Source organism: Lacerta agilis, chromosome Z (assembly GCF_009819535.1).
Source record: "Lacerta agilis isolate rLacAgi1 chromosome Z, rLacAgi1.pri, whole genome shotgun sequence".
Lineage (NCBI taxonomy): Eukaryota > Metazoa > Chordata > Lepidosauria > Squamata > Lacertidae > Lacerta > Lacerta agilis.
Window position 1 is genome coordinate 27,955,911 of NC_046331.1, and position 125,652 is coordinate 28,081,562.

The following is a 125,652-nucleotide window of genomic DNA, read 5'->3' on the forward strand; positions in this document are numbered from 1 at the left end:
GGTTTAACCCACAGCGCCACCCGCGTTGGACGTCATAATCCTTGACAATTGCATGCCACTTACAAGTGTCCATGGCATTGTCTACTTGTAATCCTAGGTGAAATATGCAGTAATTATAGACAAGCATGTATTTTAATACACTTATGTGCATACTATTATATATACTGCAGGGGTGGGGTGCTTGTGGCCTGCAGACATTATTGGGCTCCAACTCCCATCAGCACCAGCCAGCAGGACCAATGGTCAGGGATGATGGGAGCTGTAGTCCAGTAACAACTGGAAGGACACAGGTCCCCCACCCCTGCCTTAGACAAAGGGGACAGTTGACATATACAACACAAGAACATATGAAGTTGCACCCTAGCTCAGTGTTGTCAACACTGACTGGCAGCTGCTTTCCAGGGATACAAGCAGGTGTTTTCCACAGTCCTACCTGGAACACCAGGGATTCAACCTGGGGTCTTCTGCATGCAAAGTGGAAGCCCCACCATGGGCCTTCCCAACAAGAGTGTGAATGGATCCTGGTGATCACATGGTTGGTCTCTGTGGATCATTTCTGACCTTCCCATAGAAACTTCATTCATAAACTGCTGCAGTTTGCACACTGTTGGTAACCTGAAGCTGTCTCCCATCAGGACTATCAGCAAATATGAACCTTATGCTCATTAGCTTCATTTATATTTCTGCTGCACAGCAGTGAGGCTGCAAACAACAAAGGCTTCAGCTGAATCATTGTGGTGGTTCCTTCCACCCTTTTCAGTTTCACTTTGCAGAGGTCTGCCTCATTCCACATCTCACCCAAGGACCACTTACAGTTCTCATGTCAGCACTAGATTTAGGGCAGTGTGGGTGGTTTTCCTGCAAAGGCTGTCGAGCTGAGGAGGCGCATCATCATCATCATCATCATCATCATCATCTATAATACCTATAATAATATGGGTACCAACCCATTATTGTGAAAATAGGAAATGGGGAGGGTTTTTTTTTTTTTCTTAGCTCAGGATGCCATATTGACAAAGTCTGCCCCTGCTCATGTGCTTCTTGCCTTATTCTTGCCAGAAGCCCTATGGGAGAAGAAATGTAACACAAGGCATGTGTTGTGCAATAGTGATTAATACACTGAAACATTCAGAGATGGCAGTATCAAATCGGTGGCGCGTGCCCTTCTGGCGACAACTCTTTATAAAGACTTGAGGAATGAGATTATCACTCCTCTTTTATTGTCCATTCCAGGTCGCCCAACCACTGCCACAGTGTCCTTTCTCTTGGCAGATCAAGATGAGCAGGTGACAGCAAAAGTTGCAAGGTTTTTAGCTGGGGCAGTCAGAATAAGATCCAGTATTTGACTATTGATGCAAAACCCTAAAATGTATTTTATATAATTGACTTTTTATTTCTATTCTTTGTATATCGTATTGTCGTTTTATTGCTATGGCTGATGGCTGACGCAAATAAAGATTCATTCATTCATTCATTCATTCATTCATTCATCCAGTAATTATGCTTCTTGCATACAGGAAGAAGAAAATAAGACTGAATAATGCAAAAACTCAGGGCCTGAGTAAAGGGCTTTGGGAACTGTAAGTGGAAGCATTTCCTGTGACCCATCGTCTTGGGGCTGATTTGTCATCATTATTATTGATTGCAGTTATTAGTCACATGCTGCACATAAAAAGGTTTCCAAGCAACTCACAATTTTTGCAAAGGACATAAAGCATGAATAAAAAAGAATACATTACAATTAAAAATGTATTAAAACTGATGGTTGCTTTTATAAAAAAGAAATCCACAGACAACCCCCAATAGAACAGCAGGAAGAGCCATGCAACATAAATTCTATTGTATAAGAACAGATAAAAGCAAATTTAAAATAGCATTGCTTTGATCAAGGCATTCAGATCTAGCAAAAGAACCATTGCTTTTGGCACTCTCAAATACAGGTGCGGAATCACAAGAGCCACCTGCCTCGTTCATTTAAATGGAGAGAGGCAACAGATCTGTGAACTAGATCGGTCTCTTTCTACTCTATGCCACTTTCACATGTGTTGATTCATAAGTCTGTTCCCTCCAGTTTTCACACTGGTCTGTGAATTTTTGTGATTTTTTTTTAACTCTTAATGAAAATTACCCAGAAATTCTCCTACATTTTCATACCTTTTTGTATGCTGTTTTCACTGATGTACATAATCAGCAATCTCTCCTAACAGAATGCATTTTTGTATGTTATTTTCACCCAATATATGCATTTTAAGCACACTTTCCCTTAACATAATGCAAACTTTTGTAAATTTTGGTTGGCTGGAGAATGACAACACAAAATTCAAAGAAGGGCAAACTTTGAAGGGTGAAATGCCTTTCAGTATATGTATTGTTTTGAAAAGTATGGGTCAGGCAGGCTTACCTTTAAACATAAACTGAATCAAATTTCTCCCCCATCCCTGGCGTCAAATCTGAAGAAGTGCAAAATCAGAAGGATATCTCCAATCCATGAATTAGTCTGGGAGGTGTAAAATATTTCAGTTTGCTTAAAAATATTCTTCTCCATCCTTGAATGAACAGTGCTGATTATGTGTGCATTTACATACATGGACAAGATTTTTTCCACTGGTATTTAGGGTAGTTATAATTTGAACACACCACAAAGAAAGCAACCAAATAAAATACCAGATTAAAAGATAATGTATAAAAACAAAATTGGGCTGCAGCCCCTAAACCCCTCCTTACCTGGAAGTAAGCCTCATTGAATTCAGTAGGACTTAATTCTGAATAGACTTGGTGAGGACAGCAGCCTAAAATTGTAATGCTTTAAGGGGGGAGGGATAAAAACTGAGTATGATGTTTGATTTTGCACACACACGGGCATATTTAAGAAATATACTACTAGATCCTTTGCAACTACTCTAAAAAGGAGTGCTAATTTTAAGTAATGCCCAGCTATTACAAAATCTTAAAGAGTCAGCTAGCAGGGGTATAACCCCCAATTTAACACAACATCCTGAGAATCAGTAATTTGGGTATGCAAGACAAGGTGCTGTCTCAAGTGAAAACTAAGAAAATAGCTCCCTCTGCCGGGCTGTTTAAGCAGTTATTTGTTCCCTTTCTTAAACTTTTTAAAAAGAACATTTCACAGGATCACTCCCCACTCCCCACCATCCACCAGGCTATTGTGTTTCTCCAGAGTAATGTTTGCTCCAATTTAGCAGGAAAGAGCAGGTTTTCCCTGGGAAAGGAGCAGGGCCGGATTTAGGTTTGATGAGGCCCTAAGCTACTGAATGTAATGGGGCCCTTTATATGCCCAGCTGTCCTTTGTCAACAACAAATTTTCACTGGTTTTTGTGTTGAATATATGCTATATGGTAATTTATGGACCTAATAGATATCTAAAGCCATTTGCACATAACAAAATATGTATTTTATCAAAGTAATCATTGAACTGAAATACAATTAAGAAGTATATTAATAGTGAAATACAATTAAGAAGTATATTAACAGTGAAGTACAATTAAGAAGTATATTAATAGTGAAATAATTATTTTTTTTTTATAAGAATTTATTGGCATTTTTCTATAACAACATATACCCACACCCACACCTACAATTAAACAAATGCAAAACACATAGAACAAATACAAACAATGTCAAGTTTTCTTATTGCATCTTTCTAGAAAAAAAAAAAATTTCTATTTCCATATCTTGACTATTGACTTCCCCTGCCTTTTCACCTTCGAGTTTATATCCTAAGTCTATTTTATAACCATTTCTCCTAGCAAAGAAAAAAGAAGTTAAATTCAGTTGTATAATTACAATCAATTATATCTTCAACATTTTACTAAAAATACATCACTACATCTTGATCTCAATCCTCTATTCCATAAACATAATCCACTTAGATTTACTTTACTTATACTCCACCTCACTGATCTTCACAGCTCATTCGATCAAATCTATCTCTTCTATCCTTAAGATTGCTGCTAATAACATGATAACTTGAAATATCTCCTTTCATGTTCAAATAAAAAATATAACAGAAAATTGTTGACAGTATTCACCCTCCGATTTCAGTTTACCATATCAGGCTACCTTAAGTTTTACTTAATGCTTCACCCCACACCCCCTCTGTCCATTATTCTTCTCCTGGTGGTTTCAACACTAAACTTCCATGTAGCTTCCCTCTCCAAACGTCCACAGATCCAGGCACAGTCCAAACCTCTCCTTGCCACGAGTTCAGAGGTATCCATCTCATCATCTCTCAGCTTCTTCGGTTCTTTGTAACATTCCTTTTCTTCTTGTAAATACCTTAATTCTCTGTCCCTGGCCCCCGAGCTCACACCTCGGGGACTGGATATAAAAAATCTTGACGTCGCCTTGGGGCTGCCACCCCCAGAAAGCGAATTTCTTCTCCGAAGTAGCTCACTCATCAGCCCTCTCAGCTCCTTGGCAAGGGATTCTTCCAAAGTGTCAAAAGTTTTAAAAGCCTCCTCTGTGGGCAATTGGTTCCATTTCAGACCCCCACACAAGACTTTGACTTTTCTACAAAGCAATTCCACCTTCAAGGCAGTGAGTCTCTGTTCATCCGTTAGTCCAGAGTTCAATACCAGTTCAAGGACGAAACCCAGCATACTGGCAGAGGAGGAGGAAGTGGGTGTCATATTTCTACTCCCCTCTTTGTTCGTCGCCATTTTCCTGAGCTGGAGCGCAAATACCGCAACTTTAAATGGAGATATTTTCCTCTAATTAGCTTCCCGAAAGAAAAGTTTGCCAGTCTCATGTGTCAATTTTAAATACATTATAGCCAGTTCTGTAGCAGTAATCACTCAGATTGGTTAGATTCTTGAGCTCGAAGGGAGGGAGGCAGGCTGCCCTTCTCCTTCCCCCCGGATCGTCCCAAAAGCACGATTTCACTCAAATTCTTTACTCACGACCACCGGGTTCCTTTAGCTCCATTCTTCACAGGTAGAACTTAGACGCTCACCGCGGGCTCTGTCGCCGCATTTGCATCCCGGTTGGGGCATGTCCCCGAAGCCCGGCTCCGGTTGTCCCTTCACCCCCACTCCCCCTTTACAGGGGGAGCGAGGGAAGGGTTCGGAGCCTCCGCGGGCGCTGCCGGGGAGCCCAGGGTGCGGGACGCTCTTCCCGCACCCCAACCGGAGCCCCACTTTGCGGTAGCGGGGCTCCTGACCCCCGGGATGGACAGGGCGCTTCGGACCCGAAGCAGCCCTCGACCACCCGGCGATTGCATCGCCGCCGGAAGTAATAGTGAAATAATTAAGCTCTAACTGTATGTAGGTTTTATTTTATTTGTTTTTTATCTTGTATGTTGGAAATGTATATCCAGGTTTTTTTCTTAAAAATTTTTGGGAGCCCCCAAGAGAGTGGGGCCCTAAGCTGTAGCTTGTTTAGCTTATACGTAAATCTGGCACTAGAAAGGAGTGGGCCAAGGCGGCAACCTCTCACACTCGTGCCTAGGAAGCATAGGTCAAGCAGAAAACTGCTCCGCCCCCTGCTTCCTAAGCATGGGACAAGCATAAGTGTGGACGAGCCCTTAATCACCTTTCAAATGTGTTTACTGGAACAAGGTTTGATTTGGATACTATGTGTATGTGGAGTCATGCAAAGGATTAAATTTAAAACATTGAATGATTTAATTATATTGTGTTGTTACATATTTTAATTATGGGTGCTTATATTTTAATGTTTGTGTAATTGGTTTTTACATGAGGAAACTACCTGTTTCTCCAGGAGAGAACTTTCTCTGTGGCAGACCAAAACTGTGGAACTCCCTGCCCAAAGAGATGCATCTAGCATTGTCATTGTACAATTTTCACCATATACTGAAGATGCACCTCTTTAATGTGGCCTTTAGCAATTAAGGTGCTGTGCTGTGTGTGTGTGTGTGTGTGTGTGTGTGTGTGTTGTTGTTGTTGTTGTTGTTGTTCTTGAATTCACATTGTTCTGTTCCTTTCTGGAACAGTTTTACATGTTTTAATGTTGCAGTGATTTTTATCAGTTTTTAAATTGTATTTCCTATTCATTGTGTATACTGTATTGGGGGGATGAGCCTTAGTGAAAATAACATGCAAAAAATGCATTCTGTTAGGCAAAAATTGCTTGCAAAAATGTATATGTCATTTTTAGGAGAAATGCATTCAGGAGAAATGCATGCTGAAATCTGGTGAATTTTCGTGCGGACTTTTAATAAAATTGCAAACTGATTTGGAAATGTGAGGAACTGAACTGAGATTGCAAGAGAGGGAGAGGGAGGGAGGGAGGGAGGGAGGGAGAGAGAGAGAGAGAGAGAGAGAGAGAGAGAGAGAGAGAGAGAGAGAGAGAGAAACTAAAGTTAGGCAGTCAGTAAAAAAGAAAAATGCAAATATTTTTGTTTTTCCCACCAGGGGTCAGTATGTAGCAGGATTGGTTTAAAAGACTTTAGATAGGAAGCACCAGTTCAGATTCAGTGTTTGCAAAGGAAGAGAAATATATATTTAAGAATGGAATAGTAACTGGGTGAGACGCAAGTTGGCAAGCTGCTACTAAAACATACTTGCATTCAGTTAGTTAGTTAGTTAGTTTGCTTGCTTGCTTGCTTGCTTGCTTTTGAAGGATGAGTGGAGAACCTGTGGCACTCCAGGTGTTGCTAAACCACAGCAACCTTTCATTCCTGAACATCAGCCATGCTGGCTGAGGCTGATGAGAGATGGAGCCCAAAAACATGTGGAAGACCATGGGTTTCCCACTCCTGTTTTAAAGCCTTACCTGACATCTTTTTGAAGTAGGTATTAAACCAACCCTGGGACATCCCTCCTGGCAGCCAACCAGCCTTACAAAACAGATTAGGTGGAATATATCTTAGCAAGATATATATGATGCCTTTTAAATATCAGTGTTGAGTCCAGGAGCATCTCAGACTTTGTAACTTGACCACATACAGCAACTTGAAAATTGGCTATGCCCACACCATATATTTAAAGCACTTTTTTACCACTTTAGCAGTCATGTTCCCCCCCCCCCCACCCCTCAAATCCTGGCACACAGTTCCTGCTTACTGAATGCAATGTGTTCCATGGAAGCTGTTTGTTACCTCTCTTTCAAATCAGAACCAGTGAAGGCGGTGAAGGTCCTGTGTGAGTGTCTGGAGGCAGTTGGAGGATGGATGGTGGTTAACAGGTTGAGGTTGAATCCTGACAAGACGGAAGTACTGTTTTTGGGGGACAGGAGGCAGGCAGGTGTGGAGGACTCCCTGGTCCTGAAAGGGTTAACTGTGCCCATGAAGGACCAGGTGCGCAGCCTGGGAGTCATTTTGGACTCACAGCTGTCCATGGAGGCGCAGGTTAATTCTGTGTCCAGGGCGGCTCCATCTGGTACACAGGCTGAGACCCTACCTGCCTGCGGACTGTCTCGCCAGAGTGGTGCATGCTCTGGTTATCTCCCACTTGGACTACTGCAATGTGCTCTACGTGGGGCTACCTTTGAAGGTGACCCAGAAACTGCAATTAATCCAGAATGCGGCAGCTACACGGGTGACTGGGAGTGGCCGCTGGGACCACATAACACCTGTCCTGAGAGATCTACATTGGCTCCCAGTACGTTTCCGAGCACAATTCAAAGTGTTGGTGCTGACCTTTAAAGCCCTAAACGGCCTCGGTCCTGTATACCTGAAGGAGCGTCTCCACCCCCATCGTTCAGCCTGGACACTGAGATCCAACGCCGAGGGCCTTCTGGTGGCTCCCTCACTGCGAGAAGCAAAGCTACAGGGAACCAGGCAGAGGGCCTTCTTGGTAATGGCACCCGTCCTGTGGAACACCCTCACATCAGAGGTCAAAGAGATAAGCAACTACTTGACATTCAGAAAATACCTGAAGGCAGCCCTGTTTAGGGAAGTTTTTAATCTGTGACATTTTAATGTATTTTAATATTTGTTGGAAGCTGCCCAGAGTGGCTTGGGGGACCTAGCCAGATGGGCAGGGTACAAATAAAATAAAATAATAATAATAGGTGAGTGCTCACATAACAAGTCCATGATTTCTACTATTTCCTATGGAAATATTTCTCATGTGGGATTTACCTGATCTCCCTCCCCTCTCGCTCCATGGCTTCTTCCTGAAATGGCTGTAGCCATCAGCAAAGAGACAAAGGGGAAAAAACTTATTCTTTATGTGCAGAGAAGTGAATTTTTGGATAGTAAGTGTGTGGATAGCAGGACCTGTGTGTAGTTTATTAAATGTGCCGAGAGACTTCATTCAGCTCATGTAGCTGCAATACCAGCACCCTTAACAAACTACAGCTCCCAAGCTTCTTTGGGGGAAGCCATTACTGTTAAAGTGGTTCAAGATTGCTTTAAATGTATGGTGTGGATGTGACGCCAGTCAATCATAAGCAAACTACGTCCTTTGCGCTTTTCAGAGATGTGTGAAGCCCATTGGATAGCTATATTCAGACACACACATCAGCTGAAGAGATCAGACCACTCCATCTTCACAAAGACCAAAGTCCTCAAAGAATCTCTGATAAATTGATATTTCACATTTGCTGCCTAGAACTTCAGCAGTCTCTTAAACTTCTAAACAAAAAAATATATATGTTTGAGATTCAAGCCAGAAGTGGAAATTTCTCCAAGTGGCGTGAAAATTTATTTCGGCTATCAGAAAGTGTTCCCCCTCACACTTTAAACCTTTTGGTTCTCTACATTCTGGGAATGGCAGAATTAAATCTGCTGAGCACAAAACCACAAAAGTGAAGCGCTTTTATGTGCTACTGGTATCTTCGGGAGAGCACAAAGTACTTAATTTTGGCTGGATCGCACCCAACTTGTTTGCCGGGATAACCGAGAAGCACAACAGTTAACCAAATTAACCAAGCGTGTATCTCGGAAGCAAGAGCAACTGGGGTTGCAAAGTCCTCTTCTCAAATGGTGACCGTCATTGCAAGAATTGATGTGGCATTTGGAACCCAACCATTGTTTCCATCTGTATATATTACAAGAAGCCATACTTAATTGCATGACAACGTCCTATTTTTATGTCTCGGTGCTAGCTTGGCTGCCCGTCAGTACTGAGGATGGATGATGCTCAGTGAATGAGGCAGCTATTCAATAGTTCTTTTCATCTTCATCATTCAATGTGCAGCTCCCCATGCCTTATCATCCAATCCCCGCACAGGCTACAGAACCATTCATTTCCTTGTTGCTCTTTGAATGTTCCTCGTCATCACCATGGTGTCTGAATGTCTCCTGCATTAATGAGTTCATCTTCAGAACTACCCCCCCTGCCCAGACACAACATTCTTTTCAATCATATTTAACAGATGAGGAAACTGAGAACTCAGAGGCAATATGTGAATCCAGGAGTTCTAAAACAGACTGATACTGTGCCTGACAACTCGTTGAATGGCATCCATACCCTATGTCTTGTTTTATAAATACACCTTCTTTTTACATATACCTATGCTTGCTCTGTCCCAGTAGCAATTTTGGTGTAGGCTCATTTTAAAAAATTTTTGATAGATTTTGAGACCATGCTTTGGGATGTGAATGTTGCTGGACTACAACTCACAACATCCCCAATGCTTTGCTGGGGCTGATGGGAGCTGGAGTCCAACCACATCTACAGGAACCCAAAATCCCCACCCTGTCCCCTCGGAGCAATTTATAAAATTATGATTCTATAGGGCTGTATTCAGCAATTGAGTAGACCAGAGCTTTACAAACTTTTCATGCTGGTGACACACTTTTTAGACATGCATCATTTTGCGACACAGTAATTCAGTTTTACTAGCAAACCATAAGGAGTGTGAGGAGCATTTGTGTGACACACCTACGCAATGCAGCCAACACACTAACATGTTGCAACACACAGTTTGGAAAGCTCTGGAGTAGACCCATTGAAATGCATCGACACAACTAACAATTCCATTAAGTTCTACTCTGAGTAGAACTTACTTGGGTACAACTGACAAATTTCAGGCAAGAGTAATGACCACAGATCATAATGTTATATAGCCCAATGAAATATAAGAAAGCAATGTAGTCCTAGCAGAATAAAACTAATATTGCATACCCTCCAACATTTCTCTAATGACAAAAGGGATGTCCCATTCCATGATGATAATTTTACTATTTATACCCCCCCCCCACACACACATCTTATTGGGTTGCCCCAGCCACTTCTTTCTTCTTCTTTCGCCAAGTAAGATTGTCTGCCATGAACACCGTCTTAACAGTGAGTCCGTAAGTGACTGTGGAGACCAGTTCTGGATCCACATGTTCTTCCACAATGGGGGCATAGGTTTTCGGGTGGGAGTTGATCATGGTGAGGATTTACGAACCATGCCTTCATCTTAGCACATTTCTCCCTTTTGTCCTGAGTTAGAGCCACTCTAACATATATTAAAACATAATAAAACATTAGACATGAAAAAATCTTCCCTATACAAGATTACCTTGAGACGGCTCAGGGTTTGGATAACTCCACCCCCTGCAACATTTCTCCAATGAAAATAGGGGCATCCTAAGGAAAAGCAGGACATTCCGGGATCAAATCAGAAACCAGGACGGCTTCTCTAAATCAGGAACATCCCTGGAAAATAGGGACACTTGGAGGGGCTAATATGGTAAAACAGCAGCAATGGAAAATCTTAACTAAAAGCCAAAATGAGCTTATTTTACTCAGTGGCCATGAAGTACTAACTGACTATTGATGATGGTGGGATTGAAAACTGGGGCGGGAAGGGGGGAGGAAAATGAATGTAGGGTAACATAAAAGATAACACTCCACAGTTTTAGATTTTATCACTCATTCTGCATCTTCATGTCTATTTGGAATTGCTATTTTTCACACATTCCAACCTTAATAGGTAGTAATAGATGACCTTTTGCATATTATTATTTTTTAAAAAATGCATTACGTTACCAAATACTACAATACTATTTACGGTAATTGGATTCAGTAAGACTTGCTGTCTTGCAAGTATCCACAAAAGTCTAGTCAAGGGCTACAGTCCTAAATATATTTAACATTTTAATGCATTAAAAAAAGAACATCTTCCATTGCCTATACGACTAGAGTCAAATGATGATGACATCTTAATGGTACCCATCTGAAAAGCAGCGATCAGAATCAATTTGTTTGGCAATCATGCAGTTGTAACGACTGCTTAAGGAAGGAATCTCCTATAATAATTGCAATGTGTACCATTAATGGATTATTATCATTGCAGCGGCTCCTTGGTACTCAAGTGAATTAGATCGCCTGGTGACTCAGTCTTCTGTGTTAACTCAGACTAAGTATTTCTCATAATTATGTAACAGAGGGGTTGCAATGGTCATTACATGGATTTGGGAATTAAGAAAACATAATGAGGATCAGGTCTGTAAAGTGATAGTTACACATCCTGGCAAGGACTTTGCCCAAGTTTGGATGTGATTAGTCCTCATTTTTAAATTGGTAAGTATGAACCCTAACATAAAAAGCATAGGAAGGGCTCTACTGGATCAGGCCAATGGCCTATCTAATTTAGCATTCTGCTCTCAAAGTGGCCGACAATATGGCCCAATGGGAAGCCTGCAAAACTAGAGCACAACAGCACTCCTCCCCCTGCAATTCCCAGAAACTAGCATTCAGAGGCATGCTGCCTCCAACAGAACAGGTAAAGGTAAAGGTAAAAGGACCCCTGACCATTGGGTCCAGTCACGGACAACTCTGGTACTAGAGATAGAACATAGCAATTGTGGGTAATGGTCATTTATAACCTTATGCTTCAAGAAATTACCTAATCCTACTCATAAACTGAGGGCAGGGAAATATCTGCAGTAGTAGTTTTTTTTCTTATGCTAAACTTAAGTGCACACATATACCATACCATTGTTTTGGTATGGTTCCAAAATGCATTGCATAACAAAGAGGATAGCAGGAAATAATATACCTGCATCACCTGGTGGAGATTGTACCAGCAGTGCAGCAGCTCCAGCATTCTGTCGGCATACACAGAACTTGAGGAACAAGCATTGGCTTTGCAACTCACATCTATCACAGCAGCTCCTCTCTTGTGGGACAGAGAAAAATGGTGCTGCAGAAATTGAACTCCCTCATTTCTATGCTGCGAGAGCTCATATTCATTTCTGGGAATGTTCATAGCTTCGGCGAGGTAGTTTTTCTCTGCAGAGACCATAAGCGAAGCCACAGATGACCTGGTGAGGACACTCCATCAAGGAAATCATGGCTCTCCAGGCCTCATATAAGTGATGCCCAACTGTCTTCATATCCTATTAGAATGCTCCGGGAAAATGTGTCTAGGAACTCTTAATACCTTCAACTTTGGATTTTTAACTTGTCCGCTGTCATCAGCTGCTCCTGCCGATGGATGAATGGTTTATGGGCACAATCCACTGATAGTTTCATCTCTTGAGCCTGAGGCAGCATTGTGCATAGCTTCAAGAATTTTGCTATGAGAAGGGGCTAAAGGTACATCTGGGAGTGGGAGAAACAATGCAGAACAGCCAGAGCCTAAATGTAGAGAGCCCAAAGGGCTTCAGCTCAGTACTAGAGCATCCACTTTGCATGGAAAATGTTCCAGGTTCAATTCCTGGCATCTCCAGGTAGAGCTGGGAGAGTTGGGAGAGAACCATTGCCTGAACCCCAAAGAGCCACTTTTACCCAATGTACCGAGCTAGGTGGACCAAATGGTCTGACTCAGTATAAGGAAGCTTCTTATGTTAAAAAGTAATTGGATGATATTAAATATTCTCTCTCTCTTTCTCTCTCTCTCATACTTATATTCCACTTTGCAGCCTCAAAAGGCTCCCAAAACAGATTACAAGATATTCTCAAGATCTAATACAAGGGTAGAAATTGTATGGTGTGTCCATGTGAAACCATGATACTGTAGTTCCTGCAGAATTAGCTGCCTTGTTCTTCCCTGGTGTGATGCCAAAAGCTTCTTAGGCAAATCATGTCTTCCCAATATATGCATTTCTGTATGTTGTCTTCCCTAATGTGTGCATTTTTTATGAATACTTTCACTTAATACCAGCATCCCTGTACATATTTTTGGCATGCATACTGCCTTGCAAAAATTGGAGGAGAGTGAACTTAAAAGGATGCCTGTGTTTCATTTCACATATTGTTTCTGAAAGAATGAATAAGGAATGCCAGGATCCTTCCCTGAATATTCAGCATTAGTATTTAATATGTTGTTGTTGTTTTTTAAAGTGCTCCCCTCGCCTAGAAAAGTAAAGAAAAGCATGCTCTTATTTTACCTGGTTTTCCACAAAATGAAGCCTATTGCCTTTTGGTCTTCTCAACGTTGACTGTGAAGCAGAGATGAGGAAGCTGCAATCCTCTAGATGTTGCTGGACAAAAGCTGCCTCACCATCAACCTAGTTCATTAAGGTTGATGGGAGCTGGAGTCCAACATTTGAGGGGGCAATGGGTTCACCACTCCTGTGAAGCAAAGGCATTGGGATAATTGACAATCCCTAGGCCCTTATTTTATTTTTTTGTACTTTTATTTATCTAGAAAAACAGCAGCAGCAGCAACAACAACAACAACAACAACAACACCACATCTCTTAAGTACTGCGCATAAAACATTACATATCATGTTTAACCCTATGCTTTAAAAAAAAATTAAGATCAACAATAAGCAAAAGACCAGATTAAAACACATGTAAACATTCTATATGGCCGGATAGCCCTAGGCTTTTGGGCTGGGGTGTTGTTTCCCAGGGGTAGGGGTGTTGCTGTTCTAGATACTGGTTTTTATTTTTTAATCTTTATCTTAGATCTTGTGATTTATGTGGAAATCGTTCCATTTGGTTGTGTGTTTTTAAATGTTTTATTTATTGTTCATGACTACCTTTGTTATGTTGCATTTTTTTCATGTTGTAAGCTACCTTGAGCATGGTTTTAATTGTGGAAAGGTGTCATGCAAATACAATTATGGAAGGATGGATAGATGAATGTTTGCATCAGAGGATGTAGGATGTAGGTAGGGGCTTCTATCTGGTCTTGCACCAGGGAAGAACAAGGCAGCTTATGCTCCCTAAACAATTCTGGTTGCACATAGACACCATTAGGGTTGGGCGAATGAGTCAGTTTCGTTTCCTCTCAATTCAGTTCTCCTGTCTTCAGTTTAGTTATCCACTTTTCCATATCAGCTTGCAAGTTTCTTTTTTTAAAGCATGCAAATCTAGCAGAAGTTTAGCACTCATTAATGTCTGGATTATTTATGGGCGGGGGGAAATCATTTACAACCCTGTTAACTTGGAAAATCACTATAGTTTGCATTGTGATATTCCCATGGTTTTCATGATCATACCACTGCTGCTCAGGTGATGAAATTTGGGGTGGTATCTTTCCAATTTTGTCCTGCCATGTAAGATTTAGTGCAAGTTGGTGGTATATTGATTAAAGAGCCACAGTTCCATATTGGTAGCAGGTACTGTGACAGAATACATAGAATAGCATTCATAGAATTGTTGTGTTGGAAGGGACCCTGAGGATCATCTAGTCCAACCCCCTGCAATGCAGGCATCTCAACTAAAGCATCCATGACAGATAACCATCCAACCAGGGCTTTAAAACCTCCAATGAAGGAGAGTCCACCACCTTCTGAGGGAGTCTGTTCCACCATTGAACAGCTCTTTCTGTCAGAAAGTTCTTTCTGAGGTTTAGTTGGAATCTCCTTTGCTGTAACTTGAAGCCATTGGTTCAGATCCTCCCCTCTGGTACAGCAAAAAACAAGCTTGCTCCATCTTCCATGTGACTCGCCAAGAGCAGAGCAAATAATCCAGTGTGGCTGGAAAGTTGGAGTTTAAAAGTGGAGGGTGGGAGGAACTTTGGTAGATGCCTTATACTACATCAGGCTATTTCTCTGTCCACCACAGAGCTCTTCAACCTTGGGTTCTCAGATGTTATTTGGACTACATCCCCCATCATGCTTAGTGAGCTTAGTCAATGGGCAGGGATGGTGGGAGTTGTAGTCCAACAACATCTGGGGACTCAAGGTTGAAGAAGGCTAATCCAGAACGATATTATACACTTTTGACTGATGGTAGCTCTCCAGGGTTTCTGGCAGAGCTCTCCTTCCCCATCATCTGTTACTTGTTCCTTTAAACTTGAGATATCAGGGACTGAACCTGGAACCTTCTGGTTGCAATGCATGTGCAGTGCTACTTAGCTAAGACCAAACAAGGTGTTCTGAGTCTCTCTTTCTCTCTCTGGTGAGGAGAGAAGCAGGAGCTGGTGAGCTGTGGGAATAAAGTCTAAGTAACCCCTTCCCTTTGGCTGAGTCGCAAGGTGTCCACAGTTGACCCTTTCCCTCCTTTCTTACAGAATGCAAGGCAGGCACTGCCCACCTGGTGCCCTCTATGTGATTTTGGACTACTACTGGTGGCTTGGTGGGAGTTGTAGACCAAAGAAACTGGAGGGCACCAGGTTAGCAAAGGCTGGTTGAAGGACTTTGTTTTTCCCATAACAAAATTCCATCTGAATGCAGCTAAGTCCCATCTGCAAACCTTGGATTGTTCTTGTCCCTGGGATGAAGAACCACACGGACGAAACACAGCTATCTCGTAGGAGAGAGGGAGGGGGAGAAAGAGAAAGCGACTGCGTAAAAATGAGATATACGCGTGTAAATAAAACATTGATGAATGAAGGCCCTGAAAGCCGAGATGAAAGTGAAGCAGAACAGACAGGTAAATCATTTTGATACTTATGTTAGTGCTGAAATTATGTTTCTGTACTTTTTGAGGGTGCTTTTTTCCTCCCCTGTTCTGCTGACAACGGTGCAGGTGACAGAAAATTTGTCCAATTGTGTTGCTGACACAAGGGGAGGTTAGCAAGCAGTTTTGAGTTTTGCTGCTGAGAAAGCATGCTTTGGAGCTTGGAAGGAATGGCAGAAGCCTGAGCTCTTGCTTTTTCACACACTATATATATATATATATATATATATATATATATATATATATAGGCTGCAACCCTATACACATGTACCTGGGAATATGTTCTCATCTTTTCAGTGGTGCTTACATCAGAATTGGCATGCATAGGCCTGCACTGTAAGTCACTCTGTTTCAAGTATGTTAGCCTGAAGTTCCACCATCCTCTCATTTTCACAACAAGATTTAGGGTGAACCTCTGGGCTTCTGCTAAGGGCCAGAGATAGTCCTAAGAAGTTGCCTTCTATCAAGTGACACCATTGGTCCATCCAACTCAATCCTGTCTGCACCAGAGGTGGGGAGCATTTGGTCCTCCAGATGTTCTTGGGCAACAGCTCCCATCATTCCTGACTATTGGCCCTGCTGGCTAGGGCTGATGGGACTTGGAGTCCAGTGATATCTGGAGGGCCACAGGTCCCCCACACCTGGTATAATACATTACAAACTTATTTTGCTTTCACACCAATTTAACAGTTACGGCTTTCTCCCAAAGAATCATGGGAACTGTGGTTTGGGGAGTTTGCTAAAATTCTATAATGATCTTCACAAAAGCATTGTTCCCAAGGAAGAGGGTATGAATGCTAAACCAGTGGTTGCTTCAGTTTTGTGCACACCACTTGGATATATATTTAATCAGTGCTTTTTCTGGGGAGATGCAGGGGTACGCATACCCTAAATATTTTGTGAAGCTAAGTTTGACCTCATTGAGGGGCAGTATTTCAATATGAGTAGGAAAATGAGAGTACCCCTAAACATTTTTTTAAGAAAAAAGCAACATATTTAATATATTGAGCAGTATAGAAATTAAATAATCAAATCAAACTAGTTTAAGATTGAGATCTGTGTGTATGTGTATATATGTGGTGGACATTGTATATATACAATGCACATTTACTCAGTGTTGAGACACATGCACACAGTCATATCTAGAAAATTCATATCAAGTATTCTGCAAAAGATGTATAACATATGAAAGCTGATCTGAAATTAGGAACATTAAGGACAAACAATTACAGTCAGTGAATGACATTCCCAAGAGCAGGACTGAGCTCTGGGGATCCAGAGTGTCATTATTTTTAGGTAGGATTCAGTCACACACTGACAAATTCAGGTTGCACAATTAAAGTTGATTTTCAGTCTCATGCAACAAACCTGCTCCTCACCACCACCAAAAGAATTAGAAATCTGGTGATGAGGAAATGCGCTGTAAAGCATGGGATAACACTTGATACGATGTCATATAACCTGTCCCAAAACCAACTAGAATGAATGCTCAGCAAATAGCTAGCACCGTCCAACATCCTGCAAACTTTGTGCAGACAAATCAGGATCAACGCTGAAGCAATCCAGGGCAGTGGCTTTGTTTGCGTGTGTGCTTAAGTCAACTGCCCGTCTTTTCCTATGACATTCAACACACACACTCTAATCAACCTAACAAAGACATCACCAGCACATTAAATTTTAGAGGTTCCTTTGTGAGTCAACAAAGCAACCATGTACAGAATTATGCGCTTTATTTCTGAATGATTTGGCACTATGTAGCAGTGAACCAGACCTGTCATATCATATGCACTTGGCACATCCAACAGACAGCTGTGGGTGACATCCCATGGAATTGGTTTACCAATGCATGAGTGAATGGCAGAAGGAGGAGACCAAACAGCAAATGTCAGGCAGTAAGCTTTCAGGGGCTGGAATGTGGTGGCTTTTAAAATCTTTTTTTATTCAGGCAAATCCTCAGTCAGCATGTCTGGTTCCTCCAGGCATTTTCCCTTCATGTAATTAAGCATCATCAATCAACACAAAACAGAAAAGGATGTAAGAGCTCTTGTAGATCAAGCCCAAGGTACATCTGGTTCCAACATCCACTGTGTCACACTGGCCAACAAGATGCTTCTGGGAAGATCACAAGCAAAATCTGAAGGAAGAAGAAGAAGAAGAAGAAGAAGAAGAAGAAGAAGAGAAGAAGAAGAAGAAGAAGAAGAAGAAGAAGAAGAAGATGATTTTGGATTTGATATCCCGCCTTTCACTACCTGAAGGAGTCTCCAAGTGGCTAACATTCTCCTTTCCCTTCCTCCCCCACAACAAACACTCTGTGAAGTGAGTGGGGCTGAGAGACTTCAGAGAAGTGTGACTAGCCCAAGGTCACCCAGCAGCTGCATGTGGAGGAGCGGAGACGCGAACCCGGTTCCCCAGATTACGAGTCTACCACTCTTAACCACTACACCACACTGGCAATAACCCTCTCTCCTCCCAATCACTGGCATTACCTGAGCAGCGGTGGCTGGAGCCCACTGGGATTGGTGGGGCAAAAGGCTGAAAAGCTAAGAGCAGGTGGAGCCCAAGCCAGTGATAGGAGGAGCCAGATCCATTAATAGGCAGAGCCAATGAATTCTAGCTTTGTCCCCATACTCCTCCCTGCTGAGTTCTATCATTACTTTTACTATTATTAATTAATTATTTATACCCCACCTTTTCCCCTGACAGGACTCAAGGCAGCTTACAGGTAAAAATAAGAACCACAAAAAAACATAGGAAACACAATCATGAAAAACAAACAAACAATTAAATGTTGATAAAATTAAAACTATATACGTACATATTATACCTTCCAAAGCTGTTTGTTCCACTGCTGAACAGCTTTAGGAAATAGCCTTCCTAATATTTAGTGACAATCGCCTGGTTTAATGCTAACCACGCTTTAACACTATGTGCAAACCAGGACAATGAATCCTGATGTACTTCTTTTGATTTGGTCTGTACCTAACAATTTCATTCATTAAATTGTAGATGTTGGTGTTTGTCAAATTATTCCCCCCACAGAAGTGAGGAACTCTATGCAGGTTAGCCATGGGGAGCCTGCACTGGCGTTGGTCTGGGTCTTCAGTGCTTAATGATCCTGAATTTCCCCTCTGTTTACATAATTCAGTGTAAAACGGAACACGTTCTATTGGATTATTGCAAGGTGTTCAGAAATCTCCATATAATATCACAACTTGCTATAATTCGGCACAGTCTATCACATTATATATGTCTGATGACTTGGAGAAATTGCTCTCAAAATAAGATTGGAGTTGTAAAGAAAGCAGTAGGGGAAATATGATTTTTCATACTGTAGAGCTTGGTGAATTTATATAATCACTTAAAAACTAAGGAAGCTTGGCCTTTAGTTGTATTTCCCCCCCTCCCCCTCCCTTTGTAGTTATTATTGCCTCATTATACAGTCATTTGTACAATGTTTTGGCAGACATTCACTGTTGCATAAATTAAAGTCACTGAATCTAGTTTTTGCCTACAGGTCTTTGATGAAAATACCAGGAACATTTTTATTTGAATGTCAAAGTTTGTCAACCATTAAACTGATTGATTTTTCATTATACAATTCAATAGGAGAGGCAATCTCCAGTCTGTATGCAACATTACACTGAGAGATATACTCATCTCTGAAAAATCCTTCCTGCTTATGCTTTTTTAAAAATGATATTCCTAGCACGGAAGAACCACATGTTCCTAAGCCATCTCTATACATGAATTGTTTTGTTAATATGCCCAAGACAGGTATGCTACCGTAATTCAATTTTCATGAAAATAAATGAAAAGACATAACGTGGATGCAAAATTTCACTTTAACAACTTTTCAATGGGCTTCAAATGATAAGAGGCTAAGCAAGGAATTCCTGAAACTATCGGGGGAAGCAGTGAGAAAGAGAGAGAGTGTGTGTAACCAAGACAGAGAGAAACCCTCCCTAAATGGTAATCTTGCTTCTACATTGGTGGGGGGGGGGCGACATGAAACCACATTGTAGATCGGGATAGAGAACCCTTTATAGGCCAAGGGCCACATTTCCCACATTGATAACCTTCCAAGGGCCACAGTCCAGTGGTGGGCAAGAACCAAGAGGGAAAGTGGGACGGACACTTTCCAACCATAAAAAAATCAGAGGTTTGCACATCTACAAACACCTCCAACCAGAGAAGCAATAGGTACTATTACAATTGATGGACAATTTATAGCAAGGCAAAAGCAATTAAGAAAGGCACAGAGCAGTTCCGATGAGGGGTGAGACCTGGCAAGGGGTCATGGCCTGGAGAGGGCCCCAAGGGCCAGACAGAGAGATCTGAGAGCCTGCATTTTCTCTGATGAAAATAGGGGCATCCTAAGGAAAAGTGGGACATTCCAGGATCTAATTGGAAACTGGGATGGCTTCTGAAAATCTGGGGCTGTCCCTGGAATTTAGGGACACTTGCATTTTGCAAAGCAAAATGTAATCCTCTTTTGTATGTTGGTGTGCACATTTTAACCTAGTATGTGCATATTTGTACATATATCACTGGGCTTGGAAATTGCATTGCAAAATGCTAACTTCTATGCCACAGGTGGAGAACCTGTGGTCCTCCAGATGTTTGCTGGACCACAACTCCCATCATCCTTGACCACTGGCCATGCTGACTGGGACGGATGGGGTTTGGAGTCAAGCATTAAAACCCTATGCAGGTTGGGAGCAGGATCTGCATAAAATCGTCTCACCCATTATTTCCCCAACTGATCACTGTGTTCTGCAGGATAAGGCCTCCTCCAGATGTTGCCTCAACAGGAGGCCTGTCCTGTAGGGCCTTTTGTGCAACAACTCTTGCCCTTTGGAACATCCTCTCATAACATATCAAACAGGCATCATCTCCACTGGCTTTTGGGCACCTATTCAAGATCTTCCTTTTTCAACAAGCCTTTTGAGTAGAGATTGCTATCTCAGTCCTGTTTTGGAAATTGTTTTCATATGTGCTTTTTGCTGTTGATGGTTTTAGGATGTTTTCATTGTTGATCACTTCCGAATGGGAAGTGATCCATGAATGAAATTAAACAATTGAAATAAGTAACATATGGAGAGTGGCTGTTTCCCCATTACTGTGCTACACAGAAGTACAGCAGACCCTCCAAGAGTCCCTATTTTCCAGGGACAGTCCTAGATTTTTAGAAGCCATCCCAGTTTCTGATTTGATCTCGGAATGTCCTGCTTTTCCTTAGGATGTCCCTGTTTTCATAAGAGGGTATGGAGTTATGTGACCCCCTGAAACAAGGTGAAAAGTAACTATAAACCTTTAGAAGACATCTGAAGGCAGCCCTGTATAGGTAACTTGTTTAATGTTTTATTATGTTTTTATTTGCTTTGGAAGCTGGGCAACCCAGTCAGTTGGGTGGGGTATAAGTAATAAAATTATTACTATTACTGAATAGGTCGTCTTTATTTTCATCGGAGAAATGTTGGAGGGTATGGTACAGAAATATTATAATGTGTGGCGTGTGAACTGGCTCTTTGACAGCCAGCAAATCTTTCTCTGGTGAGCCTACTCTATTGGGGGCTTATCTGGGGGTGGCAACAGTGGGCAGCATGTGTGTGATCAAAGCCAGGAGGCCGTTTCAATTTCCCACAATGCTTCTGGCATACAATGGCTCTGAGGGCTGACTGCCTGTGTAATGTGAACAAGGTCTGCAAAATAACCCTCATTCTCTGGCTCTTCCTGGAAGAGGTAAACTATAATGATAGGCAATATAAATAAGCAACCCAATTTTGTACTGAGCAAAAGCGGTTAAAAAACAAACACTGCTTCGTGCATATGGTAATAATTTTCTTAAACAAGCTGGATCCTTAATAAAGCCAAAAATGAATATCTGGTTCCAGTTACTTCAAAAATTATTTTTAATTAAATTGCACAGTCAGAAGTCCTCTGCTGCAAAAAAATTACGACTGCCATCATTATCTGCCCATAAATAGTCAACTTTGCAGATTAACACATAGAATGTTAATGACACTGGCATTAAGTCCCAATTAAACAATGAAGTAATACATAAATTACAACATCTCGGTGGAACATATACCCAAGTGAGACGCATTTCAATAAAACACCATTTTATGTTAGATTTCAATAACATTCATTTTCTTCTCCTTCTCTGAAAGTACTGACAAAAACTAAATATTCTGGTGCTCAAATAAATACCTTTTTTTAAAATCCAATAACAATGTGGAATTGATGTGTGATTTGGCAGGGGGGCGGGGTGGAGAATGTGGTCTACCAAACATCTGCTATCACGTATCATTACAGTTAAATTTGATTTTCCAGTCTGAAAATTGTTTGCACCTGTCCTCAGCTTATTCTAGCATACAGTGTATCATTAACACTTTCTGTTTGTTTTTGCTTTCAAACAAACACTTCACACCATTGAATTGGTGCTGCTACATGTGGTGTGTCAGAAAACAGCCAGGTGGTGGGTAAATATGGTGGACCTCGCAGTGAGTAGGCAAATTTTAATGATTCGTTTTGGTTTTTATAGTGAGCCCCATGTAACATGCACCCCTAGAGATGGGCTGGCTTCCCCAAGTTCACCCTGGCTAAATTTGGCAATGACCTAAGCTTTTTCATCCCCTCCCGCTCCAACAATCTTCCCCAAGCCAATATAAGACCTGAAAAAGAAAATGACACACCCCTCACCCTCAGTGTGGTGTAGTGGTTAAGAGCGGTAGACTCGTAATCTGGGGAACCGGGTTCGTGTCTCCGCTCCTCCACATGCAGCTGCTGGGTGACCTTGGGCTAGTCACACTTCTTTGAAGTCTCTCAGCCCCACTCACCTCACAGAGTGTTTGTTGTGGGGGAAGAAGGGAAAGGAGAATGTTAGCCGCTTTGAGACTCCTTCGGGTAGTGATAAAGCGGGATATCAAATCCAAAATCTTCTTCTTCCCTGGTTTGATGCAATGGAACATTGAACAGGGCGGGGCTTGCCAACCTCTTTAGAGGTCTGTGGGCACATTTGAACTTTTGAGCTTGTGTCATGGGTGCTGCACCCCGCCTCTGCTAACCTTTATCCTGCTCACATTCTTGGATTAGCCACCCCCAATCCACAGGGACACTGAAAGAGAAAGTGCACCACACACTGCTTTCCCAAGGTATCTGGTTGAAAGCCACATCCAGCAGAATTAGTCTGATCCTTGAATAGCACTTAGAGCTGAAATTAGGAAAGGGCAAGAGCATCATTCTCCCAACTTCCTTCCTCACCTGTGTGTACTTTTCACTGCAGGAAAGGATAACCACCCTCACCGTCACATAACCAGTGAGTGTGGGAGCTCAGAGGCATCATGGAGCCATGTTGGAGACTTCTGGAATGGGAAAAGTTGCAATGGTACAGTTAGGCAACTTTAGACTCTGGACTAAACGGATTGTAGGATCCTTTGTTGGGGTGGTAATGTGTATTACTTCACTTAGATCAGAATAATGTTATAGCTGGGGTGCCAGAGTCTGCAGGCTAATATCAGGAATGAATAAATGGTAGCATTCATTCATTCATATCAGTTTATTGTGAGGACCATACCTTTACACAAATATCTACACAACAGTATTAAAATTCCTTGCACACTGCCCCAGCAAAACCCTCATCCCACAAAACAGAAAGAAAAGTACAAGAACGAGCTAAGAAGGTGATGTAGGGGGTCTTTTCTTTGTCATCCAGGAATCTTTCCCTGGCTTTCATGGCCTTCATCACAAAGACCGCTACCACGTGGGAAATCCATGGGTTAGCATCGATTAAGAAAATTTTTACTCGATCTTCAGGGTTATTTATTGAATTGGGTATGATCTGCAAAATCGCACCTCTAGAGTCCGAGTAAATAGGACAATGAAAAATGTAATGTATGAGATCCTCTTTGGTTCTCATGGGGCAAGGGCACAAGCAGTGCTCTACTGGGATTCTTGCAAATCTGCCAGTCAGGTATGCAGTAGGTAATGTTTGAAACCGGGCCATAGTAAAAGCTCTCCGAAGGGTGGGATCAGTGATATCCGCCAGGTAGTTGGCACAAATTTTGACTGCTTTTACTCGGGGAAACCAGTAGGAAAACCTAGAGTTTTTTATCTTCATGATGTCTAAAGAGGCGTCTCTATCAAGGATCCATTCCCAAACTTTATCAGGGCTCCACAGTTTAAGAGTATTAAACTCTGGTAGAGTGTATCTGGATAGGATATCTAAAAGATTTTGACACCAAGTAGGGTTATATTGAAGAAGTGCATAGGCTTGTTTAGCCAATGTTCGAAGCATTGGCGAGATTGATGAAGAAACACAAAAATCTTAAGTGGGCCCTGGCAGACACAGAAGGTAATCCTACTTCTACTCTTAGGAAAGCTGCTGGAGTTCCTTGAGGATTCTTTTAAGATAAAAATTTTGTAAGATTTCGAGTCGATAAATGGTAGCATTTAGATAATATTAGCTAAATTGAAGGGAAGATACAGACTGCAGCAGTTCCCCAGAACTGTGCCAAACACGGAAATTCCCAGGTCTAGCCGTTGAAAACTAGCCTGGCTGGCTTGGTTGAACGTAAGCTATTACATTTTGTGCTCCCCCCCCCCCTATTTTTATGTTGTGAACCACCCTGAGATCTGCAGACAAAGGGTGGTAAATAGATTGGATGACAACAACAACAACAACAACAACAACAACAACAACAACAACAACAACAACAACAACGAAACAATGGCCACACAGAGCTACACATCAAAGAAGGTGTTTGGGTCTGTGCTGTAAGGTTACCAGATTTTTTTTTCAATGAATCCAGGAACACATTTCAACTTCAACTGATTTTGTATTGGGACTGATTTGTAAATCCGGGGACTGTCCCCGGGAAACAGGGACGTCTGGTAACCTTACTGTAAGGTGTTGCCAAGGTGACGGGGAGGGGTCTGATGCCATAAATTAAAATTTTCCCCTTTTTTACTCAAGGTTTAGAGAAGAGGATGTGTTGTGTTTGACTAGGTGTTTTGGAAAGGAGGAGAAAGGGAGGACACCATATGGGGGAAGAAGGGCAGAAGTCATTAGAGCTGGCTGGGAAGCAGGAACAAGGGGGTGGTGCTCTGTCTGCAGAGCTGGGCTGCTATGAAAAGCAAGCTGCTCTTGAGATGGTAATCCTGGAAGATCTGCAGCCCCATCATTTAAACTCAGGTATAGATATGTGTAATTAAGCCATATTTCGTAAAGACACCACAGCCTCTGCTGTGTCTTGCTTCTCAACAGTCCTTTCACACACACACACACACACACACACACACACACACACAGAAAAATAGGTGCTGGTACTCACCATGAAGTTTTTACAGTAAATGCCACACATTTTAACAACAAAAGAAGAGGGGACCAGTACTGTGTACCCTTGAGTACCCCCTTGGGGGGGAAGCATTGCTTCTGAATGGGAATATGATTCTGAGTGAGCGCCTGGAACCCCTTTGTGCACTGCTCAGCAGAAATAGGGTAGCACACAACCTCACAACAATAATATAAGCTGGCCCTCCTTTGTTTGAAGGCCAATGGTTCCTTCTGCTGAACGGGGCCCTTGATGTCTGCCCCAAGGTATTGTCCAGATTGCAGGGGCAAAAACTGAGGGTGGGAAATAGGAAGCCCAACCCAGGCACAGGACCCATTGAGATGAGTTCCTCCACACACCCCAGGTTTTCGCAACTGCCAATATATTATTCACACACGTACATTGCATTGAATGAAAGGAAGCAACATCATTTCATTGAATTCAATAGAAATGATGTGAAATGCCAGGGAAGCTAGCAGTTCTTCTGTGGCTTAGATCTGAATCTGAGCCTGTTTTGAGAGACCTCTTCTGGCATCTCCAATACAAACAACATGCAAGATAATAATGCACATGTTGCATCATTATTGCAGTTATAGTCTCTCTAGTGGTGTTTCCAGGGATGCTGTGGGGTAATAGTCACATTTCTTTTTTCCCCCACCCAGGTTGAGTGGGCATAAGATTTGGATTTAGTGATCAATCACAAACATATATCCAGATCTGGCAGAGGGTGAGTATAGGATTTCTGGGTTTAAAATCCATTTTCTGATATATTGATATCTTTATCTATATACCTATCTATCTATGCATAAAATACTAGTTTGTTTGTGGAGTAGAGGACTCAGTACACATTTTCCATATAATTTATTATTTTTCATTCATTTGAATTTGTTAAACCATAGCACTCCCAGTTGGAAGAGAGATCACAGTAAAATTAATGTGCTCAACTAAGGAATAAGATTCCAAATACCCCACATCAGCAAAGAAGAATTCATTTATTTATTTTAAATCGTCTCAGTAACACTGAGTGTTTAATCCATAGTGGAACCTTTCTATAGATTTCCCCACAAAATACATTAACGACCAATTTCTTATTATCATTGACTTGATTTTTCTTCCTGAGCCCATTCCTTGATAAAGTCTTTGCCATCTCAGAGCTCTCCATTTGTTTTGGACCACAACTCCTATCAACCCCAGCCAGTACACTGGGAGTTGCAGCTCAAAACATCTGGAGAGCATCGGGACGGTGGGGACTGACTTAATATATGTACCACTATCTCAAAGGAATAGCCAAAGAAAGAAGTTAATAAAAATATATTTCCTATCATTCCCAGCCCAGAGAACATTTCAGTAATACCACACTTTAAAGGAATGAGTGTGTTGCCTACATTGCTTTTTTTTGGGGGGGGGGCAGATACTTCTCTGAACAGAAGGTTGCATTGTCACATAAATTATTGAAATTATGGAATGAAAACTGAAATGTGCGTAAGAAGGGTTGAGCAAGAGAAGGTTGGAATGTGAAGGTTTGTTTGCAAGAGAACCATGAGAAAAGGACAAAGCAGCACGTAAGCAAGAAGTAGATAAGGATGAAGGCCATTGCTATGTCAGAAGGTAATTAAGCTATGCCACATGCTGTAGCTGGACATAAGAGTTTGTTGTTTGGGAATGCTTAAACTATAAGCATCCTGTGTCTTTTACACAGAGTGGCCATTTCCTCTTAAGGCGGGTCAAGAGGTGTCCATTGCAATGCAAAGGAAACCTCTGGAGTCCAGATTTTATTAGCTGTCCAGGCTGAACCCACAGAGTACTGAGTATTGAATGTACATCTCATATCTTAGGTGGATCTAGATCAGGACTTCACTTCGGCATTTTGCTTGTGAAAATATAATGCCTCATTAAAGAGGTATTAACTCCCGCAACCATTATAATGGAGTTTGCAAGATCAGAACAAGTCTTGCTAGGGGCTTTCTATCCCCGTCTTCAAGCATTACACTGTCAATAAAAACTGTGTGTTAGAGTGGCCACTTATGCAATGCATCATGGGGTGGAAAGGAGACAAAAGAGGGCACAAATTTGCATATAATTTGGATGTGCTAAATAATTTGTATGGATACAAATTTAGAAATAATTACTGTACTGCAATTTAAATAAATACCTGAAGGAACACCTCTTTCTTTGTTGTTCAGTCTGGATGCTGAGGTTCAGATGTGAGGGCCTTCTGTTGGTTCCCTCATTGAGAGAAGTGAACTTACAGGGAACCAGGTAGAGGGCATTTGTGGTAGTTGTGCCCTCCCATTAGACATCAAGGAGATAAACAATTATATGACCTTCTGTAAGCAACTGAAGGCAGCCCTGTATCAGGAAGCTTTTAATGTTTGATATATTGTGTGTTCTGTTGGAAGCTGCCCAGAGGGGCTGGAGACACCCTGGGGCAGGGTACAAGTAATAAATTATTAGTATTATTATTATTCCAAGACTCTCAGCCAAAATAAATACTTCTTCAAAATCAAGGGAGTGGCACATGCCATCTTATTGAGAATAGCAATGGGCTTTCCATAGGCTCAACCCTGCTGGCCAATCTCTACCAACCTCTGAAATTTCACTACACCAAGGGACACACCAACATGGTGCCCATGGTTGCCCATGCGCCTATGGAAGTCTTCCCTGGTGCCAACAATGTCTCCCCTCTTTCCCATGCTAAAATTAGGCTTGCAGTCAATATAATCATTTGTGCTGTGTGGTTCTAGAGTGCATAGAATGTCCCCAACAGTTTCTCCAGCTTGTAAATGTGCTTAAAAGGTCCTTTCTGACCTACCTCTATATCCTTAGTTATATAATCTGATATCTCTATCTCTATGAATGAAAGCTAAGTTTCCTAAGAGGCTTAAGTTTGTCCCATATCCCCAACTCCATGTTTGTACACTGCATGATGGAATTGCAGAAGAGACACATCCTGTCTGTTGGAGCATTCAGAAAACCATGAGCAGAGAGATCAGACAGAGTTTGGGGGAACACCCTTCTCTAAGCACTTTCAGGCACAACTTTTCGGAGTTTGCTCGAGTACACACAGCTGGGTTTGGTAATGCATTGTGCATACATCCCATCTTTTTCTTGCCAATGTATGCAACTGGCATGGAATTTATTGTCTGTGAGAGTTATGACAAGAGAAGCATTTTCTATTAAAGTCTCCTTTGATCAGACCTCCCATGCAGCCAGCAGCAGCAGCAGCAGCTTCTCCTTGATGAGTCACTGTCAACTTTCTAAATCTCAAGTGCTGTGAAGATTTACAACATTCCTGCATGGCTTCCCATCCACATTCTGATAAGCAGCAACTGCCAGCCTGTAAATAAAGATAATGGTGGAATTGCTAACAAGCTGTGCTCCCACCTAGTGCTTTATTGATAGATCTGACTCCAGACTCCCATCATTCCAGAGACTGACAATACTTTTTGAGGGACAGGCTAGAATGTGTCTGGGAAATGGTTGTAGGTGCTCTTGCAAGTCCAAATGAACATAAGATAACAACACAGGCAACAATACAATTCCCAGAGCAGTTTAACAATCTAGGCCTCTTCCCAGGGAACTCTGGGAATTGTAGGTCTGTGATGGGAATAGGGGCCTCTTAACAACTCTTAGCACCCTTAACAACCTACAGTCCTCAGGATTCTTTGGGGGAAGCTGTGACTGTTCAAAGTGGAATAATAAAGGTATAGTGTGGATGTGGCTTTAAAGCAAGTATAAAAACAAATATAAAACAGGGACCTAAAATTCCCATTCTCAAATGTATAAAACGGCAGATCCCACTGTGAGAATATTTTAGCCTGATCCAGCAGAACTCTTCCTATTTTCTTTTGACATTCCCAGCCTTACCTGGAGATGTCAGGCATCAAACCTGGGGCTTTCTAAACACAAAACATAAGCTTAGTTTGATGGTCAGCCCTTGCAGGGTAAATAAGGGTAAGTCCTTGCAGAGCTCTCTCTGCCCCCTGTCCAGTGGTGAGCCACCAATTCCTCTCCAGCCACTTCTGTATTTGATACTGGGGAGGGGTCATGCTTCCCCCAATTTTTTCCTCCCACAGGAAGATAAGGAGATACATTTTTCTACTTCTTCAGCGGTTATTTGTTCTCCATTGTGAACTAAGAACCTGATAATAAGAGAAAAACCGGCATTGGTCATCTTCAGGGAAGGAAAATTTCATTGTGATTCCCAGACAGTTTCCAAAATAACCCACTCACAGCCACGTGGATTTCTTTCAGGGGTCAAGTCTGTCATTGACACAAGGAGAATTTACACATGCAAGTCCCATTTGCATTAATGGGAGTTACCTACATAAATCCCCCCCTTGCAATAATAGGAGGAAAATGTCCAGTTAGTCTTCAGGCATTCAAGTTCTAATGATTACCTGTCAAATGGCCCAAAGCACAATCATTTGAGGAGGCTGCTGGGGTGGGGGGGGGGGGAGAGAGAGAGACAAGAGCAAATGTAGCCATTTGCTGGCTAAGAAGGCTTCCAAGAGATAGGATCAATTACAGGCAGCAGAAGAAGAAGAAGAAGAAGAAGAAGAGTTTGGATTTGATATCCCGCTTTTCACTACCCGAAGGAGTCTCAAAGCGGCTAACATTCTCCTTTCCCTTCCTCCCCCACAACAAACACTCTGTGAGGTGAGTGGGGCTGAGAGACTTCAGAGAAGTGTGACTAGCCCAAGGTCACCCAGCAGCTGCATGTGGAGGAGTGGAGACGCGAACTCGGTTCCCCAGATAACGAGTCTACCGCTCTTAACCACTACACCACACTGGCTCTCAGTGTGAATGATAACAGCATCCAAATCTGGATTTAAACTTGACAAAACTTGACTGATTCAACAGTCATAAAACAATTACAAACCTCAAATTCACCAATGACATGGACTGGCTGGATGACGAGGAGTGCTGGGAGGAACCAGCTGGTGAACCCAGGGGCAGAGCAAGGGCGGGGCGTTGGGGGCTGGCCGCCCTGGGTTCCACCCTGGAGGGGGTGACACTTGGCCCCCCCCCACAATCGGCGACTCCCAAGCCGAGCCCAAAAACCTTGCTCGGTGCGTTGGGGCTTGGCTTGCTCTCTTGGCCAGTGCACATTTTTTTTCAGATATTCTTTAGCCGGATAGTGTGAGAGAGATTCTGTGTTGTTGTTTTTTAAAAAGAATTTTTATTAAACACCTTTAGCAAACAAATTGTCATATAATCAATTATATTTCCCCCTTTTTTATTCCCCCGCCTCCCTCCCTCTCCCCGCCTCCAAAGACTTCCCTCATCTCCCCTCCCTGATTTGGTTATACGTATTGTTCTCTGCATGTTATAAACTTGTACATATCATTACTTTATCTACCATATGTTCTACTAATAAATTTGTGAATGTTTATTCAAAACCTGCCAAAGAGTCCAAGTCCTTTTGTTGTCTTTTTAAATAGCTTGTAAAAAGTTCCCATTCTTCCTTAAAGTCACGGTTGCCCTTCTCACATAGTTTATATGTTAACTTTGCCATCTCCGCGTAACTCATCAGTTTTCCTTGCCATTGTTCTTTCATCGGGATTTCCTCATTCTTCCATCCTTGTGCCAACAAGGCTGTTGTAGCATACATGAATAAATTATTTGTTTTCCTTGGAAGGTCTTGCCCTAAAATCCCTAACAAAAATGCTTCTAGTTTTTTAACAAATGTCATTTTGAACATTTTTTCAACTCATTATATATCATCTCCCTTTTTTTTAACATCTCTGCATTCCCACCACATATGATAAAAAGTACCTTCTTTTTCTTTACATTTCCAACATGTATTTGACCCGGTTTTGTATATTTTTGCCATTTTTACTGGTGTAATATACCGGTACCATCGGTACATCATTTTCATATAATTTTCCTTCAAAAGAGAACAATCTGTAAATTTCAGATCTACCTTCCACAATTTTCCCCAGTCCTCAAATTGTATATTATGTCCTATGTCTTGTGCCCATTTAATCATAACTGATTTAACCTCCTCATCTTTCGTTTCCCATTCTAGCAGAATACTATATGCTTTCTTCAGTAGCTTGACGTCTTCTTCTATCACTTCCTTTTGGAATCTAGAGATTGTGTAACTAAACCCTTTTTATTATCTTCCTTGTACATCTCGTTTAATTGTCTGTAATGCAACCAACTCTGAAAATGTTCTTTAATCTCCTCATAATCTTTTAATTTCCATTTCCCTTCTTGATCTCTCAAGATCTCTCATGCAGCGAGAGAGCTTCTTAAATGTGTTAGCAAAACTCTGGTGCTGGATTCCCAACGATGGGAAGGGAATCACCTTCACATTGAAAGGTCTGAAATGGACTCAGTATGGGTGGGGATGCTGAGGCTGGGGATTGTGTGTGCCCCCGCCATCCTCTCCACAGTTTAAGCCTGCATGTCTGAATAGGCCCAGTTACAGGTAGGTAGCCGTGTTGGTCTGCCATAGTCAAAACAAAATAAAAAATTCCTTCCAGTAGCACCTTAGAGACCAACTAAGTTTGTTCTTGGTAGGAGCTTTTGTGTGCATGCACATTTATATTATTATTATTGTTGTTGTTGTTATTTGGCGGGGTGTGTGTGCTTCAAATATATGGTGTGTACACATCTTAATAATTTGGAAAGACCAATTTGGAATAACTTGGAAAGATCTGAACAGAAATGTCTGGATTTCTTTAACTTAGTTCCAGCTATAGTAAGTCCAGCTCTCCCCTGCCTTCTTCTGCTTACTTGACAAAACATTGGGGAAGTAGAGTTGGTGTGTCCCATCTTCAGCTGTGATTCTAACCCACTAGACCAATAGTGTAATGATCAATAGTCCAATAATCACAAGTTTTATTTTTATATGTGTTACTTCTTTTTTTAAAGGAAGAATTCAAACCCGACATATCACTTCCAAATGGGATAAAAAGGTGTGAATATTGAATGAGCTCCAAGGTGCTTGAAGGATAACACAGCCACTCGTTTAAAAATTCAATTAACCTTATCTTTCTCAAACTTGATTAATAATCCTACAGATAAATCACTTTAAAAAAAACACCCTTGTATTATCTTTTAAATATACTCTGTAACTAACAAGCCTAATAGTGCAATCCTATGCTATCTACTCAGATGTCCCATTGAGTGCAGTGGAATTTACAGTACTCTCAAGTAAGTGAATGTAGGATTGCAGCCCTATTTTATTCCACCTACCCAGGGCAAGTCTAACTCTGCTTTTGCAATGCTTACCGTAATTTATAAAATTCAGAGCAAGTGTTTCAACACATTATTCCTGGGGAAATGAAAGCGCAGCTGATACTTGCATAGCAAACCATTGGGTACTCAACTACCCCAGCAAACTCATTCAAAATGCACATCTGCCATGTGAACAAGTCATGAAAATAGTTTGTACACATCCAGTGTAGTGTAAAATCAAAGCCTGAGAACATCTGCAGTCCTTAATTTGCTCTGAAAGGCAAAAGCTGAGCATTTAAATGGTTTAAAACAAAAAAGACATCACAGCGACTAGAACAAGCAAACATTTTTTCTCCTGCATGCATTCTTCTTTTTACTATGCATCTCATTTCTGGTTAGAGAGCCATGACATTCTTGATGCAAATCAGTCAGGGATAGATGAGCAACTTGGGAATGGGGAAGACCAAAGCTGCATTATGCCTGAGTCAGACCATCAGTCTATCTGCCTCAGTGCTGCCTACATTGTCAGGGTCTCTCCAGAGTTTCAGTTGGGGAAAATTTCCAGTACTAGCAGGAGGTGCTGGAGACTGAACCCGAGAACTTCTACATGGAAATCAGATGTTCTGCTACTGAGCTACGGCCCTTCTTCTGAAGGGAGAGGGACCCCCTTCAACATAGAAAGGAAAGAGGAAGGAGGGTTCTGAGGCTTGCCTTCTGTCTAATTTGTTTTGACACACCATCAAAAGTTGGGGCAGGCAATGCCTTTTCCCTGGTTCTGGATTCCCAAGTGGGAAATCTGTGTGAGAGACTTGCTTCCATGTCAACCTTTTGGGGCCTGGGAGCCCAGTGCTCCCCCCCCCCAGGGGGTACCCAAGGGTACACAGTACTGACACCTTTTCTTTTCTTTTCTAGAAGAAAAGCACTGTGGGGGCCCATTTGCAAACCAGATAAATTGTTGTGCCCCACCACCACCAATTACAACACTGCATCCCATTCTATCAGCTACAGTAGAATGCTTCTTTCAAGCCTAATTTCAGCTAGGTGGGGGGAAGGGGGCCGTGTGAGTGCTGGGAAAGGCCTCTGTGAGTACAGATGGATGCCACACTCCAAGGCTTCCATTAGCCCCTGGCTCCAAGGCTTCCATTAGCCCCTTGTTTCTGATCCTATGCCCTATTGCAATGGGAATAGCTGTTCTAACCCCTGACCTGCACTGTGGGATGGAGTGTTAGCTTGAGGCAGACTTGGGTATGTAAGTGAGCTGGGCAAGAAGCAGGCAGAAGCTGGAGAGTGAGAGCTGTGCTTGATTTCTGCTAGAATCCAAGGATGTGGCTATAGAAGCAAGACCAAACCTGGATCCGAACCTGCTGATATCTCCCTCTGTTCCAACAGGACTGTGGAAGTGATCTTCTCTGGACCTCTGCATCTACAAAGCTAGATGCAACGCCCATCTTCCCTGCTGAATAGTTCTCACCATTAAGGAAATTTCTCTTAATGGTTAGTTAATATATGATTCCTCACCATTTCACCCATTACAACTAGTCTGCTCCATCTTCTGCAGGACAGATCTTCAGCTATTTGAAGACAGCTGTCACATCTCCCATGAATGTTCTCTTCTCCAGCCTAAAACATCTAGCATCCTGCTTCTCACAGTGGCCAACTAGATGCCTTAGGGCAACCTATAAGCAAGACTGAAGGCCACTATCTTTTCAGTGGTAGCTTTCGTCAGTTGTGTATGTAGAAATTGTCCCTGAAAACTGGGGAGGAGTGGGAGAATCTTTGTGAAGTTTATAAGCGTTGGGATCAACCTTAACAACTTTGGATTGTACCCAACGAAGTTCTACTCAGACCAGTTAGTCACGTCAATTAACTTCAATAGGTGTGCTCTTTGTAGGGCTAGCACAGGATACAACCCATTACCTGGGACCATTCTTCCTTTTACTTCTTACCCCCCATTTTTTAACGCCTCTCTCCACTCTGCATCTGTGCAGCTTCCCTGGCCATACCTGGAGTCTCAGTAGAAGAACACAATGATCTAACATTCTCCTATAGGCAATCCAGGAAGGGCAGATGGACAGGGAGCCTGTGGAGATGGCAGAGTGTGAGAGGCTTTTTTTTTAAAGGAAAAAGTATAAAAGAAAAGCCCCCATGGCCATATTTAGTTAAGCACCAACCTTCTGCCACCCCCTGAAAAATTCAACAAAATTATCTGCCCTCCCACCAAAAAAAAAAAAAGAGCAAGAAGATTGCTGCTGTTTTTGTAGATGGCAAAGAGTTCCATGAAACAATTCGAACAGAACATCTACACAAAACAGTAACAAAATAAAGTGACACACCATTTTGCATTAATATTCACAACCATAATGAAACATGGAAACAAGCTTGCAAGCAAACCTTTAATTTCTTATACTAAAGTTCATTTCCAAATTAAAAAAAGAAAAGAAATTTTCTGTAGGAACTTTGTTCTTGAAAGCTCTTGGGAGCAGGCCCTCATTTTGGCTCCCATATTGATTTGTAAACGTTCAAATATAATTGGGCTACATTCATGCTTTCTGATTTATGCATAGGAACAGCAATGGCGAAGGAAAAATAGGCTGACTCTCTCTCTTACCCAGCATAAATAACAGCTTAATTGCAAACGCCACAAGAACTACCGTACCTAGCGACTGAAATGAATTTGAGCCACAGAAAGTGTTGGCTGCTTCGTGCTTTACTGTGCTGAACATAATTGTTATGTTTATGGAATAAACTTACTTTTGTGGCACAAAGCTATCACATAGGCTCAAGCACTGAAGGGCTGTATCACAGACCAATGACCTAGCTATCTCCCACCCAAACTGCATAGTGATCATGAGGGGCATTTGTGGCCTTTATTAAGGAGCTGAATTTTAAAATGTCAGTGCAGTGAACTACACAGTAGCTGAAATGCTACCTGGGCTTTATGCAACACAATTTAAGCTCTGCTACCTGAGTTTGTCTACCACAGCCTGTCTCTTCTTACAAATATTAACTGTAAATATATCTGTTGCTTCATCCTGGGTTTTCTGGGTGACCTTACATAAGTTACCTGTTTCTAGCCTCAGGCTCTCATCTGTAAAATGGGAATAGCAAGATAGCACCACTGGAAAGACCAACAAGAACGTAAAACATTTTTGCATAATCTAAGTGCTGTGTGTAAATGATTACTAATTCTGACTTATTAGTTGGCTCTTTAGATTCAACAGCACAGAATCACCTCTTGTCCTTTTCTGCTGTATACTCTTATTGGATTCTTAGACAGATTGTATTATATATTTACAAAGGCCAGTTTCCAACTGTCTCTCAAGGATGAGGAACATGTGGCCTCCTGGATGCTGTTGGGGCTACCACTTTCATCACCCCAGTTGATTGGCCACGCTGGCTTGGGCTGATGAGAGTTGGGAGCCCAACAATACTTTGTGTGACAGATTTCCCATTCCCACTCTAGCATAACCAAGAAAGAATATTAGCAGCTAGGGGGTCTCTCAGAGGGCACTTGCAAAAACAAGCCCGCTTCAAAGATGTACTTTTCAAACAAATACTTTTGGCTCAGTACTTTTGAGCAGCGACCAAGTAAACTTGTGCTGTTGTTGGAAAAAAAACAAAAACAAATAGATGGTGAGAAATATAGCTCAGTTCTTGAAAGTGATCCAGTGAGCAGGCATCCAAGTGCTACCAAACAACCATTTCCAAGAAATCTATTAAAAGATCTATTTATTTTGCATTTCTACTGAGTATATGACAGAAAAGCTTCAAAACCACTTCTGTGATATTCTGCACAGCCAGTCAAACAAACAAACAAACAAACAAACAAACAAACAAACAAACAAACAAACAAACAGAAAACACTTGAATCTTTTCCTTTTGGTGAGCTTCTGCTAGCTAATAATAATAATAATTTATTATTTGCACTCCGCCCATCTGGCTGGGTTTCCGCAGCCACTCTGGGCGGCTTCCAACAAAGATTAAAAATACATTAAAATGTCACACATTAAAAACTTCCCTAAACAGGGCTGCCTTCAATGTCTTCAGAAAGATCACTAACAACTGAATGTTCAGTGTCTAGTGCAGGACTAGCAAGTGTGCGTCCCTCTAAATTTCAGGCTCCAGCTCCATCAGCCCCAACCAACAAGACTAATGGTCAGGGATGGTGGGAACTATAGTATTGCAACAACTGAAGGGAACCACAGTGGTTACTCCTGGCCTAGCACCTACTAGTCTACCCCAAGAGCTGTTTTCAGTTAATGGAATTATTCCCCACACTTCCTGTAGAGCAAACTGTATGTTGTGCTGCTGCTGACTTTGGCAAACTGCAATTCTGTGGAATGAGAGAACACCTTATTTACAAACTGATAAACTGTATTTCCAGGAAAAATGAGTCAGGAATGGAGTTATGTTTCAGGACTTGGCTTTAGACAAGACTCTCCTGTTCCAATTCAAATCAAGCTATTAAGCAACTCTGTAAAGTCCCGCTAGGGTTACATTTTGTGTATGAAAAACTGGTTGGTTGGTTGCACTTTGGACTGGGTCAAGCTTCCCCAGACACCATAGTGAAATGAGTTCAGCCTTGGCCTTGCCATCCATTCACTTCTTCAGAGGGTCTTTCACTCTCTTCAGCGCTTTTCTCAGGCAAAGTCTCTGGATTGGCCTCAGATGGATTGGCCTCAGATGGATTGGCCTCAGATGGATTACCAAACCCAGGATCCTCTGGCTGAGTCCCGTCTCCATCATAGATGATATCTTCTGGATTTGGGGGTGGTGGGCAGAATTCCTCACTGGGAAACATCTCTTGAAAAATGGCCTCGGCCTAGTTGGAAGGAAGCAAACATTTAGTTAACCTCTTTACTGGTTGAGATTATAAACCAATCCACATGCATATTGTGGTGTGTCCACAAGCAACAAAACCGTATTTCACATCTGCCTCGCCATGTGCTTGTTCATAATACTGCTCCTAAGAAATAATCAAGTACTTGCTTTATTTGTTCATACTCATGTCCCCCTAAGAAACAGAAAAAGGAGAAAATGTGTGCATGCACACACTTGGACTTTACTCAATCCCTTGGAAAAGCTGTAGAATTCATTTGAGCCTTGAAAAGCACACAGAGCTGAAAGAGGAAGTGGGAAAGAGTGTCTCTTCCAGCTTCTTCCTTCTACTCTATGTATTTTTCAAGGTAGAAAAAGGTTTTCACCCTTACCATCTCAAGACCAAGGAGAGCAGAGAGTTGGGACTCAAAGGCTTTGTAAGTGCCAGGGGGAAGATGACAAAGGCATCATTTCACCTACCACCAAGTTAAAGATTAAGAGCTATATATATAATTACGGGCACAATGCTGTCAGGGTTGAACACTTCTAAGTCCCACTAATTTCAAATGGAAGAGAGCTAAGTGAGCAGCATATATTTTTACATTCAGATATCCAGATAAAAATTCTGATATCCAGATAGGAATACATAGAAACATTCTCAGCCATGTCTGTCCGAGTGAGCATGCAAGGATAACATGCACAACTTAAGCTCACAAGGCTATAGGAACCATTAATTTTTAAATGACTCAGGCCAAGTGAGAATATATGCAAGAAATTTTAAGCAGCTGCAGTTCCCCTCCCTATGGCCATTATCAATGGGCTTTTTAAAAAGAACAGCTGACACAGCCTGAATGCTCACATCTGATCTGTATATTCAAAGGCTAATAGTAGCCTTAATTTTGTTTTACAAGGCAATAATTTGACTAGTAAGAGGATAAAAGATGAAGATCAAAGACTTATATTAGAAGCAGAAGGCTTCTGTGATAATATTAATAAATTATCATTTCCTCCTTTTTTATAAAAAAAGATACTGTTGGAGATTTATTTCTAGAACTGGGTGAACTCTAGCAAAATCTTCTTAGATTAATTTGGGGGGGGGGTGCCCAAGCTTCCTCCCTGCTCCCAAAAGACCAAGAAAAAGTTGTTTATTTTTTTTTGGGGGGGGGCAAATTGAAGGCTTGGAGAAATCACCTCTACCCACCTGTCTTCCCACAACACATTAACTGTCTCCATCATAATGGAACTAGGGTGGAAGAAAGGAAACAGCACAGACAAGGAGAGAGGAGGTTGTCCATTCTATATATCCTTCTCTTCTGCTATCTACCTTTGCTCCATTTCTCTTCTCCTCCCACCCCCAATTCCTCAAACCCATATAAGCCCGCAGAAGAGGGTGTGGGAAAATGTTTGTGCATATAAAAAGGGCCGATGGAACCATCCCATTGTCTGGGTAGGCCATTTCCCAGTTCACATTAAGAAGCTATAATTAAATGTCCCTGGGTATGGAAGTGAGAGCTGCCCATAGACAATCCATGGATATATCCAAGAGACACATAAAGGTAAAGGTAAAGGTAAAGGTAAAGGGACCCCTGACCATCAGGTCCAGTCCTGTCTGACTCTGGGGTTGTGGCACTCATCTCACGTTACTGGCCGAGGGAGCTGGCGTACAGCTTCTGGGTCATGTGGCCAGCATGACAAAGCCGCTTCTGGCAAACCAGAGCAGCGCACGGAAACGCTGTTTACCTTCCCACCAAAGCGGTACCTATTTATCTACTTGCACTTTGACGTGCTTTTGAACTGCTAGGTTGGTAGGAGCTGCGACCAAGCAATGGGAGCTCACCCCATTGCGGGGATTCGAACCGCTGACTTTTGATCAGCAGGCCCAAGAGACTCAGTGGTTTAACCCACATAGCCCCCTCCAAACCCAGTAGAGAAGACTCCTCACTCTCTGTAACTCAGCTCTTACTGTGTGAAGCATTTAACTAACAGCCCTAATAGAAATTCCAAAGCAAATGCAGTTTAATGTTTCCATATTGCAGGCTGGAAGGGCCTAGAGCTGAGAGAGTGTGACTTAAGACAGCCCCATGGTGTACAGTGGTACCTCTGGTTGCGTACTTAATTCATTCTGGAGGTCCCTTCTTAACCTGAAACTGTTCTTAACCTGAAGCACCACTTTAGCCAATGGGATCTCCCTCTGCCGCTACACCGCCAGAGCACGATTTCTGTTCTTATCCTGAAGCAAAGTTCTTAACCTGAAGCGTTATTTCTTGGTTAGTGGAGTATGTAACCTGAAGCATATGTAACCCAAGGTACCATTGTATTTAACATTGAATACTGCAGGTCAGACTTGTTCATAACAATCCTGAATGGTTGGGCTGTGAGAGTAGCATGCAACAACCTTGCAGTGTAGTTCGCTGTTATATGAGAAGCAAGTGGGAGAGGAAGAGAGTAAGGTAGCGCTGCAATACAATACACTGTGCACACTGTAGGTCAAAGGAGGGGCTGAGACTGGTCTAGAGTCTCTTGTTTTTTAAGTTTTTATTTATGCTTTTCAAATTTATTCATTTCATTAGTTTTACAATCAATTTAACATTTCAAAGTTTGACTTCCTTCCGCCTCTTTCTTCGGTTCCTGAATATATTTTTTAAATATCTTCTGCATATCCAAATTCATTTAATTTGCTCATTAAATTATCTACTTTAAATACATATTCTTATGAAACTGCAGATTGTTACAATAATCCTGCTAATGTTTTTATCTGTTTGCAATGTATCTGTAAATATTCAATAAACCATTTCCATTCTTTTATTAAAAGTTTGTTATCTTGATTTCTTATTCTTCTGGTAAGTTTCACTAGATTGGTCTAGAGCGGTGGTTCCCAACCTTTTTTTGGCCATGCCCCACCTAAGCATCTCTAAAATCCTGATTGCCCCCCACCCCCGGTGACATATAATTCTTATTATTCAGAAAGTGAACTCCAATTCACATGGAGGAAGCCTAAAAGGCCATTCACTGTTAATAACTCATTCTCGAATTGCCTCCCCTTAAAAATCAAATTGTCCCCCATGGGGCACGTGCCCCATGATGGGAACCACAAGTCTAGAGTCTCAGTCAATCCTCTGCCTCTCTCAGGTTGCAGGACAAGGCAGTTTACTGCTCTCAGACCTCATCCCAGGCCAAGTCCAGCACTCAATTGCATGCAGAAGCCTTGTGCTCCACAGGTACTTGCAACAGACATTGGTTGCAGTTCTAAAAATAAATAGGACTCCTATCTTTGGTGCTAGTTTGTTCTTTTTTCAGCCCCCTGAGTCACATCTAACTTACTTTAATTTTAATTAACAGGATTTATATGTGGTTTAATCATCCATAACCTCTAAGTGGTCTACATAAGCCAACACATGCACACCGTGGACACTCTGCAACATTTTGTTGCAGAAACCCCACTTGCCTCTATTTCTTGACTGGCCCACAAAACAAAATAGGTATTACAACCCTGCAGTGTACCATCACCCTGAAAATTCCTCAGTCAAAAGCTGAAAGATGTGGGACACCTCCCTTACCTGTTTGACAGCACAGTCATTTCCCAATGCGTTGTCTGGCCCAGAACAAACATAGATGTTGGGAGGCAAATTGGTATAGGATGTCCTGTCTACACCAGATGAGTCTCTCATGTTGAAATATACCGACCAGAGAATCTGAGGCTTTTGCCCTTCTCCTGCACCTTCAGTTTCTGGAACAACAGGGGGAACACTTTACTCACCGGAATTAAAATGCAGCAAGACTTGTACAGTACAGCAAAATGTTGGAAAGGCAAATTATCAGAGGTTGTGCTCTAGATTCTCCCACCTTTGGGGATTATGGACGAGGCCCTTTTGTTGCTGGTACCCTGATTGTGGAATAAGTCTCTCTGAAATGGATATCTGAAAGCATCTGAGAGCCCCCCTGCTTCTGGTTATTAAATATGGCTTTGCACAAAGGAACCTTCATGTGGTTACTTACAGCTGCATACAGTGAACAAAGCATCATAATGATTGATTCAGGGGCCCATGGGAATCATACAGTTCCTTGAGGAAGTTTTGAACCTCAAACTGGGTAGAAAACCATATTCAAGGAGATGTAGAGTATCTCCTAGAAGGGGTTTCACTCAGAGCAGAGAGTGTTCATGGGCACTGAGATCAACTAAGGAGGACGAGCCCACTGCTTAAGCACTCTAGTATGGGTTTTAGGGCTCAAAATGGAACCATAACAGGCTGTTATATACAGTAAGCCACAGACTAGCACGCCTTCAAAACAATTGAGGATACCAACTTCTACTGCCTCAGGAAGCAGTGGCTGACCTCATACACAGGATCTTACTTAGGTGGTATCTTCCACACACAGATAGCTTTTCAGGGGCCCTGTACAGATGTGTGTATATATAATTCTGTAGCAATGAGGGTGGTATGTTGGACTGAGAAGATCTGGCTTCAAATCCACACTTAGGCACGAAGCTCACTAGGCAACTTGCGGCCAGTCGCTATGGCCCCAATTGCATATCATATTAAACCACAGGCGATAACAAACCATAGTTTAACATGAACAAGCAGTGTGCTGGTACACCCTGCTCAAAATTTCCTGTGACACATCTCCCCTACTCTGTCATGTCACAGGCAACATAAGCACACCTGTATCATTTGAACTTGGGCTTTTGTTTCATTTTCCACACACAGAGACCATGAGCAGTCAACCAGGATTTGTTATTGGCTTTCTGTTTGGGAATATTAAGTCTTGCTGCTCTGCGTTTTAATTATGTGCACACGACTGGGAAAGAAACAGTAACCGACCTGAGGCTTTTAAGGCTGGGAAGAGGGGGAAACACACAAACCCCTGAAATAAAATTTAAAACAAATGATGTGCTCACATTGCTTAAAAAGAGAGAAGCCTTTCATAATGGGTAAGAACAGAGGTTTGAAGGTATTTTTAAAAGGCAAGCACAAGACAACTAATCCCTCTCTCTCTCTCTCTGTGTGTGTCTGTGTGTGTGTGTGTGTTTAAACTGATGTATAATGACTGCTCTCAAGGAGAGAGCAGTTTACTTTTTCCAATCTATTTGGAAGGGATAGTCAACCAGCAGAAAGCCTGACGCAGTGCATTCTTTTAAAAATATTATTAAAAGTTCCTAGTACTCTTAAAAAAAAGAAGTTATTTCTTCCTCATTTAGGCAAGAAAATGAATAGAGTCCTCTTCTTCAGGTGACTTTGCTTCTCTGACCTGCCATGGCCCAGTGCTCACTTTATCTGGTGATTCATTTTCAATAACTCCAACAGTATTTGTTCTGACATTTTAATTAAAATATGACCACTACCTCATCTTGATGATAAAAAGGCCTATGTGTCAGTGAAAACTAGCTTCTCAGTGCCTCAGTGCACCTGAGGACCCTCCTGATCACAGAGTTCCTCCAAAAGAATTTCAGGCAGCTTCTAAACAATACATCACTTCAAAACCAGATCACTTTAAGCATTAAGATTAATGTTAAGAAGGAGGCAGGAGGGAAAGGACAAGATGATGCTAAGTGGCAATCTAACCAGTTTTTCATATTCTGAGGTGGTTTTTTTCAGATCTGTACAATGCTGGTTTGGTTTCAGGTTGGTGTTTTTTTTTAAGTTAAATTATGGGAGATGAATTGGGAGCAATAGAGAACGGATTTGCAGTGTTTATATGAACCATCTCTCTGGTCTGCTAATGGGAGTTGAAAAAGTAATACCCGCATGCATAAATAAATAAATAAATAAATAGCCCTACAAATTTATAGTGTGGTTTGTTGTTATTCTGCATGATTAAGTCCCGTGGCACTCCAAAGCAAGTCCCTCCCCAGACAATACTGAACCTGGACAGTCCCCACTGGCTGAGAGAAAAGACTGTAAAGCATGACTTTTGTTTTAAAGTAAAACAAAACAAAGCATTTACCTGTTTCTGTACTTTCACTGAACAACTGGCCGACAACAGGCTTCAAATCTTCTTTAGCAGTTTTAATGGACGAACAAGTTAAATGCACCAAATCTGTTGGAATGGGATAGAAAGGCACTTTTAGGATCCTCCACAGCCTGGCGTTCACAGTTTTGACTATTAGTGTTAAAAGTGTAGGTGAGCTTGGAACTGGGCTGTATCACGTGGAGACAGTGAGCATTTATCAGGTCAGTCTTCTTCTGGGGCGAACAAGCTGCAACTTTCTTGGGACAACAACATTCAATGGCAGTGATATGGCATGGTAAACTTCCTCATTGCACTAAAACGTGGTCATGTGAATCCACCCTGAACTGCATTTAAAATTGCACATAGCTTTGCAATTTAAAATAATTTCCAACCCAGGTGACAACAATTAAAAAGAAGAAGCAAGCACCACCAACTGAAATCAAGTCATGAGTAAAATACCTTAAACACTATTTCAGCTATTAATATGCAAAAATCAATCTTTGTCTCTCCCCGCTTTCTAAAAGAACTGGATAAACCTTTAAAAAAAAAAAACAACCCAAAAACAACCTCTCCCTAAAAAAAATTCAAAGAAAGAAGCTTGCATTTTGAATATGAGCAAGAGAGAAGTTTCGAATGCTGAGTCTGGCCACTGCCACTGCATGCCCCAATAGCATCCAGTTCCTCTACCATCTTGTGATGGACAATTCCATAGTCTAGATTCCCTTCCAAGGTTTCCCAGAGCAGGGTCTCCAGAAGTGATCATCACAAATAAGAAGGCTGTGTAGACAGCAGAAGAAGAACCTTGCTGCATCAGGCCAAAAGCCTATCTGATCCAGCACTCTGTTCTCAAAGCGGCCAGCTAGATGTCTAAAAGAAAACTGCAAGCGGAACACACACTCCCCACCTGCAATTTCCAGCAACTGGAATTCAGAGTCATAATGTGACAATTGGAGGTAGAACTACAGCCACTGTTGCTGGTTGCTGCACCCTCTGTGGGTGTTCTCCCAAAGCATTCTACCGGTAATCATTTTTTAGGTTAAAAAAAAAACAAACACCTGTCCATACTCTAAATTTGAGATTTATCTTGATAATTTGCTTTGCTTGTTTTACCATCTGAGTTTTTGGAATCTACATTTTAATGCTTAACTTTTATTATTGTTTAACCTATTCTTCCCAAATGCCTTCAGAATTCTTAAATAATAAAAAGGAGTGATATAATTTTAAAAATAAATAAGCAAATGCAGAGAAAACTGAAGCGTTTGCTGTTTTGTATAATGTTTGCCATAAAAAATTCTATTAAAACCATAATTAAAGTTCACTTTAATCTACTATATAATTACAGTATCTGATCACATGTGATGTTACTGCTATGAGCCATCAGCATCCCATACCCCCACGCCTTGGCAGTGTGTCTCTGATGTAATTGGGTCTAACTAATTTAGTTATACAGTGTGCCACTGCTGGTCTTTGAGTAATTCATTTAGGGCTGGGGAGGGCACCCTGTCTGTATAGCCTAAGGCATTGGTTCCCAATTAGCTATGTATTGTGGACCCCCTGGTTTTCAAGAGCGAAGCCATGGGCCCCCATTTTGATATCTCTACAGTAGTTTTTGTTATGTGAATGGTGCCAAGGCCCCCCTGGTTGGGTTATGTGGACATCCTGAGGTCCATGGACCACCAGTTGGGAACAACTGGCCTAAGGGAAATCCTACATCAGTCATACTCTGGGTATACCCACTGAAATCAATGGAAAGAGGAGGAGGAGGAGGAGGAGGAGGAGGAGGAGGAGGAGGAGGAGGAGGAGGAATAGTTTGGATTTGATATCCTGCTTTATCACTACCCAAAGGAGTCTCAAAGTGGCTAACATTCTCCTTTCCCTTCCTCCCCCACAACAAACAGTGTGAGGTGAGTGAGGCTGAGAGACTTCAGAGAAGTGGGACTAGCCCAAGGTCACCCAGCAGCTGCATGTGGAGGAGCGGAGATGCGAACCCGGTTCACCAGATTACGAGTCCACTGCTCTTAACCACTACACCACACTGGTCCATTGATTTCAATGGGTCAACTCTGAATATGACTAGTGTTGGAAAGTGCTCTCAGTACTTAGGGCACGAAGAAGGGATTTTGGTTCCACTCAGCGGGCAATATCAATTACATGCCTGTCTTCTGCACCATGTGACCCAAGGTCAGGTGTATCTGCATGCTTATCTTGCATAAATGAGTGGAAGAGATCGGCCATGTTAATAACCATTAACAACAAACATCAAAAAAATATTTAAAAAAGGAAAAGGGGGAATATTCTTTATGCTTTGTCCAAAATCCAGACACAATTATATCATGACCATGCCTTCATACACATCTGGCCAGCTCACAGATTGTTTCATTGCATTTTTTAATTATAGATGTTTGTATTTCCATATGCTTGTGTAATTATATACTTGTAAACTGCTCAGAAAACTATTTTGGCACTATGTTGTAAATATATAAATAAATAATAGCCAGGTAGAGATTTGAACATGGAACTCCATGTCCAAACTGAATGCTATATTCATGACAGCACAATGACAATAGCCAACAGTTTGTAAAATGGAAAAAGCATATATGCTAACTGGGGGGGGGGGTGCACTCATTGAAGCTAAAGGAACACTTTAAAAATGCTTGAGAACAGCTATAACCAGATGGGGCAAGCAGGGCAGAGGAATGTGATGGGTGTTTACCCTCCATTTGCCAATACGGTTGTAAACTCATTGACTAGAGAAGAAAACTAAGTGCTAATGCCTTGCAGATATGGGCTTCCTGTGGTGTGTTATAATAGAGTTTATATATATATATATAAAAATTAGCTAACCACCTGTCATTTTAATGAATGAGCATTAGCAGTCCAATTGACCTGAAGTGTAAATACATAATTACAGACTTTTTAATAAAAGCTTATTAAAGTGATTTTAATAACAAAAGGTGGTGGTGGGAAAAACACACAAAGTCTATAGGCAGATCATAAGAACAGCTACTTCTCAAACTAGTGCAGAACTTCCTTAGTTTTCATTGTTTGCAATTTATTAATCTTGGAAAGTAGAGGAAGTGGGTGTCTCACCTATGCTGGCACTGAGTTCTTTAACTAAATGTATGTTCAGTTTTTTGGGACACACAATGAGCAGGTTTGGTGTGAGCTTGTGGTATTTTGAGATAGCAGCTGATGACACACTACCTGGAAGGGCCCTTAAGTGATACTTGCCCTGTCTCCCCCACACACTGTAGGCAATTGGGTATGAGATAGGTCTCTCCTTTCTCACTAGTTATTCCAACTGCCACCCCCCATCCCATTATGCAAGCGTATAGTTCTACCTGTAAAATGAACACCCCCCCCCACAAGATCAATATACCACCGATAATACAGAAGTTCTATTTTAAAAAAAATTAAAAAACAACCCTAAGCAACTGGAAACAGTTATGTTTTAGACCCCCCTTAGTTTATTATGTTCAGAGTAGAACTTTAATAGTAAATGTTCCGTTGTCAAGCAAAGGCAAATGGATAGGAAATTAAATTGCCAGGGCAAGTATTTGTTCCAACCTTTAACATCCGCATTTCAATGCAGTTTATTTGAAAAACCTTTCTAATAAGGAGATATCTTAGAGGAAATGCCACAAAGCCCTTTTCAGGAATGTCATTACTTTTCTATACAATATATTATATACTGTTAAAACACAGAAATCATCAAAAAAAACTTTATTGCTGTATTAACAAGGTCCCATTTCCTTTAAGCTATTCTTATGCAAATACATATATATTAATCTCATTTACTGCTGCTACATTTTGTAGCTGCAACCATCTAAATAGGTAACAGAATTGGCTACATGTTGGGTTTTGGCCTGGCAGATAAAGGGCTTGGGAGATTGTTGCAAACAGAAGATTGCAGAAATACTGGGGATATGGGATAATTTTATATTGAATCTTCTATCAAATTTCTCCAATTTTTTCAGTGCAATTCTCTAACTAAGTTGTTCTTGTTGGCATCTGTTTGTCTCAACAGACAACCGAGTGTGCCTCCAGGGGTGAATTCAAACTGCTGCATTAGCAGCACCAAGCTGACCTCCCTGGAGTGCTAGCCTGGGCAGTGTGTGTGGATGTCCTGAGATGCCCAGATGACAAACCTCGCATCTCAGCCTCTCTGACGTGTACCAAAGGAAAGCAGAGCAGTATGTTTGGCAGCAGCTTGGCTGAAGGAGGCATACAAGGTGCCATCCAAGCGTCTTAGGGACTCCACTCCAGATTTTTGTAGGGTTTACTCCTGAGCCTTTTCTACTCCCAAAAGAGAAGGACCCAACAAGGTTTAGGATAAGAGTTTTGCTTCTCTTCAATGGGCTTCCTTCCCAGGTTGACAAGCCCCATCTGTCCCTCCACAGCATGTGCAGAAACTGCCTTCTTGACCATTGAACCCACAATCGGTCTTGTCTGCTCTATCCACCAGAGCCTGTCTTTGCATGCAGGGGATGTCTCTAACTCACCGAGGGTTTGAGACCCATCAGCTACCCTCACCTGGTCTAGCCAGCAGGTCAAAACTATTCCTGGTGTGTGGCCGTGGTCACATGCTGACAGTTTGCAGGAGCCACAAGTGAAAACTGAGTGCTGGGTGGGGACCAAAGGTGGACAAACCACCCCAGAAGGAGCATGGTGTGTCCCCCACCAAGAGGTACTACTTCTCTCGTAACACCCCAAGTAACAGGCACAAAAATATAATAGAAAAAGGATCCATAAAAGGGCATATAAGTGAAAACAGCAGACAAAAAATGCACCATATTAGGAAAAACAGCTTGCAAATATATATATATATATATATATATATATATATATATATATATAGAGAGAGAGAGAGAGAGAGAGAGAGAGAGAGAGAGAGAGATTTTCAGGAGAACTTTTTTATATAAAAAAAGAACTTGCAAACAAATGTGGAAAATTGAATTTAAAATTAGAAAAAAAGAGAAACAGAGAACCTGAAATTGAAAGATTTGTTCATCCCTAAGAACACACACAGGGGAATTTATGCCAGAGAGCTGTTGGTGACAGGTTCCTTCAGTGTATCTACTGCTGTATCTGCTACTACTACTTGCAAGTCCCTTTCACACCAGTGTAAGTCAGGACAAATATGCATGCTGCTATCAAGCATGTATTACTACATTCCTTAAATTTATAGGGTATTTGCCATTCCTACTTAAAGAGTTGGCACTTCCTTTCTTGCCACAATAACAAAGAACAAAGTCAGAACATGTACTCACAAGTATTTTTCATGCATGTCATGGTTGAAGAACACAGTTCTATGAGGCAGACAGCAGGCTGACCTGGCTCCATAGGTGGGACAGTCAAAATGGAAATCTGGAAAGCAAAGAAAACAAAACCTCTTTAAAAAGTCTTCCAAAAGAATCCATCTAGTAGTTCTTTGCAGGCTACAATGCAAGGCCCTTTTGCCTTTGCACCAGCATATTTAGAATATTTTAAACCCAAGTCTGCCAAAGCGCTATTCAAAAAGAGACTGAGGGATGTTTGCCCCTGCTGCCTAATTATGCCTATTTTATTGAAAGCCACAACCACTGTGCTCTTCTCAATCATATGCTTTGCTTAAGAAAAGTGCAGCATTTAGATTTCAGCAATAAATGATGTCCACTAAGGAAATGGCCACTATGGAAATTTGATTGGAGGCACTGTATTTGTTCATGTGGGATGTATTTGTGGAGGTGGAACATATCCCTTGCTCTACAATTGATTGTCCCATTCAAAGTGAGATTAGAAATAAATAAATAAATAAATAATTTATTTGTATCCTCTTAGTCAGGTAGCTTCATTTACATTGGCTGCAGAGATTTTCCAAATTTAAACCAGGCAACTTTATATGCATCCTTATATAATAGAATTATTTTAAAGGATCTCTGGTTTTATCTGATTTGCAAAGCTCATCTGTAAGGCTGATCTGTATACTTGTTCCTGTTGCAACCTACACTTTGTAGTTTTAGATTTGGAAGTTATACAGAGATGCAGTGGGGTGTAGAACGTTGACCTTGAATCCGGAAGACATTTGTCCAAATCCTCACTCAGCCATGAAGTTCACTGGCAAATTTAGGTCAATCATAGCCTCGGTTTAATCTACCAATAGGGTTGTTTTAAAACTACAATGGGATCACATCCAAGTATACCAATCCCCTTGAAGGAAGGCCATGGTTTCAAGCAACCTGTTGTTTGTCTGGGCCTGGTATGCGTTTGGATGGGAGACTGCTTGGGAACCCCAATGTACATGCTTGAAGACTGCCATGCTGGAAGAAAGCTGGAATTATAATTGCAATAAAATAGAGATCTAAATATAAATGAGATATATAGATTATGTTCAGAGAAGTGGGACCAGATCTCTAGCTTGATGTTTATAAGCTCCATCTATCTGTTAGGCAGGTTAGATCCAGGTTAAGTTGTTGTGTCCAACTTGTTTCTTTGATTTCAATGGGACTAACGTGTGAATAACTTAACCTGGATCAAACACATAACCTTTGCTTACACATAAGAATTAACTTCATTGATCAAGCATTTATGATCTTGTTTGTCCATTTCCAAGTTTTGAGCATTCAAACTTAAAAACTCTCCTGTTTCCTGGCAAATGTGTCCAATGGTGACAAAGGCACTAAAATGGCTTTACAATGAATGGAAATTGTGACTGAAAATACAGTCACAAGCAAGCAGCTGTTTATAAGGCAGAAAGTTACCAATGCTTATTGGATGGGCTAACCTGCTGATCTGAGCTTGCCTTCAAAATCGACCGATCAGTAATGAGAACTGCTCTGGAGATCTGCCTGTAAGTGAATAAAGCAATTATGGTCTATCACCAAAACATAAGAAGAAAGCAGCCATATGGATTCAGGGTTTCTCTCTCTCCAAAAATAACTATTACCACCATGACAAACTAACATTCCACCAGCTTGCACATTGCTAATGACACATTTGCATATGGCCAGCTTAGCTAAGAAATTAACAATGACTCAAGTGCATGCATATATGAAGGCTGCCAGATCTGACTCTTAATATTTATCAAGTTATAATGAATATACTCAGTACTCCGTATGGAACATAATGTTTACTTCACCCATCACAGAATCACTCTAATAGCAAATTGTTTTAGAGTGTAGAAATATGCAAACACATCAACCAATACAGCCAATGACTGAGAGCCAAAGAACTGTGCAGCTAGTGGGAATATACCTAGAGGCTTTGGGCTTATGTTTCTCCCACAACACGCCACATGGCAAACTACCTTTGAAATGAAGGGGACATTCAACAGCAGCTTGCAGTAAGGTGTAGGGTTCTGATGTATTTTTTAAATTCCTCTAGGTCAGAGGTAGGGAACCTGTAGCCATCCAGGTGTCACTGCATTCAATCTCCCATCCGCCCCTACCAACATGGCCAATAGTCAAGGATAATGAGTCTTGGCATCCAACAACACCAAGAGAGCAGCAGGTTCTTCATCCCTTATGTTCACCTAAAATAGCTATCTGGATCTTTGCCACTACAAATATGAAAAGAGTAAGAAATTTATAAATGTGGAACCACTGCCAAATTACAAAAGTAGGAGAACATAAGGCCAAGGGCACTTCTGCCACCACCAACTGAACAAAACAGAGTGTGTGGAGGGTGCAAGTATCTGCTGGAGTAGTCTGCTACTATTAGAAGCTGCTGCAGACAGAAGTCATGGATTTGTGTGCTGTTGATCCACATGGGGAGTCAGCAGGGTTGCATGTTTTGTTTTATATTGAGATATACATAGAACATAGGAAGCTACCTTATACAGAGTCGGGCAATTGGTTCTAGCTCAGTACTTGTCTATACCAGGTGCAAGGAAGATTTCACCTTCCAGATGTTGCTGAACAACTTTCATCACCCCTGGTGCTGTAGCTGATGTGAGTTGCATTTCAGCAACATCTGAACAGCCAATGGTTTTCTAGGGGGTTTACACTGACTGATAACAGTTCTTCAGGGTTTCACATAGGGGACATTCCCAAGCCTACCTGAAGGTGCTGGAGATTGAACCTAGGACCTTCTGCATGCAAAGCAAATGCTCTACCGAGCTACGGACCTTCCCCTGAATAGTTCCTGGGCTTGTGACTCTGCCTACCTACACTAGTCTTCATTTTCCTTTCACCAGGAATGACTAGAAGACTCCCAAATCAGGCTGTAGAGTTGCTTGGTCAACAGCAGTACACACTGATTTTTGGCACCTGGATCGTGATTATGGTTCCTGGGGCTCACTACGCAGTTGCTTTCAGCTCAGCTCTGCCATCAATGAAGTGTGTACAGATAGCATCTTGCCAATATGTTAGTGAAGAACAAGCAGCACAACATAACTAAAGGGGGGCGGACGCGGACGTGTGTTTATTTGGCAATCAACATGGTGTTTCTCAAAACACACATCGGACCAAGCTTCCTTATCTGATAAAATAATGGCATAGGCAAGGGGAAGGTATACCTCTGTAATTAAGATTCTTGGACTTCAAGCCAGAATTCTGATCTAGTTCCATATGTTTTCTTTACTGAAGAGACTGAAACCACTGCCCCGGGGGGGGGGGGGAGATCATGTAATGTGATGAGCTTGAAATTGGCTGAAGAAGTGCACGTAAAGGAGGAGTGTGCAAAGGAGGAGTAATAAACAGCCTTATGACAGACTGGAAATGGAGACTTCTGCACAGATCAATAGTGGCTATCACATTATTGGATATCTTCATCTACAACGAGGATGAAGAATGAAGTGTATGTACCACATTTGTAAGAAATCCTGTTTCCCACAGTAGCCAGCCAAATGCTTTGGGGAAGCCCACAAGCAGGAGGTAAGTAAAACAGGCCTCTCCTGCTGTTTTTTTCCTCAGTAACTGGTATTCAGAGGCATTTTGCCTAGAGATAGCAAACAGCAACTAGCATGAATCTGACCAAACTGTGGGAGGCAGTGAAAGATAGGCGTGCCTGGCGTGCTCTGGTCCATGGGGTCATGAAGAGTTGGACACGACTGAACGACTGAACAACAACAAGTAAACAGCCAGCATGACCTCCTCCAGGAGTTTATCCATAAGAACATAATGGCTATAAGGTTCAATAAATTTAATTGTTGTTGTTTTTTTAAGAAAATACTAAGTTTTCAGAGAGCAAGGGGCTCTTTTATTATTTGGACATCACAATGCGTTGAAAAAGAGCCCTGGTGCACCAGACCAAAGGCCCACCTAGTCCTGCATCTCCATAGTGGCCAACCAGATGCTCTCCCTCATTCTTGCCTCTCAGCAACTAGTACAAGGCATGGTGCCTCCAGGTGCAGAGGCAGCATGCCTATGAATACCAGTTCCTGGGGGACAACAACAGGTGAGGGCTACCGCCCTCACAACCCACTGGTGGGCTTTCCAGAAGCATCTGATCAGCTATTACTGAGAGAGTAAGGCTCTTACTAGGTTCTTATCACTCCAATATTTGCTTGCTGCCCCAAAAGCATGGGAAGCAGCAGCTAGACTCTTGGTTCTCGTTTCAGCTCTTCAAAGTAATGTTTGAAGCTGACCTAAAGTTCAAGCAATGATTGAAACTTTCCTTATAAATAGAGACAGTGAGCTGACATAGAAGGAAAGTGGGGGGAAGTATCACTCCTTTAATTACCTTGTTTTGGTTAAATACCTTCTGAAGCATCCAGTATTAGCCATTGAGAGAGAGAGGAGACTGGATCAAACAGGCCATTGGCTTGACCCTCAAGAGCACTATGGCAGCTTTTTAACATTCTTAAATAGCCATTAGCTGGTTACTAATTGCCTCAGCAAAGGTTAATGGCATAAATGAAGCAGAGTCAGGGAGGGGGTGAGGGAATAGGTGTAAAATGCAGGAAAGTTCAATTCTTTGTGCCTTCAAGAGGCATCTGAGCTACTCTCCTGGGTAACTGGTCCAGAACCTGAACAAGGACACAAATGCCAGGGCGAATTGCAATATAATACAAAAGAGTTTTTTCCCTTAGCTGGTGGGCCAAGCTACATGTAACACATAATATCAGATCTTCCCACGTTTTTTGTCAAAGCTTAAAGACAAATGCTCAGGGAGGTGCTATCCTTTCCCTTTCTGAGTTTCCCTGTCTGAAATCAAACATTTAGGTAAAAGCTGCAGCTGATAATAGCCTCACCAAGGAAAGAAGACAGGTATGGATATAAGTATCTGCCTTTCCCAACCCACCACTTCACAAGTTTACACATATGCATTTCCTTGGGAGATGCTATAAAGCCCTGCTTTCAAGCCAATTTTGGCACATAGTCCTTTGCTTTGGTTTGGAGATCTTCATAAACCATTGTTTTGTGTTCTGATAATGTATTGCAGCAGGCATTAGGCTAGCATTAATCACCCACAGAACAAGCTTTCACTTCCATTTTATATTAACCACAGTTAGCTATGTCATCTGTACCCCAAACTGCAGTTAATATTAAAATAGATTGTGGAAACGGTACAACTTCAAACCAGTTTATGAAGCTGGCTTATTTCAGCTAACCATAGCTAAGATTAACCACAGTTTAGGGTTTAGATAATATTCTAAAGAGCAGTTTAAGTAGAACCTTCTGCTGGAGGAGTAAGAGGGTGGGTCATGAGAGCTAGTCTCATTCAACACAGTGGTTTGATGTTATGCCTGAATGAATGCAGTGCCTCTTGGGGCATGACTACACATAATTTCTTAAGAAGGAGGGTGTCTCCAGTGCATGTATGCACAAGGGTAGCGAGTTAGGAAGTGGAACAGAAAAGGAAAACTTATGTAGGTCATCTATACATAGCTTGCATTCATTTTATAGTAGTTCACATACCACTATGTGACAACTGAAGACGTGGAATGGGTGACTGTAATCTTTAAGGCTGGCAGAAAGGGGCATGAAATACCTATTAGGCTTCTCTTCTGTCTTGATACGTACCTGTAGGACACATTTGCACAGGTTTCCTCTGAAAAGTAACTATCTTGCACAACAAAATAGCTGGCACTTATTCTTTGACCAAAATGATCAATGACTGCCTTGCACCTGTTAAGAGAAAGATGGACAGATAAAGGGGAAATAATTTCTTTTTAACAGGCATATTTATGAAAAGCAAATTGAGGAGGCCTTCATTTTATGCTTCAGGCAAGTTACTAAGCACTTTTTATTTTTGAAAAGCTTTAAGAAATACAAGTTAGAAGGGACTCCAAAGGACACCCAATCCAGTCTGCTGGTGACGAAGGAGACATGCTGCTAGAATATCCCAGATAGGTGGCCATCCAGCTCCTGTTTAAATAATTCTAATGAATGAGAGTCCAACACCTAAGGCAATCTGTTCCACAGCTGAACTGTTTGCACCATCTGGGAATTGGTCCAAATGTTTTGTAGAAATCATCTGTGCAGCACCCCTTTAAATATTTGAAAACGGCTTTCGTATCACCTCTTAATCATCTCTTCTCCAGGCTATACATACTTAACTCTTTCAACCCTTCCATGTCAGACTTACAGCATAGGTTAAAGTTGACTTTTCTGATTTTAAAGCAAAATGGTTTTATTGCAAGAAATTGATTTTAGTAATTGGGCTGTTTTTACTGCTTTGGGTATTTTATTATCATTATTATTTTGTTAGCTACTTTGATTTGATTTTAGAAAAGAAAGGCAGGCAATAGCTTATGTTTTATTTATTATAAAATAATAAATAAAACAAATCCAAGTCCCATTCAATAGGCTTAATTATTTATCCCTGAATTTGCCCAATCACTATGTTATAAATATAACCTACTGAAGAGAAATAATTAATGTATTAGAACATTTGATACATCGTGGCCGTGGCAAAGTTTCTTTCAGTAGTCATACAAATCAAAGATCAACATACCCATGACTAAACAAATAATGCTTCGGTCTCCCTTCCTTGCGGGGTTGTCTGTATGAATCTGTATTTTATTCTGAATCCATGTTATGGGTTATTATACCGCAATAAAGATTATTATTATTATTATTATTGATACATGTTTTCACAATGACATACCCCATCATTTTGGAAGAGGCTCTTCTTTGAACACCTCTACCATGTACACTGTTTAGCAATGCAGCCAGCTCCATTGGGGGCAAATGGGGCACTGCCCCACCAGCCTCAGTCTGTCCTCAAGCAGCCTTCACCTGCCTACCATTTTAATTACAACCTGTCCAGGAGAAAACATTGACTGGCAGCTTCCTCCTCCTCCTCCATCTGTGCTGTAGAACTCAGCAGTAAAGAGGATGGGGACAAAACGAGAATGAGTTGGCTGTGCCTGTCGTTGGCTCTGGCTCCACCTACTGTTGGCCTCCTGCCCTACAAATCCAGATAGGCACCACTCGCCACTGCAGCTATGAGAGCTTTGTGATCAAGTGTTTTATAAATCTTTCTAAATAAATAATTGAAATAATCTAAATAAATAAATATGAGGTAGGAGGACACGAGACCTTCTTGGTCTTGAATCCCATCCCCAGAGTTGCTCACCTGGCACTGTACTGTGATCCTTCAGATGCCACATGGAGACCTCATTGTTCACTGAGGCCTTTAAAAGTTTTTTAAAGTTCTGAGTTTTAGCGCAACCTGCCATTTTAAATTGGGCAGCTTTATTTGTTTGTTGTAAAACTGCAGAAAAAGACTATCTCATTGGAAAAGCGCCCTGGGGGATTGTGGTGTTGAAGGATGGCATATAAATACAGAAAACCAAGAAATAACTTAAACCAAATTGGGCAGACATATAGGATCATCTATTCAGCTTGCAACGTTATCCTGATTTAATTTTAACTTTTTTAAAAAGATCACTTTAGAGTTGCTGATTTAAATGCTGCTAACAAACAGTCTGGTCAAGCTGGCACAGTTCATATTTAGTTATAAACTATTCTATTGTTTATGAAACAATTTCTCCCCTCTCTCTGAATATTCCAGTGGGAAGAGTGGAGGTTGATTAAATGTCATGTTGCAGCACTCAAAATAAGCAAGTCACTAGTTCTTTATTTCTCCACTTTTTCCCTTTTCTCCTTCATTCAGTGATGCTTAACAAGTCGGACATACAGTAAGATTTTATCCAAAAAGTAGGAAGGAAGAGTGTATGCACACATCTTTTAATACTGGTTTCTACTTTTACTTCAAAAGGGATGATCAGCAGAAGAATTCTTTCTAGTGCCACGTTCAAATAAGGAAAACACTTATGCAATGACATTATCAGGTCTTTGTCATCTGATATGTGTTAGGACAATGAATCATACAGAACCCTCCATTGACCTTCTTCAATGTGTCTAGATAAAAGGATGAAAATTAGAATCCATCTCCTTGCCAAGTGCCACCAGTTATAAATGTACTTTATAGGGCTCATTATCCAAACTAATGGACTAAGGGCGACATCCTTGAAATGGACTTACCAGCACTGACAAAGCCACTATGCAATATTTCAGGAAAGATATGTAAATTACAGTGTTTGCTATATCTTTTTTTTACTATGGAAATATAAATTTACATTTGTCACATCTCTTCAGTTGGGGGCCGGGATTGTTTCATTGGAAAACGTACTTAAAACTGTGCTAGAAGTAAAATGTGGGCAATTATTTTTAATGTAAGGCCTGCTCAAAATATACAGACGTAAATTAAAATACCTTAAATCTTATCAAATGGAGCCACATAAGCAAGATCTACGCAGCATAAAAGAACTGAGACACAAAATTAAAAAGGAAAGGAAGCTTATAGGGAGCGGAAATTCAATTTTCGTCCCCCTAAAGGCAAAAGTCATGAGGAGATTCTCATTCACAAGCAAAGCAGGAAACAAATTTGATGGGTATCCAGTGGCATTAGCAAAACGAAACAAACCCATCCCCCTTATTTTAACTTTTTTCTACTATTTCCCTCCTCAGCATCTTGTTTTAAGATATAAAGCCACACATCCAACTTACTGGGGCACATACAGTGAACATAATCTTTAATAATCCAGGGCTCTGTGGCTTGGAGAGATAATTAAGGGATAAGACAGGGACTGCTAAACTTATAAATTGTTTGTGTGGAACCTCTGGCCCTCCAGATGTTGCTGAACTCCAACTCCCACAATCCCTAGCCATTGGCCATGCTTGCTGGGGCTGATGGGAGTGGTAGTCCAGCAACATCTGGAGGGCAAAAGATTCCTCACACCTACTCTTAATCTTGATCTACTATGTGCCTCACATAGCCGTTTCTTAGGGCCATGGGAACTCTAATGCTCCTAGGGCTCTTAGTGTCTGCAAGGGTTTCCACATTCACTTCAATGGAAGAAAATGTTCCAGTTTCCTTTTGTATTTGTAATTTACTCCTGCCATTAAAATTAATGGGGCAGACCAGACATGTGGGATGTTCTATGCTCACAGTGAAACACATATGGAGATGAATATTAGGGGTGGGGGTGGATGTACATGGAGCTTCTCTCTCTTTCTCTCTGCTGGGAAAAGCTCTTGTGTGCCTTGAGCTTGCAGTGTTCAACATCGTTGTTGAGAATGAGATGACCCAGCTTGAAAAGAGCTCCATGTGTACTTTGGTATGCCCCCAAAATTTTCAACCAATGGCAGGAAAATTAGGAAAGAAACAATACTTGTGGGATTCTGATCTTCCATTAATGCTAGTCTTCAAGATGCCTTCTACCTTTTGTCATTTTGCATGAAAGCAATATGATGCAGTTCATATAAAAAGGTTATGATTACTTTACTTAATCTCAGGAAGTGCCATTCCATTGCTTCCATGTTATGTCAGCTTCAGTGATTTAATGGCAGAGAAACTGCAGGACATGCCTTGCACAGAGTTAAATCTTTGTGACAAGAGCATTCTTTCTGAGCGTTCCTGTAATCTGTCACATGACATCCTCTAAAAAAATGGAAGTTACGCTTCAAAATAATAAGCGTTACACTGAAGGTAACCAGACAAACATTTTTTTCCCATTTCCTTTGCTATAAGCCACCTTTCCCCAGTACAGTGGAACCTCTGGTTAAGAACTTAATTCATTCCAGAGGACCATTCTTAACCTGAAACTGTTCTTAACCTGAGGTACCACTATAGCTAATGGGGCCTCCCGCTGCCACCGTCATACGATTTCTATTCTCATCCTGAAGCAAAGTTCTTAACCCAAGGTACTATTTCTGGGTTAGCGGAGTCTGTAACTTGAAGCATCTGTAACCTGAAGCGTCTGTAACCAGAGTATCACTGTATCTCATTGAAGGACTAATCTTACCCAAATCTGCTCTGCCCAAACCTAAGAACGAACCTCTGGGTCAGAAATATATATACAAACAAAATCAATCTATAAAGCAGCCTAAACACAGTTCGTTCTGTATTAGCACATAAGGAAGTTTTCAGACACTAGGAAAAAGGTTTTTCTCCCCCTTTCAGAATGTGAATAGGTCACAAATGGGAAGCACAGTATTCATGGCTAGTAACCACTCCAAACAAAGTGGGCAGTAAAATGGCAAATGCAATTCAGTGAAAACAAGTGTAATGTGGTGCATGTTCATTTCACATGCACTTGTGGGGTTTGAACTGATGGTGACGGGCCAGGACAAGGACTTGGGAGTCATAGTAGACAGCTCAATGGAGATGTCAGCTCAGTGTGTGACGGTGATTAAAGAGGCAAATTCCATGCTAGGAAAGGAATTGAAAATAAAACTGCCGACACAATAATCCCTTTATACAAATCTATTCTGCGACCGCATTTGGAATACTATGTGCGGTTCTGGTTTCCTCATCTTAAAAAGGATGTTTTAGAGTTGGGAAAAGGTTCAGAAAAGCACAAGCAAAATGAGCAGACAGGTGGAGTGACTCCCCTATGAAGAAAGGTTGCAGCATTTGGGACTTTCAAGTTTAGAGGAAAGGTGAGTAAGAGACAACATGGTAGAAATCTAGAAAATTATGCATGGCATGGAGAAAGTGAATAGTGAAAAGTTTATGTCTCACACACATAAAACCAGAACTCAGAGACATCCAATGAAGCTGAATGCTGGGAGATTAAAGACAGATAAAAGAAAGTATTCCCCACCACCACCATGCAGTACATAGATGAATTATGGAACTCGCTCCCATGGGAGGCGGTGGGATGGACAACTTGGGTGGCTTTAAAAGAGAATTGGACCAATTCACGGAGGAGAAGGCAATCAATGGCTACTAGCCATGATGGCTATGTTCTGCCTCCTCAGTTGAAGGTAGCAATGTTTTTGAATACCAGTTGACAGAAAGCACAGAAGGAGAGAGTCCTTTTGGGCTTGAATCCTGCTTGCAGGTTTCCCACAGGCATCAAGCTGGCCACTGTGAAAAGATGCTGCTGAACAAGATGTGCCATTAACATGGGTGGATTTATCTGTGAGGCTGATGTGGCATCCTCCTCTTCTTTTCAGTCTCCCCGCTTCCATGTGGGGAGCTGACCAGATACTTATCTTGCCCCAACCCTCGTAGGCCAACTGTGAAAGGTGGGTGGAGCCACCCACCTGCCAATCACCTGATGTCATTCTGACAGGAGACAATATCATATATGACGCAAACAGTAAGCAATCTTCCTTTTCCCCATCTTCAACAGGACAAAAGAGTGTAAGAACGGTTAGCTGGATCAGGCCAAAGGCCCATCTAGTCCAGCATCCCATTCTCAAAGTAACTGACAAGATGACCTAATGGGAAGCCTGCAAGCAAAACTAGGGTCGAACAGCACTCTCCGCACTTGTGATTCTCACCAACTGGAGGATGTGCTGCTTCCAACAGTGGAGGTAGAAGAAAGCTATTAGGGGCTCCCTTGAGAGGAAGGTTGGGATAGAAATTTAACAAAATTTTTAATCTAAACAAATACTTTAATAACCATTGACAACCTTATTTCCCATGCATTTGTCTAATCCTCTTTAAAAGCCATCTAAACTGGTGGCCATCTTAACCCATTTCACTGTCCTTCTCTTGAGTTGTAGGTGAAAACAACTAGCAAAATCACTTGTCACTGGCATGTGGATCATGTTTGTAGAAATCTTAATTGTATGGGTTCACGGGTGACTGAATCTACACAGAATCATAGAACTGTAGAGATGGAAAGGACCCTGAGAGTCATCTTGTCCAACCCCCTGCAATGCAAGAATCTCAACTTAAGCATCCATGACAAATGGCCATCCAACCTCTACTTATAAACCTTCAAGTAAGGAGAGTCCACCATCTCCTGAGGGATGCAAGGAAACTGGGTCTTACATAAATATGAGGTGGTTTTGCAAATCTGTTTACCTATTTTTAGTTCTGGTATTTAAAGAATTGAGTTTAATATACAAAACAGGCCTACAACCTTCCCTTCAACTTGCTTTACTTGGAATAAAGGACATGTCTACACCAATTGCTCATAAAAAGTCCTTATACCACTGGTCTGCCTAAGCCACTACTGCCAATGCTTGCTGGTCCTAGGCAGACATCTCTCTTGGTCCTGCAAACCTCATCTCCTTTAACTAGATAATGTGGGGGAGGGGGCAAAGGCTATTTCTACAGGTGAAGACTATCTAAGCAGAACATCAGAGGTCATTGAACTTTTCATTGCCTTACTCCCCGAGCTGCCAGTTTTTCCAGTATATTTTCAGCAACTGGAGATCAAACCCGGGACCTGCCACACACAAAGCATGTAGTACCACTGAACTATCATCTCTCCTTAACTGATGGTTGTTGCATTTAGCTGGCAGGCTGTCAAGCAAGCAAATTGTGCATGAGTTGCTCTTGCTTAATTAAGTGGGGTTGGAGGAAGCCTAGCTTGTAGTAAATCACACACACACTGAGGAGCATTTAGTCACAAGTCTAGCCAACATATGCAGATGCTGTGTGTGATTCAGACTTAGCTATGCTTAAAGTGGACCTACTGAGATCAGTGGGCTTTATGTTCATTACGGAAGACGTCCCGCTGATTTCGGTAGGTCTCCTCTAAGCATAATAAGTCAGGATCCAACACATTCTTTCTAATAGACCCTTTCACAGGAGTGAATTCCATTCCCACAGCAAAAAAATATCAGCCGATTTTAATCCAAGTTTTTAAAAAGTTGCCCAGAGGCCCGATACTATTGTAAAACGAATTCATCCTACAGTAAGAGGGCAGCATAGTTTATGACAACAATCTACCTAAAAACTCATTAAAGCCTTTTCTCTTAGAGTGACATGCATTATCAGCAAAGATTAATCTGATGAGTCTTTGGGTGAGCTTCATTTTTAAAAATGCAATAACAGAGGGCTTTGTTGTCATCTGATGAAAATCAATTAGAGTAGGTAAGGCCACAAGGAAAACTAACATCACTCATCACCAGACCCCCGGCAACCGAAATGATTTGTCTTCCAAGCTTGGGTGATCAGGAAGGAGGCTGCAGTAATATCACAGGGAAATTAATTTAGTTTCTATATTCTAAACCCACTTTCCTTGTTCTGGAGGACCTATACACAAATTACTTTTAATCAAGGTTGATGTGTTATTAATACCAAGGAAGATCTTTGAAGAACCATTTTTAAAAAATTGACTCCAGCATTTTTCATCTTGCAGTTCTGTGTATATATATTTATATAAAAAGGAGAGAAAGGTTAATTCTTGCTAGCCTTACCTTCTAGTTTCTTTGTCCACCACAAGGCACTGCACAGGATGGCGGAGACAATAGACACCACCAAATACAGCACACATCCTAGAAGAACATCAGAAATAAAACAAAAAAATGAGGGGTGAGGTGTAAATAAATTTCAATTCCTAAACCCTCCAAGTGTCCCTATTTTCTAGGGGTGTCCCTGATTTAGAGAAGCTGTCCTGGTTTCTGATTTGATCCCGGAATGTCCCGCTTTTCCTTAGGACATCCCTATTTTCACTAGAGAAATGTTGAACGATACAGAGTTATCTGACTCCTGAGCCGTCTGAAGGGAATCCTGTATAGGTAAGGTTTTTTTTTTAATGTTAATAATAAAAATAATTTTATTATTTATACCCCGCCCATCTGGCTGTGTTTCTCCAGCCACTCTGGGCGGCTCCCAACAGAGGACTAAAAACAGAATAAAATTTCAAACATTTAAAACTTCCCTAAACAGGGCTGCCTTCAGTCAGATAGTTGCTTATTTCCTTGACATCTGATGGGAGGGCATTCCACAGGGCAGGCGCCACTACCGTGAAGGCCCTCTCCTTGGTTCCCTGTAGCTTCACTTCTTGCAGTGAGGGAACCGCCAGAAGGCCCTCAGAGCTGGACCTCAGTGTCTGGGCTGGACGATGGGGGTAGAGACACTCCTTCAGGTATACTGGGCCGAGGCCATTTAGGGCTTTAAAGGTCAGCACCAACACTTTGAATTGTGCTTGGAAATGTACTGGGAGCCAATGTAGATCTCTCAGGACCGGTGTTATGTGGTCCCAACGGCCACTCCCAGTCACCAGTCTAGCTGCCACATTCTGGATTAATTGCAGTTTCCGGGTCACCTTCAAAGGTAGCCCCACAGAGTGCATTGCAGTAGTCCAAGCGAGAGATAATTAGAGCATGCACCACTCTGGCGAGACAGACTGCGGGCAGGTAGGGTCTCAGCCTGTGTAACAGATGGAGCTGGTAGACAGCTGCCCTGGACACAGAGTTGACTTGCTTCTTCATGGGCAGCTGTGAGTCCAAAATGACTCCCAGGCTGCACACCTGGTCTTTCAAGGGCACAGTTACCCCATTCAGGACCAGGGAGTCCCCCACACCTGCTCGCCCCCTGTCCCCCCCAAAATGAGTACTTCTGTCTTGTCAGAATTCAACCTCAATCTGTTAGCTGCCATCCATCCTCCAACCGCCTCCAGGCACTCACACAGGACCTTCACCGCCTTCACTGGTTCTGATTTAAGAGAGAGGTAGAGCTTAATTTTTAATGTTTTATTATGTTTTTACATGTGTTGGAAGGTGTCCAGAGAGGTTGAGGCATCCCAGTAAGATGTGTGGGGTATAAATAGTAAAATCATCGTTATGGAATGGGGTGTCCCTATTTTCATCAGAGAAATGTTGGCTGGCATGAATTCTATCTTCTCTAAACAAGGTAGTTTGCAATGATTCAAAACAATTCATGGTGTACATTATGTAACTAAAGCCACATGAAGGCTACAATCCTATGCATGCTTTCCTAGCAGTAAGCTGTATGGAACAGGGTGGGACTTATTTCTGAGTAAACGTGTCAAGGACTGCAGTGCTAGACTTCTTAATAAACAATCACTTGATGGGAAGATAGAGATTTAATATTTCATTTATTCATTTATATATATATATATATATTACAGTAATTTGTTTATGGATTTTTAAAAAAACAAAGCTGAGCAAGACCCAAGAAACAGGCAAGGATCCACTAACCATCTCAACCCGTCAAACCTCCCCAGCCACCCCACCAAACCCCTGCCTCTCCCCCGCCCTGCCCCTGCAATCCAATCAACATTATCCATGCACCTTTTAATAGCAGTTCGTTTCAGATTGAGCTGCTTGCACGCCATAATAAAACGGGCTGGCCAAGATAACTTTGCCATATACTTTGCTCCTCTCTGCACTACCAGAATAAATCTAACCCTAAAATAGCATTCCTGTACTAATATTTCTGTGGCCATGCACTTCTGATTTTATAAAAGGAAATGAAAATCAGATCCATTCATAAGTGCTCAAGACACGTGGATGATGTCCTTTAAAAAATGAGTCAAACAATTCTCTCAGTTGAGAGCAAGGCCACAAAACGGGGAAAGGAAGTTAAAATAGCTAAGAAACTGAACACACACAAGAGAATGCTCAGGAGAAACCAAGAGGCACCAAAGAAATAAACGAGGTTGTATGTGTGTGTGTGTGTGTGTGTGTGTATTCAAAAAGAATAACATTTCCATAGGAAAATCAATTAGATTTGTTTGCTCACATAACTGCAGACAGGGTGTTCGGCAATTCAACACAGCCAGCTAAACATGTGTGTTTATTAGACAAATGTTTGTCTAAAACTGGTAAACTAACAAGTGAAGATCTAATAGAAGCAATGAGGCACGGTCAATTTTTCAATTAAATCAGTCCTAGAGGTTTTTATGCAGCATCTAGATGAATCAGTATGTAGAACAGATATCGAGCACAGTATTGAACTTGGAAATTTATTTAAACATCTGTCTGTGTATGTTTCACATACAGCACATATTATGCTACACTATATTACATTATTTATTAATAACTGATTGCCCACCCTTCCAACTGTGGAGCCCTGAGATCAGTTGCTGGAGGATGGGGTGCATAAATGAAGCACACAAAGCTTCAGGGAAGGGTAGAATGCAAATTGCCCAGTATTTATCCCAAACCTGGCAAATCCAGAGGTTTCATGTTAATCACAACGGCAAATATTATATATAATTTTAAAATATCTACCCTGCTTTGCAATTCTGTGAGTTTGAGGTGGCTTACCATTAAACAACGATAAGACACCAGCATTGAACGAATGGAGAAGTAGTATGTGAACAACTTATGCACAAAATAGTTTATTATAAAAGACTCTGGGATGGGTCACATTAAGTGGGTATCTTAATCTAATCTATTATATATTTTTGGAAAGTAGTTTGCCTGTCCGATGGTTCTCTACAGGTTTGACCACCTCTTGTGATATTGTCATCAAATTCAGTATGGGGTTACCAAGGTGGGGGGGAGGGGAGAAATCTTTGTTGACACAGGGTCACTAGCCACCATTTTAAATCAAGATGGTGAACCAAAATCATGACTTCACTCGGTTTGGGGGATAAGTCTGTGTCCTACTGAGGTATTGTCACCAAACTTGGCATAAGGGTTCCAAAAGTGGGTGCAGTGGTCTCTGTCCATGTTTAGATGCCAGGCGCTATTTTAATTCAACATGGTGGACCAAAATGTGACTTTGACATGACTTTATCCACTTTTTGGCATGATGGGTCCAAACTCACAAGTTACACGATTCATTTAAAAATACTGTAACTTATTTTTATTTGGTTTCTACAGATTTCTGAGTAGTGCCCGGCAACTCCCTGCTAATCTGTTAAATGGAGATCTCTCTCTCTCTCTCTCTCTCTCTCTCTCTCTCTCTCACACACACACACACACACACACACAAACAAATATCCAGCAGTGTAGGGCTGATGGGGAGTGAACAGAATCTGGGCAGGGAGTGGGCACTTGAAGTGGGCTGTGCCTGCTTCAATTCTGCAGATGGGCATTTGAGAATAGGTGGGAATCTTGTTTAACATCCCCTGTGTGTACTGCAAGGTCAGGGAATGTGGGGCCCTCCAGATGTTTCAGACTCCAGCCGACATGGCCCATGGCTGCAGAAGATGGAAACTGTACTCCAGCAGCATCCGGAAAGCTACCCAGGTGTTCAGGATTTCCTGTTCACTTCAATAGCAAGGGCAGCTCCCTGCCAACAACATCTTGCAGTCCAAGGAATATCAAAGGCTCCCAGAGACATATAGGGCTGTATTCAACCAAGTCCTATTCAGAGTAGACCCATTGGAATTAATGGGACTAAGCTATTCATTAATTCCCATGGGTCTAGAATTGGATACGAGCCATGGAAATCCTGGGCAGGATGCAACTCAGATGTTGCTAATGGAAGCCAACACAAAGACTCCTGCTAGCTCAATGGGACTTTCACCCCCACTCTCCTTCCCATGTTGCCTCCAAATCTGCTCTGAAAAGTGGCGGAAACCCTCAGAACAGAGTGCAGGGGGAGGAGGGGGAGATTATTCCATCAGGCAAGCACAAATACCTGAGGTGATGGAACTATCTCCTTAGTGCTACGTTGAGCTCCACCTCCTGGATTTTTATTTGTTACAGCTTTGTCCCATGCATGTAATTTGTCCTCCTACTTAGCCTTGCAACAGCCCTATGACTTGGGTTAGGTTGAGAAATGGAGAGTAATCCCAGATCACCAAGTGAATTGCTTGATGTAAAGTTGATTACAACCAGGGTCTTCTTAGTCCTTGACCAATGCTCAAGCCATGACATTTCAGTTTGTAATGAAAACAAACAATTTGCCATCTTATCTACTGACTACACCAGCACACTGATGTAGCTGTATCAGAGGTAGAGGTGAAACACCAAAGCCCTCACTACTAATTTGGTTAGGATCAACTTCTGTTTGGTTCTTGTTTAACACAAAGTAAGAACTGGTACCAGATTTGCTTCTTTCCCTCTTCCCATCTCACCCTTTTTGCCTTTGTTCCATAACTATTTGATTATATGCCAAAAAGACTGTATGTAATTGTAGTAAATATATGAAATAAGACAGGTGAAACAATTTGGAATTAATTCTCTAATGCTCTTTAAAAGTCGAAATCTATATGAAAATCAAGCAAACTGTCTTGTCAATTTCTTATTCTACAATAGGATGATTTGGCTAGAACCAAAGTACAAGGTAACTCTGATACTATTAACCCTAAATGACAGACGTTTAAACTGATTCTCCTCTAATTAACTGGCTACTGTCTCAGCCAATAATTCAGGTTTTGCTGAAAGATCGCGCCTGTTACGCACTGTGTTTCAACTTTGCCCTGGTGACATCAAACTGCATTACAGCTAAATTAACAGTTGCGAAAAATTTTGGCCTAGTAATTCCCCACCCCACCCCCGCCCCCAATCATCTCTAGCCTTTAAATGCCATTTCAATTCCTATCAAGCCAAGGAATCAGCAGCTGCAATTTCAAATACAGCTGCAAAACAATAGACCCCATTAATAGCTGAACTTCTGACAGCACATTCACAGTGATTTATGAGTTTGTATATAATTTGATTATTCTATTAATTCTACTGATTACTGCTGGAGCTAATACAGTGAAGGTCACTCCCTAAAATAAATCTTCATTACATTTCACAGAAAGTAACTGCCTCCAACTGGTTGTTTTCTTTAATTAAAACACTAATGTTACAAGGAAAGAAAGAGGCTTCAGGGTTACTGCATCTTTTGCCACAGGAGGACTATGCTACTGTGATGTGATGCTCCTGGACCTGAGTATTTGGGGAGGGAGTGGGGGGGGGGGAAATGCAGATGTCTATCAGACATCTTGATTTTTAACTCACCACACACATAAACACACACACACACAAGCTTTGTTTGGATAACATATAGGAGGCCTGTGGGAATATGATAGATAGATAGATAGATGATAGATAGATAGATAGATAGATAGATAGATAGATAGATATCCTTTTTTTAAAGCAAAGGTCTCCAAAACGCTCACAAAAAGCAGCTGAAAGCAACAACAAAGTGCTTTTAGTTGTACAAACATGCATTATCTAGTTTCAGACAGATAATTATCTAGTTACAACAAATGTGCATGCTAAGTCAGTATTAACTGCTATCAACAATATTATAGATACAGGTACTGAGAATGAGGAAGCATGGCATGCCTAAGTGCATTCAGCGACTTCATAGCAGAGATTACAGGTAGATTTGAACTAATGCACAGCTCGGATCACAATCACAACACACATTTAAAGCACTTTTGTAACACTTTAAGAGACAAGGCTTTCCCAAAGAATCCTGGGAACTGTAATTTGCTGAGGGTTCTTAGGAGACCACTCCCCACAGAGCTACAATTCCCAGCACGCTTAACAAACTTCAGTTTCCAATATTCTTGGGGGAAGCCATTACTCTTAAAGTGGTACAAGAGTGTGTGAAATTTATGGTGCGAATGTGACCATAGCCTCTTAGGAACAAAAAAAGGAGCTAAAGCAAGACGAAGGAAGATCCAGCTACAAATAAAATGCCAATAAAGTTAGCATTAAAAGAAATAAAATAACTAAATAGAGGTCAGCAAAAGCCTGGTCTGGGTAGAGAATTTTTTTTGCACTGAGGACAACATTTTGTTGGGATAATCTGCTGGGGGCCCACATGCCAACTGCGGATGGGACCCAAAACAGAGGTGGGGAAGCAGCCCATTCCTCACGTCACTTCCCCTCTCCTTCAGTGGGGCAACCCAACTCCCACAGAGAACAGGTTACGTAAATTAACATCTATTTATGGGTTTTTTTTTATTTTGAAAGTAAGAACAGGCAACTTTTTATAGGTTTGCTGCTGCTGTATTTTACATATGCAAACCACCGTAATTTATTTTATGCAGTATAATAATAATAGGAAAAAACCAACAATGCATTTTGTATCCCACAATTGCCTCAAGGAGTATGCAACATTATATGTATTTTATCTTGCCCCATCCAGCGGTGGAGCAAGTCAATTTGATGCCTGGGTCGGGGCCAGCTGGGGCAGGACACTCTGTGGGGCCTCTGAGGAGTCTACCTGCCTCCTCCCACTCAGCTGCCCTACAGCTGAGAGGGAGGTGGTGGGCAGACCGTTTGGGGCAGTGCAGAGACTGTGGGCGCCCAAGCCACTGCGTCACTCCCAGGAGAGACGTATGGCTGGGGCATGCCCCAGGCCCCACGGTGAGTGCCACCCGGCATTTTGTCACACACACACACACACACACACACACACAGTGGTGACACCCGGGGTGACCCGCCGCCACCGCACCCCCCTTCCTCCACCCCTGGCGCAACCCTCGTATTTATCCCCACAAACCAAGGCAAGAGCCAGTGTGGTGTAGTGGCTAGAGTGTTGGATTGCAACCAAAGAGACTCGGGTTCAAAAATCTTATCATCAGGTGATCCTGGGCTGCTCATTTTCTATCAGCCCAACCTACCTCATGGGCTGTTTTGAGGATAAGTGGGGCATAGACCATGTATGCTGCAGAGCTCCTCTGAGGAAGGGAGATATAAATGTTATAAATAAAAATAAGCCGAGAAATAAGAGCCCGGAGCAAGGTCATCCTGGGAGCATCAAAGCTGAATAAGGGTTTGAACCTAGCTCCCGCTGGTTCTTGTCCCTTAACAACATGGGCTCTCTTAATTATTGAACTTTCTAGAAGGAATTTCAATGGAGATGCTCTAAACAGTGCAGTTAAGCCTCCTATAGCTACAGTGGGATTTGAGCTGCCCTGCACTCATTTCATGAGAGCAAGCGTCATTGAAATCAATAGCACCAACTTCTGCATCATGATCAGAGCATTTATCCGATATATTCAAAACAAGAATCCAGTTCAGCTCTGAGAGCTTCAACATCTGCAAGCCAGCAGCTATTTCTTAAATGCTAGAATTATTCCGAACAATGTTTTGCGCGAAGGATTTCACTGCTCAACATGGGATCGTGGAGTGCCACACTCACAAAGGACTTTGTATGCTTAGGAGGGCATGTTTCAACACAAAGGTTATTTTCAAATTAGAAGTCTTGTCCTGTCAAAACTTGAGAAATAATATGGGCAAGGACACAAAAGCATTCCATAGCTTTATTAACGACAGCGCTCACTGATCTGTGAATAACCCGAGAAGAAAAAAAAATGAAGATTATTGAGTTACTTTACCAATCTATCCATCCATCACTGGAGAACAGGGCTCAGAAGTGATGGATTATCTCACCTCACTGATGTTTGTCCCAAACTAAGGTTCTCTTCTCAAGGGAGGGGAGCACACCAGCCAACTCCAATCATGACAGTGCTCTCCATACCCTTATATCTGTCATCAATGTAAAACTAGGAATAGAAAATGCTGAAACCAAACAATTTCTTTTAACGATAAACATGGTGCTTAAAAAAAATGAAAAAGCAATGCAGAAAGTGCCAAACATAGGAAACCACCTTATGCCATGGTAGACTATTTGTCCATCTAACCAAGTACTGCCTACTCTGACTGGCAGCAGCTCTCCAGGCAGAGGTTATTTCCAGCATCTGTTACCTGACCCTTTTAACAGTGGGTGTGGGGGACTGAACATGGGACCTTCTGCATGCCAAACATGTGCATCTTATCAATGATCTATGACCATCCTTGACATCTTCCATGCACTTAAGCTTCAAACAAGATAGTCTGAGCTTTTTATTCTAAGCTATGAAGCCAGCTATCTTGTCTATATTCATTTACCACCCAGTCCTACAGGTCTACTTCCCTTAAGATGAGAATGAGAGATAGAGCTAGTTACAGGTAGGTAGCCGTGTTAGTCTGCCATAGTCAAAACAAAATTAAAAATTAAAAAAAAAAATTCCTTCCAGTAGCACCTTAGAGACCAACTAAGTGTGTTCTTGGTATGAGCTTTCATGTGCATGCACACTTCATAGTATGCATGCACACAAAAGCTCATACCAAGAACAAACTTAGTTGGTTTCTAAGGTGCTACTGGAATGAATTTTATTATTTTTTATTTTGAGAGATAGAGCTGTGTGTCATCACCATACAGATAACATTTCAGCCCAGAAGTTTCATGCAGATGTTTAAAAAGCATGGGACGTAAGGTAGGACCACATAATAACTGTTGGATGGAGAACTCAGATGTTTCTACTAAAAGCTTTAATGCTCAAATCACAATACATAAGCAAAACAGGTATCAAAGGCACAGCAGGTGCAAGACATGGCTAACAAGCTAAACATTGATCCAACAAGTCACACACCCCCACACACCCTTGGCTCCTATTATAAACTAGTGGGACAGGTACTGCTTCAGTGCAGCAAGTGGGATGTTTCTTTGGACTGGGCAAGCAAACCGGAATGCCTTTGTGTGGGCTAAACCTGAGTGGTCTCTTTGCAGTGGCATGGATCTCTCCATGTCCTAAGCAATGGAGAAGGTGTCAGTGCCAGCTCAGTCAGACTGATCAGCAGGTGCCTCCTTGGGGACTGGAGGGTCATCCAGGTCATGGGCAAAGAGCAGTGCAAGGAGTTTTATTTCTGTGACCGAACATATTTTCATATGTCATTCTATTAGGAAACCCTAGTCTGGATCCAAAGGTTGTCATCAAAACTCTTTCCGATGGAGGAAGGGAGCCGATGAATCCAACCCATTAATCTTACAAACATCCATTCATCAGAAAGAAATGGTATACAGTGGTAACTCGGGTTAAGAACTAAATTTGTTCTGGAGGTCCGTTCTTAACCTGAAACTGCTCTTAACCTGAGGTATCACTTTAGCTAATGGGGCCTCCCGCTGCTGCCGCACCACCGCCGCACGATTTCTGTTCTCATCATGAAGCAAAGTTCTTAACCCGAGGTACTATTTCTGGGTTAGCAGAGTCTGTAACCTGAAGCGTCTGTAACCCAAGGTATCACTGTATTTGTAAAACCATGGATAAAAAGCAAAAACACAAACCCAGTTTCTATTGCATAAATCTCATTCTGATAAGCTCTGAAAACAAAAATGTGAACCTCACATATGGAAGTTACATAGTAGCATGAAAAAGAATCCCATTCACTGAGAGCCGTTTCAGAAATAAGGACCAATCTCATTCACACAAGGGACTACCACAGTTCTAGTGGGCTTTGTAGAGTTTATGCAGAATTCATTCAGAATGGAAGGATATGACTTACAAATGTCTTTGAATCATTCACATAAATATGCATACCTGCCATTTATAACAGTAGCCTTGATGAGAACACACAGGGTAACTGACTGCAAGAAACGCTTAAGAGGGTTACATTAAAACGGAATATGAAGAGGTGGTTAGAAATCACAGGACAAGTGACACCTTATTCTGATAACCTGGCGATAAAAATTGTAGGGTATGATGTATAGGCAGACATGTTACCACTTGGAAGACTGACTGAACACTAATCCTAGAAGTCTTAGAAACACTGCTTAGAATTAGCAACACAAACTGGGGCAAAGGTGGTCCTGTACATAAGAAACAGAATCATTACAAGTTGAGATCTTTAAAGGAGGAAGCGGCTACCTTCCAAGTTAATTGATCGTGCGCTAAGAGAGCATTTTAAACACATATTTTTCATTTTTAATGCAAGACAATTAACCTTCTTACCAGACGCAGCACCAACATCCTTAAAGAGGCCATCACTGCTGCAAGTAGTGCCCGGGTCTCCCTTTTCTGGCACTCCAATAAGTGCCAGGCAGCCACCATTGTGATTGCCTACCATGTCCCTGATGCTATGTCACTCTGGTGCACCCCTAGCATTCATTGTAGAAGCACCACTGCTGCCACCCTCCTGGTCCTCTAGTGGGCCTCACCTCACCTGCCCTTCATGTCTTGTGGAAAGAAATAGGAGGAGGACAGGGGCTGCCTGCCTGCCTGCTGACATGAGAGAAGCACCAGAGGACCCCCTTCAGCCTAGAGCTACTTGCCCTTCCTCCAAGGAATTGCCAAATGGCAGCATAGCCTCTCAGCCACTGGAACCTACTTAGTTAAAAAGCAGCTCCATGTATTCCTGAGTTGGGATCCATATAGTGCAACAATGTCTATACAGTGGTACCTCTGGTTAAGTACCTAATTCGTTCCGGAGGTCCGTTCTTAACCTGAAACTGTTCTGAACCTGAAGCACCACTTTAGCTAATGGGGCCTCCCGCTGCCGCTGCGCTGCCAGAGCACAATTTCTGTTCTTATCCTGAAGCAAAGTTCTTAACCTGAAGCATTATTTCTGGGTTAGTGGAGTTCTTAACCTGAAGCGTGTATAACCACAGTACTGGCTGGTGGCAGCACTTCAGGCTTTCAGACAAGAGTCTTTTCCAGCCCTACATGCAGATACTGGGACTTTGGGCATGCAAAGCTGATGTTCTACCACTGAGCTGTGCCGCTTTCCCAAAGCACCCTTTAAAATAGGTTAGGGCAGTGATTCTCAAACTTTTCCTCTGGACTACTTGAAAGCTGCCATGGGTCTTGACACACCTTTTGTTGTTATGCAAATCAATGAACTTACATAAGCCATATAATGATTGTAGTCCTGGTGTTCTAATGCAATGGGTATGTGTCTGGTTTTGTAAGCAGAGTTTGGTGAAGTTTATCTCCTTCAGCAGGGAAAAAAAACCCAACCAAATTCAGAGCAAGGTGTGGGTATTTTCAGCTGTTCCACAACCTTTCTATGAGCCACCTGAGTGCAGCTCAAGGACTGCTAGTAGACCACAGGGCACAGTTTGAGAACCTCTGGACACAAGCAGGGATTTCACAAAGGCTACCCATTGACTGTCAGAAACAAGTATCACACATCAAAACCTAAGGCTGTCATTCCTGCACCACACAGCAACTTTCTATATTTATGGAGAAACTTTAGAAAGCTGCTTTGAGGCTTGATGGGAGAGAGGTAGGCAAAGAAAATTTTACTGGCAGGAAAGGAAAACACGGAGATGGTGGCTGAAAACTGAATTGAGAGACACAAGATGACTTGCAACACCACATTTAACTGCTCCCAAGGTACAGCTCCAAATTAAAGTTTCATATTTTAAAACTCCAGTTAATAAATTAATAGCAGAAAACAATGTACTAGAGCTTTTGGGATTGGATCAGTCCACAAGGGTGGGGGTGTCCCTCAGAGGCTATTGTGATGATGGTGGGGGGGGGGGGAGAGAAAGGGGAGGAGTCACAAGCTTAATATACTGTTGCCATCTCAGTTCTTCCAAACAATTCACCGCTAAACAAAAGAAACCCTAAGGAAGCGTTGAATTCTTAAAAGGCTTAATTTTCCACGTACAAACATGTAAACACAGGGAAATGAAAACAGTTAAGTGTCTAAAAGGAATTAAATCAGATTAGTCAGTATTCCCAACTGACTGGCTTTAAAAAAATAAAAATAAAATGTTGCTTACCGGCAAAAGCACTGTGGGATCTCTCCTTGGCCATACAAAGGAAACAAGAAGGGAGTGTTTCCGTAACGCCCAAGGCACTGGAGGAACTTCTGAGTCGCCTTCAGGCCATCTATGGTGTAGCAGTCAGCCTCCGAGACCATTGCAATGGAATGCAAGATGAAATGCTGCAGATTGGGAGTCAACTTCTGGGTTTTTAAGTAGTCTGAGAATTTACAGTCCTTGTGACCTGTTGCAGAGAATAAAAGAAAAGTCAAGCATTAGTCGTTCTGGATAATTATTTACAACTACAGCAACAAAACAACAACAAAAACAAAAACCAGCCAGTCAATCAATACAAGGCATAGTACAATCTGTACTATGTCAGATACTGTGTCAGCCATATTTTAGGCTTCAGGCATCTCTCCGAACTCTACCAGGCAACACACAAACACTAAACCTAGGGACTGGATTTGTTTTTTCTTTATTGGTTATATTTGTTCCCCACCACTCCTCCAAGGAGTTCAAGGTCATACACACACTTCTTCTCCCTCTCTCCATTTTATCCTCCCAGCAACCCTGCGAGGTAGGCTGAAAAACGGGGACTGGCTTAAAGTCACCCAGTGGGCTTCATGAATGAGTGGGGAATTGAAACTTGATCTCTCAGGTCTTAGACTGACACTAACCATTACACCATACTGGCTCACACTGTTTTGGATACAAGCCCTCCCTACCCAACACGTTTTTTTAAAGCACAACAACCAACAACCCCATTTCTGCTGTTCTCTCTTGCGTCAAGAAACAAAATCATAGCTCACAGCTTTGAAACCACATGTACTGCCTGGATTAGAAATGCACTTAGACAGATGCTCTTAGCTCAGAGATGGAAGGAAGACAAAGTTTCCACCAGAGAGGAATGGCAGACCAAACTGATGGACTATGCAGAGATGGTGAAAATAACTGGGAAAATCAGAAACCAGGAAGACCAGAATTTCCACAAAGAATGGGGGAAATTTATAATTTACCTTGGAGACCACTGTAAACACTTGAACTCTTTAGCAGGATTTGAATAACACTTGTAGTGTAACAAGAACTAGGGATATATGGGATACTTAAAAACTGGAGTGACTTAAAATATGCAGCAGAAAAAGCACTAGTGACGGAACCCATGGAAGGGTGGGGGGAAGCCCAGAGATTTGGGTAAATCTTTGTTTATTTACCTTTTTATTACTTATGATTTTGAGTGTAAATTTTAATTTGTAAAACCAAATTAAAAGAATTATAAAAGGGGGGGGGAGAGAAATGCTCAGAGCTCCACATGCTAAAAGGCTTCAACATCAACTTGAATGATCAGGAAGGTTCTACACATGCCCCAGAGCGTCCCCCAACAGTGAAGTGAATGGAAAGCCTACACACATGGGGCTTTCTTTAGCACATCAGAGGTAATAGGGAGATCTTGTATAGCATCTGAGAGCCAAAAGATGCAGACATTTAAAGATCAAATGAAAATGCCCAGTGAGATTCTCCTGTTCAACAAATAGGTACAAACCTTGATATTCATCAGGGTGCTGTTCATAATCCAGACAAAATGTAAGAAATTTCATCAGCATTCTTTTTTCCACCATGGTCAACTGTTTGCTGTTGAAGACATCCGCTCTAGAACATGGAACCTGAAATATAATTTGGAGGTTCACATTCCACCATTCCAAACACAACCAGGGCCAGGAAATCTGTGTCACAAAACTGGAGAAATCTGTATTTTTTTACCATTATCTTTTAGTATTTATTTTAAAATGGGATTTTCTGTGTGAAAAATGTAATTTCTTGCAAACATCATGGTTAGATAACCATGCTTAAGAGGAGGTCTGGAGCGGGCTGTGGGATTATGCACTCTCTTCCTTGATCCCATGGCTTGAAGGCACAAATACCTCCTGCCCTCTCAGAACCATGGCTTGTTCCTCAAAATTTAAATGCTGATTAAGAGCGAACCTTGGTTTAATATTAATCATGGTTACATAGGGAAAGGGAAGGGAAGGGAAGGGAAGGGAAGGAATGTGTGATCCCACAGCCCAATTGCTTAGCCATGGTAAAGAAGAATGGGGACATTACATTTACACCTGCCTTATGAGTCACACCTTCTAACAGTGGAATTTGCTGCCAAGGAGTGTGGTGGAGTCTCCTCCTTTGGAGGTCTTTAAGCAGAGGCTTGACAGCCATCTGTCAGGAATGCTTTGATGGTGTTTCCTGCTTGGCAGGGGGTTGGACTGGATGGCCCTTGTGGTCTCTTCCAACTCTATGATTCTATGACTCTAACAGTCATTATACACAGGTGTAGCCAATTCAGAGTATTCTGAAGATTATCGGCATGGATCACAACCTGCCAGAGGGAAACTGCCTGATTTTATGAATCAAAAAAGAGCTATTTCAACAAGTTTAAGGACTGTCTTTTGAGCAATCACTCAACTTTTGAGAAATCTCTTGCAGCAATTTCCTAGTCCTATAAACTTGTGTTCAGATCAATGCAAACTGCCTGTCTTTTCTGCCCAAGGGCACCATGATCTCTGCAAAAACTCATGTTTGCTGCATCTTAGACTTCTCTTCTCCCATATAATAAGCCACTAATATGCTATTCTTCTAGACAAACACTTGATGTTGGTTCATGTGATGGTCTTGCATTTTAAACAACCTTGTTTCAATGCTGGGCAATTGTGTCCTTGACCTCGCCTCTTGTCCTCACAAAAACTATAATGATTTTGGTTTATATGATTTTCAGGTCAACATCCTGTTGACTGCAGAGTTACATTAGAAGGCATTTCCTTTCTTAGTTCTGCTAATAAGCTCTAGCACCTCCTACCCAACTGAATGCAAATAATGAATTTGGAAAACTGCACTATTTGGAAAACTGTTGCTAATATTAGCTTTATTATATCAACAGTCAACTGGTGAGAACGGGAGATTTGGAGCACCAATCAAATTAATTCTCTTTTTCCAATTCCTTAACATATTCCCAAACCTTAGGTACAAGTGCTCCCTCCTCTAGCCTTATCCACTCCAGTTCCCTTCCCAAGTCCTTTTGCAGGCAAACCATTATTATCTGAATTGGTAAACTTTTAGTTTGCACTTGCCCTCCAAACCAGAACTACAAGGCCATTTAAAACCATAGTTTCCAACTATGGGTTTCAGGGCAAACCAAAGTTTGCTGTCATGGTGTTGACAAACTTATGGTTTGCCTGAATAAGAAAGTGAGAGTGAACTGGAATGTATAAGGAGAAGAGAGAAGGTGGAGGGGAGTGTGAACTTGAAACTTTGATCCCAGGCCTGCATCAGCAGTTGGTATCACTAGGAACGTGCCAAAGCCCATGCTTCTACTGAGGGCACACTGCCAACCCCAGGTGCCTCCTGGCTCCACTTCTCTCTTTTCCTTACTGCCACTGGGCGTGCAAGCAGTGATAAGAGGGGAGGAATGTGGCTACAGCATGGACCTTCACTTGACATGTACACTTCCTCTGGGAAGTTGAGAAGATTGGGACCTGAGGAGAAAGCAAGTGAGTGGCTAGCAGTGACAGTGATGAGTAGTAGATGGGCCCATTCAGAAAGGGGGTCCCAATGACAGCATCTTACTCAAGGCACTTCAAAACATGCAGCTGTTCTTGCTTAGACGAGCCAGATCAGGGTCTGGTCATTATATCCAAACCAGTCCAAGAATGAAAGAACGTACAGTATAGCAGAGAAAGAGGTAGAGTGAAAGTAATTACAGCTGCATAAAAACTTATGTTAGTCAAATTTGCACTTTTGAATGAATTACAAGCTCAGCTTTTGCAATTAGGTCCATTACAGTACCTGTTCCACTCTGCCTTCTCGAAATGCAAGAATCCGGGTGACATTTTTGAACTCTGCATAGCGACTAACATTTGACTTAATTAGGAGGTCAATCAACAATCCTCGGGAGTACAGTAACTGCACAGAAGAAAACATATATTTGAAGACAATCTTAATTTTAATTATCTTCTTTCTAGCATTGTTGAAGAGGAACACACTGTCAAGGCTCCACATTTTTGCAAATTAAAAGTTTCATTTATATAACAGTGAGAGTACTACTTCTGTATCTTAAGCCTTTGAATAACAGTAGTAAATGCTTCCAGAGCTATAGCCAAAGTGGGACAAGTGAAAAACAAGAGGGAAATGCCAGCATGCTTGGGGGAACCTTGAAATTTTCCCCTTTATTCTTGAAAAAGTAGAAGGAGCAAACCACCACTACCCTGCAAAAACAAAATAAAACTGCCCAATGAGAATGAAATAGCCACCTAATGCAGCTATAAAAGTACAAGAGTACAAAGAGGAGGTGATGAAATGCCCTGCTTTAAGAGAATGGTTGGCTGGAACAGCAGCATCGCTTTCAGGATGGAGGATACACAACAACATTTTGTTGCAGTTGGAATTTGTCTATACAGTATACTTATACTATATACTACAAAAGTTCCAGCTTCAGTGTGGGCGTGAAGCTATTAGCAGGATCATGCCTACTAGGTTCAGGACTTAAATTAAAAGTACATACTCTTCCAGATTTGGTAGAGGGGAATAAGGATGCTCCCCTACACTCCATAACTCTACAGGCAATATCTGCTGCATATTTGACTTTACCTTGCTGAAAGGTTTACTCCTATGCTCACTTGAAGCAAAGCCAGAGGCTTCAAGGTGAAGAAAGGATGGAGAATAAAGGTAAAATGCAAAGAGTTGAAACCTGGAAGGGCTGCTTCCGATTTTTCTACGAGTGCCCGAGTAAGTGGGAGAACCGTGCTTTTCAAATTTCCAGGTCATACCTGAAGAGGGAGGGAAGCATCTACTACAAACTAAATCCAGGAGGAAGAGGAGGAGACACATAATTCACACATTCTCTCACACAGTTTCTGGCTGCTTTGACTGTAGTCCAGAAGTGGGGGGGGGGGAGAGAAGGATGGGTTCTTGCTGAAATAGTCAAGACAAAAACCTAGGGGAAGTCAGAGGAGAGGCACAAATCCTTTCATGCAATCTTGGCAGAAGAAGTCACCTACATCAGGGATAGTCATCATGAATTCTCATCGTCCTTGATCCCCGGCCATGCTGGCTAGGAATGATACAAATTGTGATCTAACAAATGGAGGGTACCACAATGGCTAAACTTGCTTTATATAGTGAGTTACTGGGTATCCAGCCCTGCAACACACGAACTAGGGTCCAAATGGTTTACTCCCACCAATATGTTGAGTTCCAAGCACTTTCAGGGGTGCAGTATTTACTTTGGACTGCCCCATGGGGCTCTGCTTCAAAAGGCCACCTTAATCTGCAGAGGAGGGGCAGTTTTGCGGTGAGGTAAAGAGCCTCTGTGCATGAACAGAACAGTAAATGCAGAGATTGGGATCCCAGCCAAGGAACTGAAAAGAGCAGAAGAAAGGATGCAGGCACGCTGCAAGCCATCTGGTAATCAGAAATAAAGGGAGGCAGCAACCAATGCCAGTTTGGTCTACCTGGAGATGAGGACAATGGAAGAGGAAGAGCACTCAAGACCCAATATCCTTTCAAAAGAAGTGACATATTTATTGTTAGGCTCCCTGAAGTCAGAACCGAAGAGGATACAATATGCTTCTGAATACCAGTTACTAGAATTGCCAGAATGAGAGAACAGGATGTTGAACTAGATGGGAATTTGGCCTGATCCAACAGGGCTTTTTCTATATTCTTATCCTTAGGAACTAAACTTCCTGGAACACAGGGTGCTCCCAACCAATCTGTTTATAGAGCATTCATCCTGATTTATTTGCAGGGAGATCAGATGACACTGGCTATTTGATGAGCATTCATTTCAAATTATTTGCGTGGAGGTTAGGTGGTGCTGCATTAAAGCAAGTGTAATCCCAGGGCATTTTCTTTTCACTTTCCTTACTGCATAAAATCTGATTATTTGGGGAAGTAGGTTTGTTGCCCAAGAGTGTGAAATCAACTGAACAATCTGAATTTTGCCAGGGTGCAACTGAATCCCACCCCAAAATATTGACAGTCAGGAAGTGCCCTAGGTTTCATAAATAAAAATAGAGAATCTTATAGGAGTTCTCCAAAAGCTACCCATGCCATCAAGAAATAGCTGGAGATCTTCTTCCCAATTCTACTGCATAACGTAAGGTAAAGGTAATGGGACCCCAGACCATTAGGTCCAGTTGCGGACGACTCTAGGGTTGCAGCACTCATCTCATTTTACTGGCCGAGGGAGCTGGCATACAGCTTCTGGGTCATGTGGCCAGCATGACTAAGCCGCTTCTGGCGAACCTATTTATCTACTTGCACTGTGTGCTTTCAAACTGCTAGGTTGGCAGGAGCAGGGACCGAGCAACGGGAGTTCACTCCATCATGGGGATTTGAACCGCCGACCTTCTGATCAGCCTAGGCTCTGTGGTTTAACCCACAGTGCCACCCTGGGGTTTTTTTTGCCAGTTTTTGGAGGTTTCAAACTTGTACATTCTAGTTGCATTTGGACAATGCATTAGCTTTTATCAACCTGTACAAAACCTCATTGGCTACTCCCTTTGTGCAAGCAGGGAAAACAAACTAAGAAGTTGCAATGTGTCCTGTTAGGTGTCAATTGGTAACTATGGTTAATGGCTTCCAAACAAGCCAGGTTTGGAAAGCCAACTTCCTTACACTTATGCGTTTGCGGGTGATGGGAAGCTCTAGTTAATGGTGGCTTCCTGGTTTGTTCCCCTGGTTGTGCTAAGTGGGTGGGTGGGCAAGTAAAGTGATTCCATGCAGGTTCATGAACCTCATGCCATTATTTCCATACATTCTTTATATGTTTTCTCTCCCTCAATTTTGTCTTTTTTGAGGTTTAAACTACTGTCCTCATTTCCTCAATATGCTCAGTGTGCTCACAACGGTTACAAGTTAAAACCATAAAACTTAATCTTCTAATACCTTTGCTCACTTTATATAAGCTAAAAATTTATTACACATTCTGGGAAGGACATGAATGTAAAAAACCACAGCACAAGATGGATGACTTAACTTTTAAAAAAAGAAGAAGCAATGCTCCACTGAAGAAAGTTACTTATGCAATGCCATCACTCTCAAAGTCTCGAGAGGAGAGAACTTTGTAAGGCCTAGCAAGAGATGTGGGAGGCTGGTTGCCTGATTAGAACGAAATCCAAAGGAAGCTCACAGGGGCACGATAGGGCAAAACAGGCCAGAGCTGCAGAATCTGGGAGAGCTCTGAGTGACTTACTTTGCCAGCAAACCCCCACACAGTTACAACAAGTGGAATGTGGGGGACATAGGAAGCTGCCTTATACCAGCTCAGACCATTGGTACATCTAGCTCAGTATTGTCTCGGATGGGCAGCAGTGGCTCTCCAGGGTTTTAAGCAGAGGGCTTTTTCAGCTCTACCTGGCGATGATGAGGACTGAACTTGGGACCATCTCCTACCATGCAAAGCAGATGCTCTACCACTGAGCTATAGGGGCAGTGAGGGGACTGTTTGGGAAACTCAAATCCAATGTCATCTGGGAGCCACAGACATAGTTTTGGGACTCTTTGGACCCTGTCTCTGTTTAGCACTGCCACAAGTACTATGTCTTCAACTTCACATGACTTCATAAGGCAAAAATTATGACTACCATTAAGCATGTGTACCAAATCATAACATTTGATTCTCCCCAATGGTCTATCCTGCAATAATATTTCTTGCAGCAAGGTAGAAGAGAGTTAGAATAGTATGACAGCACAGTAGAAGTGGTTTTTTGTTTTCTGGAAATACAGTTTCTAAAAAAGCACATAGCTTTCAGAGAACATGTAGTACAGTTCTCCCTACAAAAACCCAAATCCCTGATCAGCAAAGCAACATTCCTAAAGGAAAAGGTGCAAGAAGTGTCTTGTTTTGAGACCCAATATGGTTGTTCTATCCCAAAAGCAAAGCGTGCTTTTAGAAGATACTTTAGCTTTGGTTCATTTTTTTAAAGAGAGCATGTGTGTCTATTTAAAACCCCCACAAAATGTTCTTTTATAAAGTGACCTATGTTCTTTAGAGCAGAATACTAGGTCCCAGTATCATCATAATTATCTTGCATTGCCTGTGAGGTTTCCAAAGGAATATTTTCAATGAAGCAAACATAGGGTGCAGGGTTAATAAAGAAAACATAGGCAACAAGTTCCCTACCTTAGAAATTAAATCAATATTAAATCGTCTCCCTTCTTTAACAATCTGGGAATAAGTAATTTTCCTTGGTTCAACTGCAGCTTCCACTATTGATGCAGCTTCGTTATTTTCCACTTCCAGTACTGACTGACCGGGTGTTACATTGTCACAGGGTTTCTCCCCCAGAGAGGTCACTTCAACAGCTTTATGGTCAGCTGTACATTCTGGTTCACTTCCTGCAGCACTGTCAGGGAATGTTTCTTCACCTTTGGTCCCCGATGGCCGATCCTCCAAAGGAAAGCACTCTTCCTCAGCCTCTGGGGTGCCAGAGACTTCCTCTATAACCTCACTAGAAGCAGAAGCAACAGAGGCAGGGGCCTTCAGAAGTGCACCAGCTTCTTCCACATCTTCAGCAAGATCCTGACTGATTTTTCAAGGGGGGAGAGAGGGAGAGAAGAGATGAGAATCAGTCCCCAAAGCTATCTTGCAACTTTCTGGGTACAACAGCTATTTTGACCAACTGATCAAAACATTATAAGAGCCATGTCTTCTTTGCCTAGTCAACACAGATACACAAGACAAGACATACCATCTCCTCTATTTCTAACGTTCAGAGTGTGAGTGTCGTTGCTTACGTTACCGAAACAGCACAACCGATTAAGATTGTGGTAGCAACCGGTTTGGAGAAAGCCTCCAGCAGTATGAAAAATGGAATTCTGAATAGCAGCATTCCACAATGCAATATTTTGTTACAAGTCCCACATAACAGCGTGAACAGGATGCATGTGCACAGGTCTCACCCCCAGCCACTGATTGGCTGAACTGCTGTGATGTAACAGAATGTTCGCAAAGGGCTCAGCGGGGAGGTGCCAGCAACAAAATGTTAACAAATACAATACAGCTTTGCTGAGGGAAGTGAATGACCAGCTTGGATGGAAGAATATCACGCCACAGGACAGAAGGAGCTGTGCATCACGGATTGTGCACAAAGCCATAATTTGGAATATCATTAAAAGTGGCTTATGTGTACATGCACGCACACACACATATGGAAACAAAATCTTCATCTTTATTACCGATTCACCCATGGCCTTTAATGAAACATAATGAAGGCATGCTTTAAATCTTACTGCTGTGACCATTAATCTTGTGGCTGCCTATCATGATAAAGGTAAGGAGGTCAAAAGAGCAAGGTCAGCAGATGTAACAAGTCTTTGGCATCCTCCTTTCTTCCTTAATGGCAAAATCCTTAACATTCTCCTTCTAAGGCCATACTCCACATTTCAAGCTCATTTTCCTTTTTAATCTTCAACTTCAATGAAGTCTACCTCAGCAACTAGCACTTTTGAACTTGGGATTTCAGTTTAGGCTACCAGCAGAGATGAATCAAATCAGTGTCATTATTAGTGGGGGGTGGGGGAGGAAGAGTTCAGCAACCATTTTGCATTATCTTTTTATCTCAACCACTTAGCCATTAATCCTCCAAGTAAATGTTTTAAGCCTAGCCGTGAACAAATAAACTGCTATCTGAAAGGTGATCTGAAATGATACAGCAGTAAAACTTCAGTACTTATCAATAAAAGGCAGAGTTTCCCCAGTTGCCAGAGGTAAAAGCTATTTAATTTTTTAGGTCTTCTTACATCTATCTCTGATCTAATTAGCAGCCACACTAGTTTTTTTTTTTGCAAGAGAAGCCCACGAGTGAGCTGGGCCGAAATAAAACTCATGACATCCCTAGGATTAGGTCAGCTTTATAGGCTTCACCTAAATGTATTATTTCGGAAATATTCTTGCCAGTAGACATGTATTTTCAACTCAGGGCTGAGGGGTTAGGCTACATGTGACAGGCAGGGTTTTTGTCATATATATATATATATATATATATATATATATATATATATATTTAACACAGCTGCAAACTGTGTTGTCGGCTGCAAACTGAATTGGGAAAACAATACTAGATGAGAAATATTTTGCTCCTCTCTAGATTTTCCACGATTAAAATCATTCCTCTCCTGAAAGCTGCTATTGGCCCTAAGAGGGGAGGGGCAAGGGGAGGAAAAGGAAGAGGCAGGGGCTGTTCTCAGAATGCCTCCCTGGCTTCTTTCGAGTTTACCCTCAAAACTCACAGTTTCCAGGAAGCTTATGGAACAACCTCCTACTCCCAACACAGATATGGGCAGAATTAGTTTGGTTCTCGTTTTAATGCAAACTGATCTAGTTATCACTTTCTAATACAATATGTGAACACAGCTACATTCAGAAGTACATTAGCTGCAGCTTTTAAACCTGCTGATGGTGTGACTATTCAAGGATTCCCAGCAACCTCATAACAACAACCAAAATATTTCTGTATAAAACTTAATTCCTCAACAGAACTATGGCTATAAAAACAGGACTGGGGGGGGGGAGACACCCAAGTTTAAATCTTTTGTGCAGACGGAGGTTTGTTTGTTTGTTTGTTTGTTTAAACCTGTAATACTAATTCACAAGGATACATCTGCAGCACAAATTGTGGTGTAAATTCTGAACATTATCTAGCGTCATTCATTAATTAATGGTACTAACAAAAGAATCTCTCAAAGCCAACGTGTCTTATTAATGCCTCGTAACAGCCACCCCTTCTGATAGGTCAAAAGAAAAATTGCCAACCAGCTGGTTAATTTATGCAGCACAGGTGTTCACTATTTATTTTTCAACCATTTGCCTTTTTTTCAATACCGCTTGTTGCGGAGATGGTTTTCTTCCACTTTGATGGATGCACTTTGTTCTGTGGCCATTCATTTCGGCTTTGTGCACTATATTACCACTGCAACCCAGCTGTTTTTATTCTTTCAAAATAAATGTTTAATGGCAACTTCATAGGAGTTCAGGGAAATTAAGCAACAATGGCAAAAACTAACCGAAGCATGTAAACCGTCAGAACTGCTGTGATCAGCTCTCTCCCTCGAACATTAAGTTATTAAAAGGAAGAGGTTTTTTATTTCCAATTTTAATTTTTTAGATACATAACATAAAATCAAATAACACTTATTCAAGACAAAGAGCCTGTTCTGATGTAACAGGCAAACTGTCTTCAGTGCTGGTCTGCATGGCTTGGATATGGTTCGCTTAAACCAAGAAGTGAGTGAATTGGTTCACATGTAACACTAAGCCAAACCATGGTTTAGCATGGATGCACAAGGGTTCCCACAGATAAATTATCCTCCTCCTCTGGCCTTCTTGCAGGTGTGCTGCCATGAGCTATGCTACAGTTTGGTTAAGTGCATTGTCCAAACTCAATGTATGCCTCCATGAAAAAACCACAAACTATAAACCCAAGAACACACCTTGGTTCTAGCTTGTGGTTTGTCAGGAGAAAGACATTCTGTCAGCCACATTTTGGACATAATATGAAGCCAAACAATGAGTCTAAAGAATTTACAGGAGTTCACTATTCACTTCTGAGTCCAGTTCAAGGTGCTGGTGCTCACCTTTAGGGTTTCAGATCCAAATACCTGAAGGATCTCCTCTCCCTATCAAAGCCTGCCTGTCATTTGAGATCTTCTGGGGAGGGTTTTTCCACACTCCACTGCTGAAGGAAGCTTGTCAAGCAGTGGAATGAGACATCCTTATCTATAGTGATGCCCCAATTACAGAATGCCCTACACTCACAAATATGCCAGACACAGAAATTGCCTTCATTCTGACACCAGGTTAAAGCTTCTTTGTTTGCCCAGGAATTGTAAGGTGCTATTGTTTAGCCTGCAGTTACATTTTTAGCTTTTTTTTTTAACGGTGTGTTTCATTGTTGTACATTTTATGATTTTATTTATGTTCTGCACCCCACTTTGGTATCTGTATAGATAAAGGATATGCTACAACTATTCTAAATAAAACAAACTGCTTGAGGCATCTCTGAAGCCGGCTGTGGCCATAGCAGTGACCCCAAACCTTCCTTTCTCAGGTCTAAGTTGGGGGATCAGGTTTCACCATGGAGGAGCAGGCTCATACAGCTGGCCCATTGGCTTCCCTCAGTTCAAAATGTGCCTCCACACACACCATTTAGGTGCAGAACAGGAAGCACTCACCTGGCATAGCAGAAATCTTCAACATGCTGAATGGTTTTGTCTGCTTTGTTCAGAGGAATACCTTCTTCATTTTCATGGATCAGTTCTTCCCAGGGGGTTTTTCCCTCACAGGGGTCAGCCGTTTTCTTGCAAGAATATGCAAAAAAGAACAGAAGTGTTTCATTAAACATTTAAAAAAATGAACAAATGTTTTGGCTTTATTTAAATGTTAAAAAGTTGGAGAAATAAATATTTCATTCACTTTCTTTAGCTGTGTGAGGAGTAGGGGTTATACCAGACCCACTCCATACACTGAATTTTTCCAGTCTATGTATGCTGCAAATGTGTGTGTGTGGTTATGAAATGAGAGGTAAAAGGAAACAGACCTGGAAGGTTTCTATGTTCATACTGTAGTTGAAAAAAGAAGTTGCAGAGGATTGTAAATGAAATTCTGGGTAGCAATAGAATCTTAACACCAAAATGTTTACTGAAATATCTGAAAGGCACAGTAAACAAGGAAAACTTGGAAGTTGCAACAGCCATGATTACTGCAGCCAGACTAGTCACAGCGAGAAATTGGAAATCAGATATATCAGGTGACATTTTGCAAGGATATAAAAACATATAGGATATAGCATGGTTGATAAAACTTGCATATTCTAAAATAGATACTGAATTCTTTTTTTCTGAAGTTTTCAACCAAAAGGCTGAACATTTAGCACGATACAAAATCACTACTGCTTACCTGGTTCTCTTTTATCCAAGACAATAATCCAGAGAAACTAAAACTTGCCCAGTTTCCTCCATAGTATTGTCTTCTATTGTGGAGATGGGGGAGGGGGAGGGGGGAGAGAATAGAAAGAAAGAATAGCTAATGGAGTAAGCTTTCATTTTTGCAAAGATTCTATTGCAATTATTTAAACATTTACAAACTGCTTAGTATTTTTTTTAAAAAAAAACCTTTGCAGTGAACAACAGAAAAAAATGAATATCATTAAAGCAAATATACAATGCAGAGTCAGTAAAAGTAGTAGTATAAAAGCACATAAAAACAGGAAATAAACACAGGGTCTGATCTTATGGTTCACAAGCAAAATGAAGTGATTAAGTTCTGCTACTAAAAATGCTTCCATGTGTACACAGGAACAGAAGAGGTTAAAAGAAGAGCAAAAACACACCATAGCAATCCCAAATAAGCAAAGTTTACAGTTTCTACTTCATATACATGTAGCATTGGTAGAATGTTGGGCTGGATGTTTTTTGAGTGTGGGGGTGACATTTTGCTTCTGCTTTTAATAAAACCCATACACTCTGAAAATACATTTGCATTTTTCCACCTTAAAAATGATACCCCCCCCAAAAGAGAGTCAGTTGTAGAACAAAAGAATATGATAAAATATTCCTAGCACTTCTGTGCATAACCACTGTCAAGTGCCTCTGTATCATTCAAGAACAGCAGCACCATCAAAGGCTGCTCTTGAGCTGAGAAAATAGAAGGGCCAGGATTTCTTCCAACTCTTAATTTATTTTCTGTCATCAGCATATTCCTAATCTGCAGAAGGCTGAAAGCCCCTGGTCATCTGGAGGGAAAGGGCCACTACAGAAAAACATGGGCACCGTGGCTTCTAAATTTTCCACAGAGCCTCTTAAAGCAACTCAGATTAGGTTGGCTACTGTTAAACAGCTTTTTTTGTCCCCACTTAACAATAAAAAAGCAAGTTGCACAAAGAAATGTTGAGTTATACTCCAATCCAAGCTCACAGGAAATCCCACTGAGCATATGCATGCACACATTTCAAGTACATTTAAAGCACATAGCTTCCCCCAAAAATCATGAGAACTATTGTTTAAGAGAGCTGAGAACTGTGGCTCTGTGAAGGGTAAATTACAGTTCCCTGGATTATTTGGGGAAAGAGAGGAGGGAAGCATGCAAGCCAAAATCTTGTGCATGCTTGCTTCTATAATGTGAACCATGGTTTAGTGTTACATCTGAAGCACGTTTCTGTCTTCTAGAGACAGGAGACCTTCATAACTGTGTGGTCAAAAGAACTGTGTCACTGATGCAAATGTAACAGTAGACTTGCAAGAGGGGGCAAGAACAGTTCTTTTGTAAATGTCAATTAGGAAAGTTACACCTCTCGATGCCATAATAGTCCTGGAAAAACAAATCAAAGCTGCTGAAGGCTGAGAAGAAGTTGCTGTTCATCTCTGCAGTGTTTCTCTTTTTTTTTTTGCATGTCTCCTGTCACCTTAATAAGCTGTCTCTTGTTACTGACCCGGTCAAATAGATTTTAAGGCAAGAATGTAAAAGGACTTCTGGGCCTAATCCTAAATTTCAACTGCCGTATATACTCGAGTATAAGTCGACTTTTCCAGCACATTCTTTGTGCTGAAAAGCCCCCCATGGCTTATACTCGAGTGAGGCGGGCAGCGGTGGAGGGACAGCGAAAGGAGCCCTTTGGGCCGCTGGTCCCGCTGCCACCGCCCGCCTCTCGCAAGGGCAGGCACAGGAGCCATGGTTGGGAGAGGTGCTGCGCTGCGCCTCTCCCAACCACGGCTCCTATGCCTGCTCTTGCAAGCGGCGGCGGAGGGACAAGCAGCCCGAAAGGAGCCCTTGGGACTGCTGGTCCCACTGCCGCCACTGCCCGCCTCTCTTGTGAGCGGCAGTGGAGGAGGTATGAGCAGCCCAAAAGGGCTCCTTTTGGGGTGCTCCGCCACCGCCGACTTATACTCGAGTCAATAAGCTTTCCCAGTTTTTTGTAGTAGAATTAGGTGCCTCGGCTTATATTCAGGTCGACTTATACTTGGCTGAAGCACTTATTAGATAGGGATATAAGGAGCCTGTGGCCCTTCTGCTGCTGTTGGACTACAACTCCCATCAGTCCTGGTCACAGGCCATGCTGGCTGATGGGATTTGGAGTCCAACAAGATCTGAAGGGCAGATGATTGCCATCTCATCCCAAAATGGTATGAGGGCTAGTCAGCTTCTTTGTGCACCTCATATTTTTCTTTAAACTTTTCATATCACTGGAAAAAAAGAAACAATGAATTACCAACCTTTGATCGTTTTCACAAATTACATCAGCAGCAGACCCAGGTCAACTTTAGTGTAAAAGAAACCTGTTGGACCAGACCAACGGTCCAACGGTCTATGGCCACTGAGGAAAAGATCAGGTGCTTCTGGCAAGCTCAACACCAAACTCTTCAGCTTTTCCATGCATGAGGGAAGAGGAAATTCAAGGCCAAATGGAGGTTCCATGTAGCTGTCATAGTCAACAGATGCTGATAAATACTAGAAAGACAGATCTATCTACCCCCCCTTTAAAGCCATATAAGTTAATGTGGCAGTGAAATAAGAATAAATGTGTGTCCAAAAAGCCATTTTGTGATTGCTTCTACTCAAAAAGAGCAAGATCAGAAATTTGGAACATGATGAGTTTTTCTAGTATTTGGTCTACATGACCAACATATGGCTTTTGCCATGTAGATCAGGACGATCGTACATCAGAGCTGATTTTATGGATTATCCCTGTCCAACAAAGGAGAAAATAAAGTTTGAGGCTTCCACAAAGATAACTAGGTGGATCTGCATGGCTATTCAGGTAAACACCCTCATATGTTACAACCAGTACACTACCACAACAATGAATGGAAAATAAAAATATTAAAAAGAGGGACTTTCCTTCCAAGAATGAGGGATAAATTTGGCTTGGAACTTTTCTATTCTATGTAGTATTTCACTAAGGCACCTACACTGAGGTTTTGATAATACCCAAACTTACTTTTATGTCAGCTGGTTTAACTGATTAAAAAAGCAAAGTGGGACATTGCAGGGAATTTGGACTAGAACCTTTTTCAGCCATGGGCCAGTCCACTGTCCCTCAGACCATGTGGTGGACCGGACTATATACATTTGGGGGCGGGGGCAGGGAATGAACGAATTCCTATGCCCCACAAATAACCCAGAGATGCATTTTAAATAAAAGCACGCATTCTACTCATGTAGAAAAACACTGATTCCCGGACTGTCCGTGGGCCGGATGAAGAAGGCGATTGGGCCGCATCCGGCCCACGGGCCTTAGGTTGCCTACCCCTGGACTACAAGATCCTCAGGGTCCCTTCCAACTCTAGAATTCTATGATTCTATGAATGTAGCAAGTAAGCTGACTAGAGAGCAGTGAAGGGAGGTGGGGAGGATCTATCTATTCCCACCTGCCCCCAGTTTTCCAGCTAGATGTAGGTAAGTGTATAAAGAGTTGGATTCAAAGCAATTTTTACTTTGTGGTTACAAACCTTTGTGCACTTAGCTGGGAGAAAGCTCTACTAAACAAAGAGTGCAATATTTTGGAGATTGCTATGTAAATTTCATAAATATGCCGAACAGGACAATTTTATATGCCAACTAAGGTATAAAGAAACCATTTTATGTTGTCAAAGCAGTAATAAGTTTAAGTTTGATCAGAAAGAAAGTGTTGCATATGTTTATATTTTCCCCAAAATCTCCAGTGCCCCCACAAAAAGAACTAGGAAGAAATCCCCCACCCTCAGCATCAAAATTTCTGGAGGTTTTACATCCCTAGTTCAACAGCTTATTTCTTTGTACTGTGACAAAATGATTAGACTCATAAACCAAATTTTACTGTCAGACACGAAATAGACAACCTGAAGAAATATGCTGCCTTCCCTTTGCTTTGGTTATTCCACCAATGCATCCAGAATTTACGAACAAGAGCAAAGTCCCCTAAAACAAGAACATTTGGGGAAGGGGAGGGGAGGGAGGAGGGAGGTCACTAGGAAGAAAGATCTTCATGCATAAACAAATCGCTTTCACAACTGCATTCAATTCTCAACTTTCACAACTTCAAATTTAAAGTCAATGCCAAGTCTCACGTTCCGAATTGCAAATTACTTTTCTAAATCACTTAGCATCTATCCTTGAAATTTCACACGTCAACAGCTCATTAATATCTACAGTAAATGTAGCTCTCTGAAAAAGAACCACATTTTTTTTTCAAAAACATTTTATTGAGACGGATAGCTAGCACCCAGAAATAGAGCCCCCTTCAATTACAATTTGGCAGAAGCTAACTTTGGTTTTAAAACATGACTACCAGAATTTATGGCCAGGCTGCAATGGAAGTGACTATTTTGAATAAGATTAGCTGTTCTTGATGGGGGATGCTTGGACAGTGTTTATAAATCAACAGAGGTGCTACTCAGTGGTTTATAATGGTCCACTTCAGACCATCTACCATCATCACATAAGCGGTATATTATGATAAACGCAAAACAGTGGCGGGAGATTAAAAGTAATAAGATCCACCCAGGGTAATGAATCCAGGCAGCACTGGCACACAAAGTACTTCAAAAGTTTCATTTGACTCACAGCTTCTCGCTGCCCCCCTCCCATTATGCTTTCTATCCAACTCCTATCAGAAAGGAGAGATTAAAATTTACACAGCATAGCAAGGATCAGATTTACAAGTGGGACCAATATTCCATTCCTCCTTCTCGTATGCCATAACACCCAAGAATATTGTTTAGCATTTGTGGATTTAAATTTTGAGGAGCAAATCCAAGTGTTAGTTTTCATCTTTTATTTCTCCAAATTTTAGTTTTATTTATTGATGGAAGCCTACCCCTGTCTTGCAAACGCTCTTAGAAGCAACAGGCAGCTGTCCAGCCAGTATAAATGAAAGTGGGAAATGTGTTTTATGCAATTCAATCTGGAAGGACTCAAAACACATAGCTACTGTAACAGGAGGTGAAAACATCATCCCATTGTATGCTGCATTTCAACAGAAGATGAGAATTATTAGATACGTTTTACTTACTCAAATTGTTAAGTTACAGGTAGTAGCCGTGTTGGTCTGCCATAGTCAAAACAAAATAAAAAATAAAAAAATTCAGAACGTTTCAGTGTATCTGAAGAATTGTGCATGCACACAAAAGCTCATACCAAGAAAAAAACTTAGTTGGTCTCTAAGGTGCTACTGGAAGGATTTTTTTAAATTTTTATTTTGTTTCAAATTGTTAAGACAGTGCTTTAGACACTGACAATTCTTAATACAGTTTTCCAGGTCCATTTTTCATTTACTGGGAGATTGGAAAACCACTTGTTCTGGATAGGGCTGCACTCCCTCTGAAGGAGCAAGAGTGTAGCTTGCAGGGTACTCCTGGATACATCTTTGTCATTAGAGGCCCAAGTATCCTCTGTTGGTATGAGTGCATTTTACCAACTTAGCCTGGTTCACTAGCTGTGACCATTCCTGGACAGGGACAGCCTGATCATTGTAGTTCATGTGGTGGTAAGCCCTTGGGCCTGGTTTGAAAGCTCCAGCTGGAGCAGAATGTAGCATATGGGGGCATCTGGCAAACAACATGTGGGACACTATTGTTAAAGCATCTGCACTGGCTGCCCATCTACCACTCAGCCAGCTTCAAGTTCCTTGTATCAATTTACAAAGCCCTCAACAAGTTATGCCTGAACCGTTATATCCCAGCTCAATCAAGGGATACGGGTGGCACTGTGGTCCAAACCACTGAGCCTTTTGGACTTGCTGATCAGAACATCAGCAGTTTGAATCCACACGATGGGGTGAGCTCTCATTGCTCTGTCCCAGCTCCTGCCAACCTAGCAGTTTGATAGCGCACCAGTGCAAGTAGATAAAAAGGTACAACTACAGTGGGAAACAGTGTTTCCGTGAACTCTGGTACTCATCACGGTCCTCTGCGCACCAATAGTGTTTTAGTCATGCTGGCCACATGACCCAGAAAGCTGTCTGTGGACAAACGCCAGCTCCCTCGGCCTAAAAAGTGTGATGACTGCTGCAACCCCATAGTTGCCTTTGACTGGATTTAACTGTTATCCCAGCTCAATCACCGAGATAATCTGCAGGAGCATCGTTGGTTGTTCACTGATTTGTTGAGGTTCAACTGACAATAATAAAATGAACCTGTAGCTCTATTGGCCCAGTACTGTGAAATATTCTTCCAACAGGGATTAAACAGGCACCTTCTGTGCCACCTATTAAACACCTGCTGAAAACCTCTCTATTCCATCAGGCTTATGCAGGCAATTAAGCAATCATATTTCCACAATAGTTAGCTGATTTTTGATGGTAACCTTTTATAGTGTTTTTACTGTGTGGCTTTATATGTGCAATTGTTGTAAACCACTCAGATATTCTTTAGGAACAACAGTATATAAATAGATTTATTCACTGAAAATACATGCACAGTTTTGAAATAAGAAGGCTATTTTAAGTGTTTTCAAGAACATGTAAAATAGTTTTAGGTGCTTCCTATGTCTGAGCCTTCCTACCAATCCTCTGCCAGTCCCAATTCAGAGAAGGGTGATATTCAATTGTTATTCCCTCATGGACCAATACCGTGGCTAAGGAGAGATTTGCAGGCTCTCACACATTCTCCCGCAAACACCCTTACTCCTGGAAGAGGTGAACAACTGACATATGAGCGTCCATGTTTTCCTACTTATTTATTTAAAGTATTTCTTATCCATCATTCATCACAAGGTTCCATACAACCAAGGAGATACTGAAAGGGGTGAAGGAATCTCACCCAAAAGCTCCAGTGTAAACTGCAGAAAAGGGGGGGTACTTACACTCATTCCAGGGGAATGTGTCTCAGATAATATCATGTTGTTTAGTGATCACAACAAAAATAAATGTCCCTAAAGGTATCATACAACAGTTAATACAAGGTGAAACCACAATCTGTTATGCCAAGAAGACAAGCATTAAGTCCCACAACATGTAGCAAAAGATGGCAATTAGTTAGAAGACTTACGAATCCACATGGAGAACCCGCTGGCCACTTCTTGAACATGCGGCTGCTATGATAGATTCAGGCAAACCTGTAAGGGAGGGAGACATGGGCACCACTGTTATACCAGACCAGCTGAGATCTGCCCCTTCTGGCACATCTTCCCTACATTCAGAGGAAGAAATCATGGAGCTTTTAACGGGGAGGGTCTAATATTTTAAAGTTCTCTTTTCCATCCCTGTTTACCTCTTCTCCCCCACCTTTAGGCACACATTCCAGCCAGGCAAAAGCACTCAAGAAGAGCACAGAGCAGGAGTGGGGAAGGGCGCTGCCTGGGGAAGGCATTGCCTAGGTTGAGTTCCAGAGGGCTGCATTTGGCCCCAGGGCTCAAGGTTCTTCATCCTTGTTCTATGTGCACATAACAGGGTTGCTTTTGATTCTGCACTGTAATGGAAAGCGACACCAAAGCTGTCTATCACATAAGACCATAAAGAAGACCAAGCCAAAGCCTTGTAGATGAGCTTTACGCAAGTTCAGCAAAATGACTCCATAACAAGATCAGAAATCGGTATGAAACCAGGAAGCATTCTAATCTATTTCATATCTTCAGGTGCCCTTAAGGTAGAAATTCAGACTTTCAGCAACTTTTTAGTCATTTTTAAGGCCTACCTTTTTGACAGATAGTGGAAGATTTAATCTCAGCTGGCAAAAGGGAGGGGGGGAGTTATGAAGGTTCAATGCAAGTTCCCAACATCAATGGCTGTTTTGTTGTGATGGAACACCATTTTAACATTTGGGTTTTACCCCAGGGTGGGGAGGAGAAAAAGGATTGCTATACTAGGAATAGATGAAACTTTATTTTGCCTAGTAGACAATTCTGAAGGTATTGGGAGTTTCACACCACAGGCCAGGATCCTTTTTTCCTTTAGCAGTGTTTCAAACTTACACAAGTGTCTCCAGTTCTATGAGCCAATTAGCATATTGATTTTCACTGAAGAAACACTATTTGGGCGAAGCTTCCAGCTACTTTCGTTGACACATTGCCGGTATCTCGGAATGGTGCATTGCTACAGACAACGCCTGTAGTTTATGCTTGTTTGGCTACGCGAGCTTTTCAAATGCCTTTAAATCTTAAAGCAATGCATACCAAGATTTCAAAATCACCATCTGTAATCAAGTAACAACCACCTTGCATTTGCTACCTTTCATCCAGAAATCCTTATGAACTATTTTACGGGTTTAATATAAAAGGCTTTTTGCTGTAAGATTTGAAAGTAACATTAATAAAATGTTAGCAGTTTATAATCTAGGAAATGAATGCTGGATGCAACTGTAAAGGAAAAGGAGGCAAAATTACCCTTTTCCAATTTGGGGTGGGGCAACCTTCCAACTAAATTTGAGTTCGTCTAAAGGGCTTTGACTTAAAACATTAGCAAGAAGCATTTTAGATATTTAGCAATGAGCTTGGAAGTTGCAGATTCAAAGTTTGATCAAGAGAAGAAGAGCTAGTCATAATATCGCTGGTATACTGTTTAAACAACTGATAATTCAGGCCTCAGATTTGTTTTATACATCACTCCACCAAGCTGTCCTAACCAAAATGGCAGCCAACACTGTATGACTCAAACATATGATCATGATACTGAAAACAAAGTTTATTAAATGTCCATATACTGGGTGCAGCAAGCTGCTCACCATGGACACGGCCTCTAGATGAACAGGAAAGGATTAAGCAAACAGTGAATGTGGAAAAGGGGCAAAGGGTGCTTTTCCACATAGTGAGTGGGCAAGAAGATGCTATGACTTTACTTAGCATGCCAGGTTCTCAACGTGGTGGGGCATGTCACCAGTGGTGTCCAGACACTCACAGTGAGCCTGCCAGTCAGGAACATCTTGAGGCAGAGACACCTAAATATCATCATCAACAACAACAACATTACTACTACTACTACTACAATTTATTACCCACTCTTCACCAGAAGATCCCAGGGCAGGTTACAACAATTAAAACACAGCATTAATATTAAAGCATAATATAACACAGTATGAAGTTCCACAGCTTAGGGGCTGCCACATAGAAGGCCCTTTCCCAGGTCACCACCCCCTGAGCCTCTGAGGGCAGAGAAACTACCCTCTGCAGATATTAGTGCCCAAGAGGATCTGTAGGGAAGAAGATGCTCTTTCAAGTATTTGGGACATGAGTCATTTAGGGCTTTACACACTAATGTGAGCACTAACTAACAACCAGTTAAAGCACTGTTACACCATGACTTCCCCAGAAAACTGTAGTTTGTTAAGTGTGCTGAGAGTTGTTAGGGCCCCCTCATAGAGCTACAATTCCTAACACTCTTAACAAACGCAGTTCCTAAGACTTCAGCCCTTTTCCACCCGAGTACTCCTTGTCTTGTCACCCTAGCAATGTGGGGGCCACTGCACTACTCTTCCTGACCCACAGAGATGTAATGGGGTGCCCCCATGCCAGGTTCAGTGCACAACAGGGCTGCCTCAGGGCATCAGATGTTATTTTCACAGCCCAAAAAGGCATTAAGCTGCAGCATCTCCCACACTACAAAAGGTAGATTGAGAAAGGGGTCCTGCCAAACAGAAAACTGGTTTACACAATGGACCCCCCCTTCCCCCCCAAAAGAAAACACTGACACTGGCTCTGCAAGTAAGATATTCCTGCTAACTTTAGAGAACTCACTCCTTTGCTGCTCTAATATGATTAAGTTCAGTGGAATCCTAGTTCAGTAGAGTTGGCAGGGGTCACTATGGTCATCTAGTCCAACCCCCTACAATACAGGAATCTTTTGCCCAACATGGGGCCCAAAATTCAACAGAGCACCTGGGATTGCACCTTTTCCCTTAAATTCCTGCCCACAGCCATCCCTGGGTGGGCTCAAACCACCAACCTTAACAGCCAGGCACACTGAACCACTGTGTGCGCCACAGAGACATTTCCATTATTCTGTAACACAGGCAGGGTGGATTTGATTTAAATCACTAGTCAGTAAGGCTCAGGCTGGATTTAAATAAATAAAAATCATTTTTTTATTTAAATCGGATTTTTTTTATTTAAATCGGATTTTTTTTTATTTAAATCCACCCTGAGCCTTACTGACTAGTGATTTAAATCGTGATTTAAATCAGTTTGATTTAAATCAAATCCACCCTGAACACAGGGCTGGCAAAACTGTGGCCCTCCAGATGTTGTTGGAATGTAACTCATATCACCCCAGATCATTGATGCTGCTGGCTAGGGTTGAAGGGATATGGAACCTAGCAACATCTGGAGGGCCACAGCTTCCTCAACACTTTTTAAATAAAATCTTCCTGGTGAGCCCTACAACAAAGTGGCAAATCTTTTTCAGGCCTCCACGACTAACGTGTCTCAATGGGGAAGTTGTGGCTCTCCAGATGTTGCTGGACTCCCATCAGCCCCAGTCAGGATGGCTAGTAGCTGGAGCTGATGGGAGTTGTATTCCAGCAACAAATGAAGAGCCACAGATTTCCTCACCCCTGCCAACCATCTCCACAGTGTTTTAGCTAACCTTGCATCACAAGCAAACAGAGCTGGAACTTAAGCCAATAACTTACTTCAGAAGCTCACAAATCTGTATGGTACTGAATAAAATAGCTGTATGACAAAATGAAAAACAAGTTCACACCATCTAGTTTTGAGAGTTCCCCACCCCCCACCCTGTGCCAGATGCTTAAATATTTGCTTGCGTGAAATGAAGCCCACTTGCTTACACAAATGAAAACATTACAGCAGGAAATGCATTATGATGAAACTGAGGAAGATCATGCCCCCAAATATTCAGCAGTAATCAAAACATTTAAGGTTGTGTATGTGTGACAGAGAAAGTGTGTGTGAGAGAGAGTGTTTTGCAGTGAGCTAAAACCGGCGCCCCCAATGCTTCACTTTGTACCTCATCTTTTGGTTAGTTTGCCACAATAGATTTTTAAAACTGTATTAGTATCTGGAATTGATTTTTCTTAACACTATACTTACATAAGATAAACATAAAATAAAGTACTACCACCACTCCCGGCATATCGAACAATAAATAATAGATTCCCCTGACAGGACTTTGATGACTGGGCAAAGCCCAAATGCTTTCAGCCAAAATCATATGGAGCCATAAATCACTCTTTATTTTATAGAATATTTCAAAATGGATCCCTGCTTTCTACCTTGAAAGTCATTTCATGTGTTATTTATAACTAGTGAAGACTAGAAAAAGAAAAGAGGGGGAAATGCATGGAACCAGGAAATTTACAGTAACTCTTTTTTTTTTTTAAAGAACAACTTCTTTTTCAGAGAGAGAAAAAGAGTGGGGAATAGATTGACTCGGGCACAAAGGAAGAGAAACCAAACTCCTTTCAGAAGGGAATGTGTTTTATCTGATAACTTAACAGATGTACGGTTTAGTTTTACTGGTTATAATGCTAGGACGCTTGTCCTCATTTCAAGCTGTGGTTCCTGAGGAGACATGGTGGAGAAGACAGTCAGATCAGGATGAAGGGTAGGAGTAACCATGGACAACTGGGGATGGGCCCAGAGGAACAGAGCTGGTCATATCATAGTCCCAGAATATTAAGGAGTCATCAAGGGAGGAGGGCTCTGGGGAGGGATGCAGTGGGGTGCCTTCTCCACACCCTGTTCTGTCTCCCTGTCATCCACCTCGGTGCTTCGTGCTCACCTTGTCAGCAGCTTCAAGGCCAGCTGCATCTCCGAATCTGGCTTTACTTCCAGAACTACCAGGGCCTGCCCCCAGCTTACTTTCCCAAGAGGAGCCTACTGCCCCATCTGCTCCAGAAGCGTTGCTAATGCCTCTTCTGTCGTCTAGGTCATGAAGAAGCCAGAGTAGGCACGACCAGACAATGCAGGCTCAGCCTTCTCCAAGAAGTGTTTGTTTGCTTGCCCAGTCTAAGGAACAGCCTTATTTGCAGCACCAAGTTGTGCCTGCCCCATCCCTATATAATGGAATTGCAGGGGGCATGTCATTTATTGGATCAACATCTTAGCTTAACTGGCTTTGCATGGAACCTACTGTGTCTTCTAACTCTTGCTTTTTTTTTACTATGTACAAATTTCAGCAATTAGGATTTATATACAGTATTCATATCTACAATCTGAGTTCAAGTTCTTCATTCAGTGAGAACCAGGACACATGTATTCCTCTTACACTACTTAAATTTCAGCAGTAACAAAACAACGAATGCCATCACACATGCTGCCATTCTCTCACCCTTTCCACATATTACGGTACCTCATGATTCACCATATGGTATGGTGAATATTACCCAAAATTTCATGAGGGGGTTGTGTGATTCATTAATACCACAAGAAACAACGCTAAAACCAAACAGGGAAAATACAGAATGAAGACAAGTCTTGCATTTTCAACCTACAGCCCTAGAGTTTAAAAGTTTTGCACTCTCAGAATCCAAACTTAGCTCCCCAATGAGTCCCATCAAACTCTACTTAAAAGGCTGCACTTAGGAATTATCTGTTTATGTTCCAAAAGTCAACTTGTGTTATGAGCTAGAACAGGAATGGGGAACTTCAAGTCTAAGGTCCCAGTGCTGCCCCAGGCCACACACACACTGAGCCACAACCTTCCCGAGCCCCGGCTTGCACTCTCTTTGATTTTTTCTGCCTGACTACAATGCATCCTTGGATCGGGGTGGGGGTGGGGGGGATATGTGAATTTGTAGAAAATAACCTTCTGTACATATGGAAATTCGCATTCACTGTTTTGCCCATTTTTTGCCTCTGGGTCTGCCTACCCCCAGCACACAGCTCCTGAAAGGGAATGTGGCTCTCAGGCTGGGGGAAAAAGTTCCCTATTCCTGAGCTACAATATCTGACAGTAGCATTCAATAGCGAAAAACACAAACACTTTCAGAAGCATGCAGCTGGAGCTAATCAGCCCACTGATCACAATATTACCTTGTATTTATTAAGCCACAGGCGACAAGGAACTGTGTGAAGGCAACTGTATGAAATTCCATATATAAGAGTGAAAGGGCTGGGAAGGAAGGGACAGAGCACTACCTCCCTCCTCTGCAACAAGCAAGAAACACAGAGGGCAGTCAGGGGGGCAGAATTCTCCAATCATCCTCTGCCAGTCCCCAGCAAACTAGTGTATGGATACAGTGCTACCTTGGTTTACGAACTTAATTTGTTCCAGAAGTCCATTCTTGAACCAAAGCATTCTTAAACCAAGGTGTGCTTTCCCATAGCAGCGGGGGACTCAATTTACAAATGGAACACACTCAACAGGAAGCAGAACATGTACTTATTTCAAGGCAAAGTTCACAAACCAAAACACCTACTTCCGGGTTTGCAGTGTTCTTAATCCAAGTTGTTCATAAACTAAGCTGTTTATACAGCTACCACTGTATTTCGCAGGCTAGTTACTTCTGGCAGCTTATTCACAAGTCTGTACTAATACAAGCATCCTAATTTAAACTGGAGTAACAAGAACTTGGGTGGTACCAGTGTACCACCAAGGTACAGAGGAGGGTCACATTTCCTAGAAGGCAACCTTCCGGGAGCCACATGTCAGTGGCGGATGGGGCAACATATCTGACTCTTATCTTTACACTATACACTACACTCCAACTACACAAACGTCAGAGGCTTCTACGTGTACATCTCTCCATATGTAGAGGAGGCATGCCCTAGGGAGAGTTCTGATGGTCAGAGAGAAAGGCTTGGAGGTGCTAGATGGAGGCTTTTCATTGGCACTGTTTACTTTCTGCCAGGAGCCGAGGACCAGGTAGGAGGCAAAGCTCAACTGTGATGCTGCTATTAGTAAATAAAGTCCTAAACAACTTGGGGTTATATTTAATGTTCATCATACTCAGAGCAGACACACTGAAATTTATGAACAGGACTAACTTTGGTCCATTAATTTCAATGGGTTCATTCAAAGTAGAACTTAACTGGATATAACCAGTGTGGCTGAAGCACCTGAGAAAACGCTGGTCTACTGCCAACGTTCTGTCCCAGAGATGAGGTACTTGCGGCCCTCCAGATGTTGTTGGACTACAACTCCCATCATCCTTGACCACTGGAGGAACATTTGGAAGGCTGCATTCACTTCCCTAGGCTAAAGTTCTCCACTGCTGACCTAGGCGAATGGTGGGCTCTCCCCCACAAAAATATTCGGGGAAAGCTAGAGCATCCCCAAATAACAGCTGTTTAGCTTCTGGATTTCCTGTACCGAGCAGGGAGCTGGACTAGACAGTCTGCAAGGCCTCTTCTGTGTCATTTATCTCCCAACTTCAGGCCCAAATTCATAAAATGGGAAGCATTATGACCAACCTACCTACCAACCACACAGGACTATTTGGAAGGTGAAGAAAAATCTGCTGTGGAACATTACCTTAAATACATTCAGCATACAGCACTTATTTGATATACACAGAGCAAAAGTATTAGCAGAAAGCCTCCAAACACACACACACACACACACACACACACTATAATTCAGTATGGCATTAGCTTTCATGGACTGAATATTGTTGTTGCTACTAATTAATCACCTTCCACATTATGCCCCATTGTGAGGCACAAAAATATAATAAAAACAGCACCAAAAATAACAGAAAATGAAATTTAAAAAAAATACAAAGTGGACACCTATAGCAGAGACCTATTCATCCAGCTGAGAAAGCTTGTCAGAGCAAAAATGTATTCGATTATTTCCAGAAAGTGCAGATGGGGGACACCTGTCATATCTCAACAGGAATGTCATGCCACAGAAAAGGGCAACCACAGTGAAAGCTCTGCTCCATGTTACTGTGGAGGGGGCTTCCAATATCTTTGAAACTTGAAAGAGAAGCTCTCCTGAAGACTGCAGTGGCCTACTGGGTACATAAGGGACAGTGCATTCTCTCAAGATCCAACAGAGAATCTTAAATGGATAAGAAGCCAGGGTGAAGGGAAGGAGATTGTTAGGGTCTGGTGCACAAGCAGCTGTGATACAGAAGGGGGGAAAACATATGGGGGAGGGGGCCAGGGGAGAAGTGAACACAAGATTCACATCCTTCATACACAACCTCTGGCCATGGTCTGCAAGACTTAACTGGGATTCATAGAAGCATAAAATTGTTGAGTTGGAAGGCATCAAGAGGGCAATCTAGTCCAAGCCCCTGCAATGCAGAAATCTTTTTGCCCAATATGGGGCTCAGATCTACAAACCTGAGATTAAGAGTCTCATGTACTACTGGGATTGCCAATTTTACTTCTGGCATGACTGCTAAGCAATGGCACAACAATCAGAATTTCCGCTGGTGAAGACTTTTTCATCACTTCATCTACAGGCTAGGAAAAAGCTTCACCTGCTTTTGCTCATAGCAAGACTTGGAGGCCCTTCAAGGATGACAACACTAGCTCGAAACCTTGCTTGTATGTAGAATGTGTGGGTACATGGAAGCAAGTAGCTTGTTTTCAGCTTCAGTTTCCTCTTTGTAAAGACAACCACAAAAACCCAGATGGTTGGTGGAGGTACCCTGGGTGAGAGGCAGGGAAGCAAAGAACTCCCAGGGTGAGAGACTGGGAGAAGAAAAAGCTCCAAATGAGAGCTGAGAGGCTACACCACCTTCTGCGTGAGACAAAGGTTAAGCGTTGCTTTTGAGGGAAGACTGCATTTTCTTCTCTCCGACGGTCCTTCAGGTATACAGGACTGAGGCCATTTAGGGCTTTAAAGGTCAGCACCAACACTTTGAATTGTGCTCGGAAACGTTCTGGGAGCCAATGTAGATCTCACAGGACCGGTGTTACATGGTCCTGGCGGCCGCTCCCAGTCACCAGTCTAGTTTCCGGGTCACCTTCAAAGGTAGCCCCACATAGAGCGCCCAGCCCAAACCCCCTGATGATCTCTCCCAGCGGCTTCATATAGATATTAAAAAGCATGGGGGAGAGGACGGAACCCTGAGGCACCCCACAAGTGAGAGCCCAGGGGTCTGAACACTCATCCCCCACCACCACTTTCTGAACACGGCCCAGGAGGAAGGAGCGGAACCACTGTATAACAGTGCCCCCAGCTCCAAACCCCTTGCCATGTCACCTGAACGCTGACCGCAAGCCAAAAATAAACCAAGGTTTATTCTCACATACTCCTATCCGACTGTTACTTTGGGATGAAGGGTGGAGCATAAATTGGATAAGTAATAATAATGATATCAAACAGGCAGGAAAACTGAAGTATTTGAGGAAACCCTATATTTAATGAACTGAAAGGGGCGTTCCCTGAATCTACCAAAGCCAATTACATGAGCAGTAGAACAGACCTCTTCAGGAGGTGGTGGACTCTCCTTCACTGGAGGTTTTCAAGCAGTGGTTGGATGGTCAAGGTGGCTTTACAGTATTTCAGATTCCTGCGCTGCAGGGGGTTGGACTGGATGACCCTCAGGGTTCCTTCCAACTCTAAAATCCTGTGAACAGGCATTTCTTAAAATAGGTTACTGTGTTTTTAGGAGGATGGGGCTGCAATCCTAACCCCACTTACCTTGGAGCGAGCCTCCACTAGTAGCCCTTACTTCTGAATGGGCTGCACTGTACGCCTTTGGGAAAAGGATGTGAGGTAGGGGAAAGGCAGGGGGCAACGGAGGGCAGGTAAAATAGGGCCGGGGTCTCCCCCTGTGCGCCTCATTCCTGCTGCCTCCAAGCCCATCTCTCCTCCATACTCACTCCAGCTTCTCACTTCCCAGAAGAGACCGGCCACCCGCCAGCCACGTCTGATTCCCACGTTACATACACACACGCGCAACCCTACCCACCCCGCCCTTACCCGTTCCTATGACCACCACATCAAACTCCGAGGGCAAGTTATCCACCATCTTGGGAGGGGGAAAGCGGCCGCTGTCGTACGGCAACGCCCCGCCCCTCCGCCCCGCTTGCGTGAAGGCTCCTGGCGGAAGTGAAGTTCCGAGCCAGCTTCGGGCACCGGACACTAAGGAGCGGAGGTTGTTGGCAGGGGTGGCGGTGCATTGTGGGTGATGTAGTCGTCCGCCTAGGCCTCACGAATAACCGTTTTACCTGGTAAACAAAAAACAAAAAAACCTCTCTGCCAGGTAAAGGGAGGGAGAGAGGCGGGAACTATTATTTATTAAATGTAAATGCAGCCTTCATCTGAAGAGCACAGGGAGCTTTACAGTATAAAAACAGCACCATAATATGGTAACGAAACAACACACACACACCCTATCAAAAGTCATGACTCATAAATTAACGTGGCGCCAGATATTTTGGCCTCCAAATCCCATCAGCCCCAACCGGGATGGTCAATGGGCAGGGATGATGGGAGTTGTAGTCTAGCAACGTCTGGCGGGAACTTTAAATAATCATCAGTTCCCAGCCCGTGAAAAAAAGCGTGAAAACTGAACCTCTATTCGGTTAATGTAAACTAAAACTATGCTGCTCAGTGTCAATTTGCTTGGGTGGAAGAATTTTGCTTTGCTTTTAAAAAAATGTTTTATCTTAGAGCCACTAGATTTCTGGATTGTCACAAACCACACAACTTTTGTTGACGCTCCTTACCTCCAGTAGTATAGAGGAAAATAATACTGTACTGCCAGAAGCAAAGTTCCTTCCTTTCTTTGCCTTCTCCATACATGCATACCTAGACGAAAAAAGTTAATGCCTATTCAAATCATGGGCTGTTTTATCACCCATCAGTGCTGTTGCAAAGGGTTGCCAGTGTATGTTTCGTGTGCATTTCAGTTATTAACTGAATTTAGGGGGAAGCGGGGCAGATTGATACAGAAAAAATCAATCTCATATTTTATGTAACAAAAATGAGTCAAATAATAAATTTTTTGGCCTGATGCATGGCATAACTAATCAATATTATAATAGCAAAAGAACCATTAAAGTTAGGAGATAATGAGAATATAATGACTTCAGTAAAAAAAAGGGGGGGGCTTTGAATCATTCTGCCCCACCTACGGGGCACGCTGGAGGGGCACTTTGATACAAAGCAGAAAATTGTATGAGAAATTTGCAAAAATTTAATGAAAAACAATTTTTATTGTGAGAGATCATAATCAGCCTTACAATTTGCTACTTAAAATCTAAATTATGTATCAAAACTAACAGTGTTTCACACACATCATAGACTTTATGGCAGGTTTTCTTAACAAAACATCAAAACTTACATTAATCTTTCCTCAAACACCTATCCATTTAAACAAAAAAACTTTGGAAAAACTTAAAAATTATAAGAACTCACATTAGGTAGTCAAAAAATAGTAATTTTTTAAAAAAGCTTATAAAAATAAGATAATTACTTAACGTTTAGCTTCTATTGCACATTATATCCAGGTTCAAAATTGGGAAAGGAGTACGACAAGGCTGTATATTGTCTCCCTGCTTATTTAATTTATATGCAGAATACATCATGCGAAAGGCTGGACTGGATGAATCCCCAACCGGAATTAAGATTGCCGGAAAAAATATCAACAACCTCAGATATGCTGATGATACTACCTTGATGGCAGAAAGTGAGGAAGAATTGAAGAACCTTTTAATGAGGGTGAAAGAAGAGAGCGCAAAATATGGTCTGAAGCTCAACATCAAAAAAACTAAGATCATGGCCACTGGTCCCATCACCTCCTGGCAAATAGAAGGGGAAGAAATGGAGGCAGTGAGAGATTTCACTTTCTTGGGTTCCATGATCACTGCAGATGGTGACAGCAGTCATGAAATCAGAAGACGCCTGCTTCTTGGGAGAAAAGCAATGACAAACCTAGACAGCATCTTAAAAAGCAAAGACATCACCTTGCCGACAAAAGTCCGTATAGTTAAAGCTATGGTTTTCCCAGTAGTAATGTATGGAAGTGAGAGCTGGACCATAAAGAAGGCTGATCGCCGTAGAATTGATGCTTTTGAATTATGGTGCTGGAGGAGACTCTTGAGAGTCCCGTGGACTGCAAGAAGATCAAACCTATCCATTCTCAAAGAAATCAGCCCTGAGTACTCACTAGAAGGACAGATCCTAAAGTTGAGGCTCCAGTACTTTGGCCACCTCATGAGAAGAGAAGAATCCCTAGAAAAGACCCTGATGTTGGGAAAGATGGAGGGCACAAGGAGAAGGGGACGACAGAGGATGAGATGGTTGGACAGTGTTCTTGAAGCTACTAACATGAGTTTGGCCAAACTGCGAGAGGCAGTGAAGGATAGGCGTGCCTGGCGTACTCTGGTCCATGGGGTCACGAAGAGTCGGACACGACTGAACGACTGAACAACAACAACAACAACAAAGTCAATAGAAAAAGTATAAAGAGATGATGTTTGAAATGTGCCCTTTGGGAAATTTGGTTTTGGGAAAGCCAAAACAACATGCTTGAAATCAACGCTCGCCTTATCTTCTGCAATGGGGAAGACAAACATACAAGATCCTGGTTTTTTCCTGAGGTATGACACTTGATAATCAGTCATATTATATTTACAAATGACTTCGGCCACGTAGTAAACAACAGTTTTTTTTTTCTTTTCAGATTTAGTAAGTTTAGAGATTTCATGCAAACTTGTATATCGGGGCACTATTGTACACTAGCGGGGCACTTTTATATGTATCAATGTGCTCCATATCTTAGTGTATCAAAGTGCCCCACAGACTTTTTTTTTTAAAAAAAAAACAAACCCTAACAATTATTAATAAAACCACTGAACCTATTTAAAAATCATGTGTAATCCTGATTACCTGTACTGAGTGGAATAACTTACCTTTGGTATTTTTAAATCTTAACTAAACGACGTAAAACATAGTTGGAACACTCTTATATTTCACGTAATTTTTTTAGTTGCCCGTGCTACAAACACACCTACTCTCATCAAACGCCAACAGCTAACTGGCGGGCAGTGCAGTCGTAACTGTTGTACTCACACATGTATAGACACATTTTAGTGATGTCGCGACATGAATAACATTTCTCGATGTTGAAATATTGTTGGTGTATCAACGTGCCCCGTGCATCAATGTGTCCCTCTTCCCCCTACTTATTTTATTAATTTGTTTCATAAAATTTATACACTGCTTGATTATTATTATTTTTAAAAACATCACCATCAAAGCAGTTTTCAAGAAGATAAAACAAGGATTCAAGAAAAACATGCAAAAGATTAAAATTACTTCAGCTTCCTGAGCATTTAGGTAGGCTTGTGGAATAAAAACATTTTAAGCAGGCACTGAAAAGAGTACAGTGAAGATACCCACTTGATATCAATAGGCAGGGCGTTCCAAAGTGTAGACGCTGCCACACTAAACAACTGAGTTCTTACAAATTGCCATTATCAGAACTTTTCTGCAGTTCATTATCGTCTGACTTCACTAGCTCCTCCCCCCACTCCACCCTTACAACCCGTCTATTGTCATTATTATTATTATTATTATTATTATTATTATTATTATTAAGGTATTTCAAAAACAATTCACAGTGACTTGTAAAGGTAAACAACATACATTAAAACCAGCTTAAAGCAAAACAAATAAAAATCAAAAACATTCATTAAAAAACATAATATTAAAGCACCTGACCCTCTGAAGGAGGCCACAGATAATTAAAAGCTAATGTCCTGGAGAGGGGGGGAGGGAGTTTTTGCTGTGTACCTAAAGCAGGCCCAAACAGAGTGGGGGTGTCATATGAGCCACTTGGCCTGGGCATCCGATTCCAAAGGGGGCCTTGGTCAGCATATTCACAATCGCTCACCATTATTTAAGGGTAAATACTTAAAATAATCATTTTCCCTATGTATTTTAAAAAAGCACTATTATATATCTAGATTTTCCATTTTGTCTTTATATGCAGATACGGTTCAAGCCTTGAAATAAAATTTAAAAAAGGGCAACATTATCTCCCTGGCCCATAGCTGTCAACTTTTCCCTTTTTTTAAGGGAAATTCCCTTATTCCGAATAGGATTCCTTGCAAGAAAAGGGAAAAGTTGACAGCTATGAGATTCCTGGCCCGGGCCTCTGCCTGGCTCTGCAAGGGCCTGGCCTAAAGATATACAGTGGTACCTCTCTACTTACATTCACCTCTGGTTACATATCCTTTGGGATACACACGCAGCAAGTCTGGAACTATTTTTCTGGGTTTCGCTGCGCATGCATGCGCAAAAGCTGTGTACCACTGCGCACGCATGCACAGAAGCGGTCCCTCCAGTTGCAGAAACCTTGGGATCTGAACAGAGCTCCGGAACGGAACCCATCCGCAACTAGAGGTACCACTGTATAATGATGGTGCCTGGCGAGCCTCCCAGTGGAGAGCATAGGGATGCCTAGAAAGTTGAAGTAATTTTAATCTGTTTTAATATTTTAACTTTTGTATGTTTTAAAGCATGGTTGTGAATTTTTCCTGATTGTATTGTTTTATCTTTCATAAACGGCTTTAATGATTATTTTTATTAAAAACAACAACAACAACAATCAACCTCTGTATATTTTTTTATACAGAAGTAAATAAATAAATAAATAAATAAATTCCACAGGTGGAGAAATATTCTACTGTGTATGCCAAGTTATATGCACAGATGCAGGTTTTAAACATTCTATAGGCGTGCCTGGCGTGTTCTGGTCCATGGGGTCACGAAGAGTCGGACACGACTGAACAACTGAACAACAACAACAATGTTCCACTTACTATAAATGAAAGAGATACATCTCACCAAAATGGGGAAGAATGTACCCAGATAACCTATGCACCTTCTTCTGCTGCTGCTTATGTGCTTAATGAATATAGATGGTCAACTTTAAGGTCTCTGAAGCTCTCCCTTTTTAGTGTTCTTTACCTTTACACTGAACAATAGACTAGACATGCCTCCAAGCAAAGGACTACTTAAATAGATAAGGCATGTCCAACAGGTTGATCACGATCTACTGGTAGATCACCAGGGTTCTCCAGGTCAATTGCAGGAGTTAAAAAAGAGATCTCCCAGTTGCTCCTTAGCAATCGTGATGTGCCCCAACCCCAGCGCTTTGTCCTATTAGCGCTGTTAGCATTGCTGCTAAAGGTTTTATTCCCTTCGTCTGCGGCAGAGTGGGGGGAAAGAAGAAACGGGTGCGGACTGTAGGGTGAGCTCCCCCCACAAAAAAAGCTCAATGACTATGGGCAATGACAATGGGTAGATCACTGACAGTTTTATTATACAGTTTTATTATACTGGGAGTAGATTGCAGTCTCTAAAGAGTTGGATGTGCTTGAAATAGAGGACTGTCCTCTGCAAAGTAGGACACCACCACGACCCTACTAGGGAGTATGCTTAGGATTGCAGTCTTACGCTCCTGACCTCTGTGCTACACCAGCTTTTCTTTACCATTGCAAAATGTAATGGCATTCAGAATAGCTAAGCTACAGCGCAGCAGTAGAAAGAAGAAAAAAAAGACGTGCTTTTCATGCAAAAGCTTCCAGGTTTGATCCTTAGTGTCTCCTGGTAGGGCTAGGAAACATCCCCTATCCAAGACCCTGGAGAGCTGCTGCCAATTAGTGCCAACAATAGTGAGCTGATTAATAGCTGCTGGGAGTCACAAGTGGGGAAAGTGCCATTTGACTCAGATCATGCTTGAGGGTTTTTTGCGTTGGTGACAAGCTGTGGGGACAGGATGCTGGGTTAGCTGGACCTTTGGCCTGATCCGGCAGGACTCTTATTGCATTCCAGTAGATGGTTTAACTCAGTCTAAGGCACCTTGTTATGTTTTCCTATGGGAATCTCAGACCAAAAATAATCCCTGTTTAATCATCTCATGCTGTCCATGTTTTTCAGTGTTCATGGTCGGGAAAGTTTTCCTGACTGAAGGGCTGTCTTGCTTGCCAGAATCAGGATGTTGTGCTAGCTGCGGCTTAGCAGGCCTGGGCCTCCGAAATGTGTGTGAGGAAATACTCAAAATACTCAAGTCTTAACACCCGACATCATAAGGGGTAATAACCTGACTGGCAGCCCATTAACGCCTTGTTATAAGCCCCTTGCTTATTCACAAGAGAACACAAAACCACTAATGGAAACCAGAGACCACTTCAGCCTTAGGAATCTGTTAGGCACAGTACAGCTAATGCACAGCCCTGTTGTCAGGCTGGCTAGAAACCTCAGAGACAGAAAAAAAACAAGGGGATTTACATCTTGATAGTAATAATGTAGAAAAGGGTAACCAACCAAAATGACCAGAGGACTGGAGCTCAGTTAGCAGCATATTGTTTAATGAATAAATTCTCTGACACAACACCACTTAAGAAAGGGAATTAGACAAATATGATTGTGCAATTGAACTTTATAGTTGTCAGTGGATTAGAAGCCGATTTTGGCATCATATATATATATATATATAGAGAGAGAGAGAGAGAGAGAGTAGTGGGTGGGCATAGCAGATGACACAGTGATTCTCCAAGCAGCTCTCTTTATTCTCAGGCTGGAACAGAACTGAACTGAAGGGCTGAGCCAGCCTGCTTATACAGTAGGCCTACTCAGTAACATGCAACAGTAACAACTCTCTCTAGCTACCCAATCCGTGAACGGCACTCTCAATCCTTCATTTGCATGTGGACCTGAGTGAGAACTGCAGTCACAGTGGGCAGAGTGAAACTATATACACAACACCCCTAGTGGCCTAGGGTGAGAACTTCAATACAAAACATATATGATAATAAGAAATATAAGCAGCCTCTTTGCATCATCACCTATTGCAGGAGTGAGCAAACCTCTTATCTGTCAAGGAAACATCAAAGGCAGATTTAGGGGAGCATGGCTGGTTCAGTTGCAACTATGATGTAGAATCGAAGACGAGAATGGAAGACGAGAGACAGGGGGCTACCAAATTTTGGCATTGCACAGGGCACCGCTAAATTTGAGGCCACAAGGTCTGCCACGACACCATTTGCAAGTGGAGGCAGCACAAGGGCAGTACTTGGAACTAGAAATTCCATGGATTTATTAATCTGGAATATAGATCAATGTGCTTCCTTTTTTACCCTGTCTAGAATTCCCATTCTACTTGGAAGCAAGCACCACTGCTTTAACTCTCAAATAAGCATACAGAGGATTATTTATCTATTTAAATTACAACTAGCCTACCATTCTGGAAAACGAGTGAAAGGAGTGAACTTTAGTTCACTGCACACATGGCAGAAGTATATGGATTTGTCCTCAAACTGCTAGTAACTTTTTTTTTAACACCAGAGTAATTTATTTATATAGAATTTAAATTCCTCTGTTTGCCATGAATGGTCTCGAGGCGGCTTTCAGTGCTTCACCACAATAAAAACACAATAGCAAAACAGCAGTAAGGCCACAAAGGTAAAAATAACAAAGCCAGTCAATAAAACTGCCAATATCCATTATAAGGATTTCAATTGTTTAAAATGGGGATTTGAAACCTGTGGCCCTCCAGATGTACAGCTTCCCTCTCCCTATCCATTGGTCATGCTGAGTGGAGTTGATGGGAGTAAAGAGTTCAGTAACAGCCCTGCCCTAAGCCTTGCTCTTTGGACTGAGCAGCAGAGGTCACTCCTTTTCAGGCCTCCGCCACTGATATGTATTGCCTCTTCAGGGATGAGGAACCTGTGGCCCTCTAGATGTTCCTTAATTCCCACTCCTGAGCTAGAGACAAGCCAAGCCAATGGCAGAGGCCTGAACAAGATTGGTCCCTTCATCGCTCAGACTAAAGAGCAGGATTGATTAAGAAGCTTTTGTTGCAGGGGCGTGGAAACCTCTGGCCCTCCAGAAGTTGTTGGACGGCAACTCCCATCAATGTCTGCCAACGAGCAGGAATGATAAGAGTTGTGGTCCAGCAACATCTGGAGGGGGGTAGGGGAATATGAGAGTTGCAGTCCAGCCACTGAGCCACAAGAGGGAGGTATCAGCATCCCCATGGGAACCCCAAAGTTTGCTGCAATACAAATTACACACAAGACACAATCCCAAAATCTGAGTGGGCAACCCTTGAAAGAGAAAAAGGCAAATGAGGGCCAATCTTGCTCAAAAGCTACTGAATTTTGAATGGCAGTTGGGGAAGAAAAGTGGGGTGGGGTTTGGGGGTGTGCACAGAATGTAGTATCCTGCAGCAGTGCATAGAGAGCTGGGCAGCAGCACTTCCTCTTTTGTTGCAGATCCCACCCCTTGTTACCTCTCTAGTAACCATATCTTTGCATGTTTCTAAGAGCAGACACAGTTATTAGCTTTTGTAGAACAGCCAAACTGGAATGCTTGCAAACATCAAGATTTGTTGTGTGCATGCATGCATGTTTTTAAAGTGAGAGCTATTTTATAACATACCGGTATACAAAGGGAGAATTATTTTGCTGTCAGCATATCCTGGTTTCCGAAGTATCGGAGTATTTATCCTAGCGGAACATGCTATTGGCTGGCTGCTTCCCCGAGTTTCTGTTAAGTTCATTCATAATATGGCAGTCGATGCAATTCTATTTCATGATGACAGTCATTAGTCACTGAACCAGAAACCTTTCTTAGTACCGGCTGAGTTAGCCAAATGTTTATCTAGGTTCCTTAATGGCAGGATTTGTTGATCTTCTACAGTGCAAAACTATTAGCTTGTAGTATCAGCATCAACTGGTGAAAATCTAATAGAAAGTGTGAAGCAGGGGGTGAGAGAGACACAATGTATGAATAATTTTTATGGGAATGTCATGGCCCTTTAGAAAAATGTCATACACTGTTCCACCCCCCCTTGCTATTTAATTGCAATGTCATAGTAACAGAAAGCAGCATACCCAATTCTGCACGGCTGAATAAGCGCATTCAATAAAGAAGATTTAACAGAGTAAATCAAACACTGGATTAAACATTTTCTGCATAACAGACCACAAAATGGGCATTCATTTTACCAATAGATCCTCTGCATTAGAAACAAAATAGAAGTGCCCACTGACATAATTAAACAGCACATTCAAATGGCGTGATTGAAGAATATCCTTATATTTTATTGAACAAGCACCCCAGTCAATTACAATTGCCGAAACCTATTCAAGAATGAGCAAGATTAAATGCAAAATGCAGCCATTTGCATTCAATAAATTAATTTGTTTTCTTTTGTACATTTTTAATCGGCAAAAGTTGGGAATCATTTGTAATCCGTGGATGGCATTTTAACAAATGAGCCGTTTAAGTGCAATTAATTAATATGTATGGAGGAGGGGGGAGAAATAATAAAACATGCAAATCTGGATTTAGTATTCCATTTTTAAAATTCTTCTTACATTCAGAAGCGGCTCCTTTAAAAGTGATTTTCCATTACTGCAATGGCTTTGAGCAAAATAAAGGGATCATAGGGGCAGGGGGGAATCACAGAACACAGTTTTTTTGGGTGAGCCTTTCAGTTCTCACACTAATAAATGTCTGTTTGTCGCCATTGTTAAAAAGAAGCAATATTTGGGACTCAGCATTCCCGTGCCTCATATGACTATAAATTGGTTGAATATTTTTACTTCCATTTAACTATGAGACAAAAGTTGCACAGTGACTCAGGTGACTTTTGCAAATGTAGTTTTGGAGAATGATCCACCAGTTTCACTGTTGCCCACTGGTAGTTGCAAACATAGATTGACAGTGCAACCCTGTTTACTCAGACATAAGATCAACTAGGTTCAATGCAGCTTACTTCCTAACAAGTGTGTGTGTACAGGATTACAGTCTAATTTAAAAGAAAAATTAAAATACTATAATTAAATGCACATTTGAAAATCAACACAACCCACATAAAAGCCTATACCAAGTCAGCTATTGTTCTCGGACAATAAGGCAGGAAAACTTACTCACACACTTTACAATTCATAAGCCACATTGTACTACTGTATTTAGGGTTGGCAACCCGTTTCAAATCTTCCAGTTGGTTAGTGCTCTTGCTTTCAACCAATTGATGAATCAGACTGCAACATTCCAATTAATGGTTGATGCAGGTTTTTGCTTTTGCTTTTAAATTAATCTCCATACTGTAGGTGATACTTCGGCACAAAAGTGTCACACTGAAACACATGCAAACACACCCATCCCACCCATTGTTCAGTGAAAGGAAAGCCCTCTTTATTACTTTCAATAGACGTGTGAAACAGGCAAACACCATGACCCTCTTCACTTTGTGAGTTTAGCTGATGATTTATGAGACAGCGCGAGGTGACAGGGCTAACTATGACTCTATTCTTCCCATCAGCTGGTGGTCTTCAACCACAATATAAAACACACCAGCTAGTTAATATTGGCACAGACAAAAGACAGCGCTACTGATGTGCCTGGGATGTGCATTGTTTTGCATGGCTGAGGCCTACAGTCACGCAAAGGCAATTTGGGAAAACGCTAAGAGGATCCTGGATCCTAAAGTCTCTCCTCTATCCGCTGTATATTAAACAGACAAAGTTTATTTTTTAAAAAGGTGAGAATACTTAAGGATGTTGAAAGGGAAGAGGGATGGGGATCTGCAGCTTGTGGGATAGATTGGATTACTGCAATGCATTCTATGTGGGGCTTCCCTGGTGTTTGAGCGGGAAGCTGCAGCTAGTGCAGAATGCAGCAGCATAGCCGCTGACAGGACTGAGACACTTTCTGCATATAACACCTCTGCTCAGAGATCTACAGTGGTTACCCATTCACTAATGGGCAAGTTCAATGTGTAACTATTAATATATAAAGCCCTTAATAGCTTGAGTCCAGTTTTGCATTGTATATGCCCAGTCAACTGTTGTTGTTGTTCAGTCGTTCAGTCGTGTCCGACTCTTTGTGACCCCATGGACCAGAGCACGCCAGGAACGCCTATCCTTCACTGCCTCTCGCAGTTTGGCCAAACTCATATTAGTAGCTTCGAGAACACTGTCCAACCATCTCATCCTCTGTCGTCCCCTTCTCCTTGTGCCCTCCATCTTTCCCAACATCAGGGTCTTTTCTAGGGAGTCTTCTCTTCTCATGAGGTGGCCAAAGTACTGGAGCCTCAACTTCAGGATCAGTCCTTCTAGTGAGCACTCAGGGCTGATTTCTTTAAGGATGGATAGGTTTGATCTTCTTGCAGTCCATGGGACTCTCAAGAGTCTCCTCCAGCACCATAATTCAAAAGCATCAATTCTTCGGCGATCAGCCTTCTTTATGGTCCAGCTCTCACTTCCATACATTACTACTGGGGAAAACCATAGCTTTAACTATACGGACCTTTGTCGGCAAGGTGATGTCTCTGCTTTTTAAGATGCTGTCTGGTTTGTTATTGCTTTCCTCCCAAGAAGCAGGAGCCATTTAATTTCGTGACTGCTGTCACCATCTTCAGTGATCATGGAGCCCAAGAAAGTAAAATCTCTCACTGCGTCCATTTCTTCCCCTTCTATTTGCCAGGAGGTGATGGGACCAGTGGCCATGATCTTAGTTTTTTTTTTTATGTTGAGCTTCAGACCATATTTTGCGCTCTCCTCCTTCACCCTCATTACAAGTGTAGGACAAGTATTATGCAGCACCTGTAACTGTTTCACTTCTGCAGATTGAAGTACTGTAGTTGACTGTACAGCAGTCACGAAATTAGAAGACGCCTGCTTCTTGGGAGAAAAGCAATGACAAACCTAGACAGCATCTTAAAAAGCAAAGACATCACCTTGCCGACAAAGGTCCGTATAGTTAAAGCTATGGTTTTCCCCAGTAGTAATGTATGGAAGTGAGAGCTGGACCATAAAGAAGGCTGATCGCCGAAGAATTGATGCTTTTGAATTATGGTGCTGGAGGAGACTCTTGAGAGTCCCATGGACTGCAAGAAGATCAAACCTATCCATCCTTAAAGAAATCAGCCCTGAGTGCTCACTAGAAGGACTGATCCTGAAGTTGAGGCTCCAGTACTTTGGCCACCTCATGAGAAGAGAAGACTCCCTAGAAAAGACCCTGATGTTGGGAAAGATGGAGGGCACAAGGAGAAGGGGACAACAGAGGATGAGATGGTTGGACAGTGTTCTCGAAGCTACTAACATGAGTGGGAGGCAGTGAAAGATAGGCGTGCCTGGCATGCTCTGGTCCATGGGGTCACGAAGAGTCAGACACGACTGAACGACTGAACAACAAAATACTTGTAAGTATAGCAGCACCCCACAGTTGGAACTCCTTGCATATTGACATCAGGCAAGTGTCTTCACTGTATTCTTTTTGGTGCCTGCTTAAAACATTTTTATTTAGACAAGACTATCCAGGCATGTCTAAATTACATGTGTCTTATCACTTTTCAGGTATTGTTGGTTTTATGTTTTCTAAATGTCAGTTTTCACTGATTTTTAATTGGGAACTTAAAGGTTTTATTATATATGTATTTTGTAAACTGCTTAGAGCTTTTCTTACAACCAAGCAGTATACACATGTACTTAAATAAATAAGCTAAAATTAAACTCAATCATCATTTACAGGTGGCAGATTGTGTAGTTTTGTTGGTGCTCTGGTTCCAGGGCATGTAGGCATGGAGGGGAGGGCTGGGCCTTTTCAGCAACTTCTCCTGGGGACAGGTTGCTCAGAATGAGGAGCTGACTATGATGAAGGCAATTTATAGGGTCTGGTGAGTCATAAAAACATAAGAAGGGTCCCGCTGGATCAGGCCAAAGGCCCATCTAGTCCAACATCCTGTTCTCAGAGAGGTCAACCACACGCCTCTTGGGAAGTCCAGAAGGGCCCAACTGCAGCAGCACCTTCCACAACTATGATTTCCAGCAAATCATCTTCAGAGACCTACTGCCTCCGACGCTGAAGGTAGAACATAGTCATCATGGCGAGAAGCCACTGATAGCCTCCATGATTCCATTTGGACTCAGCTGACAATCAGAAAACTGTCTAGCAGGCACCCTTGATCCACGAGCTTTTTGCTGAAAAGCCAGAGCAAGGGTGGCACAAGAAACTACAGGTCCTGGTTGAGACCCACCTCTCCCTGTGCCTTATATCACTGGCTCGTTCAAAATACATCTTCTCACAACAGGGCCAGTTGCTGATCTCAGCAAACCTGTGGGCTATGCAGTAGTATATTTCTGTTTCTCTTGGTATAATTGACAGCTCAGCCTGGCCCTTTTCTGTCCTACTAGTCACCTTATCCACATATTACTATTCCACACCATCTTTTCATCGCAAAGCCAGTGTGTTTTTGCAATGACATTTCCCTTCAGAAATGGCAGGGAAGGAAGCCACGGACAGAAAATGAAATTGTCTGAGAAGTGTGGCGTTCTTCAGAGGGCATGTAAAAGTTGGGCCATAAATCAAGATTTGTGAACAGGGATAATTCACAGATCTTGATTTATTAGGATAAGTATTGCTGTACTATTAATAAGTATTACTCTACTATTTTATTCCATTTTCAGTGACAGATTGAAATATTTCAGAATTGTTTGAATCAGTTGTACTGGTGCTGGCAACGGGGGTAAGCCAGAGAGGGTGGCAGAGGCCAGGCTGCTGTTGAGATGTCTGCGTGAGGGAAAATTGTATTGGAAGCAGGGTAAAAGGAAGCACAATTGATTAGTGTTTTCTCTCCTATCACTTCTATAGCTGAAGTTCATATATCAAAAAGTAAAATTCCTAAAATTTAGGAAACCACCAAAATTGTTGAGCTTCTTTAGGGAAACCTCTCCCCCAAATAGTGATTTTTTAAAGCTGTTTTTGCTGCTTTTTCCAATTTGTCAGTTTGGCAAAACTCCTCCCTGATGCCGTTTTCACACCTGAAAACAGGACATAGAAGGAATTTTGCTGGCGTATGGCAAGCCTAACAATAAACTTATTACTCCAGGGCCGAGAAACAGCAGCACTCTTCAGACATTCTTAGCCCTTATCAACTCAGCTGGTTACTGTGGTGGTGTGTGAGAGAGCTTCTCCTTCAGATTATCCTTCAGATTCCGAAATTATCCGAAGCCTGATCCACAGTACTTCAGAACAAGGCTTTTAGTGTTCCCTGGGATAGTATTCCTGTCAAGCTACGACAGGTGCTCACTATCTGCATTTCCCTGAAACAATTGAAGACAATTGTTCCAACAAGCTTTCTCAGCTGGAGAAATAGGTCTCTACCATGGCTGTCTACTTGATCTTGTTTTTAAATTTATTGCACATTATTTTCTTTGTTGTTTTTATTGAATTTTGCATGTTACCTTGAGGCATGTGTGTAAAAGAGGATATAATAACTATGATGATGATTATAATAATTATGGAGAAGCATGGAAAGTTATTTTTTTTTAAAGGAACTAGTTATATATAATGTTTAACATATCCAAAGTGGAACTAATTCCAGTTCATTTCATTCAGTTCACATTTGGTTCAAGCTCATCCAAATAATTATTGGCAAGTTTACCCCCAGCAGTCAGAATGTTATGAGCTGCTGTGCTGAAGTATAAAATATACTTAAGAAAACTTAAATATCAACACTGAGAGTAGAATGAGAATTGTTTAATTTATTTCACCCAGCCGTTATGATATTGAAGCTTAAAGATTCAAAGACACTAAAGAGTAAACAAAAAAACACATGTAAGAATGAACTTGAAGATGAACCAAAAATCATTAAACAAACTTAACTCATGTTCAGTTTACTTGGCAATGGTGGAAACTGCTTTCACGTGAATCAGAGATTCTTGAACCAATTCAATACAATTTGTTGAGCCATACTAGTTCATTACAAGCCAGGCGTGCGAACTTGAATACAATATGGGGAGAGGGAGTTATTCCCTGCCCTGCATAATTGACCACAAGATGTGCCCATGCACACCATTTGAATGGCTATGGCCATCAAATTTGGAGGGGACACCTACCGGTATGTTCCAAACACTAGTTCTACCCACATTATTGCCATGACGCAAGGGGAAGAGCATGATTCGTTGGCCCCACATGATGTGAGTATTGACCTCAGCGAAGATGAGGCTAGGGTACCCTGAACAGCTTTGTGAACCGCTCAGACTAAACACTGCATGACTGCAGAGTTCAGACACCGCTTCAGCAACAGTTCCTCTCTGTCTCAGTAGTGGGCAGCCTTCTCCATCAGCTTCTTTTCCCCTACAGAGAAGGAGAGAATCTGGTTGTGCTGGTGCTTCTAAGATGGACTCATCTGAGTCCATCTATTCCATCTATAAAACAGTTAAACACTTTGATTCTTAATTCAACAAGATTTACATACCACGTGATTGCAAAAAAAGCCCACCCCAAAACCCAATGACCACCTTCTAAGCAGCTTACAAAAATATAAAATAAAACATTAAATGTATTGATAAAAAAACAGTCCATACTGATATTTAAAATTTCAAAAAGTGATAAAAGGCATGTAACACCTGCATGTCTACATAGGTTTGCCTAAAAATATTTTAAGCATATGTTTTATGGATACTGTTTTTATTGATGGTTTTAATATTTCTGGCAAGCCGTTTTATTACAATCAAGTGGTATATAAATGTTGTTAAATAGAAACAAAACAAATATGTAAAAACAATTTCAAATCCAATCCAGATTCACATATAGATTTTAGTTTAAAAGGCTTGTTGAAAAAGGAAGCACCCAAAAGGCAACAGAGATGGTGCCCATCTGATATGGAAAGGGAGGGAGCTCCTAATGGCAGGTGCAGCAACTCTAAAGCCCTGATTCCTACCTCATATGGAATGGATCTCCTGAAAGCGTGGTATCTATGGGATGCCCTCTCCTGGAGCCATGAATTTGGGTATACAGTAAGTGGTACCTCTGGTTATGTACTTAATTCATTCTGGAGGTCCGTTCTTAACCTGAAACTGTTCTTAACCAGAAGCACCACTTTAGCTAATGGGACCTCCCGCTGCTGCTGCACCACCAGAGCACGATTTCTGTTCTTGTCCTGAAGCAAAGTTCTTAACCTGAAGCGTTATTTCTGGGTTAGCCGAGTATGTAACCTGAAGCGTATGTAACCCTGAAGCGTATGTAACCCTGAAGCGTATGTAACCCTGAAGCGTATGTAACCCGAGGTACCACTGTATAGGCAGGAGACTGCAGTCAAATAAAACTAGCAAGCATTGAACTATTTAGTGCATGAAGGGGTAAAAGATCACAGTTGTATTGCTAGATAGACTCAACTAGGTTATGCCCCTTCTCTGGGAAGGGAGGAAGTGAAGTCTACTTCCTTTCTCTTTGACTGTCTGTCTCTCTCCATCCTGTAATCCACCAAGCAGGCCATGTGTAAGCTTTCTCCCAAACTTACAGCACATGTTTGGGTCTATATTCTGTACTTTCTACCCCACAGTATTTTGCTTGTGATATGTGGCTGCTCCATGGAACAATGCGTGACTGAGACCTTGAATCTGTAAGTAAAGCCTTTTGAACTTACTTAATAGTGTGCAATCTGCTCATTGCAAGAGGAGTAAAAAGAGGTCAACTGCTGTGTGCAACTGAATGGGATAAGGCAGATCTAACAACCTATAGTCCTAGTGCTTCACTGTGCTGCATATTTTGTGATTTTAATACTCTGCTACTGGAGCTGTCTGTGTGCAAGTCCTTCAATTTGAATCCAGACACCCAGTTGTTTCCTTTTGTTTTTTACCCACACACGTGGTTCCACGGGATTCATATATTGAATTCCCCACAGTTTTGGTGCTGCCTAACTCTGCGGCAAATATACAGAGGAAGATAGGAAGATATATTTCTGATGCATACTTCATATGAAGCAAACATTTTCAAAACACACCGGTCCATCTTGTTAAGTATAGAGTGGGTTATATGGCTAATGTATGATTTATGACAACTGTAGTGTGAAATGTGTAAAGCCACAGATTTTAAGTTGTGGAACACCGTATTCTTATTCTTCTTGCCCTGTTGTACCTAGGAATAAAAACTATGAGGCATCCACTGCGTGTCAGCAGAAGGCAGCTCGTAAAATGCCAGCCCTTGAAAAGAAAACCTTTTGCTTAGAAAATTCTAACACAAGGAAGGAGGTTGAAGGAGAAAAGCTGAAAATTTGTTAATCTGAAAAAGTTATGAAACTGCTAAAAAGCTCCTTCAGAAAATGCACCATAAATATCACCGTACAATTAAAAAAGGTTTAAGGTGATCCATAAAGTTGAGTGAATTGATGTCTCTCATAAGCAGTATTTTAACTTAGGCTTCAAGAGAAAAACCATAAACAAAAAGCTATAAAGGCATCAGAAGAAATGGGTTCTTGCAAGCTCAGATTCTTGGGAAGAAGCTTACGTTAGAGCCAGAACAGTAGATTTTTACTGATGTGTGGATATGCGGGTTGAAAATACTTGTCCCTTGTATGCATGGTGCAAGAACACCTTTGCTTTTCCTGTGGAAAATGCAAGTGCCACCAGCACAGGACTTTGGGTACCACTCAACAAAATGAACAGGAGGGCTCCAAAACAGGTGATGTGATACACACGACCATTTAAGGAAGACCATTAATTCCAGAGTCTTACATTGCCTATCTACCGGTATATCACTGCACAGGAGTTTGGTTCTTTGCCAGGGACTGCTTCTGCATATTTCTCTGCAAAAAGCAGTTGTTTAACTGAGCATAGGTCGTTCACAGCAGACTGCAAGCACAGGGGTTTTGTACTCAAGTTTGCCCAACATGATTCCATTCCGCTGTCTTCTACTTATTCTTTAGAAATCTCAGAGCAGATTGGGCTGCAGTCTAACTTCCCTGGGGATAAGCATCTTGCTGGCACCCAACTGCTGCCCCTCCTCTTGACCATGCAGGACCTCCCTAACTATCTACATCAGCCTTTGCTAACCTGGTGCTGTCCAGATGTTTTGGACAGCAACTCACATCAGCTCAAGCAAGCACAGTGCTGGCTGGGGCTGATGGGAGTTGTACTCTAAAATGTCTGGTGGGCACTAGGTTGGAAAAGGCTGCTCTGCATTTTTGTTAGAAGCAGCTGTGTGTGGAGAAGAAGGAGACCCACTTTGGACCAGGACTGTGTATTGGGGAAAAGTTTGTTAAGGACGCTGAAAGGCATTAAGGCAACCCTGTATCGGGAAATTTTTAATGTCTAATGTTTTACCATTTTTTTATGTGCTGTAAGCCACCCAGAGTGGCTGGGGAAACCCAGCTGGATGGGTGGGGTATAAATAATGTTGTTGTTGTTGTTGTTGTTGTTGTTGTTGTTAGACCCATGGTAAACAACAGTCCCCTCAGTTCTTTGGGGGAGGCCGTTACTGTTAAAGTGGCATAAGGTTGCATTAAATATATGGTTGTTGATGTGAGTCTAGACCAATAAATACATGGATTCCCCCAAATATTCATGGGAACAATAATTTGCTAATGGTGCTGGGAACTGTAGTTCAGCGAGGAGTAAATTCTAGCTCCAGGATTCTTTGGGGAAATCCATGTGCATTAAATGCGTGGTATGGGTGTGATCACAGACACTAATATGATTTGGTCACTGTTGTTCCTGACTTTAAAAAAAGAAATGTTTCACATAACAATTGGTGAAATGTGAATGAGTGGCTCAAGAAATGCATCTTTTCTATTGAAATTACCATCTTGTGCATGCTTACTTAAGAGCAGGTCCCACTGAGCTCTGTGAAGCTGACTTCTGATTTGAAGTGCATGAAATTTATCTGATAGGTTTTTTTAAATTCCTGTGCAAAGTGTTTGTACTTTGACAGAATTGCTGAGACTTCCCTACTGCAGAAGTTAGATTTTTCAAGGCATGCTTTCAAAAGAGAGGGGAGAGAGAGAGAGAGAGAGAGAGAGAGAGAGAGAGAGAGAGAGAGAGAGAGAGAGAAGAATGGGAAAGATTGCTTAAAATGGGCACAATCCTATTAAACAAGTGAAATCTTAATTTGTATTTGTATGAAATCAAATGGAGTGAATTATTTGGAGATGATTATAATTGTCATTGTCATCAACATAATCATCATCATTATTTTTTTGTAAGTCTAAGTGGCTGATGCAAGATGAATTATTTTAAAATATATATTCCCCCCACATGCCATTGTGATTCTCTCTTGTGGCAATGTGCTTGAAGCTGGTACTTGCTTTCTTCAGCCCCTGAACTTTTCACAATGTAGCTGTCATCTTTTAACAAGCATTTAAAAGGAAAGAGTCTAAGAATGGAAACCGTGGTGTTGTTTGTAATTTTTAAAATATTTTTCCATTTTTTTAAAAAATACACTTCATAGCTTCATTTGTGCACAGTTGGGAAACAACAATGTAGAAGTAGGACCTGCAACAAAATGTTATCATAGAATCACAGAATTGTAGAAGTGGAAGGGACCACAAGGGTCATCTAGTCCAACCCTCGGCAATGCAGGAATCTTTTTGTCCAATGTGGGGCTCAAACCTACAACCCTGAGACTGAGAGTCTCATGCTTTGTTGTGTGGAGTTCCAGTCAGCCATGCCTCTTTTCAGGATACTCCACATTTCATTCCTTCTCCCCCTCTGGTTTTCAGTCCCTTGCACCCAACAGGCAGTTAGGGTTCTGCGCCCTCTGAGCATGCTCAGTCCCCAATGGTCTGTTTTTGTTGCCCACACACAAGGGCTTCTGAGAAAATACATCACAGGAATGCTTGCAGTAGGAACATAGATGATACGATTGCTGCTGCTCTTAGTAATTGTTAGTCTTCGTTCTTGTGCATTGTGTTGTTTTTATAAATTTTTGTAATTTTATCTACTTGTATAGCAGTGTATAAATCATCGCCTGCATAAATAAACAAGGAACATTACAAAATATAAATACCATAATGCTTAAGGATGAAAAAGGGATGGAGAGGTGGATGGGCAGGTGGATGGGATTGTTCCAACAAACCTTCAGTCTCTTAAAACAAACTGCTTCAAATGCAAGGCACGTGAGCCCAATCCACTCTCACAACGCCCCACCAGCTGCACCTTTTTAAACAGTCATGGCCAGGGGTGCCAACTTGAATAAAATATTGGGGAGGGGGGAAGTAAGCCCCGCCTTGCATAACTGATCACATGATGCAGTGCACAAACTCCACTTGAATGACAATGCCCAGTGCTTCTTTTCTGGGGGGACACAGGGGTACACATACCCCTAAACATTCTGTGAATCTTTGTACTTTTGTCCATTTACTGTATTTATTTTCCCCGATTTGAACTATAAAATGGTGATTTTCTCCTGAGTCAAAATGAGAGTACTCCTAAACTTTTTTTTTGAAAAAAAAAGCCCTGGCAATGCCCATCATATTTTATTGGGGGGGGGGCAAAGACTCCTCAGCCCCTAGGAGTTGGCTTCCATGGCCATGGCTTACCCCAAAGAATCCTGGGAAGTGTAGTTTGTTAAGGAGACCCTCAATTCTCCCACCCTCTCCAAATGTTATGGGAGAGCGAGAAAGTGTCTCTATCCATTTTCTGCACACCATGCATAATTTTATAAACATCTATCATGTCATTTGCCTTTTCTCTAAGTGGTCTATACCACTGAGCCTCTTGGGCTTGCTGATCAGAAGGTCGGCGGTTCGAGTCCCCGTGACAGTGTGAGCTCCCGTTATTCAGTCCCAGCTCCTGCCCACCTAGCAGTTCCAAAGCACACCAGTGCAAGTAGATAAATAGGCACTGCTCCGACGGGAAGGTAAACGGCATTTCCGTGCACTTTGGTTTCTGCCACAGTGTTCCGTTGTGCCAGAAGTGTTTAGTCATGCTGGCCACATGACCCGAAGAGCTGTTTGTGGACAAATGCTGGCTCCCTCAGCCTGAAAGCAAGATGAGTGCCGCAACCCCATAGTCGCCTTTGACTGGACTTAACCATCCATGGGACCATTTTGTGGGAATGTTTTGGGATGCAGGAGAGGATATATTGTTTAAGATATTCTATTCCAACTTGTGTTTACAAGTCCCAGAAATTAGCAGAGTTCTCATTCCCCCTTTTAAACACACACACAGCAGATAGCTTGCTCAGGTTTGTTAAAACCTCTGTAATAAATGTCCTGGTATTTTCCCCATTAATCCATCTCAAAATAAGACACTACACAGTCTTCTATAAAAGCATAAAACGTTTACTCATGAGAAATCATCTGTTCACAATTGGACCCCAGACGGCAGACTTAAACTTAGTAAAAGTTACATTTACTCAGGAGACTGTTCCATAAGGGAAAACAGCTCCTTTGTCCTCTCTTGACTGTAAGCCAAGAGAGCATCTTAGCAATACAGCGTGTTTTGAGAGCGTCGTCCAAAAGAGAGAAAGATGGAGTCTCGCCCCTGTGGTTTTGTGTTAACCTGCCCAGGTGAGACCACACCCATCTCCAGTTACACAGAGGAAATCCAACCCAGCCAAGGAGAGACAGCGAGTTCCGACTGGATGGCCTAGAGTTCCCTTTCTATGTCCACTCTAGCAATGTTGTGTTTGATTGCTCCTGTGTTTTACATCCCACACATTTTACCTCTAAGCTAAAAAGTCCAAAATGCTGGAAACTTTCCTCATAGGGGACTTGCTCCATCCCCTTGATCATTTCGATTGCTCTTTTTCCCTGAAACTTTTCCAACTATATAATATCCTTTATGAGTTCAGGCCACTTCAGAGTAAAGGAAAACAGAATGTGGCAGAGAAGACCTATATGTAACAAGAGTGAACTGATCGCAGAACACCGCTGAAATAATACTTTCCCAGGCTGTCTACAAAGATTATAGCAGAAAGAATCTCTGGCCTCCCACATATTGTTGGACTTCAACTCCCATCCACTGCACTCAGCATAACCAATGGCCAGGGGTGATGGGACTTGTAGTCCAATGACCAGAGTGTTGTTCCCCATCCTCTGCACGTGTTTGCCTTACCACTACAGAGAGGAAAGCTAGCAATGTGTTTTCCTGCCGCTAGGTGGCAGTGCTTTCGGGTCAGGGGCTGCACAAAATCTAATGGCAGATACAGACAACACGAACTGGGGATTGTATTGCATTTGGCTATCTTGCAAGGGTGGGGAGAGAGAGAGAGAGAGAGAGAGAGAGAGAGAGAGAGAGAGAGAGAGGAAAAAATAGGATGAAAAGTGTCTTGGAGAATACCTAACAATTTTGTGATCAGAAACATTTTCCTCCAGAAATAGAGGTATGCACCATTCTTCTTCCTGGGCGATCACTTGTAGCCGAGTAATATTGTCTTCCGTAAACAGTCCGTAAGTGACTGTGGGGGCCAATTCTGGATCCACACTTCCCCAGTGGGGACACTGGTTTCCGGGCGGGAGTTG

At 41.9% G+C, this 125,652-nt stretch overlaps 1 protein-coding gene across 2 annotated transcripts; it reads right to left on the minus strand.

Annotated features, from left to right (window-relative positions):
- Window positions 1-36,740: 36,740 nt before the first annotated feature.
- On the minus strand, window positions 36,741-103,474 carry CHM (CHM Rab escort protein). Of its 2 annotated transcripts, XM_033137134.1 has the most exons (16): window positions 103,368-103,474; window positions 93,583-93,649; window positions 86,519-86,591; window positions 85,795-85,919; window positions 81,746-82,148; window positions 77,407-77,523; window positions 75,116-75,236; window positions 73,591-73,816; window positions 61,596-61,673; window positions 53,946-54,050; window positions 49,766-49,829; window positions 48,273-48,369; window positions 42,997-43,089; window positions 40,611-40,780; window positions 36,929-37,057; window positions 36,741-36,898 (listed from the first exon to the last, which is right to left on the minus strand). In XM_033137134.1, exons 1-16 carry the CDS (start codon window positions 103,414-103,416, stop codon window positions 36,812-36,814), a joined length of 2,004 nt encoding a protein of 667 aa, XP_032993025.1. In that variant the 5' UTR covers window positions 103,417-103,474; the 3' UTR covers window positions 36,741-36,811. The 2 variants fall into 2 exon arrangements, with proteins under 2 accessions (XP_032993025.1, XP_032993027.1); XM_033137136.1 differs by lacking the exons at window positions 36,741-36,898; window positions 36,929-37,057; window positions 40,611-40,780; ... (7 more) ...; window positions 77,407-77,523; window positions 81,746-82,148 and having other exon boundaries at window positions 85,791-85,919.
- Window positions 103,475-125,652: the final 22,178 nt, after the last annotated feature.

Bases quoted from the DNA above. Each gene is read 5' to 3' on its own strand.
- CHM (XM_033137134.1), bottom strand. From the start codon at position 103,416: ATGGTGGATAACTTGCCCTCGGAGTTTGATGTGGTGGTCATAGGAACG. The intron at 85,920-86,518 runs GTAAGCAGTAGT...TATTCTTGCAAG, and splicing joins CTTGGATAAAAGAGAACCAG to AAAACGGCTGACCCCTGTGA. The intron at 73,817-75,115 runs GTTTGTACCTAT...TCTCTGCAACAG, and splicing joins GCACCCTGATGAATATCAAG to GTCACAAGGACTGTAAATTC.